Source organism: Apium graveolens, chromosome 6 (assembly GCF_009905375.1).
Source record: "Apium graveolens cultivar Ventura chromosome 6, ASM990537v1, whole genome shotgun sequence".
In the NCBI taxonomy this organism is placed as follows: Eukaryota; Viridiplantae; Streptophyta; class Magnoliopsida; order Apiales; family Apiaceae; genus Apium; species Apium graveolens.
The window spans coordinates 167985313-168129491 of NC_133652.1; the positions used below are offsets into that span (position 1 = coordinate 167985313).

Genomic DNA, 144179 nt, shown 5'->3' on the forward strand with positions numbered 1-144179 from the left:
CAATTGCTTATAAGTTGCATAATACCTATGCTAGAGATAAGTAGTAGTTGCGTATACCCTTAGTATAGGGGACCCAAAGGTGAACATTTTCTAAACCGGGAGTCGATGTTCCCGAGTATATTATATATATTTATATATTTATATATATATAGAGAGAGATATAGTTTTCAAAACTATTAATCGAATAATGTTTATTCGATAACTTTATTTTTATTAATGAATATTACTTGGAATATTCATTCGAGGACTTATGACTCTATTTATTCTATTTAATGAATATTACTTGGAATTTTCATTCGAGGACTTATGACTCTATTTATTCTATTTAATGAATATTACTTCGAATATTCATTCAAGGATTTATGACTCTGTTTATTCTATTTAATGAATATTACTTTGAATATTCATTCGAGAACTTATGACTCTGTTTATTCTATTTAATGAATATTTATTTAATGAATATTATTTTGAATATTCATTCGAGGACTTATGACTCCGATTATTTACTAAATAATATTCTTTATTTTATTAAAGAATAATGTTTCGATAATCAAACTTATTTTCGATTATTCAAATAAAGATAGTACTTTCGTGTAAGTATATCTTTGGTTATTTAATATTCATTTGAAGTATGAGTTTTAAAACTTCTACTTCAAATTATTTATATAGAGATTATCCTTATGGGAATATTATTAAATAATAATATTCAGATATTTTCTAATATATCGGGACTGATTTATTTCATTAAATCAGCATTACTCCAAACATTCTTAAAAATGTTTTCGAATATCCAAAATGATTTTTAAAAGTTAGAGCAGATCCCAAAACTCATTTTTATATTTAAGATCTTTCTTTCGAAGGGAATTTAATACTCGCTCAAAACCGGAGGGATCCGGCTCAGTGGTGTATTTTACATTCGCAACGAGGTTGCTGTTTTGAGAAAACATCTTGATTACTTTCCCATCATTCGGGAAGTAAGTTCATCTATTTGAGTCGGCATAAGCAACATGGGCTCAGTGGGCGTCCATGAAAGTTTAAGTGGCTCAGTGGGAGTCCATCAATGCGTAAGTGGCTGAGTGGCAGTCCAGCATAAGGTCCTATTGCGGCCAGGGTGATGACCAGTGGGGAATTCGTCCATCTACTAGTAGAAAAGGTTACTTATTGGTATCTTTGCCTGATCAACAAGATATCAGGTTTATGCCAATATTTTCTCCTTTCCAAATTCATTGGATATTGCAACTCTGTTTATAATTTTCATAACAAAGGTTTTCAAGGAGTGTATGAAATGTATATATATATATAGGTGTATATATATATCGGGACTTAATGAAGTATCTCGTAACTTCATTATTTATAATGATATTTCAAGGATTGAATCTATTCAAATCTTATCTTGTAGTCTCATCTATGTGATGAACTTTTGAAACGGATTATACCTTGAACGATGGTAGTTTAAGTAGTATTCGGAAAAGATATAAGTATATTGGAGTATCTTGTAACTTCATCTTTTAAACTTATATCTAGTAAATAATTATCTTGTGCATGTCAAAGATTTTCAGAAAAATGTTGAGACAAGGTTAGATATATGACATCACTTTGCAACGATATTTTTTATACAGTTATAAACTGGAACTCTGTGTATATTATACATGTCAGAGGATTTCAAAGATTGTGAAAAGTATATATGTATATATATACTAAATATTTTTTGACTTGGTCGCGTTAAGATATTAGCTTGGTTCATTTCTTCTTGACCAAGACTTTCATGAGTACTATGAGAATGCTCATATATTGTTAATTATTATACATATTATTTTGGTGGGCTTGTTACTCACCCTTGCTTTCTTCTTTCATCACACAACAACAGATAGAAAAGATGAACAGGACCAAGCTTCCAATTCGCAAGCGGCTAGGAAATGTTCCGCAGTTTTCTGGAAGCGTTGATGCCGCTGTAGCTGAGGTAGAAATTACCAATAGGCTAGGCTTTCAACTTCTGATGTACCAGACTTATGTATCTATATGAATTGTAATAATGGCAAAGAATATGTAAATTATTCAGAAAACCTTTTGAGGTGTAATGGCTTATAATTGTGGAATAAAATGACTTGTGTTATTTTTGGATATTCATCTCTGAGACTATAACTTGTGGTGTGTGTGTTTATTGTGGGGTCACAGTACGGAGTAGTTGATTGTTTATTAAGATTGGGTGTTATTAAGGGAAATGGAACTCGTGAAAACCCGGATCCCCGACCCCGGATTTGGGGGTGTTACAGGGAGGGACTATCTCAGCAACCTCAAGCTGTTATAGATTCCACCTCCCTTGATACTGAGGCATTTACTCACCCTATTCCAGCTTATCAGTTTCTAGCTGAACAGGGCAATGATAATGCAGAAAGGATGCTCAATTTGGTGCATACTACTCAGTCAATGCTACTAGCTAAGGATGCCATCACAGCTTTGCCTTCTACAGCTGGTGATATGGATTATGAGACTGGTGGTTCAGCAGATTTCTTTGGTGATGAAGGTGGAGATAGTGAAGAAGAGGCATTAGACATATGGGGAGAAGTAGGTTCAAGTTCAAGATCAAGATTGCCATCATGGGCATTTTCAAAGCACTGTGATGAGCACTACTTCAAGATAACCCTGATTCAACTAATCAATCAGACAAATACTGCTCTTCAAACCACTACAAATGCCAACACCAAGAAGCTCCTTCAAGCACATCTTGCTTCTCTGCAACTACAACAGATTCAAGGCTTCCAACATGCTAAAGATGTTAACACCATCAAGGGTGATATTGATGAGATGAAGAAGGCCATTTCAAACAAAATGGATTCTAAGCTTCCAGAAGCTACAATGCTTGACATCAAGAGGCAACTAAGGAAAAATTCTGATCTTTCAACAAAGATAGATGCTTTGGATACAAGAATGTCAGCTATGGAAGCATCTCTCACAACCATTCATCTTCATCAAGCCCAACAGACAGATTTACTTCAGAAACTAGTGGCTGCTCAAACCTCCTCCTCTACTCAACTTGATGATAACAAAAGGTGGAGAAAGGACCAAGTGAGGGGGAGAAGCTTCAAATTCAAATTAGTAAAGTAATTACGCTCATAATTACTTTCACCAAGCCACCAGTAACAAATAGTATAGATTTGATCAATGCAGCAGCAGCCAATTTAAGAGAAGCTGAAAAGGAGCAGTTGAAGCCAATCAACTGGGAGAAAATTGATGAGGACATACAAAGGAAGTTTGGGCTAGTAAAGGAGCCAGTAAAGTCAGCCATTCATCACTCTGAAGTCAAACAGATCTCTGTTAATGAAATGAGCATGAACTATCTGGAAAGAGGACAACCATCCTGCATCAAATCTCTAAAGGATGAAATTATTCTGAAGCCAAGGGTAAACTATCCAAAAACATCATTAAAGAACCCTTTAGATACAGTGTATGAGACACCTAAACTTGATGAGAAGAAGCTTCTGTCAAGGTCAATTGCCTCCTACAAGGATCTAGCTGATTCAGCTTTAAAAAGAAGAATTGCTAAAGTTTTCAGGAATGGGAAAGAAATTTGTGTGGTGGATGGACATCCTCAATTTGCTCAAGCAAAGAGAGAAGAAAAGGCAAGATTGAAGCAAGAAAAGAAGCAAGCTATTCTAGATGCCAAAAGGCTAAGCAAAAGAAAGAGCAAGCTGCTATCTTGGCCAAGCTACAAGCTGTGAAACCAACACAATAGATTCCTTCTCAGCCATCTGGAATCACTGAATCTTAAGATCCAAAGAAGCAAGTTGAATCAGAACAGAAGAAATCTCCAAGACACAAGGAATTGGCCAAAAGAACCAAAAGGAAACTGGATTTTGTTGATAAGGAATTGGAGGATCAGTTTTCCAAGGAATCCACTTCAACTACAACTCAAGAATCAAAACCCACTGTGGTATTTGAAGACATCAAGGTGGTGGATCCTTACAGGAACATTCATGGTGAACCTATTGTGCCTAAGGATGAACCAATAGACTGGGAGAGCCTACCAATTCCTGACTTCAATTTTCTAATCCTTAGCAAGCCAAAAAGAACAAAGTCAAGAGCAGTCAAGAAAGTGAAGTTGTAACCTCTCAAATCCAAATCTCTAGTCAAAGCTCAATCTAAAGTCAATAAGGGAGATTACTTGTACTTATGTGATATCAAGGAATTCTCTGATCTAAATCTCTATCTAGATGAACTAGAAGAAGTGATAGGGATTGATGCATACAGAAACCTACCTGAAAGGTTAGTTTTCAAGTACAAGGGAGGAAAAGAGATTCAATGGCCACTTCACAGGATCCTTCAAGAAAGACAAGCTGTACTGATTAAGGTTTATTCATCTTTCAAGAAGAACTTTGGGTTCAATGTAACTGCAAGAAGATTGGTTCTAAAGAAGATTGAAGAACTGAGGAGTTTTAGAGCTAAAGATGCACTCCCGAAGGCTCTTATTATCCCTTACACAGGGAGAATAGTGCATCTAAGGCCCTACTGGCTGATGGAGTTCATGGATGATAAAGGAGTGAGAATATTCTTCAGACTAGAAGACCAATTGAGCATCTCTAGCAATGAGACTCTCTTGGAGATGCAAGAAAAGCTAAATCTCTCAGAATCTGATGAACTGGAATTCCACATACAGCTCCAAAATCAGATAGAAGAAAACAACAGAAAGCTTGGAAAGAGATCCAGACCTTCAAGGAACTAGATAAATCTGCTCAGGCTAGAGGAGCACCTTAAAAATGACTATGAGCTAAACTTTGTACATTCTGTTCATTGAAACACTTTACAGTTTTATCTATCTACTATCAAAGTTGTATTTTTAGAGTGTAATCATGAAGTTTCTCTTAATTTATGGCTACAATTCCAGTAGACATAAATTGGGGGAGATTGTTGTGTATATGTTGTGAATTTGATGATTTCATTAACAAAATACCTTGGTAGATTTTACTTAGTGAAAAATGTAGTACTCGACGGATAAGGATTATAATCCCGACGGATTACTCAATATAGTCCTGACGGATGATGATTTATTATCCATCGAGTGAGTAGCTTATGTAACAATAAGTCTATAGCACATTTCTACATACATATTGTTTAGATTATGTAAGTAGTACTCAAGTCATGTTGACTTTAACTAGATATGCAGAATAGGTTGATTAATTGTACATAGATGATGTCTTGTAATCCTGCATAAATGAAATGAAGTCAAGTGCTAGATTGCTACCCGACGGATGAACTACAATGCCATTCGACGGATGATCAACTAGACAACCCGACAGATGATCATGAACTCGACGGATGATCATGAACCCGACGGATAAAGAATTCAAACATCTGTTGACAGTGACAACACAGTCACATGCATCGAGTGATGTAAATGGAATGTGGAAGCCTATTCAACTGGGTTTTAGAGAACAAAGAAGCATTGCCATTTCCATGCTATTATGAAGATATTCAAAGATGCTGGAATAGAGTAATGAAGTAGAACAATATTAGACTTGATAGTTTTTGTTTTATTATCTTGTCTTATTGCTTTGTAATCTTGGTGATATATAAACCAAGAAGCAACAAATAGAATAACTAACTAAGCAACCAAGGAGAGAAATTTTTGTAAGCTGAATTCTTAGCATTTCTCTGCATTCTTAGTTGTTCAACACTTGTAAGCAGCGGTGAGCTTTTTGCTACACAGAGTTCTCTTGATATATATTATATATCTCTGGTGGATACATTCAAATCCACCAGAAAGTTTTAAAGACTTGCATTTTTAATTACTTGTGTTTTGATTCATTTGAAGTTACTATTCCGCACTCTGCAAATCAATTCACACTGATATATATATATATATTTAAGTTAGAACAATTTTATTTAAGAAAAAGTTTCAAGAATTCCATTCAACCCCCTTCTGTAATTCTTGTTGAATTGTTAAGGGACTAACATCATGTAATAGTATTACTTATTAAGGTACAAATTAGAGATTTTACCAGTGGTCTTCAAGGTCGAAACAAAACAATGTTTTATCGCCATACTTTGTTGCTATATTCCTTACTGGCTGAATATTAGACACAACATCTAGAAAAACATTTAACTACGTCATAACACAAATTTTTTTAAAACATAGTGCCTATTGTTGAAAAAATAAATTTAACTGACCGCTTAGAAATGTAGGTACTTCATCATGTACGTCAAAAAGGGAAGAACTATACAGACTCTTAATTGTTTTGAGTTCAACTTTTTAGCAGCATCTACGGTCATAATGCGGGTAAACTCATAAACACTTCCCTCATGAATGACAAACAGAACTGTTCACAAAGGCTTGAACATGATAATCCTATATAGAAAAAATAAAAGCATGAATTAGTTTGAAAAAGGTCTCTACCAAAACTCAACTATAGCATAATATAAAGGTTGTATATTATAACTTACATGATCATCTAGTAAAATTAGATTCATTCCAATAAATTAGTTCCTGTATCTCTGATTGACGGCCACATCCGAGTGACATGGACTCTAACTCTCCAAGCAGTCGGTGAAGTATCGACCGTACGCAGGGAATTAAAGACATCTGTTTACAAAGATGAAGAATTTTAAGGGAACAGAATATGCTTATATTAAACAAATGGATTCCTTATGAAAAAGAGAAAATATGATGCTTTAACAGAATTACTGACCCATTAGTAGTAGTGTTGTGTATTGACGGGATGAAAAATTATACAACACGGAGCCGATATATTTTGAGTCTAATGAAGAATGTGAATAGGTTCAATCACACTCCTTAATATGCTCTGTTTGTTGAGATATGCACAATCACAACTAACGGATACATGGATTGACATTGTGCAACAATAATTGATTTAGTTATTTCTAATTTATACCGAGATTAATGCTTTACAAATCTGTAATTTGTGCGGTATGATTTGTTAATGCATCGATTCTTAATAATTTCAAAAAATGGAAACTTAAATAATTGTTCAAATATTAATGATAGATAGTTAGAAAAATATGCATGATATTGGTAACTTATGGTCAAGCCGCTAATAATGTGCTCGGGATTATATCATTTCTTATTTTTTACAAATTATTGGTCTTGAGATCCATAAAATTAATATGCATTATCTTACAAATATATCAGTCATATGTGATAGGGAATAAAATAAACCCTTATTGTGTAATTAATATCACATTAATTATATCATAATTGGGCTGACAGCTAAGCCCATTAGAAAGGGCCCAAAACCCTGAATATTAATTAATTTCGTAATTAATTAATAAGGAATAAGTCAGCTGATAAATAAAGTCCGGTTAAGGATACAATTCCTTGGAGATTGGCCTCCAAGAAATCTAACAGGATAAGGAATCGGTTTCCTACTTCCTAGGACTCCAAAGTCCATTCTAATTCAGAGACTTGTCCACCAAGTCTCCTAACCCTAGCACTACCAACATCTATATAAGGGGCCCCACCCCATTGCCAGATCTCATAGTCGTAGTAAGCGGCAATCACAAGCAAAATCCGAACTGATTTTAACAGGGCTACAGGTAAAAGGTTTCATCAAAGTCAATCCATTGCCTTTGTCTGAATCCTTTTCCTAAAGCCTGACCTTAAAGGTCTCCACCTGGCCATCTGCTCTAATCATTCTTTCGTATACCGTATACATAGATTTCATTCCGGATTTCATGGCACTATGCCATATCTCTGAGTCAACACTACTCATAGCCTCATTATAGGTCACAGGGTCGTCATCATCAATGATCGACCCTACATACTAGCTATAGTTTCACCACACAAATGTCTATGAGAACAGACATCCTTCATAATGAAGCAAGCATAGTATGTACCGATCTTTGCGGATTATTAATTACCAGTTAGTAATCCTATGACCAGGAACTATTTAAGTTTAGAGTTATCATCTTTTAGGTCTCACTATTATGTTCTCATCATAATCCATAAAAGCTTTACTCTAAACTATGGTATATCTTATTTAAACACTTAAATAGATAGAGCCCGTAATAAAAACAAAACAAGTCTTTTATTAATATCAATGAAATCAAAACAGATTACACAGGAAGTTATTCCTAAATCCTAATACATGATTGGACTTAGGACATATTCCTTTCAACAGGACCCTTTTCTTCCAAGGCACGAGTGGATTCCCACCAATAATTCGCTTCACCCTTAAGAAAATAACTCGCATAGTCTGATTTAAGATTATCACTTACTTGAGTGAGGGTAAAGGCTTTCTCCATTTCTTTTAGCCAAATTCTGGCAGCAACTGGGTCCACATCGCCCTTAAACTCTGGGGGCTTCACCGACTGAAAAGATTTAAAGCTAAAAGTTTAGTTCACCTCTCTTTGCTGAGGCTGTTGCTGAAGTTGCAGTTGTTGCTGTTGAAGTTGCAGTTGTTGCTGTTGAATTTGTTGTTGCTGCTGTTGTATGAACTGTTGTTGTTGTTGTTGCAGAAATTGTTGTTGCTACTGCTGAAATTGTTCTTGCTACTGAGCCATTTGGTTAGACTGTTGGTACAACAAATCTAACAACTCATTCATGATTGGGCCCCCATCAGAGTCTCTATTAGAGGAATTGGACAAGATATTCTTCTTGGGCGGCATTCTCCTGAAACACAACAAATGGTTTTAGTTTAAAAATTGCCCCCGGTTACCAACATTTTAATGTGTCAAGAGAATGTTTCCACAATGAAATATTCCCATCCTCATTTAGTTGGGGTCCAACTGTAATGAGTGGCTAAATTTAACAAAATCAACAACAAATGCAACAATAAAAGTATAAGCAATAATAACAGTGCAATACAAACATCATAAGCCAATACTCATAACAGTGGCTGACTACTATCGTAATCTACTAACTGAACTTACATGATCATACCATTCTCACGAGAGGGATAACTAGAAAGCTCTATCGGTCGTTACCAGTAGCACCTATACCAGGAAGACATACTAAAGATCAAGGCAATTCCAGAATCCTCAATATATGCCAGGGTTACGCCTTCGAACCCTCAACTAGACTTTAAACTTGCTCCTCTAATGGGAGTTGCTGATTCACACCCTATACACCAATTTTACACATTTCCGATTATATTCCTAAGCTAAATCTGGGACTTAAACATGTAGCTCTGATACCAACCTGTGACGGACTCAACCTCGGGGTCAGGAGTTGACGTCACTAACAATATCAAACTACAATTATAATATAATCAACTCATTCTTATTTCAATATAAGCAACCCCTTTAACCAGATCTTTTCCAGGTTTAAGTATAATTTAGGTTACACACTTAATACAAAACAACTTATTTTAAACAACCTGACACATCTAATGTAATAACCCCAATTTTTGGAAATATTTGAAACCCTGATAAATAGTAACTTTTTGCTGATGATGCTGATTAAGGAAAATTATAAAACCACACTATATAGGAGTACTGTTATGGAAATTCTGAGATTGTATTAGTATTCCATAAAGTAAATGAGTGTATGTAAAGGTCGTCAGAATTCGGATTCGAGCACTTTGATTTTTTCCGAAAATCCACCAGATACCAAAAGAATTGAGTGTAAGGTAACATAATTAAAATGATTTTAATTCAAGGATTATAAGAGAAGATCAATAAAGGAATATAAAATATTAAGAAAGGTTCAGGGAAGCCCAAGTAATGAGGTCCCAGATATGATCCCTCAAACTATTGACAAGAACGAGAGATAAGCGAAATGTAAAACAAATAAGCGACAAAGAGACAAGCTTGTACAAGAAGCCAGGGATTATGACATCATCAAACCACAAGGTGTGGACAAGTGGTAGCAAGATGAAATGATCAAGGTGACATAAGCATAGTTAATTAGATATTTGTCAAGAATGAATTCTAGCCAAGGATTTAAACTATAGCTAAATCAAGGTTGTTAATCAAGCAACAAAACACCACACAAACTCCAAGGCAATCAAAGAAGTTTTTCCATTTCTCCATTTCTTCATTCTGCTCTCGGCCAAAATAATACCAGCAACTTCAAACTGCCATATATCCTTCAATACTCACTCAAATATTGTGTTCTATAGCTCGTTGGAAAGGTATTCAGATGGCCTACAACTCTTGTTTACAATTCTCGTCCAAATAAGCAAGGTAATACCCTTATTTTTATAGTTCTTTCAATCGGACTTTTAGAAACTTCAGAACCTAACTTTGTGTTTTCTTGATTGTTTGTGAGATCCAAGCTTGTATAAGGATTAATCAAGGTTTTAAGTCTTCCTAAAAACTTTCCCCTAAAAAATAAAGGTATAAAACTTCTGGACCTTTAAGTACTAAGTTTGTTTGCTTGAATTTTGGGATGGTTTGATGGATGAGTAGTTGTTTGAATGATTAAGTTTGAATTGAATTTTGATTGTTAAGTAGAGTAGTTGATTATGGAGATGGTATAATATTGAATTGGATTGTGGATATTGAGCTTGTTTTGGCTAAGATCAGTAGCCTAGGTTTGAATCTTAAAGTTGTGAATTGTATTTGGAAGGGATTGATTTGGAGTGGTAAAAATATTGGAAATCGCTAAGTTTTAGCCATGCTCGATTTTCCTTAACTGTTTCTGTGCTTAACTTTAGGACCCGTGAACTCACTGTAAGATTTTTACCTTTGCCATTTTTAGATAGTTCATATTACGAGCTTCGGTTTGATATGTCGCTCGGCTAAATCCATGTTACGAGCAATGAGAAACGACCGTTTTAAGTAACGGTATTTCGCGAGCGAACCCCGAAACCTCGAGTAACTTTGAGATCATAATTGAGACCCTTAAATGATTAATCGAAACACGAAACAATTATGTAAGGTGTATTAGATAGTTGGTAAAGTACTCGCGAAAGAGTCGCCTTAAAACGTTTAATGGTTAATTTTATAAAAATGGTGGAGCTGAGGGTACTCAAGCGACTTATGTAAATTGTTAAGTGCAAAAGCGAACATTAGGGTCTAAGTGGATAAAGTATAGTTTCTTAAGCGACTGTGATTTAATTCCTGCTTATGTTGTTATTAATAGGTTACCAGACCCACTCTAAGCTTAAGTCTACCCCAAAACACTCAGGCAAGTTTTCTACCCGTTATACTGTTGTTGTGATGTATATATATTGATGCATTATCTTGAGATAAGTGCATGGTTGTTATTAGAAAGTCTTGTGATATATTAGAGTATGTTGATATAATATATATGCATGCCTGTTTCATCATCTTGATATCTCAATGTTGATTCAATTGAGTATAAACTGCAGAATACCTATGCTAGAGATAAGCAGTACATGCGTATACCCTTAGTATAGGGGACCCAGAGTTGAATATTTTTCTAAACCGGGAGGCGAATATTCCCGAGTATATTATATATATATATAGTTTTCAAAACTATTAATCGAATAATGTTTATTCGATAGTTTTATATTATAAGTGAATTTTATTTTTTGAATATTCATTCGAGGACTTATGACTCCGCTTATTTTATTAAATGAATATTAGTCTAAATATTCATTCGAGGACTTATGACTCCGCTTATTTTATTAAATAATATTCTTTATTTTCTTAAAGAATAATGTTTCGATATTTGCCAAGTATTCGAGAAACGATTGATATCGTCAATCATTCTTACCTTAAATATTTTCAGAAAGTTATTTTCAAAACTTTTATTTCATTTACTTTCATAAAAGCTATTCGTTATTAGAATATTAATTATAGCGTAATATTCAGATATTCTTTGATTATCTTGGAATTGATTTATTCTGTCAAATCATACTTATTCCAAACACTTTCAATAATATTTTTGAGTCTTCAAAATGATTTTAAAGGCTAGAGCGGATCCCAAAACTTGTTTTCAAATTTAAGATCTTTCTTTTGAAGGGGATTTAAATACTTGCTTAAAAATCTGAGGAATCCGGCTCCGTGATGTATTTTTATATTCACAACAAGGTTGCTGTGTTGATAAAGGAGTTTTTGATTACTTACCCAACACTAGGGAAGTAAAATTCTTGGAATGAGTTTAATCCATTAACAAGCATCGCCTGGGAAATATCGGTGAGTTTTTCTTTCCAACTAGATACGCCTTCTTGGTGGAGTCGTATCAACAAGTTTCTACTTGGGGAAAGGGGGAGCGAGCTTTACGTTTCAGAGTCATGGATTCATTTGAACTAGCAGTGGCGTAAGTGGTCGAGTGGCGCCGGCCCAGCCTTATTTATTGGCCCAAATGGCCCGGAAGTTCCGCTAAGATGGTCCATTCCTTAGGAGTCCAGTGTTCGGTCGACAAGTAAATCCGACCATTCTCCTCTACATGTAGAAAATTGTGGGGTTGTACTACTGCGACTGATCATCGTAAGTGGTCTTCCTGGGGCGGCAAACTCCCGTAATGAGTTCATCATCCAGTTTGGATATTTCTGCAACACTACCCAGAGCACTTCGATAAAAAGGCTACGGCTGGGCGACTGTTGAGTGTTGGCAGGGTCGAGTTTTCAAAATGATGTTTCCATAAATTGAAGTATCTCGTAACTTCATATTTTGTTAATGATCAAAGATTTAAGTTTCCTTGAGCGGATAAAAGCCCTCAAGAGTATTTGCAAAAATGAGTTATATACAAGTCTTACCTTGTAAGTTCATCGATATATGATGAACTTTAAAACTGATTATACCTTGAACGGTGGTAGTTCAAGAAGTATTCGAAAAAGATATAAGTATATTAGAGTAGCTTGTAACTTCATATTTTCAACTTATATCTAGTAAATGATTATCTTATGCATGACAAAGATTTTCTTGAAAAACGTTGAGACAAGGTTAGATATATTAGATCACCTTGCAACGATATTTTTATACAGTTATAAACTGGAACTCTGTGTATATTATGCATGACAGAGGATTTCAAAGATTTTGAAAAGTGTATATATATATACTTAATATTTTACGACTTTGTCGCATTAAGATATTAAACTTGGTTCTTGTTTGCTTGATCAAGACTTTCATGAGTACTATGTGAATTCTCATATATTGTTAATTACTATACATGTTATTTTGGTGGGCTTGTTGCTCACCATTGTTTTCTTCTTTCATCACACAACAACAACTAGATAAGATGAACATGACCAAGCTCCCAATTCATGAGCGGATAGGAAATGTTCCGCAGTTTCCTGTAGGCGTTGATGTCGCTATAGCTGAGGTAGAAACTACCAATAGGCTAGGATTTCAACTTTTGATATACCAGACTTATGTATATTTATGAATTTTAATAATGGCAAAGAATATGTAAATTTACTCAGAAACCCTTTGAGGTGTAATGACTTATAAAATATCATGAGAGTAACATATATCATTATCGTATAAGGTAGCGGGGCACCGAACCCTGAAGTTCAAGAGCAACAACACGATGATGTTTTACTACATATTGGGGATCAGATTATGGATCCAATGGAGCACCCTAATGCAGGACCAAATGATATTTATATTGAGAATGTAGTAGTTGAGGATGTTGTCCCAAAGGGATTGTTGTTGGGGAGGATTCCATGGAGGATCCTGACGAGAATGAAGAGCGTGAAAGGAATATGTCCTAAGTCCAATCATGTATTAGGATTTAGGAATAACTTTTATGTAATCTGTTTTGATTTCATTGATATTAATAAAGACTTGTTTTGTTTTTATTACGGGCTTTATCTATTTAAGTGTTTAAATAAGATATACCATAGTTTAGAGTAAAGCTTTTTATGGATTATGATGAGATCATAATAGTGAGACCTAAAAAGATGATAACTCTAAACTTAAATAGTTCCTGGTCATAGGATTACTAACTGGTAATTAATAATCCGCAAAGATCGGTACATACTATGCTTGCTTCATTATGAAGGATGTCTGTTCTCATAGACATTTGTGTGGTGACACTATAGCTAGTATGTAGGTGCTTATTATAGAATAAGTTCACTGAACATGACTCGCCTAGCTGAACAACTGATGGAGTTCACTCACGTGTCAGCAGTTGTTCGCTTAGTGATAGTTGTACAAGTATCCTTAGACTTGAGGTCATCATAGTCATCTTGTGTACACTGAACTATGCTTTGGTATAGTCCTTAGTCTCCAGGGACAATTATTAGGGCTCTTCTGGGTATAGGAATTTGTACACGAAGATAGTGTATGATCAATAAAGGATCTACCCCTTCCAGTGAAGGAAGCGAATGTTCAAGGCTGATCCACTTATGCTAGTTCAGGAATCTCTGGCCAGAGTAAATGAAATTAGAAATGAGTTTCTAATTTGCATAGAACTACGCATAGTAAATGGTAAGCAAAGTGATTGAATTAGATAGGCTTGACACGAGATCCATGCCTTGTATTTAATCGGGACATTATAGGGTAGAAGGAGTTTATTGTACGGTAACTATTCACTGACAGGTTCTTGGTATTCTAAGCAGTGAATTCATATTATCCGAATAGTCGCGATATGTTGAGAAGCATCACTCACGATGTAGAATAAATGTGATTAATTAATTAATCATATTTAATAAATTAGAGAATTTATATAAATAATGTTAAAATAGTTTTATTATTATTTATTTCTACTACCGGCTTAATATTGAACCTACAGGATCACACCATAAAAAGAGAATGATTTATTGGTGGAGGAATTAATTAATAATGGCTAATAATTATTTATTTGTGAAATAAATAATTAATTGGCAAATTTAATAATTGATTAAATGAGATTTAATTGATTATAAATTAATTAAGAAAAGTTCTTAATATTATTAATTAAGGATTTAATTTTTGGAAATTAAATCAAGAGAGAGAATTATTTCTAAAGTGTTTAGAAAAAGGATTAATAATTAAAAGGTGTTTTAATTATTAATGAGAATAATAAATGGGATAATAATAATATTATTTATGGGAAAATTTCAGCTGAAAATTTTGCCTATAAATACACTATTATAGACCCTATTTTATTCGAACCCGAGAAACCCAAAAGTTTCAGAAAACCAAATTCTCTCCACCTCCTCCTCCTCCTAAAAGTCATTTTCTTGGTGGATACCGGTGGAGTGCTTCATACTTGAGGAGCAACTGCTAAGGATCTCTGATCGTTGTCTCCGAATTATTTTAAAAGGTTAGATTCGATCCCTCGAATTTTTATTCACGATTTATATGCTTTTATTTGGATTTTGTATGTGTAAAAGTGTTTTTCCACGCCCCGCTGCGATTAAAATCCAACAGAGCGGACCACTAAGGAATTGATGACCCTAGTCAGGGCAACTACCAGAGATAGGAATGGCTGGTTACTACCGTAATTTCATTCAATATTTTACGAAGATCACATCCCCTTTACAGCGGCTTACTCGTAAGGCTGAGAAGTTCGAATGGACAGTGAAATGCGATAACAGCTTTCAAGAACTAAAGAAAAGATTGGTGACGGCCCTTGTGTTGGCGTTGCTGAAAGGAAAAGAAGATTTGTAATTTATAGTGACGCTTCATACAAGGGATTAAGGAGTGTGCTTAAGCAGCACAGTGAAGTAATCGTGTCCGCGTCAAGACAATTAAGGGAATACAAAATTCGATATCCCACCCATGATCTTGAGCTCGAGAAAATAGTTTTTGCCCTAAAGATTTGGAGGCACTACTTGTATGGAGAAAAGTGCGATATTTACACAGACCGTAAAAGCTCAAGTACATTTTCATGTAGAAAGAGCTTAACATGCGCCAGAGGAGGTGGTTAGAGCTAATCAAGGATTATGATTGTGAGATTCTTTATCATCCGAGACAAGCCAATATAGTGGCTGACGCCCTTAGTAGAAAGGAGAAAATCAAGATGATAATATCTTCGGAAGAGTTGATAAGAGATTTCGAGAAAATGGAAATAGAAGTGAAGGTAACCGGAGACGGTACCAAAAAGCTATTTGACATTGCAATGCAACCCGAATTATTGGAAAAGATCATATTGTGCCAAGAAAAAGTGATGAATGAAGGCAGAGAGCCAATGACCGGAGAAGAGATTAATACCGAGAAAGATGATAAGGGAATAATGAGGTATTCCTACAGAATTTGGGTTCCAAACATTCAAGAGCTTAAGGACGGGATCTTAGATGAAAGCCATAGTTCAAGGAATAATATTAGGGCAAATCCTGAATGTGATAGTCAAGGAGGTCGCTATCAAGATAGAAGGAACCCATAACATAATGAAGTGGAAATCAAGGATTTTAACGTGTAAGATGACCCCAATTATGGATAGTATGATGAAACATTCTATACAAAGAAAGCATAAGTCGAGCAAGGAAGGGAGCACCAAGACGGTACTCCTAGGAGGCAAGTTATGGACCTTCCTAAATAGAACTTAGAATGTTATCCCTAACCACCACCCTGAGGAAACAATGCGGTGTGAAATAGTTTCAGGACCTTTATGTCGCTAAGATCTCAGAGTTTCAAGGAACAAGCTGACTTAGTCGAGGAAAAAGCCTGGCTAAAGAAAATATAGGAATCATTTGAGGTTCTTAATGATTGACGAAGCGCAAAAGATTATTTTTGCCACTTATCTTCCTAAGAGATAGGCCACCCGCTGGTGGAAGGCTAAGAAAGATAGAGGGATAGTGTAGAAGTTTTAAAACCAGGCCATAGGCGGACAAGTATGATGAATCATGAATCTAGGTTATGAAAGTTGTCAAGGTTCGTCTGAAGGACATGAATCCAGAATGACGGATGTTTGAAATCAGTGCTTATATTGTGTTGGTTCATGAAATGGTTGTAATAGAAACGAAAATAAAAGACTGAAAGGGGAAGGAGTATAAAGGGATATAAAGGAAATAGAGTTGAGAAGTGATAAGGGAGTTAGGTATGTGAAACCCTAAGAAACCCTAGCAATAAATAGAGAGAAGTGTGTCATCATCAGCGCGATGGTGACTGGTCATGAGATAAAGTCAAGGTTTGAAGGCGCAAACAATACATATAATTAATCCCCTTTAAGTTGGGAGTATTCAATGAAACTTCGAGATAGATCGATTGATTAATAAAGAAACATGCATGGACTGAGAAGACAGGAAAGCAAGAAATTAGGAAATTGGATGAAGGAAGTGACCTTCAAGAATATGAGGTGTATGTAACACCAGTGACTTGATACCCAAAAGGAGACACCAGGTACAAAAGATATCCCAATATTGAGATGACTATTAAGATAAATAACAGAGGTAAATGAGTAATTAGAACTAAAAAGTTTACGTTGAACACGACCAATATCTTCCAGAACATCCCTGCTATTATTACCAAACCAAGCAAGAAAATCAGATAACCGTTGTTATCTTTTGGAGGCCATATGGATTGACCTCCATTTGAATAAAGGATGCTATTATAAAATTAGGTATAGACTATCGAGGTGAGAATGGTTGAATAAGATACCCTATCAGGGATAGATGACTTGATTTATCCATGAAATGATGCAAGTACGTTTTTAAAGGTGGATTTAAGGATAGAACCTCGATAACTTGAGATGAACCTAAGGGAATGCATAAGGTTGGCATTTCACCCTTAATAAGGACAATATGAGTGTCAAAGTATGAATTGGGAAGAATTAAAGTAACAAAAATCTTTAAAGGTCAGTGGAGAAAGTTTTCAGAACTATATAGAAAATGGTTCTAGTATTAGTAATGGTATCTTGATATGCCCTATACCTAGCGAGTACAGGAGGAATGATTTGAGGATAACCTTGGAGAAGTTACAAAAGGAGAGGTGATATTTAAGTTTTTCCAAATTAGTAAATTTTGGTAAAGGAAATATGATGTAATAATAATGATGCCAACTGGGGCACGTATTAAACCATGAGAAAGTATGGATCAAACCAGTAAAGGTCGAAATTTTTCAAGGCGATTAGGACCCAAGATAAGAGACGTCCTAAGTATGATCGAGAGTCAGTCATGATAATGTTAGCCTCTAAAGACTGAGGCAATAACTTATGGAAAAATGGTGATATATTTTTCTTTTTGTTTTTTTTTCTTTCTCACCAAAGCTTAAGGAGGAGCATTTTCACACAAGCAGTGATTGGAAATGAGGTAGAAAATTTAGTAGGAGATTGTTCAAAAGACATTGATTATAAGGAACTATTACTATCAAGAAAGGCCAATGAGGTGGCCAACACTCTAACTGTAAGAGAGAAATTATAGGTGCTCGTGCCAGAGGAATATAGTGATGAAGGTTAAAGCCGTGAAGGTTGTATTATGGTGTGAAATATTGACATTCCTTCTACTAATTGTGCGATACTGAACCGTGAAGGCTATCTATCTTAGAGGGTCCTATATTGAGATAAGCCTGGACCATGTTTCAAAAAGGACTAACCAAACCCTTGAGTTTAAGTCTTCTATTGAAGGCATATGATTAAGAATGGTATTAACCTGAATCTCTTCTATAATTTTATCTGCTTCATGTCATATATATACGTCAGGATCTGGAGTGTGCTTCATGAATCATGAATGGTGATTATGTTACCTCCTTAGAAAATTTGATATGACAGGTATGGACTTCGTATGGTTAGCTATTAAGATTCCCAGGAAAACAAATGACTACCGTAGGTCCGTGGTGGACTATAGTAATACATCAACGATTCTTTGAATAATGTGACGATAACAACCGTGAGAGTTGTATTGTAATGGATGTTAAGATTGGGTACCACTAATCGGGCCGTGGTGAAGTATAAGTTATCATTGATAGACTAATTAAGTTAATTATCTACTTATTGAATATTTATTCCTTCTTATCAATAAAGAGTAGTATTAATATACGAAGAAGGTTGCAGTGTAGCCATGTATTCTAGTAACGATGATGTCTAGAATGAAATCCCAGATTCGATTTTCGATGTCGAGGGAATTTAAAAGATGATTGTTTTTTTTAAGCTCGTGCAAGAGCATGGGTTCGTAGAATGATGGACGGAATAATAAATATTCAGGAACATGAATTGCGATGCTATAATACTTGATGTTGAGATATATACATATATATGTTTTTGTTAGGTCACACAATACTGTAGAAGGGGGTTGAATACAGTGTTTATACAATTAAATCGATTTAACACAAGTATGTAACAAAGATAAAGTATATTCAATAAACTCTGTTATAATATGAACTATTGTTCTCTCTCAGTGATGAACAAATATCACTAAGAGATGCTAGGTTACAATGTATATCTTCTCGATAATGATAACACATATAGTGTAAACCCTAAGTCTGTGTTTATATAGTACACAGTTACAAGATATATTCTAACTGATATGGAATACAATTCTGTCTCCTAAATATATCAATCGGATATCTTCTACAAGTATTCTAGTCCTCTACCTCTTTCCATGCACATCTTCTTTTGTTTTAGTCTCGATCTTCTCCTGTAAATCAGCTTCATTCCTTATCTGAAAGTCTTCACGCACTTAAGTTCTGATATGACCTTAAATTCTGACTTCCAGTAAGTCCTGATTTCAGTAAGTCCTGATTTATCCTGTTGTTAAGTTCTGAAAACTAAACACAAATCATATTAGACATGAAATCTCAAATATATCTAACAATCTCCCCCAACTTGTAAATTATGCAAAATATACAAGTTAATCGATTTGATGATGTCAAAAACATTTAAGTACAAATGAAATAAGAGTTTAAATAGATAACTAACTACAACTTACAGTCCTTGTAGCTTTTACCAATCTCACTGAGTCAATCTGAATTCAAAATGATTCTTGATAAAGCTTGATATCAGCTTTTCTTCTTTAATCCTCAGGACTTGAGATATTGTAGTCTTGGCTTGCTTCATCTCTTCATTCTGACTTCCAATCTGGTAGATTGCAGCCCTTAAAGCAGAAATATGGTTTCTTTTTAAATCATCATTCATTCTTATTACCATTTGATGAGAAGAATCTCATTGTAGCATAGACATTTCTCTTTCAGTATCACTTCAAGTTTAGCAAAATCCTTCTTCATTGGAATTTCACTGCCATCATCTTCAACAATATTAGGAATGAATTATGTAACCCTTGAATCGGAAATTCTAGATTTATCTCTTATGTTCTTTATTATAAAATTTGACCATCTCATGGTAATATCAGACTTTACCTCTAAAAGGTAATGAAAGAATTAAAGTTCTTTCAGTGATTTGTTTAGCACATCTGATTCTGACATTTGATACGTCCTTCCATCTTCAAGTAATAGAATCAGATTTTCCTTGACATTGGGCTTGTCATGAGCATCCAGTACCACTTGAACAGAGATAACCTTATCAAGGTATTTCTGTGTAACATCTTCAAGAGGTTTATCAGTCAGCAAAAATGGATCTCTAGTAGCAACTTCAACTCCTGTCTTGATCTTAGCTTCATCAAAACCTAGTCCAGCCCCGTCTCTTGGTTCTCTAGCATTTAACCCAATAGTCATGAAATCAGACAATAATTGGCTTTTCTTTGGATCTGATGGTTTGACATTTTTCCATGGAAGTTTCTTTTTTTTTCAGCTACTTTCATCTTGTCTAAATCAACTTGAGCCATGTCAGAGGTTGATGTCTTGATAACTCTATCAGAACTTGATGTTTCTGTTGTAGCTTGCAGTTCTTCACTCTGAACAACTTGAGCACTGTCAGAGGTTGTCTTTGATTCTTCAGAAATATTCCTTCTTTTCAGAGTTTGAACAGATTCATCTTCAACAAGAGTATCATCAGTAACTTGAACCATTTTGCACATTGGTTTCATCAGGATTTGAGGAATTTTCATCTCCAGTGGCTTGGTTGGTTCATCCACTTTTCCTTTCCCTTTGTCTTTGGGATCAATCTCAATCTGTGATCTAGTCTTGGCCTTTTATCTTAGGCCTTGGAGGTTTATTTGCAACATAAGCTTTTGGCTTTAGATTTGTCTTTTCAGCTTTAAATCTAGCTTCTTCCTCCTTGAGATTTTCTAAATCCATTCCAGGATTATGCTTCAGAAATAATCTTTTAGCAATTTCCTCATCAAGTGTCTAAATCTTGGGATCCTTGTAGTAGACTGTAGTCTGCTTCCCCTTTAGCTTTAGAGTTTGCATAAACTTTTGAGAGTCTTGACTTCCACCTTGTATCAGAACATCAGGCTTTGTCATCAAACTTTGTTCATCAGAATTTGATATCAGATTTTGATTATTAGCACGTGCTATTAGATTTTGAGTTTGAGCAGCTTCCGAACTTGTCCTCTTTTAAATAGAAGACTTGCTTGCATCAGTAATTAGTTTCCTAGAAGAAAACCTGTTGTTGTGCTCTTTACCTTGAACTTGACCTCTACCCTTGCTAGGGTTTCCTGGTCTTCAGCTTCATCATCTTTCTTCTTAGTACTTGATCATTAGAGCATTTGGACTTAACTATCTTCTCCCCCTTTTTGGCATCATCAGGTAATGAGGGAGAGAGAAGAAGTTCAACTGAAGATTGGATTTCATCCAATTGAGCTTTTTGAGAAGCTTGATTTTGCAGGACCTCAGTAATTTGGGCCTGTTGCTTCTCCTGAACATTCTCAATTGCTTTAACATTTTCAGAAATAGGTCTGATAAACCTCTTTTTATCAAGCTTGGTTTCCATATCTAGCTTTTCAGCTTTTTCAAGAATCTTGTCAACCTTTTCTTGAGTAGCAGAGTGTAGACCTTGAAGATTTTTGGTAGACAGAGCTGTGACTTTGAGTTGTGTCTTGAAGTCAAAATTTGTGAGCAACTCATCAGCTTTTCTAATATGGTCTTTCAGTACTTTGGAGCTTGGAATAAAATCAGTTTCATTCTACTTCTTGGTCCACTCCACATCTTTGTGAGTATCTTCCCAAGGAATAGGAGCAGCTTGCTCTAAAAATTTCTCAATAAGTGCTTCCTTTCCTAGAATGGGAGCTGGAGTATCAACGGAAACACTGTCTCCAGTATTGGAAGAGGACTCATCATTCTCTGATAAGACAAGGGTATGTGAGGCAATGAGAGATTCTGGAACTACCTCATCTAAATTCTGATCTTCAGGTTCCTGATCAAGAATTGGTGTGGATGGTATCTCAGCATTTAAGATTGGAGAATGAGTTGGAGATGTCTGAGCTACTGTAGGAGCTTCCAGATAAAGAACAGTAGGAATCTTCAGATTGTGAATATCTATTTCAGAACTTATTGCTTGTTCTTCAGCATCATCTGTTGCTTTTATTGGAGAGACATGAGGGGTGAGCACTGTATCAGGAACAGTGTCTTTTGTTTCTGGAAGGGATTCAATGATAATTGGCTCTTTTGAAATCAGAGATTCCTGATCCCCTTCCTCAGCTTCTTCAATATCTTCTGATGGAGGCTTAGCCAAATGCCTCCTAGACCTCATTTTCTTCAATCTCCTTGATAGTGAAGGAGTTGCTTGAGCATCAGAACTAGCAGTTCTCTTTCCCTTCAAATTACCTGAACCTTTAGCTTCAACATTTATCTGTTGGGTTGACCCTTCAGCTTTTGTTTCTTTCTGAAAAACTACAGTTTCAGCTTCAACAGTCACAGGTTCTGATGCATGAACCTGTGCTTCCTCTTCACTATTAGATTCATCCCTGAGAATCATCTTCCTTCTCTTTGATGGGGGTTGAGGAACAGACTTTGCCCTCTTAGAAGGTTTGGATCTTGATGCTTTAGCAGATGATTGTTGTTGTGAAGATTGAGCTGATGGTTGGAAGTACGTTCTCATACCAATTGTTAGGTCACACAACATTGTAGAAGGGGGTTGAATATAATGTTTATACAATCAAATCGATTTAACACAAGCATGTAACAAAGATCAAGTATATTCAATAAACTCTGTTACAATATGAATTGTTGTTCTCTCTCAGTGATAAACAAATATCACTAAGAGCTGCTAGGTTACAATATATAATCTTCTCGATAATGATAACACATATAGTGTAAACCCTAAGTCTGTGTTTATATAGTACACAGTTACAAGATATATTCTAATTGATATGGAATACAATTATGTCTCCTAAAATACATCAATCATATATCTTCTACAAGTCTTCTAGTCTTCTACCTCTTTCCATGCATATCTTCTTTTATTTTAGTCTCGATCTTCTCCTGTAAATCAGCTACATTCCTTATCTGAAAGTCTTCCCGTACTTAAGTTCTGATATGACCTTAAATTCTGATATTAAGTTTTGACTTCCAGTAAGTCCTGATTTCAGTAAGTCCTGATTTGTCATGTTGTTAAGTTCTGAAAACTAAACACAAATCATATTAGATATGACATCTCAAATATATCTAACAGTTTTGTTCTCCTGTGATAAACCTCTATAGTTCAGAGGTAGACTCCAAGCTAGATGTTTTGTGGCAATATTTTTATATATTTCTCTTAAATTCTTTCTTTTCTCTTCTTTTCATTTTCGTGTAAACTGAGAAGAACAACCCTTCCAAAAAGGGAGGTATAGCCGAATGACTATCTATCTGTGTGATAGAAGCCTAGTAGGATACAACATGTTGTTGAATTGCTTGTCAAGTACTAAAGGCTGGCCACCTTCGGTACTAACTATGCAATAGAACAAGTGTTCATCATCATAGTGATCTCTCAACAAATTCTTTTACTTCTATATGATTGATCAAACTTTGGAAGATAGAAGCAGCTAGAAAAGGGTAGTATAAGTATGGTGGTATTCGGAATGGAAACGCGTTCGTGATACTAAGGTTGACGTGTTTATTAAAAAGATATAAAACTCAACCGAGTAAAGGTATATCCAGAATAGTATTCTGTACGAAAGATAGTAACGATTGTAAACTAGAAAAGAATAAATATTGAGAAGCAAAATCTGTAGAGCTGGATGATATAATGAGAGTCTGTGTGATAAACTTGAAAGAAATTTGGAATGACCACTTAGCACGAATTCAGTTTTCTTATGACGATAGATGATATGACAGTGTAGGAATATCGCCTTACGAGGCCCTTTACGAAAAAAAAGATGCTGATCTCCCTTATATTGGGATGAAGTTGGAGAGCGCAAGATGCTCAGGTCCAAAGTAGTCCAAATAACCAAGGACATAGTAGATCTAATCAGGGGACAGCTGGTAGCAGCCCAAGATCGACTAGAGAAATATGTCGGTGTGGCCCAAAAGGAGACAGAGTATGAAGTAGGGAACCTAGTATTGTTAAAGGTATTCCCTTGGAAAGATTAATGAGGTTCGGAAAGAAAGGAAAGCGAAGTCAACGATTTATTGGACCCTTGGAGATATTAAGACGTATTGGGAAGTTAGCATATGAGCTAGCCCTACCCTTGAACCTGTAGCAAATTCGTAACGTGTTCCACGTATCAATATTAAGGAAGCATAATCCGAATGTCGGACATATAGGAGAATACGAGCGCATAGACATGCAACCAGACTTGACCTATATAGAGGAACCAGTAAGGGTTATGGATTGAAAGGAGCAAGTTCGTAGGAGCAGGGTTATCAGACTAGTCAAAGTTTTGTGGTAAACCCATAATGTGGAAAAAAATTTGACTTGAGAGTTAAAAAGCGCAATGCTAGAAAAGCATCCCGAACTGTTTTCTATCTGATTCCGGGACGGAATCCTTTTAAGGAGGGGAGACTGAAATAACCCCAATTTTTGGAAATATTTGAAACCCTGATGAATAGTAACTTTTTGTTGATGATGCTGATTAAGGAAAATTATAAAACCACACTATATAGGAGTACTATTATGGAAATTCTGAGATCGTATTAGTATTCCATAAAGTAAATGAGTGTATGTATAGGTCGTTAGAATTCGGATTCGAACACTTTGATTTTTTCCGAAAATCCACCAGATACCAAAAGAATTGAGTATAAGGTAATATAATTAAAATTATTTTAATTCAAGGATTATAAGAGAAGATCAATAAAGGAATATAAAATATTAAGAAGGGTTCAGGGAAGCCCAAGTAATGAGGTCCCGGATATGATCCTTCAAACTATTGACAAGAACGAGAGATAAGTGAACCGTAAAACAAATAAGCGACCAAGAGACAAGCTTGTACAAGAATCCAGGGATTATGACATCATCAAACCACAAGGTGTGGACAAGTGGTAGCAAGATGACATGATCAAGGTGACATAAACATGGTTAATTAGATATTTGTCAAGAATGAATTCTAGCCAAGCATTTAAACTATAGCTAAATCAAGGTTGTTAATCAAGCAACAAAACACCACAAAAACTCCAAGTTAATCAAAGAAGCATTTCCATTTCTCAATTTCCTCATTTTGCTCTCGGCCAAAATAATACCAGCAACTTCAAACTACCATATCTCCTTCAAAATTCACTCAAATATTGTGTTCTATAGCTCGTTGGAAAGGTATTGAGATGGCCTACAACTGTTCTTCACAAGTCTCGTCCAAACAAGCAAGGTAATACCCTTATGTTTACAGTTCTTTCAATCAGACGTTTAGAAACTTCAAAACCTAACTTTGTGTTTTCTTGATTGTTTGTGAGATCCAAGCTTGTATAAGGATTAATCAAGGTTTTAAGGCTGCCTAAAAACTTTCCCCTCACAAATAAAGGTATAAAACTTCTGGACCTTTAAGTACTAAGTTTATTTGCTTGAATTTTGGGATGGTTTGGATGGATGAGTAGTTGTTTGAATGATTAAGTTTGAATTGAACTTTGATTGTTAAGTAGAGTAGTTGATTATGGAGATGGTATAATATTGAATTGGATTGAGGATCTTGAGCTTGTTTTGGCTAAGATCAGTATCCTAGGTTTCAATCTTGAAGTTGTGGATGAATTGTAGTTGGAAGGGATTAATTTGGAGGGGTAAAAATATTCGAAATCGCTAAGTTCTAGCCGTCATAATGCTCGATTTTCCTTAACTGTTTCTATGTTTAACTTTAGGACCCGTGAACTCACTGTAAATTCTGACATTTGCCATGGTTAAATAGTTCATGTTACGAGTTTCGTTTCGATATGTCATTCACCTAAATCCGAGTTACGAGCAATGAGAAACGACCATTTTAAGTAACGGTGTTTCGCGAGCGAACCCCAAAACCTCGAGTAACTTTGAGACCATAATTGAGAACCTTAAATGATTAATCGAAACACGAAACAATTATGTAAGGTGGATTAAGTAGTTGGTAAAGTACTCGCAAAAGAGTCGCCTTAAAACATTTAATGATTAATTTTAATAGTTTCTTAAGCGACCGTGGTTTAATTCCGGCTTATGTTGTTGTTCATAGGTTACCGGACCCACTCTAAGCTTAAGTCTATCCCAGAACACTCATGCAAGTTTTCTACCCGTTATACTGTTATTGTGATGTAAATATATTGATGCATTATCTTGAGATAAGTACATGGTTGTTATTAGAAAGTCTTGCGATATATTGGAGCATATCGATATGATATATATGCATGCCTGTTTCATAATCTTGATATCTCAATGTTGATTCAATTGATTATAAAATGTAGAATACCTATGCTAGAGATAAGCAGTACTTGCGGATACCCTTAGTATAGGGGACCCAGAGTTGAACATTTTTCTAAACCGGGAGGCGATGTTTCCGAGTATATTATATATATATATAGTTTTCAAAACTATTAATCGAATAATGTTTATTCAATAGTTTTATATTATAAGTGAATATTATTTTTTGAATATTCATTCGAGGACTTATGACTGCGCTTATTTTATTAAATGAGTATTAGTCTGAATATTCATTCGGGGACTTATGACTCCGCTTATTTTATTAAATGAATATTAGTCTCAATATTCATTCGAGGACTTATGACTCTGCTTAATTTATTTAATAAATGAATATTAGTCTGAATATCATTCGAGGACTTATGACTCCGCTTATTTTATTAAATAATAATCTTTATTTTCTTAAAGAATAATGTTTCGATATTCGCCAAGGATTCGAGAAATGATTGATATCGTCAATCATTCTTACCTTAAATATTTTCAGAAAGTTATTTTCAAAACTTTTATTTCATTTACTTTCATAAAAGCTATTTGTTATTGGAATATTAATTATAGCGTAATATTCAAATATTCTTTGATTATCTTGGAATTGATTTATTCTATCAAATCATCCTTATTCCAAACACTTTCAAAAATATTTTTGAGTCTTCAAAATAATTTTAAAGGCTAGAGCGGATCCCAAAACTTGTTTACAAATTTAAGATCTTCCTTTCGAAGGGGATTTAATTACTCGCTTAAAAATCTGAGGGATATGGCTCCGTGATGTATTTTTATATTCACAACAAGGTTGCTGTGTTGATAAAAGAGTTTATGATTACTTACCCAACACTTGGGAAGTAAAATTCTTGGAATGAGTTTAATCCATTAACAGGCATCGCCTGGGAAATATCGGTAAATTTTCCTTTCCCACTAGATACGGCTTCTTGGTGGAGCCGTATCAACAAGTTTCTACTTAGGGAAAGGGGGAACGAGCTTTACGTTTCAGAGTCATGGATTCATCTGAACTAGGAGTGGCATAAGTGGTTGAGTGGCGCCGACCCAGCCTTGTTTATTGGCCCAAATGGCCCGGAAGTTTCGCTAAGACGGTCCATTCCTTAGGAGTCCAGTGTTTGGTCGACAAGTAAATCCGACTGTTCTCCTCCACATGTAGAAAATTGTGGGGTTGTACTATTGTGACTGATCATCAGTAGTGGTCTTCCTGGTGCGGCAAACTCCCGTAATGAGTTCATCATCCAGTTTGGATATTTCTGTAACACTACCCAGAGCACTTCGATAAAAAGGCTACGGCTGGGCGACTGGTGAGTGTTGGCAAGGTCGAGTTTTCAAAATGATGTTTCCATAAATTGAAGTATCTCGTAACTTCATATTTTGTTAATGATCAAAGATTTAAGTTTCCTTGAGCGGAAAAAAGCCCTCAAGAGTATTTGCGAAAATGAGTTATATACAAGTCTTACCTTGTGAGTTCATCGATATATGATGCAATTTGAAACTGATTATACCTTTAACGGTGGTAGTTCAAGAAGTATTCGGAAAAAGATATAAGTATATTGGAGTATCTTGTAACTTCATCTTTTCAACTTATATCTAGTAAATGATTATCTTATGCATGACAAAGATTTTCTTGAAAAATGTTGAGACAAGGTTAGATATATGAGATCACCTTACAACAATATTTTTATACAGTTATAACTTGGAACTCTGTGTATATTATGCATGACAGAGGATTTCAATGATTTTGAAAAGTGTATATATATATATACTGAATATTTTGCGACTTCGTCACATTAAGATATCAAACTTGGTTCTTGTTTGCTTGACCAAGACTTTCATGAGTACTATGTGAATGCTCATATATTGTTAATTATTATACATGTTATTTTGGTGGGCTTGTTGCTCACCCTTGTTTTCTTCTTTCATCACACAACAACAGCTAGACAAGATGAACAGGACCAAGCTCCCAATTCGTGAGCGGATAGGAAACATTCCACAGTATCCTGTAGGCGTTAATGTCGCTATAGCTGAGGTAGAAACTACCAATAGGCTAGGCTTTCAACTTTTGATATATCAGACTTATGTATATTTATGAATTGTAATAATGGCAAAGAATATGTAAATTTACTTAGAAATCCTTTGAGGTGCAATGACTTATAATTGTGGAATAAAATGACTTGTGTTATTTTTGGTATTCATCTCTGAGACTATAACTTGTGGTGTGTGTGTATATTGTGGGGTCACAGTACGCAGTAGTTGGTTGTTTATTAAGATTAAGTGTAATTAAGGGAAATGGAACTCGTGACAACCCGGATCCCCGACCCCGGATTTGGGGGTATTACATCTACTTTCTATAGCAACTCACAGACCACACCTGATCTAACTCAACAAACTCAGAAGAGCTCAATACAAGAGGAATTGGAATCTGGCCCCGCCTATGACAGTAAGGATCTCCTACGCATCTGCAATATATGAATATAAAAAATATTTTGCAAGGGTGAGTGATCAATCGCTCAGCAGTACCACTATATGAATAACAAGCAAAACAGTTTATGATAAACAATTATAGGAACAGAATTCATAACTCGTTTATAAAACAAGTAAAACAGGTATAAACTGGAGATCAATAACTAGATACTCTGTAAATCATAACATCAGTTGTATGCTGTATGAATACCAGAGTTCAATTTTATCATGCTATTTTCATTTACAAATCTCCCATTCCATTACAGGAACCATAAAACCAGTTGTCCCGTTACGGGGACCCCAAAATCATCTCGCTCAGATATGTATGTCTTGGATGATCCTTGATGAGATAGTTGATCAGGTTATCTCCATGAGAAGGATCCATCTACCATCCCATGAAACTTGTTCCGAAACTCAGAGACTAGCTAGGTCTCTGTCACGCTGGACTAAGTGGTTAAAATAGGGTGTGCAACCAACTTAGCCTCTTACGCTATCTTCCTGGCCGTTATGGGCCCTCGCGCACACTCATCCAATTATCTGATCTATTTTATCCAATTTTCAAATCACTTACCTATCTCTTTTCAAAACAATTCTATCACAGCACAATTTTCAAAATCCCTTTCCAAATTTTAGTCACAGTTTAGAGATAGGCATTTTCAGAAGGTACTTTTCCCCGAAACACAAGTTAACAAATCATTTTGAAACACAGGAAATATATACCTTAAAACATTCTGTTCCAGTACGTAATTTAAATCAACAATTATTCATATATTACTGAATCATAAATATATGGTCAGAGGTACTTGCCTCAATACGATTTAACAGCTATTACTAGCTAGCTTTGCACCGACGGGATGCTCGAAATTTCGATTGGAACCTACAGAACCGAAATACCCTAAATTAGACGTCTGAGTATACTTGACATATCCTAGCTAACAATTTACCCGTACGTTCACAAAACCCGACTCGTAACATACGCGTTATTGTAATACACGTATCAGTTAGGGTTCACATCCTCGAAAGTCAGTTCGGCATTCGTTTTTAGAAAATACGTATACCCGTCATTTTTGGAAACTAGGTTTATTAGATACTTTTGGCAAAATATTTCACTACGACATACAAACAGATTTCATATAAGATATTTATATATATATATATATATTTGCTCGCCGTCCCGATAATTAGTGGATACGTTCCCATGTTTCCGTTATTAGATTTCCCGGAAATCAGGCAGCGTTTCCTCTATTTATTGGACTATCCCCTCGAAATAATTCGATGTGAAACCAACAACAGCAATCGCAATTTCCACAAATTCCTAAACACCAATTCAAATCCCGTTATTAATTATTATTCATATTTTTATATTTTTATTCGTAGGACGCAGAAATATTCATCATAGTCCACCGTCAGCTCGCCGAGGCTCATCGCCGACGGTGGTAAAATTCACGGGTTTCCGATTATCGGACATCCTTCGCAAATTTTATCGATTAATTATATAAATTTTCTGCACAAAATATTATTTCACGAAACATCAATCAATTATTTATTTTTTTCCTGTAGAGAAAATAAATTAAAAAATTTAATCAGAATGTTCGAACCAAGGCAGCACAGACCCGCGTGTTACGCGCCATCATAACGGAAAACAGAAGGGAACACGGCCAGAACAGGCCGAAAAACACCACAACACACACACGCTCTCACCCTGAACACACACACACGACACGATATACACACACAGAGATATATACGCGTATATGTATATAAACATAGAATCAATCAGAACCACCAAGCCTTACCGGGCTAGGCGGCGACAACAGAATCACAGGAACCGGAAGAGAGGAAAGAAAGGGGGAATACAGGGAGAACAGAAGAGAAGAACGGGAGAAAGAGATTAGGGGGGGGGAAGAGATTGAGTAGGTTGAGAGAGAGACGCAAGAGAGGATTGAGGGATGAGAAAGAAGTAACAGATAAGGAAGAGTGAGGAGATGAGAATAAAAAATGATTATCTAATTTTTCTTTTATTACTTTTAATAATCCGAATCCAATACCTCATTTCCAATTTCTCGACGAATAATTTACGTCTAAAATACCCCGAAATTCACAAAAACTATTTAAAAAATCTCGGAATAATTAGGGGTTAATAAAAATAAAATTTCCAGAATTTCTAAATCATTTTTGAAACGCAAATTGGATCCGCATTTAACAATTTAACGAACGAACGAACGTGGGATGAATTTAATCCCAAAAATTTCCAATTTAATTTTAAAATTCCCGAAATATTCCAAACTTAATAAAATATAAATTTCCTAAATTTTGAAACATTTCTGATTTTAATATCGAATTTATAATAAAATACAATAAGAAAATCATTCAGGGCTAAATAATTAATAAAATATTCAAAATTTTATAAAATCCTACAAATAATAAATAAAACTATAAAGTAACAAAAATAATTATAGAGATAATCCAATTATTTATGAAAATAAATATTAAATATAATCACTTTTAAATATATAAACAAAATAACAGAGTTCAGCAAATAATTACACAATGATCCTCGAACACCAAATGATCCTCGAACACCAATAATCACATATAATTAATAACAAAACAATAGCCAACTGACATAACCCATACACATATTTTATTTATTTTAATATTAAATAATTACATATTTAAATAATGTACAAATATACGATTTGTTATAAATATGGTCCTATCGATATAATTTCAGGCATTATCCTGGTGTTGCAGCATGCTTTCAGGAGGGTGCTTGGTCGGGGATATCTTAAAGAACTCATCCCTAGTCCCTTGTTGTAGTGAGGTCATAGCTACCTTGTCGTCAAGATTGGGGACTTTAAGGACCTCCTTCGTGAATCGGTTCAGGTAGTCATTAAGGGACTTGTTTTCTACTTAGACTCTGCCACTAATAATTTTCTTGATAAAAGCTTGGATCAAATCCTTGAATGATCCAATCGAATTTGGGGGTTGACGACTGTACCACCTTTGAGCCATACCCAACAGGGTTTGAGGAAAGGCCTGACACTTGATAGCGTCGTTCATGGGCTGTAGCAATAGGGTGTTAGAGAACGTCCTGGCATGGTTAGCTGGGTCGCCGGTACCATCATATTCTTTGATGGTGGGAATCATAAACTTCCTCAAGATGTGGGCATTCATTATCTTTTCAGTAAATGGTGGGTTTGGATCATCAGGATCCCCTAGGGGCATCAGATTACTTGGATTAGTCTTTGGTACAACAGCCCTTCTTGGTATTGAACTTTCTAGGTCTGTGAAAGGAGAAAAATCCCCTTGCCTCGCTGCAGGGTCTTGGGGTCAAGTGCACCTCCAGGTCATGCTTCAGTCTTTGGATCTCAGCTTCATGAGCCCTGATCCTCTCTTGTACATCTTGGGGAAATGCCCATTGAGTGCTGCTGGGCTGTTCGTAGCCACTAGGCATTGGCTACATGCCAGCACGCCTCCTCCTTGGAGCGATTTCATCATCTGATGATTTATAGTCCCTAACAGAGTGGGGTCCAGAGAATTCTCGGTTTTCAGGGATGGGAGTCAAGTCTCGGATGTATTGGTATGTCCTCCCTTGTCCTTTGCTCCGATTAGAGTTTCCACTTCTTCCAACCATCTCGAGATATAGAGGCATCCTGTAAGGTGAGTTGGTGGACCCTAGGGTTATGAGCGTTGAGTATCCATTTCCAACGGGTCGAGGGTTTATAGTTGCATGTAGTTGCTGAAATTGAGGGTTCGTCCCTTGATAATCTGGGGGATTTGTCCCTTGTGGCGGATCTTGGATTGGGGATTCGTCCCTTGAGGCTGAGTCTTAAATGACCCTACTGAGGTTCCTCCTTGTGTGGAGGCATAGGTTTTGTGCGGAGGTATCTCCACTATTGTGGAGATCGTCTGTGATGAGATAGGATCATCAGCTCCTCTATTGTTCCTACTTCGTGTGTTCACCCTAGTTGTTGTTGTTTTCTCACAGACGGTACCAAATGTTTTGGAATAAAAACTAGGGTGCGTTAGTAACTAATTCTAGGGTTTGTGAACTTTGACTTTTAATGGCTGCTTTGGCGGTGGGGACTAGATGTCCTTGCAAGATGCCTACGTATCTCTGTATTGTATAGAATCAATCCAAAAATGTAGTTCTAGGTTGAAGGGTAGAGCCATTTATATAGAGATCAGTCCAGGGTTAGACTTGTGTTAGGAGACTTTACGGACAAGTCTCCAACTTAGATGGTAATTAGGACTCTTGCAAGGGAAGGAAATTCCAGATCCTTCCTTTTAGGAATTTATGTCCGTTTTGGACACATATCTCTACTCTTCTAGCCGTATTGGGTCTAGTCCGTGAACAACTCATGTTCGTGGACCTTGACAACCTCTGCTAATGGGCCTTGGCCGATTAGGTCATCTCTAGTCTGTTACGAGCCTAGACCAACCTGGTCTGTATTGGGCTTCGGACTATAATTTCAAGTGTAATTAATGCGACGTTTAATATGTCTTTAGGATATATGTTCTATCCCATCGAGGGTAAAGAAAAATTCCTAAAATATTAGGAAAATTTATGAAAAATACCTGTAGGTACAGAAAAATTCCTAATATATTAGAAAAAATAAAAGAAAGATACACGTGGGTATGGAATAATTTCTAAAATATTAGGAGAAATTAAGAAAAATGCACGTGGGTACAAGAAAAACAAATTATCTTTGATAAAATCGTAAGGCTAGAAAGTTAAAGCCCGAAAAAATTCTGAAAATATGAAAAAAAGCTTCATAGCCCAAAATAGGCCAAGTATGGTGACCCTCATTTCGACTTCATTTCTAGTTGAAAACCAGGTCATGAATTCTGGTCAAAAAGTTTCAACCAGAATGTCAAAGTTGGCCAAGTATTCGACCTGAATCCTAGTCGAAAACCAGGTCGTGAATCCTGGTCAAAATGTTCCGACTAGGAGACCAGAGCTAGTTCTATTTTCGACCTCATTCCTGATCAGAATATTGACCAGAATCTTGGTCAAAAATTTGCCAGAAATTTTTAAAAAAATGTGGAACTTTCAAGAAAATAGGGAAATGATTTATGAAATTATTTTTTATGAGGAAATGACACGATATATTTATAATAAATACAACAAAAAAATAAAGAAAATTCCTAGAAAATATCAAAAAATTGTTAACACGTGGAAAATTGTGGAAACATCAAGCGAAATTGTTATTATTTTTCTAAAAAATGTTGAAGCCTTGAGTAAGGTAAATCGTTGTAGATGTGTAGGTCGCTCCACACTTTATGCTTAAAATGATACCCTGTAAGTGATGGATCTTTAAACGCAGCGGGGGCATGGCAAAACACTTTTACACATACAAAATCCAAATAAAAGCATATAAATCGTGAATAAAAATTCGAGGGATCGAATCTAACCTTTTAAAATAATTCGGAGACAATGATCAGAGATCCTAAGCAGTTGCTCCTCAAGTGTGAAGCACTCCACCGGTATCCACCAAGAAAACGATATTAAGGAGGAGGAAGGAGGTGGAGAGAATTGGGTTTTCCAAACTTTTTGGGTTTTGTGTTTGATGTGGGTTAGAATAAAATAGGGTCTATAATAGTGTATTTATAGGCAAAATTTTCAGCTGAAATTTTCCCATAAATATTATTATTATTATCCCATTTATTATTCTCATTAATAATTAAAACATCTTTTAATCATTAATCCTTTTTCTAAACACTTTAGAAATAATTCTCTCTCTTGATTTAATTTCCAAAAATTAAATCCTTTAATTAATAATATTAAGAACTTTTGATAATTAATTTATAATCAATTAAATCTCATTTAATCAATTATTAAATTTGCCAATTAATTATTTATTTCACAAATAAATAATTATTAGCCATTATTAATTAATTCCTCCTCCATAAAATCATTCTCTTTTATGGTGTGACCCTGTAGGTTCAATATTAAGCCGGTAGTAAAAATAAATAATAATAAAACTATTTTATCATTATTTATATAAATTCTCTAATTTATTAAATATGATTAATTAATTAATCACATTTATCCTACATCGTGAGTGATGCTTCTCAACATATCGCGACTATCCGGATAATATGAATTCACTGCTTAGAATACCAAGAACCTGTCAGTGAATAGTTACCATACAATAAACTCCTTCTACCCTACAATGTTCCGATTAAATACAAGGCATGGATCTCATATCAAGCCTATCTAATTCAATCACTTGCTTACCATTTACTATGCGTAGTTCTATGCAAATTAGAAACTCCTTTCTAATTTCATTCACTCTGGCCAGAGATTCCTGAACTAGCATAAGTGGATCAGCCTTGAACATTAGCTTCCTTCACTGGAAGGGGTAGATCCTTTATTGATCATACACTATCTTCTTGTACAAATTCCTATACCCAGAAGAGCCCTAATAATTGTCCCTGGAGACTAAGAACTAAACCAAAGCATAGTTCAGTGTACACAAGATGACTATAATGACCTCAAGTCTAAGGATACTTGTACAACTATCACTATGTGAACAACTGCTGACACGTGAGTGAACTCCATCAGTTGTTCAGCTGTGCGAGTCATGTTCAGTGAACTTATTCCATAATAAGCACCTACATACTAGCTATAGTGTCACCACACAAATGTCTATGAGAACAGACATCCTTCATAATGAAGCAAGCATAGTATGTACCGATCTTTGCGGATTATTAATTACAGTTACTAATCCTATGATCAGGAACTATTTAAGTTTAGAGTTATCATCTTTTTAGGTCTCACTATTATGATCTCATCATAATCCATAAAAAGCTTTACTCCAAACTATGGTATATCTTATTTAAACACTTAAATAGATAAAGCCCGCAATAAAAACAAAACAAGTCTTTATTAATATCAATGAAATCAAAACAGATTACATAAAAGTTATTCCTAAATCCTAATACATGATTGGACTTAGGACATATTCCTTTCAATCTCCCATTTGTACTAAAGCCAATCACTCTGGTATCTAATACCCATCTTGTCTTTATGACGATCAAAGTGACTTTCATAAAGTAGCTTTGTGAGTGGGTCTGCTATGTTATTATGTGTGTCAACTCTATTTCAATACAATACAAGAAATGTTACCGCGCTCCCACTAACCCTTTTGTAGACCCATGGTTCATCTTCGTTTTTGATAAAATCAAACTCTTTGATTGTCTCATCAAAACGAATGTTCCATCTTTTGAGAAGCCTGCTTTAAACCACATATGGTTCGCAGCAGCTTACCCACTAGGTTTTCATTTCCCTTGAAAAGAAAACCATCTGTCCTTATGCCAGATGTCATAGTCGTAGTAAGCAGCAATCGCAAGCAAAATCCGAACTGATTTTAACAGGGCTACAGGTAAAAGGTTTCATCAAAGTCAATCCATTGCCTTTGTTTGAATCCTTTTCCCAAAAGCCTGGCCTTAAAGGTCTCCACCTGGCCATCTGCTATAATCTATCTTTTATATACCGTATACATAGATTCCATTCTGGATTTCATGGCACTATGCCATTTCTCTAAGTCAACACTACTCATAGCCTCATTATAGGTCACAGGGTCGTCATCATCAATGATCGACAACTCATTGTCATTCTCAATGACAAGGCCATAATATCTCTCAGGTTGGTGAGACACTCTCCCTGATCTATAAATGGGCTATTCCACAAAAGGTTGTTCAGTCAGAACACGTGTTTCCACTTGATCCGTAGTAGTTTGTGCTTCTTGAACTTCATCAAGTTCAATTTTGCTCCCACTATTTCCTTCAAGGATAAACTCCTTTTCCAAGAAGGTAGCATGTCTGGAGACAAACAGCCGATGATCGGTGCAAAAGTAATACCCTAAAGTCTCTTTAGGATATCCCACAAAACTACATTTTTCGGATCAATATTCCAGCTTATCTGGGTGAACTTTCTTGACATAAGCTGGACATCCCCAAATCTTAACGTGTTTAAGACTCGGTTTCCTTTCTTTCCATATCTCATACGGAGTTTGAGGAACAGATTTGGAAAGCACCTTATTCAGTAAATATGCTGAGGTTTCCAATGCATAACCCCATAGGAATACTGGAAGATTTGCATAGCTCATCATGGACCGAACTATGTCTAACAAAGTTCGATTTCTCCATTCAGATACTAATCTGAAGGAGTCCACTGGGAGACTATACCATTTACTTTGAGATAATCCAGAAACTCTCCGTTCAAGTATTCACCACCTCGATCTAATCGAAGAGTTATAATACTATGTTTGGTTGTTTCTCCACTTCATACTTATATTCTTTGAACTTTTCAAAGGCCTCAGATTTGTGTTTTATCAAACACATATCCGAATCTAGATCTATCATCTATGAAAGTAATGAAGTATGAAAATCCACCCATGGCTTGTGTAGACATTGGTCCACATACATCTGTGTGTACCATTCCTAGCAAATTTGCAGCCCTCTCTCCATGTCTACTAAATGGAGACTGGATTGCCACTACAAAGTGAGATTTTCATCATCCCTTTTCTTTTATTAGTTTGTTCAATCTGAAATAAATTATGTCACATACATACAGACCATTATTTAAAGTACCACGTCCATAAAGAATATTATCTCTAAGAATAGAACATTCATTATTCTCAATAATAAATGAAAATCCAGCCAAGTCTAACATGGGAATAATATTCCTCACAATCGAGGGAACAAAATAACAATTATTTCAAACAATAGTCTTGCCCGTAGGCCTATGTAAATGAAATGATTCTACATCTTCAGCAGCAACTCTTGCTCCATTTCCATCAGTAGAATCACCTCCTCTTCCTCAAGAGTCCTACTTCTCCTTGGTCCCTGCACCAAATTGCAGATTTGAGAACCACAGGCGGTATCTAATACCCAAGTAGAAATTTGATTTAATGACATATTCATTTCTATCATGAACATACCTGAATCAGAAGCGGTAGTCTCACTACCCTTCTTCTTCTTCAATTCTGCAAGGTAAACCTTGCAGTTCCTCTTCCAGTGCCCCACCTTGTTACAGTGAAAGCAAACAACTTTGCTCTTGGGGTCTTCAGCTTTTGGTGGAACCGGCATTTTCTCACCTACTTTCTTCTTCTTGGAAGAGTTCCTCTTCCTTTTCTTAGGATTGGAACCTTCACCAATTAGAAGAACAGAACTCTTCTTAAGGGAAAATTCGATTCCGCAGTCTTCAACATGTTGTGGAGTTCAGGCAGGCTGACATCCAACTTATTCATGTGAAAGTTCACAACAAACTGCGAGAACGAACTCGGAAGCGATTGCAAGACCAAGTCTTGGCTCAGCTCCCCATCCATGCCAAAACCAAGTTGTCCAAGATGTTCAATCAAATTGATCATCTTAAGTACATGGTCATTCACATATGATCCCTCAGACATCCTACAACCGAACAGCTCCTTCGATATCTCATATCGAGCTGTCCTCCCTACCACATCATACAACTCTTGTAGATGCATGAGGATAGTGTGAGCATCCATATGCTCATGTTGCTTCTGTAGCTCAATGTTCATGGAAGCTAGCATGATTCATTGAGCAACATTTGCATCATCTATCCACTTACGATACACAACATGTTCATCATTATGTGCATCACTAGCAGGTTAAGTAGGCTTAGGTGAGTCAATCACGTATTCCAGCTTCTCAATCCTGAGAACAATTCTCAAGTTTCGAAGCCAGTCAGCATAATTAGGACTAGTCAATTTGTGAGCATCTAGTATGCTCCTGAGTGATAGTGCAGAAGACATAATGTATATTGTAAATCTGTAAATGATAAACACATAACAACACTTAGCAAATATTCGATTTCATTTTAAAACACTATATGAATCGGGTCTTTATTCATAAGTGGCTCCCACTAGTTTACCTAATTTATTCAACCCCCTACGTGAAAAATTAAGCATTCATAATGCTAGTGGGAATAGGGATCCTACATTCCATTACACGACCCCGGCTGTAGCACGAACTGCCATGTAATGTTCAATAGGCAGACAACTCTTGTCAATTACATCTTATGTTATTCCCTAATCAAACTTTAGCCTCTTTAATAATTGAGTCTCGGCTGTAGCACGACAAACTTAATATTCTAAGTCAAGTCTAACCCAACATTCCATATAGTTGAATCAGTCCCCAAAGGCCCATGGCTGTAGCACGTACCGACCTTTAGATTCTTATTCAATGTACACATCTCTATGTAATAGACAAGTATTTCTTATTTCGAAATCAAAGCCCTCGGCTGTAGCACGAACCGACAATGATTCAAAAATAAGAACTACTTTTCTATCATGTTGGAAGGCTATGACCGACACAAGCCCGTTGTATCATTGGCCAATTACTACTTGATATTATTTAATTTTAGAGGGATTATATTACGTTACAATCATAATCATATTATAAAGAGATTCTTCCTTTTAAATTAAATATTTTAAATCAATAATCAATAATCAGATGATTCCCAGATCGGGTGGAGCATTGTCAAGAGGCGTCACTTAATAACCCTTTCTTACAGATAGAAATCTGTTGTTGACAGAATCATCCTTTCTCTCATATCGAAAATTCATATTCAATTACGTGTTTCACAAACACAAGAATCTCATGATTGTATTCATAATATTGTTATTAAGGTTATGAAACAATTTCACTATACTAGGTTGTCTAACAAACGCCTTATGTTCATTTAAGTTCACCTAAATCTATCATCGCATGATAAACTAAGCATATATCACATATATCAACATTAATAAACATCAAGGTAGGCATGTTACATCATCTAGCACATTAGTCTAAGCATTATACATCTCTATGTATCACATGAAGCATTTAAAAGCAATTAAAACAGTCAAAAACAGCTTTAAAACACTTCATCGAAATATAAACAGTTCAAAACTTTTATATAAACTAAAATTGATCACTCCATTAGATCCGTCTCGGAAAAATGAATCCAACGGTATATTGCACGCCCAAAACGGAGTTACGAAACTCCCAGAAAATCAATTTCAAAAACAACAGACGGGCTGTAACGCATTATAGGAACGCGTTACAACCCTGTAACGCATTCCGGTGATGCGTTACACACCAAACTTTTTGGGTTTTCGGGTTTGATGTGGGTTCAAATAAAATAGGGTCTATAATAGTGTATTTATAGGCAAAATTTTCAGCTGAAATTTTCCCATAAATATTATTATTATTATCCCATTTATTATTCTCATTAATAATTAAAACACCTTTTAATCATTAATCCTATTTCCAAACACTTTAGAAATAATTCTCTCTCTTGATTTAATTTCCAAAAATTAAATCCTTTAATTAATAATATTAAGAACTTTTCTTAATTAATTTATAATCAATTAAATCTCATTCAATCAATTATTAAATTTGCCAATTAATTATTTATTTCATAAATAAATAATTATTTAGCCATTATTAATTAATGCCTCCACCATTAAATCATTCTCTTTTTATGGTGTGACCCTGTAGGTTCAATATTAAGCCGGTAGTAGAAATAAATAATAATAAAACTATTTTATCATTATTTATATAAATTCTCTAATTTATTAAATATGATTAATTAATTAATCACATTTATTCTACATCGTGAGTGATGCATCTCAACATATCGCGACTATCTGGATAATATGAATTCACTGCTTAGAATATCAAGAACCTGTCAGTGAATAGTTACCGTACAATAAACTCCTTCTACCCTACAATGTCCCGATTAAATATAAGGCATGGATCTTGTGTCAAGCCTATCTAATTCAATCACTTGCTTACCATTTACTATGCGTAGTTCTATGCAAATTAGAAACTCCTTTCTAATTTCATTTACTCCGGCCAGAGATTCCTGAACTAGCATAAGTGGATCAGCCTTGAACATTCGTTTCCTTCACTGGAAGGGGTAGATCCTTTATTGATCATACACTATCTTCGTGTACAAATTCCTATACCCAGAAGAGCCCTAATAATTGTCCCTGGAGACTAAGAACTAAACCAAAGCATAGTTCAGTGTACACAAGATGACTATGATGACCTCAAGTCTAAGGATACTTGTACAACTATCACTAAGTGAACAATTGCTGACACGTGAGTGAACTCTATCAGTTGTTCAGCTGTGCGAGTCATGTTCAGTGAACTTATTCTATAATAAGCACCTACATACTAGCTATAGTGTCACCACACAAATGTCTATGAGAACAGATATCCTTCATAATGAAGCAAGCATAGTATGTACCGATCTTTGCAGATTATTAATTACCAGTTAGTAATCCTACGACCAGGAACTATTTAAGTTTAGAGTTATCATCTTTTTAAGTCTCACTATTATGATCTCATCATAATCCATAATAAGCTTTACTCTAAACTATAATATATCTTATTTAAACACTTAAATAGATAAAGCCTGTAATAAAAATAAAACAAGTCTTTTATTAATATCAATGAAATCAAAACAGATTACATAAAAGTTATTCCTAAATCCTAATACATGATTGGACTTAGGACATTTTCCTTTCAATCTCCCACTTGTACTAAAGCCAATCACTCTGGTATCTAATAACCATCTTGTCTTCATGACGATCATAGTGACTTTCATAAAGTAGCTTTGTGAGTGGGTCTGCTATGTTGTGTGTCAACTCTAATTCAATACAATACAAGAAATATTACCGCGCTCCCACTAACCCTTTTGTAGACGCATGGTTCATCTGCGTTTTTGATAAAATCAAACTCTTTGATTGTCTCATCAAAACGAATGTTCCATCTTTCGAGAAGCTTGCTTTAAACCACATATGGTTCGCAGTAGCTTACACACTAGGTTTTATTTCCCTTGGAAAGAAAACCATCTGGCTATTTGCCAGATCGCATAGTCGTAGTAAGCAGCAATCGCAAGCAAAATCCGAACTGATTATAACAGGGCTACAGGTAAAAGGTTTCATCAAAGTCAATCCATTGCCTTTGTTTGAATCCTTTTGCCACAAGCCTGGCCTTATAGGTCTTCACCTGGCCATCTGCTCTAATTATTCTTTTGTATCCCGTATACATAGAATTCATTCCGGATTTCATGGCACTATGCCATTTCTCTGAGTCAACACTACTCATAGCCTCATTATAGGTCACAGGGTCGTCATCATCAATGATCGACAACTCATTGTCATTCTCAATGACAAGGCCATATTACCTCTCAGGTTGGCGAGACACTCTCCCTGACCTATGAATGGGCTATTCCACAAAAGGTTGTTCAGTCAGAACAGGTGTTTCCACTCGATCTGTAGTAGTTTGTGCTTCTTGAACTTCATCAAGTTCAATTTTTCTCCCACTATTTCCTTCAAGGATAAACTCCTTTTCCAAGAAGGTAGCATGTCTGGAGACAAACACCCGATGATCGGTGTAAAAGTAATACCCTAAAGTCTCTTTAGGATATCCCACAAAACTACATTTTCCGGATCAATATTCCAGCTTATCTGGGTCAACTTTCTTGACATAAGCTGGACATACAAACATATATATATATATACTATATATACATATATTTATACTTATTTAATTACGAATTTAATTACAATAACATCAAAAATTCATAATAAAAAATCTATACATCATAAAATTATAAAAAAAATACCCAGACGATCTACAACACTTGTAGAACCCAGATCAACATTCAAAATTATTATGAGAAACGATTTCTCATCAGAAAAAATTAATTCATGATATAACTTGTAAAAATCATAATTAATTCATACAAGCACATAAAATTCTGAAATTTTTACCACAGATCTATATGCATACAACCTATGCTCTGATACCATTGATGGATTTTTAAACGCAGCGGAGGCATGACAAAACACTTTTACACATACAAAATCCAAATAAAAGCATATAAATCGTGAATAAAAATTCGAGGGATTGAATCTAACCTTTTAAAATAATTCGGAGACAACGATCAGAGGTCCTTAGCAGTTGCTCCTCAAGTGTGAAGCACTCCACCGGTATCCACCAAGAAAACGATGTTAAGGAGGAGGAAGGAGGTGGAGAGAATTGGGTTTTCCAAACTTTTTGGGTTTTGTGTTTGATGTGGGTTAGAATAAAATAAGGTCTATAATAGTGTATTTATAGGCAAAATTTTCAGCTGAAATTTTCCCATAAATATTATTATTATTATCCCATTTATTATTCTCATTAATAATTAAAACACCGTTTAATCATTAATCCTTTTTCTAAACACTTTAGAAATAATTCTCTCTCTTGATTTAATTTCCAAAAATTAAATCCTTTAATTAATAATATTAAGAACTTTTCTTAATTAATTTATAATCAATTAAATCTTATTTAATCAATTATTAAATATACCAATTAATTATTTATTTCACAAATAAATAATTATTAGCCATTATTAATTAATTCCTCCACCATAAAATCATTCTCTTTTATGGTGTGACCCTGTAGGTTCAATATTAAGCCGGTAGTAGAAATAAATAATAATAAAACTATTTTATCATTATTTATATAAATTCTCTAATTTATTAAATATGATTAATTAATTAATCACATTTATTCTACATCGTGAGTGATGCTTCTCAACATATCGCGACTATCCGGATAATATGAATTCACTGCTTAGAATACCAAGAACCTGTCAGTGAATAGTTACCGTACAATAAACTCCTTCTACCCTACAATGTTCCGATTAAATACAAGGCATGGATCTCGTGTCAAGCCTATCTAATTCAATCACTTGCTTACCATTTACTATGCGTAGTTCTATGCAAATTAGAAACTCCTTTCTAATTTCATTCACTCTGGCCAGAGATTCCTGAACTAGCATAAGTGGACCAGCCTTGAACATTCGCTTCCTTCACTGGAAGGGGTAGATCCTTTATTGATCATACACTATCTTCGTGTACAAATTCCTATACCCAGAAGAGCCCTAATAATTGTCCATGGAGACTAAGAACTAAACCAAAGCATAGTTCAGTGTACACAAGATGACTATGATGCCCTCAAGTCTAAGGATACTTGTACAACTATCACTATGTGAACAACTGCTGACACGTGAGTGAACTCCATCAGTTGTTCAGCTGTGCGAGTCATGTTCAGTGAACTTATTCCATAATAAGCACCTACATACTAGCTATAGTGTCACCACACAAATGTCTATGAGAACAGACATCCTTCATAATGAAGCAAGCATAGTATGTACCGATCTTTGCGGATTATTAATTACCAGTTAGTAATCTTATGACCAGGAACTATTTAAGTTTAGAGTTATCATCTTTTTAGGTCTCACTATTATGATCTCATCATAATCCATATAAAGCTTTACTCCAAACTATGGTATATCTTATTTAAACACTTAAATAGATAAAGCCCGTAATAAAAACAAAACAAGTCTTTATTAATATCAATGAAATCAAAACAGATTACATAAAAGTTATTCCTAAATCCTAATACATGATTGGACTTAGGACATATTCCTTTCAGTAAGGGCATAAAATAACTTAACTTCTACGAAACCTTGCATGACTTTCCTAGAAGGTGGGGGCAAATTATGTAGAAGAAAAATAACCCTAATTGCGTAAATAATATCACATTGAATTTTTATAAACTCATCATTGAATTTTTATAAAAAATTACAATTTGTTTAGGTGAAACTCAGTGATACTGGATTGATGAATTTAATATTATATTGAACAAACAATTTTTAAAAATGTTAAATAGTCTTTGTAATAAATTAGTCACTTTGTAATAAATTAATCACTTCTATGACTCATATTTATTTTAGGAAAATATTAGAGGTACAAAATTGGTTTCCAAAATAAATATAAAATAAAACATGTGAGACTTCTATTGTGCAACACATGCCTGTACTATAACAAGACTAAGTCAAATTGACAGCCCTAAGTAAATTGTATGATAATCTAAGTTTGCATTTTGTATTGTATCATTTAAGTCTGTAAAAGTGTAAATAGATTGGACTGGAGTATTTTTCTGTAAACAGTCTTAAGCCTAAGAATAAACTCTGGAAAAAGATCGTGAAGATCATGCCTTAGAGACAATGCGAAGAAGCTTGGAGTTGAAAAAATCAGTTTTGGGAAAAACATTTTAAGTCAAGAAATTTACAAGTCACAGCTTAAGCCTTATAGAGAAGTCATTCGAGAACTCCAAAATGACTTATCGACAAGTCAAATCAGCATATAGAGAATTCTCAGAGATATCAACAATTCAAATAAAGTTATGAAGATTGGAGATATCGACAAGTCATTTATGCAACAGAGAATTCAGAGATATCAACAAGTCAAATTGAAGATGTGAAGATTGGAGATCTCGACAAGTCAAATTCTCACTAGGGATCTCATAGATGTCGATAAGTCAATATGCCTATAGAGATCTCAGAGATATCGATAACTCTTTTCGAAATAGAAAAATTCAGAGATCTCGACAAGCCAAATTCTCTTATAGAGAACTCAGAGACTTCGATAAGTCAAAACAACTATAGAATAATAAGAGATCTCGATAAGCCATTATACTTATCGAGATGTCGAGTTCTCTATATATCAAACTGGAGATCTCGATGTAAAACTCAAGTACAGAATGCAAGCTAATTAAATATCAAACATTATCAATCAACAAACAAATCAATAACTGATTTGAAAAGTCTACAAAAAGAAGCTTGAAGAGTACAAGATTAAAGGCCAAGATTAACTGACAAAGTAAAGTCACAGACATGCATGATTTACAAAGATAAACTAAGCCAGAAATAGAAATTTTTAGTTAACTTAAAGTAGGGTTTAGTACATGCTATTGCATGCTGTGTAAAACCTGTGTTTACTCTTCTATAAAGTAAACACTGGATGCTTTGTTTTAATCATAACAAAATATATCAACAAAGAACTCATAAATTTATAGCAAGACATACTTGATTTTAATATAAAATTAAGTGAGTTTTGAAAGATAGTGTGTTCATGTGCATGTTTTATTATTCCTGTTAAAACATATTATCTCTACAAGTTAGACTAATTTTTTCACCACTTCTATAAAAGTTCAAAAAGATTTAAAATTAACCAGAACACAATCACCCCCCTGTGTTGTATTCATTACCTAACAAGTGGTATCAGACCAAAATCTGAAAGCAAACAGATTAAAGATCTTGGAAGAATGAATACACAAAAGCTTAGTAGTATCAAAGTGCTTACTTGCTATATCCTCGCGCCCTTTTGCGTGGCTCGGCTTCTTCTTCGAGACCAGATTTGAGAATAAGGTGGGATCCCTAGATCTAGTTTCCTACCTTTGATAGATCTAACTACATACTATGGAAAAAAATGATGTTGTTCATCAGGATGGTCAATCCATTATACATTCAGATCCTCAAGAATCGGCCTTTCACCCTCATGGTAAGAGTTGAGGAATCTACAGATGGAGACATGGTCATTCCATCACATTATGCTCCTAAAGATCCTTCAGAATATACTGAACCTGAAAATGAAAAGGTCTCTCTGGAAAGTGGCTTGTAGCTGATCTTAATAGAGTCACTTGACAATGTAATGTACAATAACATTGTTAACTGTGACACAGCTAAATAGATCTGGGAGAAAATAGAGATCATATGTAAAGGAACAGATGAAGTTAGGTCAAACCAAAGGAGGATTCTGGTTTCTCGATATGAGGGGTTTATGGCTTAACCAAAAGAAGGAATCACTGAAGTTTTTGAGAGGTTCAATAAATTGATAAATGACTTCCAGCTACATGATAAATACTATGAAGCTGAGGAGGTTAACCTAAAATTCCTGCTAGCTCTTCTTGACCATCTTGATCAGAAAATATCAGCTATTAGAGAAGGAAGAGATTTAAGCAGAATGACTTTGGAAGTTCTATATGGAATCTTGAAAATTATGAACTTGAAATGTTGCAAAGAAAGCCATTGAAAGCACACCATGGTCATGTTGTTGATGGTTCAAGTGCTTTGATTGTGAATGACAGAGAAGAAAGTAAAAATGAGCAAGATGATCAAGTTCCAGCTATTCAAGCTATAGAACAAAAGAACAAAGGACCTCAGAAGCAAGTTGTATTGGAGCAGGAGGAAGATGAATATTACACCTTAGATGAGCTGGTTGAAATGGACCAATTAATGGATTATTTGGCTAGGAAATTCTACAACATAAGAGTCAAGAAGCCAAGGTTTTTCAAAGGCAAGGGACAATCTTCAAATAACAATAATTGGAAACCAAAAGCTCAGTATAATTCAGTTAGCAAAGGTGGCTACAAAACATGGATAGATCAATGATAAGGTGCTTCAATTATGATGAGTTGGGTCACTTAGCTACTGAATGCAGAGAGCCTAAAAAGGTGAAGAAGGATAAATCTTACTTGGAACTGGAAGCAAAGTATGAAGCTCTCTTGAAGAAACAGTCCGAAAAAGCATATATTGCAAAAGGAAAAAGTTGGGATGATACTGATGTTGATGATGAGGATGAAGAAGTTGGAAACTATGCACTAATAGATTTTGAGCATGGAGAAGCATCCACTTCAAAATCAAAGGTACCAACTCTAACCACTATTGATTTAAATGCTAGTCAATATAAGGAAACTGTGGAAAAGATGAGTGCGGAGATGTTTCATATAAACACTAGTTTGGTAGCAGCTCTTGAGGAAGTCAGTAGGCTAACAAAAGCTAATGAGAAGCTTGAGAGTGAGAAGCAAAAGATGGATCTGCTGCTTATGGAGCTTGAGTCAATTAAGCAAGAAAATGGATATTTGAAAAATAAGTTGAAGTGTGCCAATGAGATTGAAGTTGTGTTAAGAGAGAAGATTGAAAAGAATGAGGTGAAACTGAAATTATTCATGAATGCATCTGAGTTGGTTGGTCAGTACCATGAGAAGAACAAGCCATGTGCTAAAATAGATATTGGTCTTGATTATGATGCTTTGAATATCAACAAGAAAGCTATAGGTGGTAAAGGAAAAACAACTGAAAATTAAGATGTCCCAGTTATGCTGAGAAAGGTTGGTTCACCTATGTTTAAAGCATGTGAAATAGATTTCAGTGAAGAGGAGTTGATCATAAAGCAAGAAATTATTGATGAAGACAATGAGAATAAAAATACAGAAACAACTCCAACTTCCAAAGCTGAAAAGAAGCCCATGGTAAATCAATATTCCAAGACATCTGTCAAGGAAGTAAAAACTTAAGATGCAAGAAAGACAAAGAAGAACAGAAATAGGAAGATTGGGATAAACAAAAGCAACAATTTTGCTTATGTTGCAGATGCTCCAAGAAAATAATGTAAAAAATGTGGCTCCGTGAATCATCTAACTCACCTTTACAAAAAGGTTATTCGTAAGCCAGGAGTGGGAGCATGTAAGTACAAAGAAGCAAAAACTGAAGATCCCTACTCATTTTGTGACAATTTTGATTGCATACCTTGTAACATGAAAGTAATGACAAGTTGCCACAAGCTGAGAGTTGATCTTAAGGAAATCAATATTGAGTCTTCATCTAAAAAGGACAATGCACATCATTCAATGAATTCTATTCTTTCTGAATCATCAAACTCTACCTCTATCAAATTTGTTAACAAGAAAATAGTACCCACCACTGCTTGGGTTGCGAAACACACATAAACTCATTGTGTGCAGAGAAAAAGAAAGAAAGTCATATAGATCATAAATAGTGGATGGTCAAGGCATATGACAGGTGATATGGCCCCTCTATCACAGTTTGAGGAGAAGGTTAACCCATTAGTAACTTTTGGAGACAACAACAAAGGTTTCACAATGAGATATGGCAAATTGATTTCTGGAAGTGTTGTCATTGGAGATGTAGCACTGGTAGCTGGTCTTGAAGTGAATCTCCTTAGTGTTAGTCAATTTGCAGACAAAGGATTCAAGGTCTCATTTGATAAAGGATAATGCATTTTTATCAGCAAAAAGACTAATGAAGTTGCTCTGAAAGGAGCAAGGAAAGGAAGCTTATTTGTTGCAGAATTGGACTCTGCAAATGAGGATGGAATTTGTTGCTTCTACACCAAGGCATCTGTAGAGCAAAGTAAGCTATGGCATAAGAAGCTGTCTCATTTGAATTTCAAGGCAATCAATACTCTAGTCAAAAGGGAGTTAGTGAGAGACATGCCTAATCTGAAGTTTGCTCAATATGAAATCTGTGATGCTTGTCAAAAGCGAAAAATGAAAAGATCAAGTCACAAAAGTAAAACTTCGAATTTTATAAGTGCACAATTGCAACTTATTCACATGGATTTATTTGGACCAGTTAATGTCCAGTCAATTTTAAGAAAAAGATATGCACTTGTGATGGTGGATGACTACTCAAGATACATATGGCTAGAATTTATGCACTCCAAAGATGAGACTCCACACATCATAATTGAGCATATCAAGAAGACAGAGAAGCAGGCTGAAGATCAGAACTATGTTAAAAGATTGAGGAGTGATAATGGAACAGAATTCAGGAATGCAACCTTAACTAAATTTTGCAAAGACAAAGGCATTGTTCAAGAATTTTCAACTGCTAGAACACCTCAGCAAAATAGGGTAGTTGAGAGAAAGAATAGAACAATAGTAGAGGCTGCTAGAACAATGCTGTAAGATGCAAAGTTGCCAACAAGTTTTTGGGAAGAAGCTGTGAACACTGCATGCTACACTCAAACAGATATCTCATTAACAAGAATCTTGGTAAGTCACCCTACTTAATCATGTCTAAAAGAAATCCTACTGTGAAGCATCTTCATGTGTTTGGAAGCAAGTGCTATATTTTGAAGGACAACTTTGAATATGTGGGAAAATTTGACTCTAAAGTTTTTGAGGAATTTTTCTAGGATATTTTTTAGAGAAAACTGCATACAAAGTCTATGTGATTGAACAAAAGAAGAGTATGGAAATCACAGATGTTACTTTTGATGATGACAAATGTCCAGACTTGGAATGCCGTAGTGAAAAAGAAGCTGAAGCCCTAAAGTTTGAAAATCTCAACACTGATAGTGATTCTGATGATAAAACTGAAGTCAACACAAATCACAGAGTTGATGAAGAGTCTACTGAACAAGTAAATCATGAGAACGGAAGCTCATCTGAAACACATGAATTTGATAGCACAAACTCAGGGGGAGAAAGAGGAGAAAATTCTGAAAGTCATGCCAATAATGAAGAAGAAGCAAAAAACACAAGTCAATAAACTCACACAAGGAAATAGGATAGGAGTCACAATACAGATGCAATTATTGGTGATCCCAATGCTGGAGTGAGGATTAGGAATGCAACTGCAAATGAATGTCTTCATGCATATTTTTTATCACAAGTTGAGCCAAAGAAAACTGAGGAAACCCTTCTTGATCCTGATTGGATATCAGCTATGCAAGAAGAGCTAAATTAGTTTGAAAGAATCAAAATTTGGAAATTGGTTCCTGCACCAAAGAATAGAAATATTATTGGAACAACGTGGGTGTTCCGGAACAAGATGAATGAAAATGGAATTGTCACCAGTAACAAAGCAAGGTTGGTTGCAAAAGGCTACTCACAGAAGGAAGTAATTGATTATGATGAAACTTTTGCTCCAGTTGCAAGACTTGAATCAATATGGATTTTTCTTGCATTTGCTGCACATTAAATTTTAAGGTATATCAAATGGATGTAAAGAGGGCATTCCTTAATGGTAAGTTGAAAGAAGAGGTTTATCCAACACTTAATTAATTTATACATAATTATTTACTTTTTCCTCATGTAATACTTAGAATTTGAATATTTGATTATTATATAGAATAACTTTTATTAAAATATCAAGGGTGAAATACTTAAATACCCATTATTCGGATTACCAAACCCAAAATACTCACTTACATGCAATACCACCCTATATGCCCACAGTTTGCGTCATTGGTGAAGGCGCACAGTGAGATACGCCCTGCAAGTAGGCGTATTGGTTAGATACGACACAGTACAAAGCGTGTTGTTCGAATATGCCACATACACACCAGTATTATTAGCCTAATACGCAGTACGTAAAGGCGTATCATTGGTCTACAAAGTGACACATAGATTGTGTTAACATACGAGTTGTGACTCACTTGGACTCGCTGGATGAGTTTGTAACTATATCTTGTTCACTATAACCTATATTAACAATAGAGGTAGATTGAAAACTGTACGAACAAAGAGTGAATTCATTTTTTCATCCCAGACATCGCTATCGAGTGATGAGAGAGATCAATAACAATAATTTTAATTCATGATGGCCACTTGCCCGAGTTTTTAGTCGGCCAAGCTGTGTATATGAACTATATTAAAGTATGACAGTGATACGCCGTTGGAAACAGCGTAAAACTTAGGTATTTTGGTTACCCATTCGGGAAACATGTATTTTGAGCATGTATCTATTATATCTTAATGAGCATTAGTGAAGGCTCCTCAAAAATTGTACTAAAAATGGCACTTTTGTAATTATTTTGACCCATATTTTCAAAATTTGACTAGTGGGTCGACCCATATTCCTAAATCAACTAATTCCTATACAAAAATGCAAAGATCCATGGAGTATCCATATCTTAAATGATATTTATAATTATTAAAAAATCACTTTTAAATTTTAAAACAATCAAATATATTATTAAAATTGATTTACTTTTATACCCAATCAATTACAGATCCATAAATCATGTCTTAAGTTATTCAAATTCAAAATTCATTACTACTTTCCTTGATAATCATTATCTTCTTCTTCTTTATTTTTTACAGCCAATATACATGAATATGAATAATTGTATACATCATCATCTGCTATCAATTTTGTATTACACATTTTTTTATCTTTTGTTCAAGGTTTTTTCAGATAATGTTTAACCAAGCCTATTTTGTTTGTTTTGTAGTAATGACAGAAGCTGGGCTCATCATGTAATGACAGATCCGTAGGTTAAAGTTTTGAACGGGAGCAAACGATCTACTATCTTCCATGACCTCAGACCTGGTATGAATCTGCATAATCAAGGGTTTTCTTCTCTGTTTTCTTAAATGTTTATATTGATGGGACTAATTACATACCAAATAAGCTATGAACGGGAGCAAACGTTCTACTACATTTGATGACAACTGTTCTGGTACGAGTCTGCATAATCATACTATCTCTTTGTTTTCTTTAAACATTGTTATTGATAGTTTTTAGTCATCGTTTTCACATTTAGTATTCATTTTAGCTATTAAGCGACGAGGTCGTGGACATATATGCAATCTGATTCTCCAACCTCTGGATGAAAACATATCAGATAGCCGACAAAATATCTCTCAGCCTGTGACGGCTGCCAAAACATCTGTCATGTCTGGTGACTACAATATGTATATTTTTTTCAACAATTGAAAGATCTGTAATGTAGCTTAGAATGATTGTGTTTAATAATGTATAAATTAAATTTGTGAGCCCAGTTTGTCGAGGTCGTGAGTCAGCTTTGGACAGGTTTCTACGTAATAGGTTGCTCAACATGAATCGTACTGGTCTGGAAAATCCAGGTATTCTGTATTTGTAGCATATCTTAACATATTACGTAGTATATCATCTTTTTTCATTGGATTTTCCATATCCATTTATTATTATGCAGTTCAATCAGCAGTTACAGATAAAGAGAATTTTGCTTCAAATATCCTGGGTATGTTTCTTGACGATATTGTGTTATTATATATATTCTGTAAATTATTGATGTAACTAATCTCTGATCTTATATCATTCTTCAATTTAAAGGTTCTCAACAAAGTGATATAAGAACAAATTCTACATCTAGCAGAACCTCTACTATAATGTCATCGAGATCTCACCTTGGCAGTAGCCGTAAGTTATGTAGACAACATGTAGTTTACATTTATTATTTTACATTGATTTATAATGTTTGTTTCTACTTTTTTTTATCAGGATCTGGTAAAGCTCAAATGAATTATAGTTCAGATTACAATAACAACTGAATACTATCCTGTATAACTAATCGTGAGTGTTCAGTAGTTAATCCTTTCTCAATCCAGATAACTTATATATATATAAGGTATACTTAAGTTGCTGTTATGGTTTATAAATTGATATTTGTAAGATCAACTCCTACGAAAAATATCTAAGCATATACCGCGTCAAGCAATAATACACCAATTATGTCATCGGGAGCTCACAATGCCATCACCTGTATGTTAGTTTCAAACTTTATTCATACTTTTTGCCCCCCCCATATTTTAAGATACGTTATTTAACCATGTTTGCATAACACCTTATGTGGCTGTATGCAAATAAAGATACAGATCATGATTTATGAATTTGGTTTTCTAATTAATTAGATTTTTTAATTGATTTTGTTTTGCTTAGAATTTGGTCAAGCGATAATGAAACACACGCCGCTTTCCAATAACAACCCAAACGTGTCATGTTTATCTAATCATAAGTTTCAGTTCTTATTATATAATCAGTAGTAGTCCATTATTATGCTCTACATATTTGAATAATGAATTGATTTTTTTAGGTACCACTCCGCCTTCAAGTGTCAAATCATATATTCCAAAAAAAATAAACGTCAAAGGCTCATGCTGAATCTGACATATCAGGTAATATTGTTCTTCTATTTTTAAACACGATATATGAGATAAGGAATTATGACGACAAAGTATATTTTGGAATATATATATATAAGATGTTGAAGTCTTTTCAATAGATTCGAAGAGACATTACAGAGGCCCTAGCATATCTACAATACTACGTAACAAAGAAAAAACTAAGGAGAACATTGATCCTGCTTCACAGAGTATGAGAAGTTGAATTTTGTCAGATTCATCTTATTTCCAGGAATGGCCATCATTATCAATATTTTGATTTTCCAATTAAATTGCAGATGTTTCACTTAGGCAGAATTTTGATATGAATGACAGTCGATTACCTTCTCCCGTGGCTGTCAACCTGATTAATAATTTTGATAACGCATATGATGGAACATATGTGGAAGAACAACTTTTTGAACAAGGTATTTTATCATTACTTTGTTCAAAATTATGCAGGTTTGTCGCACGTAATTAAATAAATTTAATTAATGCACTTTTTTATTTTGGTAATATTGCAGAAGCTGAACCCGTGGATTTGCCTGAGATTGATCTTTGGAATGGTTATGTTAATATTGGTCCGCCAACCTCAACATGTGTTAAGTGTGGTGCCCGTATGTGGAACATGGAATGTAACAACAAATCCAACAAAAAAATTTCTCCTACCTTCTCTCTATGCTGCAAGAATGGACAGGTTCAGCTCTAACCAGAGAATTAACCTCCTGAGCCACTAAGATCATTACCATATGGAAACGATAGGACAATCCACTTCAAGTTAACCATCGTCTTTACAATTCATTATTTGCGATGTGTTACAGTTGTGGTAAAATAGATCACAAAATTAACAATGGAGGAGCACCCTATTGCTTTAAGGTCAAAGGTCAAAATCTTCATCTTCTTGGTAGTATGCTTCCGGCAGATGGTGAATCTCCCAAATTTTATCAAGTATACATCAATGATACCGAAAATGAACTGGAGAATAGGATGAATCTAATTGGTGGATGCAGAGATGAAATTGACGAGAGCATTGTTGAAGCTTTGATGGACATGTTAAATCAACATAATGAATTGTTAGGCAATTTCATACTGCACGTGAGCGCTTCAAAGTCAATGAACATGATGAGTTTAGATTGGTTCTCTTATCTTTTCAATCAATGAGTGGCCGTCCTAATATAATTGGACCAACAAATGAGGTTGGAGGTCTGATAGTAAGTACTAATGGAGACTCATTAGGTTTTTGGGATACAATTATGGAGACGCGTACAAAATCGCTTCAGAGGGTTTGGGAAACTGACATTTTTTTATTTTCCCCCATGCAGATGAAGGTTTTCATTCAAAGATTCCATTGAATAAAACAAAATGTCGAAATTAGCAGATATAAATCCCGATGATAATGATTTTAAAAAGAAGCATCGAGAATATGTTTCCATGAAAGAATATTATTTCTATAAGTTAATGATTCTCCTTCCTGAAGGTATACTTTAACCTCTCATATGTTTAGTTTTTTCCAGGATATGTTTACTAGCTTCATAAAATTGATCAGAATATGTCATATACCACATTATATAAATAATTTTTGTGTGTGTTAGGGTTGACTCTACATTTATCAGGTCGTTTGTGGTAACAGTATGTCATTGATGCCTTTCGTGCAATTGAAAAATATCGGTTGGATTGGGTTACTACTCAGCAAACAACTATAAGGTCAGATCTATATACTTCCATCCAAGATGCTTTGCTTAAATGTGATCACGATCCCAATTATGTTAGGAAAGCTGTTGTATTACCTGCATCCTTCACAGGTTCACAAAGGTATATGTCACAACATTTTAAGGATGCACTTGCGTTATGTAGGGCTATCGGACACCCTTCTCTTTTCCTGACAATGACATGTAATATAAAGTGGCCTGAAATAACCAAGATGATGAAATCTTTACCGGGTGTTGATGTGTGCGATGCACCTGACATAGTGTCCTGAGTTTTTAAACACAACTTGGATCAGATAATGCATTTGATAATGAAGAAAAACTACTTTGGAAAATGCATATGAGGTATTTTTATTGACCTTTCCTCTTATGACAGTTTAGAAACTCTTTATTTTGAGAATTTAACTTTAACGCATTATACAATTATGCATGTAATAGAATTTCAGAAACGGGGTCTTCCACACATGCATATGTTTAATTGGCTACACCCAGATGCTAGGCCCAAAATAGTTGCTCAAATAGATGCTTTGGTCAGTGCTAAAATATATAACAAAGATACAGATCCTGTTGGTTATGCCGCTGTCAGCAATTATATGATTTATGGGCCCTGTGAAGTTGATAACACCTATTCACCTTGCATGGTTAAAGGAAGATGTATGAGACACTTTCCTAAGAGGTATCATAATACTATATTTAGGATCATTGCCATGTAATTATATACAGAATTGGATAATTTTTTACCAGGAAATATCGGTACATTCATTCAGGTTCAATGGTAACACGTATATTGATTATTGTGGTTTTCCAATTCATCGCAGACGTAACACTGGTAGAATTATAAAAAAGAAAGGTGTTTTTTGGACAATAAGTTTGTTGTTCCATTTAATAGAGACTTATTGGTTCTCTTCCAATGCCATATAAATCTTGAGGTATGTAATAGTGCTCAGGCCCTTAAGTATCTATTCAGGTATTGTCTTAAAGGTCATGATACTGCTAGGGATGGCAAATTAATCTGATCCGACGGATATCCGATCTGAAACCTGAAGTTTTGGATATACCGAACCCAAAATTTTGGATTTGGATTTGGATTTGGATTTCAACTATACCGAATCGATACCCGATTCGAAATCCGAAATCCAATCCAAACCCGATCCGAACTCGAAACCCGATTAAAACCCGACATATTTATTATAGATTATTTGTAATATTTTAGATGTAGTATATATAATATACATATTTTTCTTGTATTATTTGAGTAATAGTAGATTATTATCAAGATTGTCAACACTTATTTAGTGAATTATAACTATTTATTTCAAAATCAGCTTTTATTATTTAAGATGTACTTTGTATATATTTATAAAAAAATAATTTGTGATAAAATACTAAATATTATGTTATCAACATATATTAGATATTACTCATCGTGTCAACCCGTGCAATATAATGTGTTTAACTACTTATTACTTAATGTATTTTAATTTTAGCTATCATATAAATGTGATTAATAGTGTTTTTATGTATAAATAATATTAAATTTGACTACATTATTCATAATTTTGGATACTCGAAAAATATCTGATCCGATCCGAAACCCGGCGGATTTGGATTTGGATAACCCGAAAATATTTGGATTTGGATTTGGATTTTACAATACCTGATCTGAACCCGACCCGTTGCCATCCCTAGATACTGCTACTATGGTCTAAAAAACAAATCGACGCCTGATAGTAGTGTATCAAAGAAGCAATCATGTTTAAATGAAGTAAAGCAATATCTTGATGGTCGTTATGTTTGAGCCTCTGAAGTAGCATAGAGAATATTTAGTTTTGATGGACATTCTTGGTGGCCATCTGTTGATAGATTACCTATTCATTTACCTGGAAACAAGTACATCAGTTTTAGAACAGTTACAACACTATCTGAAGTTGTTCAACAAGCTGATAGTAAAATGACAAACTTGAGGCTTGTTTCGAAGCTAATAAAGAATTTCCAACCGCTCGAGATTTTACCTATGCAGAATTTCCTATGCATTGTACGTGGCTACCCCGAGAGTGTAAATGGAGACCTTGCGAAAGAGGTGATGTAGTTGGCAGATTAAAAGAAGTACATGCTACTGGCGGTAATTTGTTGTATCTCCACATGTACTTATGCGGAGAAAAAGTTGTACTTCATTTGACGAGCTAAGGACGGTTGAAGGCCATGTTTTTGAAAGTTTCAAGGAAGCATGTGCTGCTATGGGGCTTCTTCAAAATGACAGTCAATGGCATAAAGAATTGGTTGAGAATTCTCACTTATCTCTTGTGAAACAGCTCCGTGAAATGTTTGCTAACATTTTAGCATATTGCTCAATCTCTGATCCGCTGTTTTTATGGAATGCTCAATGGAAATGTACATCTGATGATATCATCCTCCTAAAATGTAAAGAATGTTGTAATGGGAATTTACAACTCCCAGATTGTGACATTCAAAATTTTGCTCTTGCGGGTATGACTATCTTTAAATTTGGCTTTCAATCTTAATACTTATATATCTTTCCACTCTTTTGTCATTTTTTGTTTGCGATGAGCAGAGTATAAAACATCTGTAATTTCTATAATTACAGATTTTGAATACATAATTTGAATAAAAATGTTAAACTATTTTATAATTGTTCTTGCAGAAATTGGAAAACTTCTGAATGATATTGGAAAGTTCTTAAAAGATTTCCTGATAATGCCCTATCCTCCAGAAGTCTTTCTTTACAACATTGGCAATGGTTTAATTGCTGAAAAAACAGGTTACGATACAGAGCAAATGAAAAGGCAACATGATGAGAATTCTATCAAGTTGAATAGAGAGCAAAAGGAAGTGTATGAGGCTGTTGTCGAAAGTGTAAATTCTAACAAAGGCGGAAAGTTCTTTGTCTATGGAAGTGGCGGATGTGGGAAAACATTTGTCTGGAAGACACTTCTATGTTACCTTCGTTTGGAGCGTAAAATTGTTTTTCCAGTAGCCTCATCAGGAATTGCAACTGTTTTGCTAGATGGCGGTAGGACGGTTCACTCACGCTTTCATATACCTATTATTATAGACCAATGCTATGTAGCTGGAATAAAGCACGATATTGATCTTGCTGAATTCTTACAGAACACAAGTTTAATCATTTAGGATTAAGCACCTATGCAGCATCAACATGGTATTGAGAGTGTTGATAAATGTTTAAGAGATATTATGGCTCATATTGATCCTAGTAGATCATCAAGGCCATTTGGTGGAATAACTGTTGTATTTGGTGGAGATTATTGCCAAACACTACCAGTTATCCCAAAAGCTTCCCGAGGAGAGACCGTTGGATCAACACTGAATAGATCAAAGCTTTTGGATTTCTGTAATAACCCCAAATTTTTGAAAATTTTTGAAACCCTTATGAATAGTGTTTTTGCTGAATGAGAAGATTTTTCATGCCACACTACGTAGGGGTTCTGATATGGATATTCTGAGATTTTATTAGTACTCTATATGGTATATAAGTGTATGCAAAGATCGTCAGAATCCAATTCCGAACACTTTGATTTTTCCCAGAAATCCAATAGATACGGAAAGAATTGAGTATAAGGTAACAAGATAAAAAGGATTTAAATTAAAGGATTATAATAGAGGATCATAAAAAGGAATATAATGTATTGAGAAAGGTTAAGGGAACCTAAGTAATAAGATCCCGGGTATGATCCCTCAAACGATAAACGAAAACGAAAGTTAAGCGAATCGTATAACAGATCAGCGGTCATTAGGCAAACAATTAGAAAGTTAATCAAAGGGATTAGAGAGGATGATGTCACCCAACCAATGAGAAGAGGACAAGGAGGGGAGGATGACATCATGAGGATGACACAAGCATGACATGGGAAGGAAGGAGGTGTGGTTAAATGAGAACCACACAAAGTCCAAGGTTAATTAGGTAATTAACTAAAACAAAAACAAAACCAAATCAACCAAGCCAAGCAAATCATTTTCATCAAAACACAAAAAAATCTCTCTTTCTTCTTCATGCTCTCGGCTTCTTTCTTAAAAAATGAAGATCCAAGCTCCACCACTTACTATTTAGCAAGGTAATTATCTAAGCTTCCCCATGGATAGTTACATACTTCCTATAAGTTTAAGCTTCTAATTCCAAGCCAATCTTTTTCTATAAATCATGAAAGAAGATGGTGAATAGTGTTTTTCAAGAACTAAAATTTGTGTTCTTGAAGTTTTGTTTAGATTAAGCTTGGATAAGGACTTTAAGGGTGATTCCAAGCCATTCTCTTGATTCTCCACTCTCCAAGGAAGGTATAAACTACAAACCCTAGCTTTAGTTTTGAGTAATTAGGATTGAATATGATTGATATAGTATATGTGAAGCATGATGCTTGATTGTTTGAAGTTTGGTTGAGTTTGTAGAGATTAGTTGGTTTTGTGGTATTGGTGGAGTTGTAAATCTTGATAATTAGTTAAAGAACCTAAGTAAAGCTTTTAGTTCATGTGGGGAATAAGTATAAATGGTTAATGTGGATTTGTTGGGGCTGTTATGATGTGGTTTGGATGATGTTGGTTGTATGATTGATTTGGGGTTGAATTGTGGTTGGTTTTGAATGGTTTAAATTTGGGAAATCACGTAAACATAGCCGTCGTAACGTCCGATTTTCTTTAGACTGTTTTTGTGCATAACATTAGGACCCGAGAACCCCCTGCTAGATTATGACCATTGCCATGTCTAGATAGCTCATGTTACGAGCTTCGTTTTGATGTGTAGTTCGTTTGATTCCGATGAACGGTTTAGGAGAAACGGCCGTTTTAAGTAACGACGTTTCGCGAACGAACCCTTACCCCTCGCCTTACTTTGAAACATAGGTTAAAGACCTTAAAAGACTAATTGAAGTATGAAACATTTATGTAAGGTGTAATAGGCAGTTGGTAAGACACTCGCGAAGGAATCGCTTTAAAACTCGTAATGGTTAATTTATTAAAAATGGTGGAGCCGAGGGTACTCGAGTGACTTAAGAGAATCAGTAAGCGCAAAACAAGCGTTAGAGTCTAAGTTAGTTAAAGTATAGATTTACAAGTGACTTTGGTTTAATTCCAACTTACTTGTTGTTTATAGGTTACCAGACTCGTCCCGAGCCTTTTATCACCACAAGTCGCTCAGGCAAGTTTTCTACCAGTTATACTGTTGTTGTGATATAAATATATGTATATGCATTATCTTGTGATAAGTGCATGATTGTTATTAGCAAATTTTGCGATATATTGGAGCATGCTGATATGGTATATATGCATGTCTGTTTCGTAATCTGGTTATCTATCTGTTGATTTCGATGCTTATAGTTGCATAATACCTATGCTAGAAATAAGCAAGTAGTTGCGTATACCCTTAGTATCGGGGATAAAAGGTGAACATATTTCTAAACCGGGAGTCGATGTTCCCGAGTATATTATATATATATAATTATATTTATATATATATGGATATAGTTTTCAAAACTATTGATCGAATGAGGTTTATTCGATACCTTTATTTTACTTAATTGAATATTACTTTAATATTCATCCGAGGACTTATGACTCCTTTTATTTTATTAATTGAATATTATTTCGAATATTCATTCGAGGGCTTATGACTCAGTTTATTTTATTATTTGAATATTACTTGAATATTCATCCGAGAACTTATGACTCCTTTTATTTTATTAATTGAATATTATTTCGAATATTCATTCGAGGGCTTATGACTCAGTTTATATTATTTAATGAATATTATTTGAATATTCATTTGAGGATCTATGACTTCGATTATTTGCTAAGATATATTCTTTATTTTATTAAAAAAAAGGTGTCGATAATCAAACTTAGTTTTGATTATTCAAGTAAAGATATTACTTTCGTATAAGTATATCTTTGATTATTTGCTATTCATTTCAAGTATAAGTTTTCCAACTTCTACCTCAATTATTCTTTATGTGAATATTATTTAAATAATAATATTCAGATATTTCTTTCATATTGGGACTGATTTATTTTATAAATCAGCATTACTCCAAACATTCTTAAAAATGTTTTTGAGTCTTCAAAATGAATTTAAAAGGGTAGAGCGGATCCCAAAACTTGTTTTCAAATTCAAGATCTTCCATTTTAAGGGGACTTGAATACTCGCTCAAAAATCTAAGGGATCCGGCTCTATGGTGTATTTTATATTCGCAACAAGGTTGCAGTTTTGGTAAATGAATTGATTACTTACCCAACGTTCGGGAAGTAAGTCCATCTATTGAGTCGGCATAAGCAACATGGGCTCAGTGGGCGTCCATGATAGTGTAAGTGGCTCAGTGGGAGTCCATCAAATGCATAAGTGGCTGAGTGGCAGTCCAGCATAAGGTCCTATTACGACCAGGGTGATGACCAGTGGGGAATTCGTCCATCTACTAGTAGAAAAGGTTACTTATTGGTATCTTTGCCTGATCAACAAGATATCAAGTTTATGCCAAAATTCTTTCCTTTCCAAATTTATTGGATATTGCAATTCTGTTCATACTTTACATAATAGAGGTTTTCAGGAAACGTATGTATATATATAGGTGTATATATATATCGGGACTTAATGAAGTATATAATAACTTCATTTCCTTCAAAATATTTCAAAGATTGAATCTATTCAAGTCTTATCTTGTAGTCTCATCAGTGTGATGAACTTTTGAAACTAATTATAACTTGAACGGTGGTAGTTCAAGTAGTATTCGGAAAAGATATAAGTATATTGGAGTATCTTGTAACTTCATCTTTTAAACTTATATCTAGTAAATGATTATCTTATGCATATCAAAGACTTTCAGAAAAACGTTGAGACAAGGTTAGATATATGAGATCACCTTGCAACGATATTTTTTATACAGTTATAAACTGGAACTTTGTGTATATTATACATGGAAGAGGACTTCCAAGATTTTGAAAAGTATATATGTATATATACTGAATATTTTGCGTCTTCATCGCATTAAGATATCAACTTGGTTCATTTCTTTTGACCAAGACTTTCATGAATACTATGAGAAGGCTCGTATACTGTAAATCATTATACATATTATTTTGGTGGGCTTGCTGCTCACACTTGCTTTCTTCTTCCATCACACAACATCAGATAAACAAGATGAACAGGACCAAGCTCCCAATTCGCGAGCGGATAGGAAACGTGCCGCAGCTTCCTATGGACATTGATGTCGCTGTAGCTGAGGTAGGAACTACCAATAGGCTAGGCTTCAACTTTTGATGTACCAGATTTATGTATATTTATGAATTGTAATAATGGCAAAGAAAATGTAAATTTTATTCAGAAAACCTTTTAAGGTGTATTGGTAGATAATTGTGGAATAAAATGAATTGTGATTATTTTTGGATGTTCATCTCTGAGACTATAACGTGTGGTGTGTGTGTTTATTATGGGGTCACAGTACATAGTAGTCAATTAATTATTAAGATTGGGTGTTATTAAGGGAAATGGAACTCGTGACAACCCGGATCCCCGACCCCGGATTTGGGGGTGTTACAGAAGTGGTATCAGAGCTAAGCGTTATAAACCTCAGAGATGATGTGACGTTAAGATAATAAGTTCACTAAGATAATAAGAACTCTTGCCAAGTTCATAGTCGGACTACCTAACGTAGTACTGACAGTTAAAACCCTTATGGGAACCCATATAAATATCGTGATAGTAGCGTAGTTTGTTATTGTATATGGTAGCGGGACTCTGAACCCTGAGGTTGAGAAGTGACAGCGCGATGATGTTTTATTACTAATTGGAGATCGGATTGTGGATCCGCTAGAGCGTCCTAATACTGGACGTTATTCAAATGTTACGTTTAATATTGTATACGAGGAAGTATTCTATAATTTACCAAAGCTTGACGATATTTGATCTTATTTAAAATTAACTTTGGGTTTTCCTCCTCTATACATATTATTTGTACACAAAGTTAACGTTTGATTTTACCTGATATAATCCATGTCCATATTTGTTACTCATAACAACTTTTATTTGTATGAAGTTACGTAAGTAGATGTAATTCCTTACATCTTGATGTTGCCATTTTGAACTTATCCATATATGGAATAATATCAATTAGATATGTATTAGACAGTTGTCTTGTGCTTAATCAAGAAGATTTGTATATATCCGTTTTTTCCAATTTTAACGAACTTTCATTGTTCATCATGATCAACAGTATCATTTGTGTATTCATATAACATGATTATTAGAATTTATTTTTGTAAATTTTAAGAGATATAATACCTAATTAATTTATAGTAGTTGGCAATCTTTATAATTGTAACATAAATCAATCATTTCTCTTATTCCACTTTATAACCTTTGTGTTCATACACATTCATATTACCTCCATTACTCATAATCAACATATATAAAACCATAATGTATTGAACACTTAATCCGTCAATATCCCACTATCACAAACACTGTCCGAGGGTATGAGTACTACCAATTACATGTCACAATTGATAAGAAATTCAAAGATGACTAATATATCATCTCTAATATGTTTGATGTATAGGAGAAAATTTCAGTTGTCTATCATCTCTTGATCATACAACAAGTGGCTGGCAGGTTAAAGTACGTGTGATTAGAGTTTGGCATACCTTTGGCAATATGGAAAATAGTAAAGAAGGATTAAATTTGATTCTTCTTGACATAAATGTAAGATCTAAATTTATAAAAATATAATTATTGAAAAGCCGATTATTTACACATTTTAGTCTTAGTTGTGTCAATCTTACTATTTGAGAATGTACGATTGCATGCTTTTATCCCTTTGGAGTTACTAAGTGTATTTTCACAAACCTTTGACGAAGGGAATATATTCAAAATAGTACACTTTTGATGCGTTCGAGGTCTAAAAATAGCAAGTGAAAATTCCTCACCGATTAAAATATACTTTTCACAGTAGACTATAGTAAAACATGTCATCAGTGATGATTGGAGTCTTCCATTACAGAATTATCATTTTGTGAGCTTGCAAGACTTTACTAATAATATTGGAAATAATTATTCTCATGATGGTCTTGATGACTCTCCTCTTGCCGCCTCAGGTATGTCACAAATGTTATTCTCAAAATATCATTTGATTAAAGTAAATTGATATTTTCTTACACATGTTTTTTACAGAAAATGAAATACATCACTTATCAATAAAAAACTTGGTATGCTTTTTTGTATTTTAGATATAATTGGAGTTGTGTACCATGAGATCCACTCCACGACTGTAAAAATGGTTTATGGTGAAACCAAATGCCTGAATTTCTATGTTAGTGATGGCATGTCCAAAGTTGAAGTAAAATTTTTCGGAGATTTAACTAAAGAGGCGAATGAATTGTTTTACCATGATATTCAACAACGGATAGTTATTATACTATCACTCTTTAGACAAGAAATAATTTCTGGTATTTTTTTATGCTTCTATTGGTATACACACTTATTTGTTTTCATTCAGGTTATAAAAAAATGATTAAAATTAATACATACTTTATTTATACAGGACGTGCTTTCATCACAAACCTGCCCTTTTCTGCAATTTATGTAAATCCTGATATTCATGAGGTGGAAGCAGTGAGGAATCGGTATAAATACTACTCTACTTATTTATGCTAATTTCTCTTTTGTTTACTTAATTATTTAATTTTCCCTATTGTTGTATTGTGTTATATGTAGGTATTTGAAAGGTTGATTAAATGAATGCAACCTTTTGTTAAAGATCAACAGAAGGATGAGTGACTTAAATACATTTTTATTGTAATCATGGAATCTATTGAAATTATATTTGTTACTCTAAGTTTATTATGTCGAATTTTAATGTATTTTTTATTATCATAAACATGTAGCATGCTTACAGTTTCACAGATATATTACAGTTTAAGAAGACTAATAAAAGAACTATTTAAATATGGTGGTAACCTCATGATACATTTAGTCTGCATATTCAGGCCTTATTATCACACTTAAACCCAACCAGTCATTAGGTTCATATTGATCAGTACCTTTGAGTCTATAAATCATTAACATTAAATCAAATATCCATCAAAATTCATAAAACACCATCAATGTTTAAGGCATCAAGCCATGAATATTTCTTCAAACAAAAATTTCAGGTGGTTTAATGACTTGATTGTAATATCTATAGTTCTAAACTTCAACATTGAATACATCACTGTCAACATTGTCTGAGAATTTAAAAATCAATCTGTCTGCAACCTTTAGTTTGTTATCGCTGCTGAATTTGTTCCATCCTGCCGAAAATCTCGGCACCCCATTAGAAAGAACAATTCCAACTTTCCAACTTTTTGCATTTTTAACCAATGTTACCTCATCACCAGTTTTGAACGCATGATGGAATGGATGGATTTGCTTAGGAATCAGCTACAGATGAAACAAATGTAATATTGGAATAAACTTATGAGAAGTTTCCAAATTAATGTGGAAAGAGTGTTTTTGGCATGTTACAAATCATTAGTTTTGTAATTAATTTGAAATTGTACCACTCCGTGTGAGCTATAATTCATATTTGATGGCTTCATAATTGATATGAATTGAACAGGAGCACCTTCTTCAATTTCATTTTCCATATCCACCAAGCCATTTCCTAATTCATCATGGAATTTATAATTTCATCATATAACCATCAAAACATATTATAAACATGTTTATTAAAAATATAACAAATAAGACATGGTTTTAGGCGGTTCTTGCCATTAGTCATAAATCTCTCAATGTCGTCGCTATCAAGAATATCAAGTGTAAATTATCTTGCTCCTCTATGACAGAAAATGACCTTATCATAAGGTTGTATATAGTTTTTCCTTATTAAAGGCATTAGTCCACCAAATCTCTCATCACTTTTGGTGTAAGTTCCTGTGTAAATCTCTTCATTTTTCAAACCAAAGGTTACTATTCTTGGGATATTAGTGTCAAACCTTTGTGCAAGTGAAGAAGGTATTGCCTACAAAATAAATAAGTTGTCTATATCAATTTATAATTCATTCTAAGATGTAAACCCTTAAACAAATTGTGATATACTTATAGGAGCACCAGTTATCAAGATACCTCCTTTATATTGATAAGTAAACTAAAATCTGATGTCTAATTATTCACCTATCAATGATAATCGTTTAATTGAAGTACTAAAACAGATATATGACATATGTAAAGAAAAACATTACATGTAATTAGAATATCATGCTAATTTATGGAGATCTGTGCACCTGTATTTGAGTACATGGGAATTGAACTCGACATTGTCTGTTATCTGTAGTTTATAATAGTGAACAATCGATTAGGCTACTAATTACAAGTTCATATTGGATCTAATACTTCAATGAATAATAATACGATGAAGAGTTCATGTCAGTCAAAACACAACTTCTACTACATGTTTCATTCAATATAGTCAGTAAATCAATGTATATAGATCAAAGGAAACGAAATTGCATACCTGTTTATGTCTGATGTTGATTTTTGATTGTTCTTCTTGATTCAGAATCTCGCTTCTCCTCAGCAATTGAGTCTACTGTTTCGGCTCACTAACAATTTGTGTTTTCCCCCTTTCTAGCCAAGTATCCACTATATATTTTTTTGTAATTAATAATTGGATTTTACTTATTTTGGTTTTGGGTGATTATACAATTCATGATTTGTTATTAAATAATAAAATTATTTTATATTGAAGTTACGAATTAGTTTTGTATGATAATTGATAACATATGTTATTTAAAAAATAAATTTAAAATTTTTTTATTTACTACGTAATATATTCAATTCAAGAACAAAATTTGCGATGATATATTATTTTATATTAAAGGTACGAATCAGTTTTGTATGATAATTGATAACATATGTTATTTTAAAAATATATTTAAAACATAACTATTTAACTACGTAATATATGCAATTCAAGAATAAAATTCACAAGGATCTGTTTTTTTCATCGACAATTTTTTTAAATTGTTTACTTAAATATTATTATATTTACATAAAAAGGAGAAACATATTGCTATACATGAGTTTTTACTACTCGCTCAGTCTATTACAATTGGTTACAGTTCCAAAAAAGTGTCCAACACGTAGTTTAATATGCATAAAAAGTATCTGATATAAAAATTATACTTTTTACAATTTTCCTTTTTTGAGAAAAAGTTGAAAGTTTCAATTTTTATTCAGAAAATCAAAATTGTAAAAAAAGAACTATAATTTATATACACCTTAAAAAGTGTGTCGGACGATCTCTAAAAAATATAAACAATCGCAAAGGACGGAGCGGGTATATGTTATGGATTTTAAATATGACACCATCTAGCATACTATAGTTTTACTTGCTTGATATAATTGTATTGAAAATATACTTTAGAACCTATGTTATGGTTATATTGAGAAGGACCGAATTGTATTACTATCTGTAAATAGACATGGAAAAATGGTTCTGAATCTAAACAACCGAACCTAAATTCATGAAACCGAGATCCGATCCGAGATTTGAAACATATAATTCGATAATTATCCAAAAACCGACTTGAACCGATCCGAAAAATACCCGAACCGAAAATTTAACCGAAAATGATTTGAAATACAAAATCCGATTATAACTTGGAACCGATTCACATTATATTATATTAAAAATACTAAATTAAATAAAGTATATATTTTTAAAATTTCTAAATTGAAAAAATAAATAAGTTATCATCCGAAAATATTCGAACCGAATTTAATCTGAACAAAATTTTGTCTCATCTTAATCTGAATTTTATCTGAATTAGACCTGAACCGATTCACATCCGATTCGATACGAATGGTCTTCAAATATATCATAATCCGAATGTAGACCCAATCCGAAATTGATCTGATCCGAAACGGAACCAATTATTTGTAATGATACAATAGATATTGTAATTTTCATTTAACTTTCTAATTAAAAAATTAAAAAAATATTGGAAAACCATATTTGAATTCTGTAATGTCAATATATTATCAATATAATATTGTATTACCTTATATAATTACAATATCTGTATTTATATAATTGTACTTGTCTTTATATTAGTTTATTGAAAATGTACTTTATAACCAGTATTTTAGTTACTGATTGTAATATGTCATTATTTGTAATGATACGATAGATAATTTAAATTTAGTTTATGGTCATAAATAATTTTCCATATATTCAAGTGGAAAATAATTTAACTATGTATAACATGACTAATCCGTTGATGCCTGTTTATTGATATAATTATAAATTGTTATTATAGTTCAAAATTTTAAAAATATTTGTATATGAATAATAAGTTTTTTCAGAAATTTATTTAATGTTTGTCCCTTTTGTTAATTTTTGTATAAAATATTAAAAAATTAAGATATATATGTTTTCTAATTGTAAAGTTTCACTTTGTTAATGATAAAATTATATTATTTCGTTAATTATATGATCACATACCCTTGAATTTGTAGATTTTGTTATTTTTATATACGTTTTGAGCAAATTTTAACGAATTTTGTTGTTATACTGGGTTATCATATATTAATGGATATGTCAATGTGATTTTTTTTACTAAGATGCTTTATATTTCCAACAAATGTACGTGTGACCGTAATTTGCCAATAATGATACAAAATAAAGTACGTGAATAAATAAACTAAATAAAATAATTTACTTTCAAATATTAATTAAAACTACACATTTATATTTAATCATAAATAAATAACTGATCTAACATTAAAAAAAATTTTGAGAGTACTACTTTATACTATAGTAATATATATTCAATTAAAATATAATCTTATTGAACTATACAATATGTTTTTCCTAACAATAAAATAATAAAGTTACATAACCCCTTTATATTGCCCCATTTGGTTGTAACCCCGTTTTATCCCCAAATCCTTACTTTCACACTGCAAGCCAGATACTAAGAGCCTGTCACTGTTCAAACCCGGATTCCATGGCAATGGAGGTAAGTCCTGTACAAGCATTACTAATCTCTGTCATTCCCATACTTATATGGATATATTTTCGTTATTTTTTCGATTCAGTATTATATTGATGTTCTTAGACGACATCCAACTGTTAATCATATTTGATTGTTATAGTTTTTGCTTAATCTATTGAGATATAACATCAGTTGTTATAAAGCAGTATTTACAATGTAAAAGAAATGAATGTATCAGTAATTAATTTGAACATTAGTTGTTATAATTGAATACATATAATGTAGTTTAAAAGAAATCAATGTGTACCATAGTATTATCAAGTACAGTGCAATGAAGATTGTTTTGATGTTTTTGGTATTTGTACAAAGATGTAGCTATAGATCATGTTACATATTTGACATTAGTTATAATTTAGTTTATATTATTTCGGAAGATTTTAATGTGATATAAGTTAGTGGACCAATGCATAAAGTAGTCATTATAAGCTTTTCCAATTTTTATTTTTTTGTACACGGTCTTGCTAGATTGAGTATAAGTTATTGATGAACCCATTGAAATCTAACAAAAGGGATGTATTAAATTACAATGTACTTGATTGATTACCAAATATTGGTACCTTTGATTAAGTTAATTGTGTCATTGTTAACATATACTTTGTTAATTTGACAAATTAAATATCAACATTCGTACTCTGTTTTCAGCTACTCCTGCTAAACTCATATATAGATAAGCTATGTTTTGCTTTTGTGTGAGACTTAACATGTTCAGTTGTAAACTTTGAATATCAGGCACAAGCACACCCTTCATTCTTCATTCTTTTATGTGGCAATGATTTCGCAAAGACACGCATGGTTAGTTTCTTTTAAATTTGTCAAAATTCAATAATTATACAACTATTTTACTCTTTTAATTTTAGTAAGATATTTTTGTTGGTGCTTAATAAATACTTAACAAGATTTGTTGTGTATAAATTACCCTCGCATTTTGTGAAACGTTGTGGAGATCATGTGCCCAAACATATTACCGTGCAACTGCCCAATGCATACCTGTACTACCGCCATTTCAACAAAGAAGGAAAAAAGTTTGAAAATGTTGGTTTGTTTAAGATTTCAAAACTAATGAAAGAGTTTATCCACTGGTGTACTGTAGGGGTTCTGGGATATTCACCATTTTCATACTTGACCATAATGGTATGGAGATTGATTATCCATCCCAAAAAAAGTTGCTTCTGGCTCCTGTTTATTTGGAAGGTATGTTTGTAGGCTATATGCAATGTACTTATTACATTATCTTATAATATCAAGATAATAAATATATGGTCTAACATCTCCCATTACAAAAACAGACAATAATGATGGAATCGGGAAGAAGTTTATAATTCATACTGATAAGAGTTTTTTACTTGCTGTTGAGATCGTAAGACTTAAGCTTTGATTAATTAAATTTAATAATCTGATAGATTATAAACTAAAGTTCCACTAGAAAATTATATAACTTTTTTTATGTTCAACAGAAAGTTCCTTAAGAGGTTATTCAATAGTTTCGACATATGTTGAAAAGGAAAAATTTCTCACACTTCCTAACGGAAATAAGTATGAGTTTATTTTCTCAGCAACGAGTAAAAAATTTATAAATCTCATAGTAGTCGTCAAGAAGAAATATTTGAAAGCTGGTGATACTCTTCTCTTCCAACTGACTTCCAAGAATGAGTTTGTTGTTTCCATTTTCTCCAGAAAAAGAGTCGAAAGGACCTTCCCTATATCAACAGACACTGATGGTTTTTTCGCCACCTCTTTTCTAAATTATTTTTCATATCAAGCATTCCAATTTGATATTTACATTGTATTAATATATTGTGCAGACCCTGTCATTCAAACAATTCATCAGAATTACAACAATCGGGTATTCGATGTTGTGCTCATACGATCAAATCTAGATCAGAATTCTCATGGAGTGGTACGAAATTACTTTATATTTTTTCACATACTATTTGTTCAAACTACATGAGTTCAATTGATATATTACTTTTCATGTTAAATAGTATATTTCACCATAGATAATTTCGGAGGATCAAGAATGGGTGAATGTGAACAACGTTCATCTGATAATGAATAGACGCGGTTGGAAGGTCAGAGTGGTTTGTATACATTCCAAGCCTCGATTTTCTGGTGGATGGGATAAGTTTGTGAACGAAAGCAAACTCTCAGTGCATGATAAAATAAGATTTGAAATGTTCCAAGAAGATGACGTCATTTTATTCATTGTTTCTGTTATTTGAATGTAATATGTTTGTTTGACGATATTTCTTCTGATGAACTACTGTATTTTAATGTTGAAACATTATAACATCAACTTTGTTTAACATGAAAGATTCGTTTGTATGATCCTCTTTTGTTTGAATACTCCTTTATCATTGTTAAAAATAGTTATTGAAATATGTGATATGTGAGATATACCGAGCATAAAATGCTCCGTAATTCTCACATAATTTAGAATATTTATTATCTATGTTTCTAAAAGTCCTTCAATGGATAGTCTAATACTAATATTCCCTTTTAACAATATTTTTGATTTCTGGTAAATTGGTTCTATAGACTATACAATGAATTTTGGACACCTTAGTAAACAACATTGTAATCTAAACTGTTCCAACAGTTTTAGTTATTTAAAGCTCTTAAAATATTTGCAATAGACACATCTCCTCAACTCTCTAATTTTATTTTTAGTTCTTTAAAACTCTATAACTATTTACAACAGACACATCTCTTGAACTATTTTCTTTATATACTACTTGCAAAAATCAGTTTATAATGTCTGATATAATCAATTTACAAGCACAAACAGTTATCTGTTATTTTACACATTTAAGGAGAATGGAACATGTTGAGCGTGTATGGCAATTTCCTCCTAATGGTTGGGTGAAGATCAATGTGCATAGTGAGTTTATTCAGAATGTTCCTGAAGGCGAAAATAGAAATGGTATTGGGGTTGTAGTAAGAGACGCATGAGGTCATCTTCTCAGACTGATTTATGGCACAATTTCAGGCCTTACAAACCTGAATAGTGCATTTTGGGCTATTCTACTAGGCATGCGTCATGCATTCCAGGATTCTTACGAACGTGTCATCATTGAAACCGACAATATACAAACACATCGTGAATGCAAATATTACGAAGAAGAAGGAATTACACCACATACTAGACAGACTTTCAGGCTTATTCTTTCAGGGCTTAATGATAATAATATCCGTTATGAACTTAATTTGGTTCACCCTCATAGGAATGCAGTTGGGCATCATTTGGAAACACTTGGAAGAGAGGATTCACATGACCTTCGCACATTTTATAGGCCTGTTGCAGATATACAGAATTTTCTAAACATGGATTTAGGTATTGGGCCAGAGCAAGCAAGATTTCAAGACGTTGAAATCAATGATCTCGAACCAGCAAATGATGGTCAGGTTGTACAAGTATAGAAATCTTTCAATCCATGTAATTTGATGTATATAGTTCATGTAAGGAAAACATGTGTAAATAGAATAAACTGTAGAAATGGTTGTGCAATATATATATATATATATATTATTTTAAGCATCAACAGTAAACATAACATGATAGTAATCCAACATAAACAATCATTCATATTTAAATGTTTTGCATAAAAGCGTTTATTACACTTCTCTGACTTGAACTATTACAATATATCATCACAGGAAATTGACTGCAACATAATTTATATATTTCGAGAATAATCATTTAATAGTATGCGAAGCTTTCCACTTTCTTCAATCAACATATCAGCACGATCGTTCAAATTATTAAGATGTTCTCTCCACCCATCTCTAAACTTTTGGAATGCACTTATCATTTCTTCAGTGTTCTGTTTGAAGTTCTTCTCATGACCAAGTAGAGACGTAGACGTATCACCCAGGAATCTGAATGAATTTCTTGTATATGAATGTGGAATTTCAATACTACTTTGTGAAGACTCTCCATGTTTTTTCCTTGATCCATTCTTCAGAGTATCTTCTAATTCGCTGTAAAACATTAAAACTAATGGTATAGGATTTTATCATAAAGCAATGTAAATCATAAAATCAGATACACATTTACATCTTACTTGAATTGTTCCTCAAGGCCAACAGAATGAGCAAACAATTCAGACTTCCTGTTTTCCATTGTAGCATACATCTCTAAGTAGAAAACTTTTGTTTCTTCCATATCATTATTGAATTTTGCGCACTTTATAGCCAGATTATGCAAGTCTTGCTCCGCTATATTCTTTATGCCTGACCATCTCTTCCTCTTTTCTATTCGTGAAGTCATTTTATAAGATTTATAATACATCAAAATATAAATAAACACCAACAATATATATATATATGAGTATATCCAGCATGTTTGGGGCAGTTTTCTTTAGTTTACAATAACTTATTGACAGTTATTAAACAGTTACTAAAATTTAGAATAACTGATTGATAGTTATTAATTTCTCCTAGTTTATCTGATTTCAACAGTCATGTTACTTGAAGTTGCCGATTATCTCATCATGTTGACAAGTTACGATAAAGAATGCTTACCAAACAACATGTTTAAAGTTGTAAAACATTCTATTTTTATTCAATCAAATTACCCACATTAGGCCAAACTTAATATTGTTGCCAATTTAAAATCTTAAGGATTAAAATATGTATAGTCTATATTTTTAGATCACTTTGTAAAATAGTTACCCCATGAAGAATGTAGTACGTTTCTTCCAAATAATGAGTTTACATTGTCGTTAAACACATAAAGCATAATTATGTCTACAATGTTTTGTTAACCTTATTGTACAGCGCCTTAGTATAACTATATAAACATTAAACCAAATCGCGTCTCATTTTTATATCAAAATTATATAATGTTTTTTTTTATTTAAGAATTTCTGGAATTTTTTTAGTATATTCTCATCTTGACGCCATTGTACATGTTAACCAACTGTACTCAAATGCATACTTTTAGAATGGATTTTATATAGTATGTCTTTAATAGTATGAGCACACAATTGCGTACAAAGTTTTTAGTTATTAATATTATATATTTCTAACTTTGGCAACAAAATATTTTGTTGTTTTCGATGAACGTTTATTCCTCAATTTTGTGATCAAACAATTAAAGATATTACCGTGTTTAGCATGGGATTGTTATATTAATTATTTCTATTTAAAAATACATAAAAATATAAATTTTATTTATAATTTGGAAATATTATCTACATCATAGTGTAATTATAAAGTGCAATTTAATATATATACTAATTTGAATAAACCTAAACCCTTAAACTTAAACCTTATTATCTTTATCTAAGTACGTCTAAATAACTAATAATTCAGTATTCATCTGACTAAAGCTTTTTTCTTTACAAAATACCTGATTTATACATAAAAATCTCAATGGACATAACATGGTAAGAATCATTAAAACGATATCACTCACACATATTGTTATGGATGAAAAACTAGGGTATACTAATTGTTGTATTTACTACTAGGGTTCGTGAGCTTCGAGGCTCAATTTGACTGCTCTTGTGTCTCGTGACTCGATCTGCCTTAACAAGATGCCTACGTACCTTGCTGATTGCCAAGGATCAAGTCAAAAAACGTATTTCTGATCTGTGGGGTGAGGCCCCTTATATAGATGTTGGGAGTCCTAGGGTTAGGAGACTTGGTGGACAAGTCTCTGAATTAGAATGGACTTTGGAGTCCTAGGAAGTAGGAAACTGATTCCTTATCCTATGAGATTTCTTGGAGTTCAATCTCCAAGGAATTGTATCCTTAACCGGACTTTATTTATCAGTCGACTTATCCCTTAATAATTATTACGAAATTAATTAATATTCAGGGTTTTGGGCCCTTTCTAATGGGCTTAGCTGTCAGCCCAATTCTGATATAATTAATGCGATATTAATTACGCAATCAAGGTTTATTTTATTCCCTATCATTTGACCCCCAACTTCTGGAAAACCGTAAAAAGATTTTGCAGAAGTTAAGTTCATTTGTTCCCTTGCAGGGTATCGTTTTTCCGTAAAGTATGGAGCGACCTACACATTTACAACGATTTGCCTTGTACACGGCCTCAGGGATATCATGCTATCTCTCTATCACTTTTTCTTTACCTTTATTCCTATTATTTAGGAATTATCTGGTAATTTTCCTTTAATTTTCAGAATACATCCATAATTTTTAGGAATTTTTTAAGGAATTCCCGTAATTTACAGGATTTATTCCTAACTTCCAGGATTTTTCCTTAATTTCTAGAAATTTTCCCTTAATCTTGGGATTTTTCTTTTCTAATTTTCAGGAATTTTCTCTTAATTCTAGGATTTTTCCCTAATTTTCAGGAATTTTCCCTTAATTCTGGGATTTTTTCCTTAATTTTCATGAACTTTCCCTTAATTTTTTGGATTTTTTCCCTAATTTTCAGGAATTTTTCCTACTTCTGGGATTTTTCCTTAATTTTCAGGAACTTTCCCTTAATTCTGGGATTTTTTTCCTTATTTTATAGGAATTTTTATGGAATTTACAGGATTCATACCTAATTTCTGGAGTTTTCCCAGGTATTTCTATTTTTCAGAAAATATTAATAATTTCCCCTTTTTTTTCCTTTTTTATATAAATTCGACCAGGAATCCTTTCGGCCAGGATCCTGGTCGAATAAGCTTCCAGTTTGCCCTGGTCGAAAGCCTTGTCGAGCAGAAACAGTCGACCAAGATTCCTGACCTATTTCGGTTAGGATTTTACCCGGGGTTCATCAGTTCTGACCGAATAAGGCCCTTGTTTTTCCTGGTCGTGAGGAATGTTAGATATATTTGATAATGTCATGGCTAATATGTTTTATGTTTAGCTTTCAGATCTTGTGTGAACAGGATAGATCAGTACTTAACTGTTGATCAGTACTTATACTGGAAGTCAGGACTTAAGGATATCAGTACTTATATTATCAGGAGATAATCATCAGAAGATAGATATCAGAACTTAAGTGCTGAAGGACGATCAGATAAGGACAGTAGCTGATTAAAGGAAAGAAGATAGAGATAAAACATAAAAAGAGATATGCATGAAGAAGGAATTCCGTGAAGAATGGAATACTTGGAATAAAAGATATCTGATTGATATATTTTAGGAAGCGGAATTATATTCCATATCAATTAGCGATTATCTTGTAACTGTGTAGTATATAAACACAGGCATAGGGTTTACACTATAAGTGTAATCATTATCGAAGTTATTATTCTATATAACCCTAGCAGCTCTCGTGATATTTGTTCATCACTGAGAGGTAACAGTTCCATATTGTAACAGAGTTTATTGTTTTAATAAAGTTTGTTTTCTGTTACTCAAGTTCTTTAAGTTCGATTTGAGTGTACTATACACTGTATTCACCCCTCTACAGTGTGTGTGTGACCTAACAATTGGTATCAGAGCCTATCTATTAACTTACATACAGTTAAAGATCCAAACACAATCATGTCGGACACAGAAACTCCAACTAAGCCTACCACAACTGAGGAACCACCAAAGACACAAATTCAGAGTCGGTATGAGACCATCAGAGTCCCCATACTGAGACCATCTGAATATCCCATATGGAAGGTAAGGATGACCATGTTCCTGGAAGCAACAGATCCAGAATACCTGGATAGAATCAAGGAAGGTCCTCACAAACCAACCAAACTCGCTGTTGCAGTTGCAGGTGAAGCAGCAACGACCGTACCAAAGGAGAAGAGTGATTATACTGCTGAGGACATAGCATCAATTGCTAAGGATGCTAAGGTACGACACTTACTGCATAGTGCCATTGATAATGTAATGTCAAACAGGGTAATCAACTGCAAGACTGCTAAGGAGATATGGGATGCTCTGGAAACAAGATGTCAGGGAACTGACACAATTAAGAAGAACAGGAAGACAATACTCACTCAAGAGTATGAACACTTTGACTCAAAGACTAATGAGTCATTGAATGATTTATATGATAGATTTGTCAAACTTTTGAATGATTTGTCATTGGTTGATAAAGAGTATGATCTTGAAGATTCAAACCTTAAGTTCCTGTTAGCTCTTCCTGAATGCTGGGATTTGAAGGCAACGACAATAAGAGACAACTACAATCTTGATGAAACAACTCTTGACGAAATCTATGGAATGCTCAAGACACACGAGCTGGAGATGGAACAAAGAAGCAAGAGGAAAGGAGGAAAGTCAAGGACAGTTGCTCTTAAGGCTGAAGAAGAATTTCCCAAAGCAGCTTCCTCAAAGAAAGACAAGGGTAAAGCTCTTTTCATAAAGTCTGATACTGAGTCATCAAGTTCTGAGAGTGATGATGACTCAGATTCTGAAAGCTTGCCTGAGACTGATGCTGATGAGGAGATGATGAAACTGTGTGCTCTTATGGTGAAAGGAATCACAAAGATTGCATACAGAAAGTTCAGGAAGGAAAAAAAGTTTCCCAGGAAAAGCATAAGTTCTGATAAGAAGAATTTCAGAAGATCTGAAGGAAGAGGAGGAAAGTCTGACAGAGGAGATTACACCAATGTTAAATGCTATAACTGTGGTGAGAAAGGCCACATATCTCCTGACTGCAAGAAGGTAAAGGGTGACAAAGGCAAGGCTCTTGTCACAAAGCAGAAAAGCTGGACAGACATCTCAGACTCTGAAAGTGAGGAGAACTATGCATTAATGGCAAATGCTGATAAAGAAAGTGCTGAGAGCAGTTCTGAAGCTGCTGAAACAAAGGTACCTCAGACTACCTATGCTTTTCATACTGATGATATTAATGAGTTGAGAAGATATCTTAAACCATGTTTGTTAGCTATAGAGATCAAACTTTAACATGTGAAAGATTAACTTCTGAAAATCTTGCATATAAGAAAAGAAATGATTTCTTAGAAAAAGAGTTAGTCATATTCCATCAAACTCAGAAGGATAGAGATGATGCTTTTTATGTTAGGGATGAAGTGCTAAAAATGAATGAATCTCTAAAAACTGAGTTAGAAAAGGAAAGAGAGATAATCAGGACTTGGACTAACTCTGGCAGAACAACTCAAAATTTGCTAAGTAGTAAAAATTGGAAAGAGGGCTTAGGTTATGGAGAAAATAAGAATGAAAAAGGAACTGAAGAAATTAAGCCTGTTGTTAAGCAAAAGCCAAAGTTAAAACCTGTTAAGTTTGTAACTGTAAAGTCTGATAATGAGAAATCAGAAGTTAAAGAGGAATTAACTTCTGACAAACTAAAACAGGAAAAGACAGCTGAAGTAAACATAGGCTTAATGACAAAGAAGCAGCTTAAGCATAAGCTGAAAGATGTCAAGAATGCAAACAAGGTAAAATCACCTAGGAAAAATAGGAACGGAAAGGAAGGTGTGAATAAAAGCAATGATTATAAACCTGTTCCTGATGCACCTAGGAAAACATGTCATAACTGTGGAAGTTCTAACCATCTGGCTTCTTTTTACAGGAAAAATAAGAATATAAACTCCTTACCTTCGAAATCAGGAGTTAAGAGTCAGTCAGTTAGATACAAACCACAAAATCCTTATTTTCATTGTGGTAGTTTATGGCATTCCATTTATACTTGTAAGGAATATCATAGTCTGTACTATGATTATTATCAAATAAAACCTTCTTTGAAGAAAGTTTCCATTGTTCCTTCTAGTATAAATTCTGATTCAAAGTCTGATAATGTAAATTCTGATAAGAAAAATGTTAACATAAACTCTGATGCTAAATCCGCTGCAAATGTTAACAAACTTAATAAGACCAAAGGATCCAAGCAAGTCTGGGTCCTTAAAACTAATAATTAGTGGTCTTTATGATTGCAGGGCAACAGGAAAAATATTCTAGTTCTGGACAGTGGATGTTCAGGTCATATGACTGGAAATAAGGCCCTGCTATCAGACTTTGTGGAGAAAGCTAGCCCACGTGTTTCTTATGGAGATGGCAACATTGGAAAAACATTAGGATATGGCAATATCAATCTTGGGAATGTCATCATTAAAGAAGTAGCTCTGGTCTCAAGACTTAAACACAACCTTCTGAGTATAAGTCAAATCTGTGACAGAGGTTATCATGTTGATTTCTTTGAAGAACACTGTGAAATTGTGAGTAAATCTAAAGGCAAAGTTGTTCTGAAAGGATATAGACGTGGTAACATTTATGAAGCTAAGCTTTCCATAAGTACTGATGGCTCTGCAATCTGTCTGTTAAGTAGAGCATCAATTGAAGAAAGCTGGAATTGGCATAAGAAACTCTCTCATTTAAATTTCAACAATATAAATGAACTGGTCAAGAAAGATCTTGTGAGAGGATTGCCAAACACAGTATTTGCTCCTGATGGTCTTTGTGATTCATGTCAGAAAGCCAAACAAAGAAAATCTTCATTCAAGAGCAAGACTGAATCATCGATTCTTGAGCCTTATCATCTTATACATGTTGATCTATTTGGTCCAGTAAATATCATGTCTATTGCAAAGAAGAAGTATGCGTTGGTCATAGTGGATGAGTTCACCAGATACACATGGGTGTATTTCTTGCACACAAAAAGTGAAACTGCATCTATCTTGATTGATCATGTCAAACAGCTGGATAAAATTGTCAAAGATTCTGTGAAAATTTTAAGGAGTGATAATGGCACTGAGTTCAAGAATTTGATAATGGAAGAGTTCTGCAAAAGCCATGGAATAAAGCAGGAATTTTCTGCTCCTGGAACTCCACAGCAAAATGGAGTTGTTGAAAGGAAGAATAGAACTCTCATTGAAGTTGCACGTACAATGCTTGAAGAAGCAAAGCTTCCAACCTATTTCTGGGCTGAAGCTGTGCAGACTGCTTGTTTTACTCAAAATGCAACACTCATTAACAAGCATGGAAAAACACCATATGAGATGGTGAAGAAAAAGAAGCCAAATCTGAAATATTTTCATGTATTTGGATGCAAGTGTTTTGTTCTCAAGACTCATCCTGAACAGCTATCAAAGTTTGATCTAAAAGCTGATGAAGGAATCTTTGTTGGATATCCACTTTCCACAAAAGCCTTCAGATTCTATAATTTGAGAACAAAAGTGGTCATGGAATCTATCAATGTCTCTTTTGATGACAAGAAGATCACTGGTCTTAAAGATTTCGTTGACCATGATCAGCTGAGATTTGAAAATGAAGACTCATATTCTGATACTGAAAAACCTGACAGTCTAAGTCCTGATACTACAAACTCTGACGGATTAAACTCTGATGTTATTGAAACTGTGGTGACTACGTTAAAGGAAGATGCACCTATGCAGGGGGAGCATACTCAAGATCTTACCACATCTCAAGAAACATCAGAACATGCATCTGGCTCTTCAAGTTCTGATTCATCAAGTTCTAATAAGCCAAGTTCTGATAGTGCTGAAAATCTAAATACTGAAGAATCCAACTCAGAGAGCATAGTTTCAGGGGGAGCATCAGAAAATGAAAATAAAGATAGCATGGATCATGGGGGAGCATCCAGTTCTAGAGAAAACCTTCCATCTGCAAGGAAGTGGACAAAATCACATACACCTGATTTGATAATTGGAAATCCTGATGCAGGTGTCAGAACTAGAACAGGTACTTCAAATGAGTGTCTATACAATTCTTTTCTCTCTCAGACTGAGCCAAAGAAAGTAGAAGAAGCTCTTCAAGATGCTGATTGGGTGCAAGCAATGCAGGAAGAGTTGAATGAATTTGAAAGAAACAAAGTCTGGACCCTAGTGCCAAGACCAAAGAATAGATCTGTTGTTGGTACAAAGTGGGTATTCAGAAACAAAACTGACAGTGATGGCATAATTACAAGGAATAAGGCAAGGCTGGTTGCAAAAGGATATTCTCAACAGGAGGGAGTTGATTATGATGAAACATTTGCACCAGTTGCTAGGTTAGAAGCCATAAGGATATTTTTGGCTTATGCTGCTCACAAAAAGTTTACTGTCTTTCAAATGGATGTGAAAAGTGCTTTTCTCAATGGAGAATTGGAGGAAGAGGTATATGTTGAACAACCTCCAGGTTTTGTAGATACCAAACATTTAGATTATGTCTACAGGCTTGATAAAGCACTTTATGGACTTAAGCAAGCTCCTACAGCATGGTATGAGACTTTAGCTCAGTTTCTTCTGGAAAGTGGATTCAACAGAGGGACAATAGACAAAACACTGTTCTACCTCAACCATGGAAAGGACTTACTTCTGGTCCAGATTTATGTTGATGATATCATTTTTGGATCTACAAATGACAAACTTTGCAAAAAGTTTGCCAAACTAATGAAGTCAAGATATCAGATGAGTATGATGGGGGAACTTAGCTATTTTCTGGGCCTTCAAGTCAAGCAGAATGAGGAAGGCACTTTTATTTGTCAAACCAAGTACACCAGAAACTTGCTAAAGAAATTTGGAATGCAAGATTGTTCAAGTGCATCCACTCCAATGGCCACTGCAACAAAACTGGATAAGGATACCGGTAAATCAGTAGATATTACTGACTACAGAGGTATGATTGGCTCTCTACTCTATCTAACTGCTAGTAGACCTGATATCATGTATGCTACCTGTCTTTGTGCAAGATTTCAAGCAGATCCAAGAGAACCTCACTTAACAACTGTAAAAAGAATCTTTAAGTATCTTAAAGGAATAGCTGCTCTGGGATTATGGTATCCTAGAGAATCAGATTTTAAACTAATAGGTTACTCAGATGCAGATTTTGCAGGTTGCAAAATTGACAGGAAAAGCACAAGTGGAAGCTGCCAATTTCTTGGAGGCAGATTGGTTTCTTGGTACAGCAAGAAACAAAAGTCAATTTCCACATCCACTGCAGAAGCAGAGTATATTGCTGCAGGAAGCTGTTGTGCACAGATTCTTTGGATGAAGAATCAGTTACTGGATTATGGGTTAACATATTTCAAAATCCCTATTTACTGTGATAATCAAAGTGCTATTGCTATGACAGGTAATCCAGTTCAACACTCAATGACAAAGCACATCAGCATCAGGTACCACTTCATCAGGGAACATGTGGATGAAGGTACAGTGGAATTGCATTTTGTTCCCACAGATCAACAGTTGGCAGATATCTTCACAAAACCATTATGTGAAGCTACTTTTACAAGATTGGTAAATGAACTTGGAATGGTTTCAGGTTCTTTCTCTAAATTTGCTTAGACTTATTCTGTGTTATCAGACTTTATGCTCAGTATTTACAGAATTAATCTCATTGTGTATTCTGTGCTTAATTGATAAATGTCTTTAAGTACTGACTGTTGTCTGATATATGTTTCTAAACTCTGATAAGTGATATGTTTGTTTCAGTAATTATTCAATCCTATGAGGATAACTGTGCTAGATACTGACCTAGTAATCTTCAATAAACAAATGATTCCATGGAAGAAGTAATTATTTCAGTGGAAATCTTATGACACTAGCAAATTCTGATCATTGAGCTTAGTTAAGTTTACTTTGTATATCTTATTACTAAGTCACAAATTAGAATAATGCTACTCATCTGTTAAGTTCTGATACTAGTAAAACTGCTGAATGTACTAAGTGCTGATAGACCTCTCTTATCAAAAGAAAAAGCAAAAAGATCAAAGATTAAAATCAGGTACTCCTTTGAGATCTAGAGTAAAATTGTGGAAGGGACGACCCAAGTGCATTGCTGGTATTAAGTAAATTTGCATTAGAAAAGCAAAATATTTTCTTGGTGACTTTTCACACTCTATGATTACTGGAGAAATACTCTGATAATAGCATAAATTCTGATAAACAGTCGTGACTCACTTACACTGAGAAGCCACTGTAAAATAGAATTTCAAAAGATGCATAAAATTAGCACAAAACAGTTGAGGTGGACTCAAGCATAAACTCATTCTTCAGTAGGTTTCAGGACCATGACAGATCTTTAGCAAAATTTTAGTTATGCCTTATTTCTAAGATGTACTGAAGTGAATCAGACTTTATTCTTTGTCTGTTATTTAGCTTAATGCACACACTAATCACTCCATCTGAATGATGAAAATTTCTGTGGTGGTCTATGTTATTTTAAATAAACAGTCATTGTGTCATTATTGCACAAATTCTGAGGACAAGTTCTAAGTTACACGTTCTAATGATTAAGTTCTGACGTCCATAACTCAGAATTTGTATGAGTATTTACTAAGATGAGCATTCCTTTTTCGAGTTAAGAAATTATGTTCTGATGACTGTTAAGTTCTGGTATAGGTCTAAGTTCTGATTTCTCAGTCTAATCCTTTACTTGGCTTATCTTTGAATGAAATTTGATAACAGTCTCAGTTTGTACTCGCATATGTTGAAGTGGAAGATTAATAGTCACTCTGATTAGGATTAATGGTTTTGTACTTGAACAGTCCACTGTTTCTTGTGTCTTGTGCGGTCTAGACCATGATTCCTCTTTCCAATGACTGTTATTGTAACACCCCCAAATCCGGGGTCGGGGATCCGGGTTGTCACGAGTTCCATTTCCCTTAATAACACCCAATCTTAATAATTAATCAACTACTCTGTACTGTGACCCCACAATAAACACACACACCACACGTTATAGTCTCAGAGATGAACATCCAAAAATAATCACAAGTCATTTTATTCCACAATTATCTGCCAATACACCTTAAAAGGTTTTCTGAATAAATTTACATTTTCTTTGCCATTATTACAATTCATAAGTATACATAAATCCGGTACATCAAAAGTTGAAGCCTAGTCTATTGGTAGTTCCCACCTTAGCTACAACGACTTCAATGCCTATAGGAAGCTGCAGAACGTTTCCTATCCGCTCGCGAATTGGGAGCTTGGTCCTGTTCATCTTGTCTATCTGATGTTGTGTGATGAAAGAAGAAAGCAAGGGTGAGCAACAAGCCCACCAAAATAATATGTATAATAATTTACAATATATGAGCCTTCTCATAGTACTCATGAAAGTCTTGGTCAAAAGAAATGAACCAAGTTTGATATCTTAATGCGATGAAGTCGCAAAATATTCAGTATATATACATATATACTTTTCAAAATCTTGGAAGTCCTCTTCATGCATAATATACAGAGTTCCAGTGTATAACTGTATAAAAATATCGTTGCAAGGTGATCTCATATATCTAACCTTGTCTCAACGTTTTTCTGAAAATCTTTGTCATGCATAAGATAATCATTTACTAGATATAAGTTTAAAAGATGAAGTTACAAGATACTCCAATATACTTATATCTTTTCCAAATACTACTTGAACTACCACCGTTCAAGTTATAATTAGTTTCAAAAGTTTATCACGTAGATGAGACTACAAGACCAGATTTGAATAGATTAAATCTTTAAAATATCATCAAAATAAAATGAAGTTACGAGATACTTCATTTGATGCAAACATCATTTTGAAAACTTGACCCTGCCAACACTCAACAATCGCCCAACCGTAGCCTTTCTATCGAAGTGCTCTGGGTAGTGTTACAGAAATATCCAATTGGATGATGAACTCATTACGGGAGTTTGCCGCGCCAGGAAGACCACTTACGATGATCAGTCGTAGTAGTGCAACCCCACCATTTTCTACATGTAGAGGAGAACCTGTCGGATTTACTTGTCAACCGAACACTAAACTCCTAAGGAATGGACCGCCTTAGCGGAACTTCCAGGCCATTTGGGCCAATATAATAAGGCTGGGCCGGCGCCACTCGACCACTTACGCCACTCCTAGTTCAGATGAAATCCATGACTCTGAAACGTAAAGCTCATTCCCCCTTTCCCCAAGTAGAAACTTGTTGATACGGCTCCACCAAGAAGTCGTATCTAGTTGGAAAGGAGAACTCACCGATATTTCCTAGGCGATGCCTGTTAATGGATTAACTTGTTCCAAGAATTTTACTTCCCGAGTGTTGGGTAAGTAATCGATTCATTTAACAAAACAGCAACCTTGTTGCGAATATAAAACACACCACAGAGCCGGATCCCTCAGGTTTTGAGCGAGTATTTAAATCCCCTTCGAAAGGAGGATCTTAAATATAAAAATGAGTTTTGGGATCCGCTCTAACTTTTAAAAATCATTTTGAAGACTCGCAAAACATTTTTAAGAATGTTTGGAGTGATGCTGATTTAACAAAATAAATCAGTCCCAATATATTAGAAAATATCTGAATATTATTATTTAAATAATATTTCCATAAAGAATAATCTTTATAAAAATAATTGAAGTAGAAGTTTTGAAACTTATACTTGAAATGAATATTAAATATCAAAAGATATACCTATACGAAAGTACTATCTTTATTTGAATAATCAAAAGTGAGTTTGATTATCGACACCTTATTCTTTAATAAAATAAAGAATATATCTCAGCAAATAATCGGAGTCATAGATCCTCAAATTAATATTCAAATAATATTCAATAAATAAAATAAGCTGAGTCATAAGCCCTCGAATGAATATTCAAGATAATATTCATTAATAAAATAAAGTTATCGAATAAACCTTATTCGATTAATAGTTTTGAAAACTATGACCATATATATATATAAGTATATATATATATATTTATATCCATATATATAAAATCTACTCGGGATCCTCGACTCCCGGTTTTAGAAAATATTTTCACCTTTAGGTCCCTATACTAAGGGTATATGCAAATTACCACTATCATCTAGCATAGGTATTATCAACTGAATCAACAATTATATATATGGAAAGAATACGAAACAGGCATGCATATATATATATACCATAGCAGCATGCTTCAATATATTGCAACATTTGCTAATTAACCAACATGCATCTATCGCAAGATAATACAAATACCTATATACATCACAACAACAGTTATAACGGGTAGAAAACTTGCCTGAGCGACTGGGGGTTACGAATGGCTCGGGACGAGTCTGGTAACCTATAAGCAACAAGTAAGTTGGAATTAAACCAAAGTCACTTGTAAATCTATACTCTAACCAACTCAGACTCTAACGCGCGTTTTGCGCTTAACGATTTACTTAAGTCGCTCGAGTACCCTCGGCTCCACCATTTTTAATAATTTACCCATTATGAGTTTTAAGGCGATTCTTTCGCGAGTGTCTTATCAACTACCTAACACACTCTACATAAATGTTTCATGCTCCAATTAGTCATTTAAGGGCCTTAACCAAGGTTTCAAAGTAAGGTGAGGGGTAAAGGTTCGTTCGCGAAACACCGTTACTTAAAACGGTCGTTTCTCCTAAACCGTACATCGGATTCAAGCAAACCACATATCAAAACGAAGCTTGAAACATAACCTATCTAAGCATGGAAGTGGTTAGTTTATAGAAGTGGGTGTTCGGGTCCAACAGTTAATCACAAAACAGTTTATAGAAAATCGGGCATTACGACGGCTATAACCTAACGATTTCCAAAGTTTAAACTACACCAAATCATCACCAATTTAACAACAATCCAACATCCATCAACATCAAACTAAACCCATTCATCTAAGCACTATTATCATCCAAACAAACCAAATTTAAAACTAAGGGTTCAAGAGTTTATACCTTCCTTGGAGAGTGGGTAGTCACTAACAAGCCTCTAGGAACCTTGATCTATGCTTAATCAACCTTAAGCTTTCATGAAAATCAAGAAAATCAAAGTAAGTTACTATTCACTACTATTCATCATCATCTTTGATGAGTGGATTAGCTATGCAAACCATGGAATCTTGATCTTAAACTCATGGTATAATTAAGTTATGAAATATAGGATCCAAGGAAACAAACCTTGTAATTTTCCATGGCCTAGAACTTGAGTTTTGAAAATCTATTTCTTCATTTCTTGAAAAGGCCGCATGGAAGAAGAAAGAAATGGGGGAGAGCTTTTGCTTGCTTGTCTTTCCTTGATATTTGTGCAAAGAATGCATGGTTGTGGTTAATTATTGGCTAAATATCTTGTTTTCACTTGCTTATGTCATTGCTTGCATCACTACTTTGCCACATGTCTCATTCTTGTGGTGTGATGATGTCACCTTGCTTCTAACCACATGTTTTAGCTTATATTAGAAGCTTCCTTCTCATGTTACTTGCATGTGCTTGCCCCTTGGACGTTTATTTGTTTTACAGTTCGCTTAACTCTCTTTCTCGTTGATCGTTTGAGGGATCATACCCGGGATCTTATTACTTGGGTTCCCTTAACCTTTCTCAATACATTATATTCCTTTTTATAATCCTCACTTATAATCCTTGAATTTAAATCCCTTTAATCATGTTACCTTATACTCAATTCTTTCGGTATCTGGTGGATTTTCGAGAAAAATCAAAGTGTTCGGAATTGGATTATGACGATCTTTACATACACTTATTTACTTTATGGAATACTAATACGATCTTAGAATTTCCATAACAGTACTCCTATATAGCGTGGTCTGATAATTTTTCTTAATCAGCATCATCAGCAAAAGTTACTATTCATCCGTGTTTCAAAAAATTCCAAAAATTGGGGTTATTACAGTCTCCCCTCCTTAAAAGGATTCCGTCCCGGAATCAGATAAAAATGAATAGGGATACTTTCTTAGCATTGCACTTTCTAACTCTCAAGTAAATTTTCCCACGTTGTGGTTCTACCACCAAACTCTGCCTAGTTTGATAATCCTTCTCCTAAGCACTTGTTCCTTTTCACTCTATAACCCTTCCTGGTTGCTCCATATAGGTTACGTCTGGTTGCATGTCTATGCACTCATATGCCCCTATTTGTCTGGCATCCGAATTATACTTCCTTAACATTGATATGTGGAACACGCTATGACCTTACTACATGTTCGGGGGTAGGGATAGCTCATATGCTAACTTCCCAAAACGTCTTAATATATCCAAGGGTCCAACAATTTGTGGACTTAGCTTTCCTTTCTTTCTGAACCTCATCAATCCTTTCCAAGGGATACCTATAACATTTCTAGGTCCCCTATTTCATACTCTTTGTCCTTTCGAGTCAAATCAGCATACCTCTTATGTCCATCTTGGGTTACTACCAGCCGTCCTCTGATTAGATCTATTATATCCATGGCCCTTTGGGCTACTGCGGGTCCGAGCATCTTGCGCTCTACAACTTCATCCTAACATAAGGGAGATCGACATTGTCTTCCCTCAAGGATCTCATAAGGCGACATCTCGATAATGACATATGATCTATTGTCGTAAGAAAACTTAATCTGTGTTAAGTGATCATTCCAAATTCTTTCAAGTCTATTGCACAGACTCTTATTATAGCTTTTAGCATTAGAGCTTTTGCTTCTTAATACCTATTCTTTTCCAGCTCGTAATCGCTACTACCTTCCGTTCCTAATATTATACTGGTTATACTTTTGCTTGTTAGCGTTCTATAACCTTTTAATAACCACGTCAACCTTAGTATCACGAATGTGCTTCCATTCTGAATACCACCATAACTTTACTACTCCTTTTTCAGATGTTTCTATTTCCCAAAGTTTGATCAATCATATAGAAGTAAAGGAATTTGTTGAGAGATCACTATGATCATGAACACTTGTTCTATGGCATAGTTAGTATAGAAGGGGGCCAGCCTTTAGTACTTGACAAGCAATTAAACAACATGTGGTATCCTACTAGGCTTCTATCACAAAGATAGATAGTCATTCGGCAATACCTCCCCTTCTGGAAGGGTTGTTCTTCTCAGCTTACATGAAATGAAAAGAAGAGAAAAGAATGAACTGAAGAGAATTGTATATATGAAAAAAATTATTGCCATAAAATATCTGGCTTGGAATCTACCTCTGAACTATAGAGGTTTGTCATAGGAGAACAAAACATATATGTATTTATATCAACATCAAGTATTATAGCATCGTATTTCACATGCCTAAATATTTTCGCTATCCCGTCCATCATTCTATGGACCCATGCTCTTCCTCGAGCTTATACACAATCACCTTTGAAACTCCCTCGACATTGAAAATCGAATCTGGGATCTCATTCTAGACATCATCGTTACTAGAATTCTATGCTTGCATCGCAAACTTCCTCGTATAGTCATACGACCCTCAATTAATAAAGAGGAATAAATATTCAATAGGTAAATAATCTACCTAATTAGTCTATTCAATGATAACTTATACATCACCATGACCCGATTAGTGGTACTTAATCTCAACATCCATTCCAATACAACTCTCATGGTTGTAATCGACTCATTACTCGCAGAATCATTGCTGCACTACTATGGTCCACCACTGACTTACTGTCGTCATTCATTTTCCATGAAATCTTAATATCTAACCATACGGAGTCCATACATGTCGTATCAAATCCTTCTAAGGAGGTAACATAATCACCATTCCTGATTCATGAAGAACACTCCTGATCCTGACATACATTCATGACATGAAGCAGATAAAATTGCAGAAGAGTTTCAATCAAAGCAACTATAGCAGGTTAATACCATTCTTAATCGTATGCCTTCAATTGAAGACTTAACTCAAAGGTTTGTTTAGTCCTTTTTGAAATATGGTCCTGGATTATTCTCAAGATAGGACCTTCTAAGATAGATAGCCCGTTCATGGCGATTACACGAATTAAACCTTTACCAACTACTATTACGGTTGGGTATTGCACAGTCATCAAAAGGAATGTCAATCTTCTAAACCATAATACAACCTTTACGGCTTCAACCATCATCACTGTATTCCTTTGGCACAAGCGCCTATAATTATCCTCTTACCTTTAAAGTGTCGGCCACCTCTTTGGCCTTTCCTGATAGTAAAATTTCCCTACAGTCAATGTCATTTTAACCACCTTCAACTAAATTCTCTACCTTATTTCAATCACTGTTTATGTGAAAATGTCTTCCTTAAAATCTGATGAGTAAGAAAAGAAATCACCATTTTTCCATAAGTTATTGCCTCAGTCTTTAGAGGTTAATCACTGTCGCGACTGACTCTCGATCGTACTTAGAACATCTTTTGTCTTAGGTCCTAATTGCCCTGAACAATTTCGACCTTTACTGGTTCGATCCATACTTTCTCGTGGTTTAACACGTGCCACACTTGGCATCATTATAATCACGTCATATTCCTTTTATCAACATTTTTATTCTTGAGAATTTTGAATATTACCTTTCTCCATGCAAAACCTCTAAGGTTATCTTTCAATAGTTCCTCCTGTATTCCCTAGATACAGGGCATATCGAAATACCATTTACTATTACTAGAACCATTGTCTATATACTTCTGAAAAATTTCTCCACTGAGTCTTAAAGGTTGTTGTTACCTTAACCCTTTCCCAATCATACTGTCAAAACTCATACTGCCCCTATTAAGGGTGAAATGCCAACCTTTAGGCATTCCCCTAGGATTCGTTTTAAGTTACCGATGTTCTATCCTTAATTCCACCTTTAAAAAGGTACATGCAGCCTTCCATGGATAAGTCAAGTCATATACCCCTGATAAGGGTGTCTTATTCAATCATTCCCACCTCGATAGTATATGCCTAATTTCGCAATAACATCTGTATTCAAAATGAGGTCAATCAATATGGCCTCCAAAAGAAAACAATGGTCATCCGCTTTTCTTGCCTAATTTGGTAACGATAACAAGGATGACCTGGAAGATATTGGTCATGTTCAACGTGAACTTCTTCTTAATAATTCCTTATTTACTTTTGTTGTTTATCTCAACAGTCACCTCAATGTTGGGATATCTTTCATATCTGGCGTCTCCCTTTCTGGGTATCATGCCACCGATCTTACACTTCACCTTCTTGAAGGTCACTTCCTTCATCCAATTTTCTTAATTTCTTACTTTCTTGTCTCCTCAGTCTATCCGCGTCTCATTATTTATCCTTCGAATTATCTCAAGGTTTCCTCGAATCTTCCCAACTTACAGGGGATAAAATATATGTATCTCTTATGCCCTCAACCATCAATTTTAACTCATGGTGAATCACCCTCATCCTGCCGATTACATACTCTTCTATTTCTATTTCTACGAGTCTTTAGGGTTTCCTCATACCCAACTCCCTTATCATTCCTCAAACTCTATTGCCGTTATATTCCTTTCTCTTATCATTATTTCATGAACCAACACAACATAAGCATTGATTTCAAACATCCCGTCATTCTGGATTCGTGTCTTCAAAACGAATCTTGACAACTTTTACATCTTAGATTCATAAGTCATCATACTCGTCTGCCCTTATTCTGGCTCTAAAGCTTTTACACTATCTCCTTATCTTTGGGAATTACTTTCCCGAAAACAATTGACTGAACTTAAATCAGTTTATTCTAACCTCTGGCTCCGTGCCTTTCTTGGTCTTTCACCAGCGGGTGGCCTCTCTCTTAGGAGGGTAAGTGACAAAAATAGTCTTTTGTGATTCGTCAATCATTTAGAATCTCAAATGATTCATGTATTTCCTTTAGCCAGGCTCTTGCCTCGACTGGGTCAGCTTGTTCCTTGGAACTCTGAGAGCTTAGCGACTTAAAGGTCCTGAAAGAATTTCTCACCGCATTGTTTCCTCAGGGTGGTGGTTGGGGATAATAGTCTAAGTTTTGTCTAGACTGGTCCATAAATTGTCGTATAGGAGTACCATCTCGGGTCTCCTTTCCTTACTCAACTTTCTGTTTCCTTAGTATGAAATATTTCAACCTTCTCCCATAATCGGGGTTATCTTATACATTAAAAACCTTGTTTTCCACTCTATTATGTTATGGGTTCTTTCTTTCTTGATGGCAACCTCCCTGACTATCACATTCAGGGTTTGCCCTAAATCTTATTCCTCAAACTATGGCTCTCATCTAAGTTCTCATCCTTAAGCTCTTGAACTTTTGGAACCCAATTTCTGTAGGAACACCTCACTATCCCCTTATCATCTTTCTCGGTGTGGATCTCTTCTCCAGTCATTGACTCTCTGACTTCATTCAACACTTTTTCTGGCACAATATGTTCTTTTCCAAAAATTCGGTCTGTATTGCAATCTCAAACAGCTTTTCGGTACCGGCTCCGGTTACCTTCACTTCTATTTCCATTTTCTCAAAATCTCTTATAAACTATCCCAAAGACATTATCATCTTGGGTCTCTCCTTTTTACTAAGGGCATCAGCCACCACATTGGCTTTCCCCGAATGATAAAGAATCTCCCAATCATAATTCTTTATTAGCTCTAACCGCCTCCTCTGGTGTATGTTGAGCTCTTTCTACGTAAAAATGTACTAGAGCTCCTACGGTTTGTGTAAATCTTGCACTTCTCTCCATACAAGTAGTGCCTCCAATCTTTAGGGAAAAACTATTGCCACGAGCCCAAGCTCATGGGTGGGGATATCGAATTTTATATTCCCTTAATTGTCTTGACGCGTACGCGATTACCTTGCTGTGCTGTATATGAAGCACCCTAATTCCTTATGCGAAGCATCACTACACATCACAAAATCTCATTTTCCATCCGGCAACGCCAACATAGGGAATGTCACCAACCTTTGCTTCGGTTCTTAAAAGTTGTTCTCGCATTTCTCTGTCCATTCGAACTTCTCAGTCTTACGAGTAAGCCGCGTTAAAGGGGCTACTATCTTTACAAACTTGAACGAACCTCCGGTAGTGACCGACCAATCCTACCTCTGGTAGTTTCCCTAACCATGGTCATCAATTCCTCAGTGGTCCTTTATTCATTCTTGTCAGGATCCTCCACGGGATCCTCCTCAGCAACAATCCCTTCTAGGACAACATCCTCAACCGCTACATCCTCAATATTAACATCATCTGGTCCTGCGTTAGGACGCTCTATCGGATCCACAATCCGATCTCCAATTAGTAATAAAACATCATCGCGTTGTTGCTCCTCAACCTCAGGGTTCGGAGTCCCGCTACCATATACGATAACGAACTACTCTTCTATCACGATATTTATAAGGGTTCCCATAAGGGTTTTAACTGTCAGTACTACGTTAGGTAGCCCGACTATGAACTTGGTAAGAGTTCTTATTATCTTAGTTATTATCTTAACGTCACAACATCTCTGAGGTTTATAAGGCTTAGCTCTGATACCACTTCTGTAACACCCCCAAATCCGGGGTCGGGGATCCGGGTTGTCACGAGTTCCATTTCCCTTAATAACACCCAATCTTAATAATTAATCAACTACTCTGTACTGTGACCCCACAATAAACACACACACCACACGTTATAGTCTCAGAGATGAACATCCAAAAATAATCACAAGTCATTTTATTCCACAATTATCTGCCAATACACCTTAAAAGGTTTTCTGAATAAATTTACATTTTCTTTGCCATTATTACAATTCATAAGTATACATAAATCTGGTACATCAAAAGTTGAAGCCTAGTCTATTGGTAGTTCCCACCTTAGCTACAACGACTTCAATGCCTATAGGAAGCTGCAGAACGTTTCCTATCCGCTCGCGAATTGGGAGCTTGGTCCTGTTCATCTTGTCTATCTGATGTTGTGTGATGAAAGAAGAAAGCAAGGGTGAGCAGCAAGCCCACCAAAATAATATGTATAATAATTTACAATATATGAGCCTTCTCATAGTACTCATGAAAGTCTTGGTCAAAAGAAATGAACCAAGTTTGATATCTTAATGCGATGAAGTCGCAAAATATTCAGTATATATACATATATACTTTTCAAAATCTTGGAAGTCCTCTTCATGCATAATATACAGAGTTCCAGTGTATAACTGTATAAAAATATTGTTGCAAGGTGATCTCATATATCTAACCTTGTCTCAACGTTTTTCTGAAAATCTTTGTCATGCATAAGATAATCATTTACTAGATATAAGTTTAAAAGATGAAGTTACAAGATACTCCAATATACTTATATCTTTTCCAAATACTACTTGAACTACCACCGTTCAAGTTATAATTAGTTTCAAAAGTTTATCACGTAGATGAGACTACAAGACCAGATTTGAATAGATTAAATCTTTAAAATATCATCAAAATAAAATGAAGTTACGAGATACTTCATTTGATGCAAACATCATTTTGAAAACTTGACCCTGCCAACACTCAACAATCGCCCAACCGTAGCCTTTCTATCGAAGTGCTCTGGGTAGTGTTACAGAAATATCCAATTGGATGATGAACTCATTACGGGAGTTTGCCGCGCCAGGAAGACCACTTACGATGATCAGTCGTAGTAGTGCAACCCCACCATTTTCTACATGTAGAGGAGAACCTGTCGGATTTACTTGTCAACCGAACACTAAACTCCTAAGGAATGGACCGCCTTAGCGGAACTTCCAGGCCATTTGGGCCAATATAATAAGGCTGGGCCGGCGCCACTCGACCACTTACGCCACTCCTAGTTCAGATGAAATCCATGACTCTGAAACGTAAAGCTCATTCCCCCTTTCCCCAAGTAGAAACTTGTTGATACGGCTCCACCAAGAAGTCGTATCTAGTTGGAAAGGAGAACTCACCGATATTTCCCAGGCGATGCCTGTTAATGGATTAACTTGTTCCAAGAATTTTACTTCCCGAGTGTTGGGTAAGTAATCGATTCATTTAACAAAACAGCAACCTTGTTGCGAATATAAAACACACCACAGAGCCGGATCCCTCAGGTTTTGAGCGAGTATTTAAATCCCCTTCGAAAGGAGGATCTTAAATATAAAAATGAGTTTTGGGATCCGCTCTAACTTTTAAAAATCATTTTGAAGACTCGCAAAACATTTTTAAGAATGTTTGGAGTGATGCTGATTTAACAAAATAAATCAGTCCCAATATATTAGAAAATATCTGAATATTATTATTTAAATAATATTTCCATAAAAAATAATCTTTATAAAAATAATTGAAGTAGAAGTTTTGAAACTTATACTTGAAATGAATATTAAATATCCAAAGATATACCTATACGAAAGTACTATCTTTATTTGAATAATCAAAAGTGAGTTTGATTATCGACACCTTATTCTTTAATAAAATAAAGAATATATCTCAGCAAATAATCGGAGTCATAGATCCTCAAATTAATATTCAAATAATATTCAATAAATAAAATAAGCTGAGTCATAAGCCCTCGAATGAATATTCAAGATAATATTCATTAATAAAATAAAGTTATCGAATAAACCTTATTCGATTAATAGTTTTGAAAACTATGATCATATATATATATAAGTATATATATATATTTATATCCATATATATAAAATCTACTCGGGATCCTCGACTCCCGGTTTTAGAAAATATTTTCACCTTTAGGTCCCTATACTAAGGGTATATGCAAATTACCACTATCCTCTAGCATAGGTATTATCAACTGAATCAACAATTATATATATGGAAAGAATACGAAACAGGCATGCATATATATATACCATAGCAGCATGCTTCAATATATTGCAACATTTGCTAATTAACCAACATGCATCTATCGCAAGATAATACAAATACCTATATACATCACAACAACAGTTATAACGGGTAGAAAACTTGCCTGAGCGACTGGGGGTTACGAATGGCTCGGGACGAGTCTGGTAACCTATAAGCAACAAGTAAGTTGGAATTAAACCAAAGTCACTTGTAAATCTATACTCTAACCAACTCAGACTCTAACGCGCGTTTTGCGCTTAACGATTTACTTAAGTCGCTCGAGTACCCTCGGCTCCACCATTTTTAATAATTTACCCATTACGAGTTTTAAGGCGATTCTTTCGCGAGTGTCTTATCAACTACCTAACACACTCTACATAAATGTTTCATGCTCCAATTAGTCATTTAAGGGCTTTAACCAAGGTTTCAAAGTAAGGCGAGGGGTAAAGGTTCGTTCGCGAAACACCGTTACTTAAAACGGTCGTTTCTCCTAAACCGTACATCGGATTCAAGCAAACCACATATCAAAATGAAGCTTGAAACATAACCTATCTAAGCATGGAAGTGGTTAGTTTATAGAAGTGGGTGTTCGGGTCCAACAGTTAATCACAAAACAGTTTATAGAAAATCGGGCATTACGACGGCTATAACCTAACGATTTCCAAAGTTTAAACTACACCAAATCATCACCAATTTAACAACAATCCAACATCCATCAACATCAAACTAAACCCATTCATCTAAGCACTATTATCATCCAAACAAACCAAACTTAAAACTAAGGGTTCAAGAGTTTATACCTTCCTTGGAGAGTGGGTAGTCACTAACAAGCCTCTAGGAACCTTGATCTATGCTTAATCAACCTTAAGCTTTCATGAAAATCAAGAAAATCAAAGTAAGTTACTATTCACTACTATTCATCATCATCTTTGATGAGTGGATTAGCTATGCAAACCATGGAATCTTGATCTTAAACTCATGGTATAACTAAGTTATGAAATATAGGATCCAAGGAAACAAACCTTGTAATTTTCCATGGCCTAGAACTTGAGTTTTGAAAATCTATTTCTTCATTTCTTGAAAAGGCCGCATGGAAGAAGAAAGAAATGGGGGAGAGCTTTTGCTTGCTTGTCTTGCCTTGATATTTGTGCAAAGAATGCATGGTTGTGGTTAATTATTGGCTAAATATCTTGTTTTCACTTGCTTATGTCATTGCTTGCATCACTACTTTGCCACATGTCTCATTCTTGTGGTGTGATGATGTCACCTTGCTTCTAACCACATGTTTTAGCTTATATTAGAAGCTTCCTTCTCATGTTACTTGCATGTGCTTACCCCTTGGACGTTTATTTGTTTTACAGTTCGCTTAACTCTCTTTCTCGTTGATCGTTTGAGGGATCATACCCGGGATCTTATTACTTGGGTTCCCTTAACCTTTCTCAATACATTATATTCCTTTTTATAATCCTCACTTATAATCCTTGAATTTAAATCCCTTTAATCATGTTACCTTATACTCAATTCTTTCGGTATCTGGTGGATTTTCGAGAAAAATCAAAGTGTTCGGAATTGGATTCTGACGATCTTTACATACACTTATTTACTTTATGGAATACTAATACGATCTTAGAATTTCCATAACAGTACTCCTATATAGCGTGGTCTGATAATTTTTCTTAATCAGCATCATCAGCAAAAGTTACTATTCATCCGTGTTTCAAAAAATTCCAAAAATTGGGGTTATTACAGTTATTCTTTTTCAAAGTCTAGGGAGACGAGGTAGAATTAATTCTACCTGTCAGCATTAAATATCTTTACGTCTCTTGGCATTCTTTTGCCTATATAAACAACCACTTCACATCAGTCTTTCCATCACATTCTTCTCACACACTTATCCTCCTTCTTCTGTCAAAAACACAATGGTTCGATACAACATGTTTTTGAACACACAAACCTTCACCATGGAGCTCAGTTGTGCCGAGTGGCAGCAGGAGTGGCATATAACAGCCATTCCTGAGGAGATCTGGGACTCTGTCCCACAGGAGGTGCTGGCTCACCTTCTATTCTTCGAGATGGATTATCATCGCCATCTGGAGCGCCTGGAGGAGGAAAGGCGGGAAGCTATCCGTCAGCAAGAGCGAATCATACGACTCGCCATCTTGTTCGTCGAAGATCGGAAGAGGAAGATGACTTAATCTCGTCTTCTTCCTGTTCTTCTTCATCCTCAGCTTTGTCAGGCTTCTTAGCTAGGACTAAAGCTGTTGACGTTAGGATTAGAAGCTTAGGGAAAATCTTGTATTTATGTAATTTCTATTTCATATATGTATTGACTTGATATATTAATGAAAACTGTTTTTACTTCAAGATTTTGTCTCTGAGTTATTTTATCTTGTGTTGTTAAATCCTGCTTGATATTCTGATGACCATTTAAATTTTGTCTTTATTTAAGTTCTGATTCTCTGTCAGCACTTATTCATCGAAATTATCTCGGTCATTTTTAACATGATTATTTTCAGAATATTAATGTTGCAGTGAAAAATAATTCAATCAGTGCTAACGGTTTAAATTTTGAATTAAAACTGTGTCTCTTGATAAATGGAATGGTTTTTCCTTGAAACAAGGCAACTGGGTAAGTAATCATTCCTGTTTTCTCGAGCCCAGTAACTATCCGTTATTACTGCATGTCTGACAGGTGTCCAACGGTAACATTTTTTTTAGAGTATAAGAACAACAGAGAGAAGATTTCTTTAATCCTTTTAATTTCTTCATCTTCTATCTCTTTTCTTACTTTTACTCTCCTTCACTTTACTATTTCCGTTGTTTTCATACAGATATTATATCAAACACCTATCAGGCATACTTAACTCTAAATTTTTTCACATGGCACCAAAGGATTTAATCATTGATGGAGCTAAGTTTGTTCCAAACAACTATGCTGCAATTCTTGATCATGCTGAAGCTCCATCTGAATTGCACTTTGTGCAAGATCTTCTTGCACATAGTGAGGTTGGGTACGCCTTAACTCAGCCTGAATTATTTTCAAGTCAACAAGTTCTGCGGTTCTGGAGGACTGGAGTTTTTGATGATGGTGGTAAATGAGGAACTCCCAGTATTATCTTCTAAGTGGGTGATTCATCCTATGTAGTCACTCCTGGTACAGTACGAAGAGCATTACATCTTCCAGAAGATTGTACCTTCTCTATACCAGAGGAATCAGAACTTCGGGGGTTAATGACTGATTTGGGATATGAAAAGAGTCTGACGAAACTTGGACAGTTGAAACGGGCTAATATCAGAAGAGAATGGAGTTTCTTCTTCGATTGCATCACCAAGGCTTTTGGCAACAAGTGTTCAAATTTTGATGCTATTCCCATTATGAGTCAGCACATCGGGTATTCAATTATCAATCAAACTCATTTTAATTTTGCAACTGCTTTAATTGGTTTTATTGGGGATAGGATGACAGAGGATCGAGATGTTGTTTATTTTGCTAGATTCTGTCAACTTATTTATACGTATTGTACTGCTGAACCCCAGTTAGTCAGCACTCAAACCCCATCTTTTAAGGTTACAAAAAGGTACTTTAACGACCTAATAAATGCTGACACAAAGAAATCAATGGTGAGACAGTTACAGATTCCTCAGTCTGTTAAACAGATTCTGGTAAATGCTGATCCTGCTATTTACAAATCTGTTTACTCAAATGTTCAACCAACTCACCATAACCAAAATCCATCAACCTCAGTACCTACCTCTCATTCTACTCAACCTACCCTCAAAACTTATCTCAAATCCTATCTCTCCACTTCACAGACTGCTCAACCTTCTCCTTCAGCATCTACTGTGAAGCCTACATCCTCTAAGCCAAAGAGAACAAAGATTGTTCCTCAAACACCTCAAAAGAGGAGGAGAATTACTTTGAGAGATGAATCAGATTCTGAGGATCAGATTCCTTCTTCAGAACCTGTGGTAGATGAAGCTGAGAAGGCAACTTCTCAGAAGGATTCTGCAATTGGGGGTTCTAGGCTTCTCAAAAGGCTTAGACGTATGACGGTTCCTGAAACTCCCAAGGAATCCAAATCAACAAGGGAGTACAAGAAACAGAGGGCACAAAGGCCAGTTTCAGATGATGAGGAGGAAGCAGCTAAGGAAGGGGATCAGGAATCTCTGATCTCACAAGACAAGGAATTTGCTCCAGTCACTTCTTCTCCATCAACTCCATCTCAGGAACCTGTATCTGACAAGGCTAATTCACCTTCTGTGTCTCTTGTTGATCCAGGCACAAGTGCTGAAATTGATATTCAGAACCTGGTTGTGCCTGAAATACTTTTCTTAGAAGCTCCAACAGCAAATAATCCTTCCACAACACCTGTTACTGATGCTGTTCAAAAACCTGAGTTATCACTAACACCTTCTCAGCGTCAAAATGCTGATGATCAGATTTTAGGTGAGCATCAGGATATGGCTGTTGATCAGAACTTAGTATCAGATCAGCAATTAGAGGATGCTGAAGCCTCCATTGCTACTCACACTGTTGTCTTATCAGAAGATACTGATTCTCTAAGTTCTGATGCTGCAAATGTTGGAGATACTGGGGAGGCTGCTACAACTGTAGATGCTGATGAAGCAGGTCCTTCAGGACATACTCCTCCACTGACTCTTCCTAAGTCTGAACTGGTAAAGGAGTTTGTTATTAGGGATGCACCAGTACCTTGGAGTGAAACTCCTGCAGGTCAGGAGTGGACTAGGGAATGGAACTCAGTTTCTTGTGTTCCAAATGCTTTACATCTTGCTGAGCACTTGACTAAAGCTGATGAAATGTTACATTCTGATGATTTTAAAACCCAGCTTAGAGTCACTGTATTGAGTACTAAACATCTACAAGGTCTTCATTCCAACACTCATGCAGAGCTACACAAGATTCAGGAGAACTTTATCAAACAGGAACAAGTTTGGAAAATTGATAAGAAAAAGTTCTTCCAACCTACCATTGACAGGGTTGCTTATATTGAGAAAACTCAAGAGAAGCAACAAGCTCAGATTGATCAAATTCTGACAAATCAAGCTTCTCAGCAATTGCAACTTACTGAAATCCAGACCTCAGTGGAATTACTTATCTCTCTTTTATTACCTGCTGATGCCAAAAAGGGGGAGAAGGTAATTAAGTCCAAATGCAAAACCAACAAGACACTGCAAGGAAAGGATGATGGAAAAGATGACCAAGGAAACTCTGGAATGAGTAGTGGTCACAGTCAAGGTAGAAGGTTTACATCAAGACAAGCTACTCACAGAACAAGTTCTGATACTGGGAAAAGAATAAGTTCTGCTGCTGGTAAAAGGATAAGTTCTGATGAACTTCTAGATCTTGATGAGGAAATGTCAAGACAGTTATTTCTTCAAGAAAATCCAGGGATGGACTTGGAAAGTTTAAAGGAAGAAGAAGCCAGACTTAAATCAGAGAAAGTCACATATAAATTTGAAGCTTTTGGTAAAAAGTTACTTCCAAAACCTAAAGGCATTATGATCAAAGAAAGGATACATACTGAAGAAACTTTGGCTAGATCACAACCACAGATAGATCCAAGATCCAAGGGTAAAGAAAAGGTTGGTGAACCTATCAAGCCTTATGTACCTCCTGAGAAAGAAGAAATTACTGATGGAAAAGATGATCTTGCTCTGACTTCAAGAAAAGTTCTTAAAACAACCTCTGACATGGCTCAAGTTGTTCAGAGTCAAGAAATTGTAAGTTCTGATATTCAGAAGAAGCAAGTAACCTCTGACAGTGCTCAAGTTAACTTGATATCAGAAAATAAATCTAAAACACTCTTACCAGGATTCACTAAAGCAAAACAGACTCAATCTTTGAAGACTACTCCAAGTGGTTTTGAAGCAAGAGTAGTTACTGGAAAGGAAGCTAGAGATAAAACTGGATTGGGAAGTGCTGATGAAAGAAGAGTACACAACACTACCGATGATCCAACTTCCTTGAGTGAACCAGGTATTGGAGTAACTCCTGAGAGATTGAATCAACTAGAATCTGTACAGATGGTTTACCATACCTACTTGAAAGAATACATCATGTTGTATTTCATGACAGATGGTAGGGTTTATCATATAAGACAAAATGCCATTCCTTTGAAGTATTTTGAAGAATTGGAGCATGTACTTTTCTTACTTCAAGTGGATAACAGAATAACAGAGACTGCTGCAAACTACTTAAAAGAACAGATTCAGAGACAGAAAAGGCTTTATTCTGTTAAGTTTGACAGCAGATATGTTCCAAAGTACAGAGATCACAATGGGGATATTGTTGATATGAAGCCTAATACTGCACAGATCAGAACGTATCTTGGTATTAAGGGACTTGAATTCAATCTTGAATCTGAGAAAGCTTATGTCATAAGACTAGACCAGGAGTTAAGGAAAGCAAAGATTAATGATCTCAGAGCTGCAATCTTTCAAACTGGTGAAGATACTGTAGAGCTTAAAGGTGTTAAAAGGAGAATGATTGATGAACTAAGATATGCTGAGAAATGTTTATTGAAGAACTATCTCAGAACAACTCCTGACATCAGAGAGATCAGAAGATGATGAAGCCAAGTCGAAGATCTACAACTGCTTAAATTCTGATATTTATACAGATTGAAGTTGTTATCAGAAGTTAAAAGTGGTAAAACTTTAAGGACTGTAAGTTGTAGTTATCTAGTCTATTTCTCATGCATTTGTACTTAATGTTTTTGACATCATCAAATATCTGTTTAACTTGTATATTTTGTTAATTTACAAGTTGGGGGAGATTGTTAGATATATTTGATAATGTCATGGCTAATATGTTTTATGTTTAGCTTTCAGATCTTGTCTGAACAGGATAGATCAGTACTTAACTGTTGATCAGTACTTATACTGGAAGTCAGGACTTAAGGATATCAGTACTTATATTATCAGGAGATAATCATCAGAAGATAGATATCAGAACTTAAGTGTTGAAGGACGATCAGATAAGGACAGTAGCTGATTAAAGGAAAGAAGATAGAGATAAAACATAAGAAGAGATATGCATGAAGAAGGAATTCCGTGAAGAATGGAATACTTGGAATAGAAGATATCTGATTGATATATTTTAGGAAGCAGAATTATATTCCATATCAATTAGCGATTATCTTGTAACTGTGTAGTATATAAACACAGGCATAGGGTTTACACTATAAGTGTTATCATTATCGAAGTTATTATTCTATATAACCCTAGCAGCTCTCGTGATATTTGTTCATCACTGAGAGGTAACAGTTCCATATTGTAACAGAGTTTATTGTTTTAATAAAGTTTGTTTTCTGTTACTCAAGTTCTTTAAGTTCGATTTGAGTGTACTATACACTGTATTCACCCCTCTACAGTGTGTGTGTGACCTAACAAGGAATTTCAAGTAGGAATTTTCGATTAAGATTCCTGACCTATTTTGGTCAGGATTTGTGTTTGACTCTTACTTTTCTGACCGAATTATGGTCCTTGTCGCTCTGGTCGTGGTCTATTTCGACCAAAAGTATTCGATCAGGATCCTGACCTTTTTTCGGTCAGGATTGATTTGTTAATTTGTTTTTGACCGAATTAAATGCATATAATCTCTGATCGAAGGTAGTTTCCAATAGGATTCTTCGATTAGAATTCTTGATCGAATTTAGGTTAGAAATTTTAGTAAGTAAATTACTCACTTGGGCCCATAATTTCTCTGGGCCTTTTATCTAGGCCCTCTTTTTTTTTCTTTTTTATTTTCTTTGAAAAATTCTAGGGTTGGGCCCTGATACTGGGCTTGCTATACTCTTCAGGCCCAGAAGCATTTTAGGCTCTTTAGGTTTTTTCCAGGATCGTTTAGAGCACATGTTCTAGACTTTTCCAGAATTTGGGCCCATGATTTGGGCTGGGCCTATATTTTTATGCGATTTAAAATCCAAATTCCAGAATATTCTGGAATTCTGAGATATCTTCTACATTATCAAGTTCTATTTCCAGATTTCTCTGAATTTTTTTTAAAATTCCCTCAAATATATATATTTAAACCAAATTTTTATTTCTATTCTCCCAAAAATCCTCTAGATCCTTCTGATTTTTGGGCACAAATGAGCTTTTTTCAGGCCCATAAGCTGGTTTGGGAGGCTATATAAGAGTGGAGGGGGATTGTAATTTCACTCACACTTCTCATTTCACTCTTCAAAGCTCCCTCCTCTCTCCAGCCTTCAAGTTTTTTCTCCGGTTAAGAGCCAGCCTTTTCCAGCCACCCTTCTTCTCCTTTCAAAGCTTCCAAGCTATCTTCTATCTCCATCACTGGCGGATAAAAGTTCTGAGAGAGCGGCTAAGATTGCTTCTGCTTCAAAATGAGGTAACGATATCGAAATCCGCTCTTCTTATATGTCATTGTTAGACATGATTAACACTAGAGGGGATGAATACCCTTCTAATGCACATCTAGATTCATTCAATTATTGTAACACATGGAACAACATAGATTTTGATAAAATGAACACACTTTATAATGTTCGTCCCCCTCTTAGGCTAGTTCCCGCTGATGGTGGTGATCGTACTTTCCACTGGAAGCCCAACTCTCTATTTATTTATGCAGACGCCCTTAATGATGGGCTTAGGTTTCCTTTCCATGATTTCATTCCTGTCTTACTAGAAGACTTACAAATTAATCCCTGTCAGCTTCCTTCTAATGCTTCGAGAAACATTCTATATTTCATGGTCTCGTGTCTTAGGGTAGGTTTCCCTTTGTCAGTAGCAGTCTTTAAGAAAATATTTCAATGTTACAATAGTTCTCAAAACACTTGTGGTTGGGTCTATATTAGACAAAGGCTTAAATGTAAACATATATTTAATAGTGCTTCCATCCCCGACAATAACCAACACTGGAGGAGTAATTTTGTCAGGCTAAGGTGGAACAATGGGGACTGGGGCACCCTCTTCAAATCTTCCTTCGGGAAGGTCAGTGATGGTATCCTCAAATCCATTCACCTAACCCTCGAGGAGGCTATTATCTATAACGATCTCATTCGGGATGATGGTGCCCCTCCCAGCTGGACTCTATTAGAGGAGTTTTCCCTTATCCAAGTGGGGCTCTCAGTTTCTTCCCAGGGTATTTTTCTTCCCTTCTTGTTTTTACTTTCTTTCATGCATTATTGACACCACTTATTTTTTTTTCTCTTTTATCTTTGCAGCTGCTAAGGAAATTAATGAGGATAATGTGCTTGTCGTTGAAGAAACTACGAGGATGAAGAAGGATTGGCTTGCAGGATTGGACACCCGGGGAAAGGCTTTGGAGCCTAGCTTCTTAAGGAAGCACAAGGAGCCTATGGTGGAGGCTTCTTCTGGGGAACTGAATCCCCAAATGTCCATGTTTCTGCTATTGCTCCCACTTCTATTGCCACTGCCACTGGTGCCTTCCAGCCTCTCTGGGGTTCCGTCGTGGGGACACTGTGGTTGGATCCACGAAACATGCGTAGGATTGGTCCTACCACAGTGTGACCCCCAAGGACTTCACTGATATCGTGGCTGGCCCGGACTTGAAGAGGAAGTTGAAGAAGTACGCTCTTAGGAGGCAGCAGAAGAATTATGCTTCGCTAGAGAGGAAGTTGAAGCGTAAGGAGGAGGAGTTTGGAGACTCTAATGCTGAACTGGTCATGCTGAGGGCTGAGAAGGACATGGTGATTGATAATTATTTGGACTCGGGGGAGTTCACTCAGTCCATGAGGGTGAGGGACGACTCAGTGTTCCCTGGGTTTTTTAGGACTGGCTGGGACACGGCCCTTGGAACCGTGAATGAGGCTTGTCCTAACATTAACCCGGTGGACTATGTTTGTCCTGATGATGAGACTCTACTGCGGAGGTTTTGTACCCGTGTAGTTATCTCCGATCGTACCCCTCAGGACCCGCTTCTTCCTCCTCCCGAGTTATCTTCTCGGCCTTTAGCAGATAATCATAGCTCTTCTTCCTCCGAGACCGAGACTACTAAGACATCCAGCGAGAGCGGATGGGATGATGATATGGATGCCGAGGGCACCTCCGCTCCTTAGAGTTTTACTAGCCCTACGTGGCTTATTTATTTTACTTTGTCTTTGAGACTACCTTTATTTATCGAACTTTGTATTGATTATTCGAATCTGGCTTATTTATCAAACTTTATGCTTTTATCTCATGCACTTAGTTTATTTGTCATGCCATAGGGATTTTAAACATATTTCAGAAACTTTATAAATTTCATAAACTTTTGGGAATCATCCCTTACACAAGTCTTAATAAACCTCAAACTTGAAAGAGTAGCCTTACAAAACTAAAACATGAAATCCTAAGCAAGCAAGCTTTATGGTGCTTTTTAACCTACTTGTCATCTTGACAAGTGAGAATCGTGCTCAATCATTTTACACATAGTAAATCTTCAGGTTCTGTGTGTGCCAGGTTCTTGGGACTTCAAAACCATCCATAGTCTCCAGCTTGTAGGTTACTCTTCCTTTAACGCTTTTGACCTTGTATGGTCCTTCCCAATTTGGGGCAAGCTTTCCCTTCTGTCCAATGTCGTAAGCTTCCACCATCCTCAGAAGCAAGTCTCCTTGCTTGAAAAACCTTTCTTTTACCCTCAAGTTGGAGTAAAAGGAAGTTTTTTTTCCTGATATTCCACTATCTTGGCATGTGCCTCATCCCGTACCTCATTAATTAGATCCACGGCTAGCCTTTGTCCTTCCTCATTTTCCTCAGTGTTATACGCTTGGATCCTGGGAGACAAGTGTGATATTTCCACAGGAACAACCGCTTCTGCCCATATGCTAACATGAAGGAAGTTGCTCCAGTTGTGACTCTACAAGTAGTCTCCTATAAGTCCACAGTATCGGGAGTATTTCATCCACCCAGTTATTCCTTGATTTCTCGATCCTTTTTTTTAGTCCATCCAGGATTATGCCCATTGGCTTGTGGGTGAGCTACGGAGGTAAATAGCAACTCGATCTCATTCTCCTCGCAATACTTCTTTAATTCCTTATTGTTGAACTGTGTTTCATTATCGGTAACCAGGATACGGGGAATTCCATATCGGCACATGATATTTTCCCACATGAATTGTGCAACCTGATTAGTTGTTATCTTGGCTAAAGGTTTAGCTTCAATCCACTTAGTAAAATAATCAATAGCTACAATCATGAACTTCCTTTTTGTCGTGGCCATGGGGAAAGGCCCAAGTATATCCATTCCCCACTTGGCAAAGGGGATGGGAGAGTTGATGGAAGTCAACATCTCGGGGGGTTGTCGAACAACCGGTGCATGTTTCTTACAGCGATCACACTTCTTCACATATTCTTTGGCATCGGCCATCATCTCTGGCCAATAAAATCCTAAACGGGTTATCTTATAAGCCAGTGCTCTGCCCCCAGGTGTTTCCCACAGATACCTTCGTGTACTTCTTCAAGAGCCAAGCGCGCCTCATCGGGCCTGAGACATCTCAAGTAAGGAACCACATAAGATCTTTTATACAAAATCCCATCGATCAAAAAATATCTCAGCGCTTGAACAACCAATTTTCATGCTTCATTCACATCGTTAGGAAGCCAACCAGTTTGAATATGGGCCTTAATGGGATCTATCCATGATGCCCCGAGCCCTATGGGAGCTACAAGTTTAAAATCAATACTCCGTGTCTTTAAAACGCGAAATTACACACTTTGTGAGCTCTTCTCTATCTCCGATGAAGCGAACTTAGACAACGCATTCGCCTTAGCATTTTCCTCCTTTAGGATGTGCTCAACATGGCATTCATCGAACTGAGTCATTACAGCCCTTACTAGGCGGACATACTTAGCCATTGTATCATCTCTTGCCTCAAACTCTCCCTTGACCTGGGATATGACCAACTTCGAGTCTCCACAGACTTTTAAGTTCTTGACTCTCAATGTCCCTGTCAGGCCGAGGCCAGCTATCAGAGCTTCATATTCTGCTTCATTATAAGTAGTTGGAAAGTCTAGCTTCATAGTATATTCAATCAAGAACCCATCTGGGCTTTGTAAAACTAGCCCTGCCCCACTTGAACTTGTTTTTGATGCTCCATTAAAATAGAGAACCCAATATTCTTTCTCATTAACGTCCTTTTCTTTGCCTCCTTTAACACCTTCTGTGTCTTGAGGTATAGTATCTTCCTACCCCCCGACTTCTTGGTTGGGTATGGTACATTCCACCACGAAGTCAACTAATGCCTGGGCTTTTATTGCCATTTGTGGCTTATATTTGATATCGAATTCTCCCAAATCTAGTGCCCACTTAATCAGCCTTCCGCTAGCTTTGGGACTGTGAATAATATTTCTCAAGGGCTGATTTGTTAGCACTTCAATTTTATGAGCCTGGAAATAAGGGCGCAACTTCCTTGAGGCCATCAGCAAGGCTAAATCAAACTTCTCAATAGTTGAATAATTCAACTCAGCTCCATACAAAATCTTGCTAACATAGTATATGGGTTTCTGGACTTTAAGTTCCTCCTTATCCAATACAGCGCTCAAGGCATTTTCTGAAATGACCAAGTATAAGAACAATGTTTCATTCAGAGCTGGCTTGGCCAACAACGGGGCATGAGCCATATATTTCTATAATTCTTCGAATGCCTTCTGGCTTTCCTCAATGCATATAAAATCCTTAACCTTCTTCAAGGATTTAAAGAATGACAAGCACTTTTCCCCAGATTTGGAGATGAACCGCCCCAACGCAGTAACCCTTCTAGTGAGCTTTTGAACATCTTTGATAGTCTTTGGGGGCTCCATGTCCAAAATTGCCTTTATTTTATCAGAATTGGCCTTGATTCCTCTCTTGGAGACCATCAGTCCCAAAAACTTTCCAGATCCCACTCCGAAAGAACACTTTGCAGGATTTAGCATCATTTTGTGATATCTCAGAACCTCAAAAGCTTCCCTCAAATGTGTTATGTGGTCAGTCTTCACTAGACTCTTGACTAACATGTCATCAACATAAACTTCCTTAGTTTTGCCTACAAGGCCCTTGAAAATCTTTTTCACCAACCTTTGACAGGTGGCTCCTGCATTCTTGAGACCAAACGCCATAACAAGATAATAAAAAACACCAGAGTCAATAATGAATGATACATTTGGGATGTCATCCTTGTGCATCTTGATCTAATTGTACCCACTGAATCCATCCATGAACCTCAGCATCTGATGACCAGCAGTAGCATCTATCAATGTGTCTATCCTTGGCAATGGGAAATAATCCTTAGGGCATGCGTCATTCAGATTAGTGAAATCCATACACATCCTCCATTTTCCATTAGCCTTCTTTATCATCACAGGGTTTGCTAACCATTACGGAAACTGTATCTCCTCAATGAAACCAGCCTCTAAGAGCTTCTCTACTTCTTATTTAATAGCTTCTTGTCTCTCTGGAGTAAAGCTTCTTTTCTTTTGCTTCACAGTCTTTCGATTTGGATTCATATTTAGCTTGTGAGTGATTAGTTCCCGGTCTATGCATGGCATATCAGCTGTCGACCATGCAAACACATCATTATTTTCTTGTAAAAATTTCACCAACTTCCTTCTAAGGGGCTCCTCTAGTGTTGCTCCAATAAAAGTCACTTTCTCAGGGTCCTCGGGAGCCAAAGGAATCGAAACCAATTCTTCTGCTGGCTTCCCTCTTTTCTCATCATTCTCAAGGATATCCAGGTCTTTAATAGACAGAACATGCCCCCAACTCCATATGCCCTAAGAGAGGCTACATAACAACTCATTGCCATCTTTTGATCTCCTCTCTCTTCTCCAATCCCATTTCGGGTGGGAAACTTCATCACTGAATGGTAGGAAGAAGGGACTGCCTTGAAGGCATGTATTCCTGTTCTTCCCATGATTGCGTCGTAAGTTGAACTAGCTTTCACCATCAAAAAGTCCAAAATCTGTGTTGCTTGTCATGGTTCATGTCCTATGGTCGTTGGCAACTTATTTATCCCTTTCACGTGGCACTCCACTCCTGTGAATCCATATATCGGCATATCGGTCGGGGTTAATTGAGAATCATTGTAACCCATCCTTAAAAAGGTATCATGGAGTAAGATTTCCACTGAGGCACCGTTATCTACAAGGACCCTGTGACGGCCTCAACCCCGGGGTCAGGAGTTGACGTCACTCAACACAATTACCAGAAATATAAACAACAAGATTATTATTAATATATACTAATTTGACCCCAAACCAAGATCCGATCCAGGTTCAAGTATGATTCAGGTTCACATTATTACAAACCATTTATTCAACGTCTGACATACTCTAACTTTATTCAGCAACTCATCAGACCGCATGTGGCCTGATATACACTACCTCTGAGGAGCCAGGCCCTGAAGGGGCGGGAACACGGGTCTGTCTGACTGGTCTTCTAGGCATCTGCGACATATATACATAACAGGTTGCAAGGGTGAGCATAGTCGATCAGCAGTACCAACATATGAATAACAGAATAAAAATAGTAATGTAACCAAAGATAGTGTAATATTTGGGATATATCGTGTAATTATTTTTGCTAATAAATAAATATTATGCATGTTCGGTATTTATTTTGTGAATTATGTGTTAAGTGGTATATGTGTTTGGATGTTTAAAATTGATATAATTTGAGTATTTTAATTTTTATATGTATAAAATAAAATATGGATAATTCTCATATCTTCCTAATTATTTTTATGTTGATTTGTGATTTTATAGGAAATTTATGGATTTAATAAATTCTTTTTTTGAGTATTTATAAACTATTTTATACAATCGGGAACTAGCCGACTTCACCCGTTTTTACGTTTTTATAACCCGAAACTCTTCCGAGAACTCCTTCATAACCTAATTGCAATATTCCGAGCATTTTTCATGTTTTGACTTTTTTGATCCGGCGTAAGGTTTGTCTTGTGCGGGTCCCGGGGTCAGGAGTTGAAGTCACTCAACACAATTACCAGAAATATAAACAACAAGATTATTATTAATATATACTAACTTGACCCCAAACCATGATCTGATCCAGGTTCAAGTATGATTCAGGTTCACATTATTACAAACCATTTATTCAACGTCTGACATACTCTAACTTTATTCAGCAACTCATCAGACCGCATGTGGCCTGATATACACTACCTCTAAGGAGCCGGGTCCTGAAGTGGTGGGAACATGGGTCTGTCTGACTGGTCTTCTACGCATCTGCGACATATATACAGAACATGTTGCAAGGGTGAGCATAGTCGCTCAGCAGTACCAACATATGAATAACAGAATAAAAACCATTCATTTTAACAGCACACATATAAAATCTAGTTCGCAAATCATTTCATTCGAGATAAATACCTTTCGAAGTTACTTTCCCCCAAAACAGGTTGAAAACAGTGATTTATAACTACAGGGGATACGTAACTTAAAACTTTTCGGTTCCTTTACGAGATTAAAACATTAGCTATTCATATACACTGAACCATAAAAGAATGGTCAGGGGTACTTGCCTTGCAACACTTTCGGAAATCCTAAGTAGCTTTGATGCTGACCTCGGTCTTGGCGAAACTCGACTGGGATCTACACATACAGAATACCCTAATCAGTTATACGGACATGTTTGATATCCTCAAACCCAAATAACCTAATACGATAACCCAATTCGTATAGCTATTATACACACAATCTAATCACGTAGTCCGTGTACAAATAGGGGTCAAACGTTTAATATAATAAAGTACGTTTGAAAATAAATTTTTAAAAAATTTTGGCAGCAACTCTGTTGTTAATAAGCCTACCCGTCGATTACAATCGACGTCAAACCCAACAATCACAACAATCCACAATTTCGTACAATTCTCATTCCGATACAACTCGTAATACAAATAATTATTTGAGTTTGAAAATATTTTACGTAAATCGATTTATTTATTTATAAAGGTTAGGACTAAAAAAAAAGTCATCATCGTCCACCGTCCGCTCGTAACGAGTCATCGCGGCACGATGGCAAAATTCTCGGGGCAATCGATTACTCAAATTCCAACGCGAAAATTTCACGGATTATAAAACAATTCCCCCCTCAAGAATTATAACATCACGAATATTTATTCTTAATTAATTCCTGCAAAAAATCAATTAATAAATAAACAACCCAAAACACGGCCACACGCACGCACGGCGCGTGCAACAACAACACAACACAGGCGGGTCGCTTCACAGATAAAACTTGCAGCAACTGGAAACGGATGAACCAGCAACAAAAAAAAATAGGGAACTAAGCACCCATACTCAACTGATTACATGCATATATACATGTATATATATACTCACAATCAATTAAGCACAGAACCGAGCACCAATCGGAAAAGAAGCAAGAACAGTGGCGGCGAAACTCACCACAATAGGGAAGCTGAGAGTGGGAGGAGGAGAGGAGAGAAAAAAGGATAGAAACGAGAGAGATAAACGAACAAAAGAGGGAACCAGAGAATCGAGAGAGAAAATCGAGATTATTCGAGAGGCACAGCCGAGAGCAAAGGGAAATTCATGTTTAAGGAAATAATATGGCAGCCACACGTGTCCTGCAAAAACAGGATATGATTAATTAGTAATTAATTGATTATTGATCAATTAATTTAAATATTAATTGATTAATTAGTTTAATTATTTATTAATTTATTTTAATTGATTATTTAATTAGATTTAATTATTTTAAAATGATTTAAAAATCCTGAAAAATAGTTTCTGAGCTTTAAAATATTATTTTAAATTATTTTCAAGGCTCGATAATTAATATACCATTATTTTAGAGTCAGATTTGAGTAATCAGACTCTGTTTATTACCCAAAATTGATCCAACGACCCGTTTTGACTCTGAAGTTTTTTTAATAAATCATATTAAATACCTGAAAGAGTGTTTATGATCTGAGACCTCTTTATAAATGGAATTTCAATAGTTGTTTGATGTGCTATGTGTTATACGTGATTTGTTTGTTGGACTATTGATCTATATGTTCAGTGTTTATTTGTTTTTAGCATAACTTTCAATCTGTTAATCGGATTTGGGTAAAACGAAGGGTAGATAGAAGTATATACCGAATAGAATCATATGAGTTGAGTATTGATAGATACTTATGATATATGAGCAGAAGAAGAAAGGCATAGAAAAGGGAAACAAGTAGTCGAGAAGTAGGAGATTGTGATTGGAAATTTGTGAAGTATAGCGAGCTAGTACCAGGAAAGTGTTCTGAACTTTTTCGAAATATATTATGGATTATTGATAGCTCTATTTTATATTGCAAGTGCCTTGAAGCACTGAACCCTAAACCTTGATTCTTCTTATTGATCTTTGAGCCGTAAACCTTGTTCTTTCTGAACCATTGATTGTTGAATACCCGAATACAAGCCACTGAGATACGATACTACTCCACAAATACATACAAACTAAATATCGACCACTGAACCAAGATCAAATCCTTGCAACCTTGAAACTTTGATACTCGAACCATTGTACCTCATGCATTCAAAGATCAAATCCTTGCAACCTTGAAACTTTGATTCTTTTGTTATCCAGTTCTTTCACCACTTAATATCCATATTTCTTTTGTGAAGATTTAAACCATCTCATGATTAGAAATCCAGCATTGCTTATGATTCTGTTTATTGCTTAACATTGTTTATTCTATTATTATGATAGGATTGGATTATTTTATAAAATTGTGGACCAATTTCGTGGTCAGACCAGATTGGTGGTCAAGTTAGGCCAATGTGTGCCTTGGATCCAGTAACTAGAGCAGAGATGTGTGCCTTGCTCGGGTTTAGTGTGTGACTGATCAGCAGCCTAACCTTGATTTTTAAAATTAAAATATGATATCCAATTCTAGTTCACTACTCATTGTTCACTTGATACCTTAAATCATTTCACTTAATCATTATGTATTCTCAGTATTGTCAATGTGACTTGCTGAGCTAGTTAGCTTATTCGTGTGATTTTGTTTATGTTCTTTTCCAGTTAAGAAGGAACCTGTTGGTAGCGAGGATCCCCAATCCAGTGCTAGAGCTAGGGGTTCAGGTTAATCGAGTTAAGCTAGCAGGAAGATTTTGAGATAGTTTAAGTTGTAAAGTTTGTAAGAATGTTTAATATTCAGTTGTAAGTTTGAATAGTTGGGATTTGGGCGTTTGTAATATAAGTGTGTGTGTGTGGCTTGTGTGCATACTTTAACCTGTTGCGATCCATGGTAGTGGTAAGTAAGGTCACTGCATATTATTATTATTATCTTTATTATTATTATAAGCAGGTTATAAATAAGGTGTGTGTGGACCCCAAACTTCTGACCCGGGTTTGGAGGGCGCCGCAGGTTTGGTATCAGAGCTACAGGTTATAAGTCACTGACACAAGCCTAGATTGACGGAATGGGTAGAGGATTAGGATTAAAAGTAAGAAATAGAAAGATAGAACATCGAGAAGTTGAGTGCGATGGTATAACATATATTATTATGATTCGCGTCGTGGTTCGAGATTCTTATTTTTGCGATATGAATTTAGATAGCAGCGATGGCCGACTCTTTCATTCAAGCACCAGCTGATCACTCACAGCCCTCGGTTAGAGGACCATCTTCAGATCCACGTCCTGTTGTTCCACCAGTGTTGGCTATTTTACCTCCACCTATGTTGCAGCCCATACCACTGCAGGCTATTCCACAACCAGGCATGAGGCCACCTATCAGATGACCCCCACCCATTGATTCAGGTTTTACTGGTCAGTCAGTTATAGGTGTACCTTTTCAGTTCTCTTCATATCATGTTCCGTATCATCAGTTTGAGGCTTACCTTAAGGAGCAACGATTCTTACAGGGTCAGATTCAGGAGTTATTACATATCTTGCATACCAGAGATGTCGGGAGTGGTGAGAGGTGACTCAGAGAGGGGCTCCAGGTGTTTCAGAGAGCAGCTGCTGTGAGGATTTCTGAGGCTACCCATGAGGATATCACCCCTGATTTTCTTGTAGAGTGTGCTAAGTGTTGGAGGTCCAGACTTGCCATGAGCCAGAGATACAGAGATGGAGATGCTGATCAGCGTGTTGTGGTTGTTTATTATGTAAAGTAATGTGTAGTAGTATCAGTAGACTTTTGGGTTTAATTTATAGACTAGATCTACTGACTAGTGAGTAAGGTTTGTTGTACCCTTTTGCTTTCATTTTTGAAGCGTCTTTATGCTTGTACTACCTAAAACTTTTGATCTATATATATTAGTACCTTTTTCCTTTCCAGCATTATCATTTACATTACTGCACCTGTTTTACTTTACTCTACTTATTGCACCAGTTATACCACCTATGATACCATGTACCCTATCCCCTTAACTGTTTACATTTTGTAAAGAAGCATGCAATTTACTTAGTTCAACTGTTATAACTGTTTTCAAAAAGAGATATATTTCTGTTTTACAAAACTTTTCTTTTATGGAAAGAATTTGATTTAAAGGCTAAATAAGTTGTTTGATACTTTATAGAAAATGCCTCCCAGAAGAAATACCCCCACCAACACCCAGAATGAAGAAACTAACAACAACAACAACAACAACCAAGATAATACCAACCAGAATGCAAACCCAGGACCCATAGACCCAGCAGTAGCCCAGATTCTTCAAATCTTGGCTCAATAAATAGTTCACCTGACTCAACAGCAACAAAGAAAGACCAACCCCCAGGTAACGTTCAAAACTTTCCAGGCGGTGAACCCGCCAGAATTAAAGGGTTCCTTAGATCAAATTGAAGCGAATGTTTGGCTAAAGGAAATAGAGAAATCTTTTGCTTTACTTAAGGTAAAGGAAGAACAGAAGGTTGAGTTGGCAAGTTATTATTTGAAGAATGAGGCCACCTATTGGTGGGAAACTGTGAAGACATTGGAAGGTACATATGCTATTACTTGGGAGAGGTTCAAAGAATTGTTTTTAGAAAAATATTTTTCTCAGTTTGTTTAGGACCAGATGGAGTTGAAGTTTTTGGAGCTAAAGCAAGGAAGTATGTTAGTAGCTGATTATAAGAGTAAATTTGAAGAGTTGTCAAGGTATGTGCCATCATATGTGGATACTGACAGGAAGAAGGCCAAGAGATTCCAGCAAGGTCTGAAGCCATGGATCAGAGATAAGGTAGCCATATTTGAATTGAATACCTATGCAGGAGTTGTACAGAAGGCCATGATTGCGGAAACTGAAAGCGGGATGTCACAGAAAGAAAATGAAAGTAAAAAGAGGAAGTTTGAAGGGAATCAAGGATAGTCACAACCAAGGAAGTTTCCAAGTTTTAAGAAAGGCAAATTTGAGCCAGGAAGAAATTTTAATGTCAAGAAACAAAATGTAGGCGACGGAGGTCAGGGCAACCGTCCAGCCAATGTGAATCAGCTGAATTAGTTGAGGATAACTTTTCCATATTGTCAAGTATGTGGGAAAAAGCACGGAGGAATTTGTAATAAGTTAAATGTGGTTTGTTTCAAGTGTAATCAAAAAGGGAATTATTCGAGAGAATGCCGTAACCAGCCAGCAAGAGAGCAAGTGAGCAAGGATCAGCCTACCCGGAATCCAACAATTAAGGTTCCATCTATTGAATTTACATGTTTTAAATATGGAAAGCCCGGACACATAGTCAGGGATTGTAAGACACCAGCCCCAGTCAGTAATGCATTGAGAATTATGGGATCTACTCCAGTAGTGAATGAGACTCAAAGGGCTAAAGTTTTTGATATGTCTGTGAAGGACGCTATCCAGGATACTGATGTCGTGGCAGGTACGCTTAATGTGAATTCTTTATGTGCCAAAGTGTTAATAAATTCGAGAGCAACTCGATCATTTATTTCTCAAGATTTTGTTAGTAAGTTAAATTGTCCAGCTGAGTATTTAAATGAAATAATGACTGTGGAATTAGCAAATCAAGAATGTAAATCTGTTAATCAAGTTTGTGGGAATTGTGAGATTGAGATTTCTGGTAATAAGTTTTGTGTGAATTTGATACCATTTAAGCTATGAGAGTTTGACGTTATCTTAGGAATGGATTGGTTATCTAAGCACGATGCCTAGATAGATTGTCGAAATAAGAAGGTAATGGTGAAGACGCCAGATGAAAGGATAGTAACGTTTATGGGCCAGAAGCAAGCAAAGAAGTTCTTAACGATGATTCTAGCCAAAAGGTTACTATGACAAGGATGCAAGCATTTTATTGCATATGTAATTGACAAAAGTTAGGAGCCCGCAAAACTCGAAGATATTCCGGTAGTCAATGAATTTCCAGACGTTTCTCCCGATGAGTTACCAGCGCTTCCTCCAGATAGAGAAATTGAGTTTGCGATCGACTTAGCACCTGGAACGGAACCAGTATCCAAGGCCCCGTACAGAATGGCACCCGTCGAGATGAAGGAACTAGCAAATCAATTGCAAGAGTTGTTAGAGAAAGGAGTAATCAGACCCAGTGTATCCCCGTGGGGTCATAAGTACTATTTGTCAAGAAGAAGGATGGGAGCATAAGACTGTTCATCGACTATCGAGAGCTCAACAAGCTTACAATCAAGAACAAGTATCTGTTGCCTAGAATTGATGATTTGTTTGACCAATTGAAAGGAGCCAAGTACTTCTCCAAGATTGATTTGAGATTGGGATATCAACAACTAAAGATTAAGCCAGAGGATATACCAAAGATAGCTTTCAGAACAAGGTACGGATATTATGAAGTTTTTGCGATATCTTTTGGATTAACCAATGCCCCGACAGCATTCATGGACCTGATGAACAGAATTTTCAAGGAATACTTGGAAAAGTTTGTTATTGTGTTTATAGATGATATTTTGATCTATTCAAAGATAGAAGAGGATCATGTAGAACATTTGAGGACAGCTTTGGAGATTTTGAGGAAGAAAAAGTTATATGCTAAATTCTCGAAGTGTGAGTTTTGGCTACAGGAAGTTCAGTTCTTAGGACACATAGTCAGTAATGAAGGGATCAAAGTGGACCCAGCAAAGATTGAAGCAATTACAAATTGGGAAAGGCCGAAAACAGCGACAGAAGTAAGAAGTTTCTTGGGATTAGCGGGATATTATCGACGATTTGTTCAAAACTTCTCAAGGATTGCAACACCATTGACAGAGCTTACACGGAAGAATGAAAAGTTTATATGGAATGACAAATGTGAAGAAAGTTTTCAGGAATTGAAGCGAAGATCAATTACAGCACCTGTTTTGTCACTTCCAGATGACCACAGGAATTTCGTAATCTATAGCGATGCTTATCATAAAGGACTAGGATGTGTTCTGATGCAGCACAATAAGGTTATTGCGTATGGGTCAAGGAAACTGAAACCATACAAATAAAAGTATCCTACTCATGATTTGGAGCTAGCAGCCATAGTATTCGCTTTAAAGATTTGGAGACATTATCTATATGGAGAAAAATGTGAGATTTATACCGACCAGAAAAGTTTGAAGTACATATTCACACAAAAGGAGCTTAATATGAGACATAGAAGATGGTTAGAACTAATTAAGGATTACGACTGCAGGATTAACTATCATCCCAATAAAGCAAATGTTGTGGCAGATGTGTTAAGTCGAAAAGAGAAGTTGAATGTGTTATCGGTACTTGAGGAGATATACAAGGAAGTTCAGAAATTGGAATTGGAGATTAGAGTTTGCAAGCCTGATGAAGCAAAAGTTTATAGTATCACTTTCCGGCCGGAGTTGTTAGAGAAGATAAGGAAGTGTCAAGAGGAGATAATGGATCAGGACATTAATCATTTGGTAGGTGAGGAGTTGTGCACGCAAAAAGATGATCAAGGTATTCTTAGGTTTTCTTCTAAAATTTGGATTCCCCCAGTAACGGAGTTGAAGAATGAAATTTTACAGAAAGCTCATAATTCAAGGTATTCAATCCACCCAGGGAGTACCAAGATGTACAAAGATTTAAAGGAAGATTATTGGTGGCCATACATGAAGAGGGAGATTGCAGAATGGGTTAGCAGATATTATACATGCCAGAGAGTTAAAGCAGAGCATCAGAGACCAAGTGGATTTTGCAGCCATTAGAGATTTTAGAGTGGAAGTGGGAGCACATTGCCATGGATTTCATAGTTGGACAAAAGCCAATCACGATGCCATTTGGGATATAGTGGACAGACTTACCAAATCAGTTCATTTCTTTCCTATAAATGAAAGATTTTCACTAGACAAGTTAGTCCATATGTACCTGAAAGAAATCGTATTTCGTCATGGAGTTCCTGTGTCTATCGTATCCGATCGAGATCCGAGATTTAATTCAAGATTTTAGAAAAGTTTTCAAGAATGTTTAGGCACGAGACTGAATATGAGTACGGCTTACCATCCGCAAACGGACGGCCAAAGTGAACGAACGATTCAGACAATTAAAAACATGTTATGCGTTTCTGCTATTGATATCAAAAGAAATTGGGACGAGCATTTACCTTTGGTAGGATTTGCTTACAATAACAGTTATGATGCCAGTATTGGGATGCCACCCTATGAAGCTCTTTATGGACGCAAATGTCGATCTCCCATATATTAGGATGAAGTAGGAGAACGCAAAATACTTGGACCTGAATTAGTGCAACAGACGAAGGAAGTTGTTGAAGTGATCCAGAAGAGATTAATAGCAGCACAAGACCATCAGAGGAAGTATGCGGATCAATCCAGGAAAGATATGGAATTCGAAGAAGGAAATCTAGTATTGCTGAAAGTCTTGTCGTGGAAGGGATTGACAAAATTTGGGAAGAAAGGAAAACTGAGCCCTAGATATGTCGGACCTTTTGAGATTCTAAAGCGTGTTCACAAAGTAGCTTACGAGTTGGCGTTACCCCCGCACATGGAGCACATTCATAATGTTTTCACGTATCGATGCTTAAGAAGTATAATCCAGACTCCAGGCATGTAATCGAATACGAGCCAATAGAACTTCAAGCGGATTTGTCGTATGTAGAGAGTCCGATAGAGATTCTAGAAGAAAGAGAGAAAGTGTTAAGAAATAAAGAGGTAAAGTTAGTAAGAGTACTGTGGAGAAACCCAAAGGTTGAAGAATCAACCTGGGAGTTAGAAAGTGATATGAAAGAAAAGTACCCTCATTTGTTTTCTTAGGAGATTCTGAGGACATAATCCTTTTAAGGGGCGAGGATGTAATATTTGGGATATATCGTGTAATTATTTTTACTAATAAATAAATATTAGACATGTTCAGTATTTATTCTGTGAATTATGTGTTAAGTGGTATATGTGTTTGGATGTTTAAAATTGATATAATTTGAGTATTTTAATTTTTATATGTCCAAAATAAAATATAGATAATTGTCATATCTTCCTATTTATTTTTATGTTGATTTGTGATTTTATAGGAAATCTATGGATTTAATAAATTCTTTTTCCGAATAATTATAAACTATTTTATACAATCGGGAACCAGCAAACTTCACCCGTTTTTATGTTTTTATAACCTGAAACTCTTCCGAGAACTCTTTCCTAACCTAATTGTAATATTCCGTGTTACGACCGGCATTTTATGTAATATTATTTGTGAATTTGGTATAATATTAAGTCAAATGAAAATATATTCAATGATTGTACGTTTGTGTGAGTGAAAATTTCTGCATTATAAATTTGCTTTGGGTAGTATATGATTTTTCAAAGCAAGAGTTTATTTAATTTCTTTATTTTTAATTTATAAGAAATATTCTAAGCTTTGGAAAAATCTTCTTTTAAAAGGCATTTTGTTCACAAATTTTGAAAATGATTTTATAAAGTCTCTAAAAATACAAGTTATTTTATGGTATAAATTTTATAATTTTTGAACTTGTATTTTATTTTATAAAAATAAATCTTTACAAATTTTATTTGTTATAATTATCAAATTACATGAATAACCTTGCATGCAAACTCTCTTTCTATTCTCTCAAAGGGCAAATAAGACTTTTCCAACCCCACTAACTCATTTGATTATTACCAAATTACTACCTTAGCCTTGCATGCAAAATGGCCTAACTTTAGCCAAGGGACATTTTTGTAAGTTCTCACTTCCACTCATTATTTGTCAACCAAATAGCATAAAACAAACAAATCAAAGTGGGGAGAAGTCATTCATCATTTCACACTCCAACACACCACAAAAATTTCTCTCTTCCCATCCCTCCCTTTTGCTCTCGACCGAACCCCATTTCCCCCACTCCCTTCCATTTTTCATTCCATTTCTCATCTTCCCTAGTGTAATTCTTTCACCTACATTTATTTTATATACTTCCCAAGAGTTTTGTGATTTGGAAGATGAAGTTTCATGGTTGCATGTGTAGTTTTGTGTGATCTCCAAAGAGAAACTCTTGATTCTTGTGAATTCAAGAGCTCTCTATGAGATATATTATGTATATGTGCTAACTAAGTGTTTTATGGAGATATCATGCTTTAAAATCCTTCGCATGATACTGAAATCTTATTATAAATTTATGTTTAGCCATGCATGCTAGTTTTAAGACATTAAAATGATGATCAACCATGTTTTGCATGCTATTCTTTTCGAAATCATGTTGTTATCTATAAAATTCGAAATAGATGTGCTTAAATAGATTGTTTCCATGATGAATTTCTTATTAATACTTAAAAGGAGTTATATTTCATAATTATTAAGGATAAGTATTAGGTGCAAGTCGATTTTGCAAGCATTTACAACTTTATGCCTAGCCGAAATCTTGTTATGTGCTTTCCATGAGTTGCATGTTATATATTTAGTTGCATGTTGTTGTTTTTAGGCATGGATGATCTCACCCAATGTTATTTTGAGAATAAAGGAGTTAGTTCAGTAGATTACCATGTATAAGTCTTGGTTTAAGTATTGAGTTTTTGTTAGTTGAGTTGTCAAGTCAAAACCTTGGAAAAATGAGAGTTATAGTTTCTGCAGAAAAATCAGTTTAGTACCCTGAGGTTTAGAGTGAGTTTTGACCATGTCATTGATGTGCACTTTGAGGCCCAAGCTACCAGAAGTTAGTATGGGGAGTATATAATAGGTTTTAGGAGTTGGTTGGAGGTTTGCATGTCATTTGGTTAGGTGCACAAGTAGAATAACAAAATCTGTCCAGCAGGGGACAGTTTTGTTGCAACTTAGAAATAGGGAGATTTGGCCATGTCATGGGTAGGCCCTCATTAGGCCCAATTGGACCTTAGTTAGAGGGTATGTCAGAGAAGTTTTTCCAACCATAGTTCATAGGATATGAGCTAGAACCATGTGTCACAAGTTAATTCAAGTCAGGGCATTTTCTGCCCAGAAAACAGGGGAACCTTGGACTTTTAGCTTAGGCCCAAGAAGACCCAAGCCAGGCCTTTGAGCCACATCAAGCTTGTGAGATGCCCTTAGGTCAGGAGAGTCTTGTGTAAAAATTTTGAAGAAAAACTTGTAGTTTAAGAGTGTCTAATGCACTCAAGAAACCTTAGTTACCATTCTGAAATTTGCACCAGTGAGCACTTTCACTTATCACATAGTTTTAGAACACTTAGAAGTGAGTATTAGGTCAACCACCATAGTTGTAAGATAGTATAAGGTCAGTAGAGAAAAAGGCACAAGTGAGGGTCAATAGGTTTTGGATAATTTAGGAAAGGTACATTGAGTTAGGAAGCCCAAATTTGAAGACTTTATTTAGTTAGTGACCAAGTGACTTAAGTGGTGAGTCGAGATCATCCAAGCCTAGTGTGGCATTATGGTGTATATGATGTTATTTGGTATTAATATACGATATGTGATTATGTGGCTACGTGTGTACATTTGAAAATATAATGGTGGATATGAATTAAGTGCGTATAGGCCTAAGTGCCATCCATGTTTAATTTCGGGTTGTAAATAGGTTAAGATGGTAAGAATATATTATAATGAGGATTATTATTATTTATGTAGGATCTCGAGACGAGGGAAAACTTGCCATAAAAGTCGAGTGAAGCTCCAGTTGTTGCTCCTACCAGTCAGACCAGACCAGTCTATCTCAAGGCAAGTGATTCAACTTGACCTTCGTATTTACTGTAAACAGTTCATATATATATCGATGCAATTATTCTGAGTCATTTTGATATATTTAAATCAAGCGTATCTTTTGTTTATCTTTGAGTTACATAGAGATGCCATGAACCCTCGAGTACGTATTGCAAGTAGTTCAAAAGTCTTTCATGATAGTTTAATGCCATGATAAAATAGAGATTTGTTATAATACCTTATTGATCCTTTTGATTATCATGCTATTGATCCCTGAGAAATCTTGATATTGCACCCTGATGCTTTGATTCAACTCTTAAAATAACCTCGATAGAAACTTTATCTTGATACCTAAAAGCCAATCATTTCTTAAATTCATTCATGATTGTTTGATAACCCTATCCTTACCCTAAAAGCTTGATACCCTGTTATATCTTGAGCTGATGATCACTTTCTTTATATTTTAACACCTCTATCCTATTGGAACCAGTGATGCTTATCTTCTTGATGTTCTAATACCTATACCTTGTCTACAACCATTGCTTTAAGCCTAGTTTGGCATTACTCTTTCATATTATCCAATAGCCTTGCTCAATTTCCTTGTCAAAGTTCTTGTTTATGGAAACCTCTCAATTACCCTAATATAGTAAAGTCTAGTGGATCATGGCCCTGAGATTTAGTGTCATATTTCCAGTGTTTCAAGTTGATCTATAATCCCTTGATAAAAATGATTACAGTCGAAAGAGATTTTGTCATAAATCGGCATCAGTTTTTAAAATGATTAAAATGTGGATTTTTCAGTCCCAAAGGGGGATAAATGTTTTCTTTGAATGGTGGATCTGGACTGAGACGCGAGTCCTTTCCACACTTATATTAGGCTTAAAAGTTGCCTAGGGATTCCCAATAATGTTTTAGAACCCAGCGAGGTTCGGGATTACTTCGCGGCTGATCACCGGCTGTAATCCGTAGCGTCATAAAATGATTTTGATTAAGAATGATTTTTAAAATTTGTTTTGATGCAAGCAAAATGATGCCAACTCACATAAGTTTTATCTCTCGTTATCATTGATTATGTCTTTCCATTGTCATTCCTAAAGGTATATCTCGATTTATGTTTTACGTTGTACTATTAGCACTTGTTGAGCTTTTGGCTCACTTCTTGCTTTACCCTTATATTACAGCTAGCAGCTATGGTTAGATTCAAGCAGACTGCCCGTAAGACCTGTGATGCTGATGCTTATGTTCGAGCTCAGGTAGAATAAGTAATAATAGTTGTGTGAGGACTCGGTATTTGTAATCAGATGTAATAGTTGGTAGTGTTGGGCTGTTCCAAACCTTAAACTATAAGATCTTGGATTTTGGTTGTGTATTCTTCATTAAAAAGATGTAATAGCTATATTTATTTCGCTATTTAAGTTGGGGGTGTGACAGGTTTTGGTATCAGAGCTACGGTTTAGAGTCCCTGGACAGCCCAAATAGGTTATAGGATTTGTGTGTAGGTTATAGATATTATGCGAGAGAGTAGGTTAAGTAAATTATTATTAATACTCCTCTTATTGGTTGTCAGCAAAGGGTGCATTCCTCGTCATCCTCTGGGTCGGACGACACTATTGCTTTCTCCGTGTATGCTGAGTTGAGGCGCGAGTTCGACATGCTTCAGGGCAAGTACGACCGACTGATAGACCGACTGAAGAACGTGTATCCGGACAGCCGAAACTACGAAGGGAAGCCCAAGGAGCAGATGATTGCGAGACTTGAGACCTTGGTTCAGTACGTCAACACTAAGCTTGAGGCGATGCCAGCGCACCGGGACCGTACCAGCCAGTATGTCATTCAGATGGTGGCGGATGAGCTCCAGAGCATTGTGAAGACGCTTCGAGAGGAAAAGACTACCAAGCCCCGTTCAGATGGAGTGGAGCCTTAGTTCTTTCCATTTACCTTTCATGTTATTGTACTATCAGACTCTATGGAATCCCCAGTTGTTTCCGTCTTTCCTTTAAATAAGCCTGTTATTCCTAGAATCAGACTATGTCCCAATCCTATGTACTGTGACCTTTAAAATTTCAATAATTATATGCTATTGTTCCATTTGCTCTCAACTGTTATTTTATGTTTTTATCATCATATCTGCTTAATTTGGAAACTTGACCCCATATGTCAATGAGAATGCCATGCGATACCCTCGAATCATTTATTCATTCATATCTGTTATGACACAACTCTTATTTCAGGATCATGCCTCCCAAAAAGAAGAACCCACCAACCACCTTCACCACAGACCCAAATATTCTTCGACTACTGGAAACCTTGCAACAGCAAACCAATACTATAGCTCAACAACAACTAACTCTTCAACAACGAATTGAAAACCAAGATAACCGTGAGCCACACCAACCACCTGAACCACCAGTACCACCTAGACAAATTGTCACTTTCAAAGCTTTTCAGAATGTGAATCCACCTGTATTTCATGATACCACTGATCCAGTGATAGCAAACACCTGGATCAAGGAGATGGAAAGGGCTTTTGAGTTGGTACAGTTAGGAGACGATCAGAAGACGTCGTATGCCACTTACTTCTTGAAGGGAGAAGTCATCTATTGGTGGGAATCAGTAAAAGCTATGGAAGTCACTCAGCAGGTTTCTTGGGAGAGATTTAAAAAGTTATTTCTGGACAAGTATTACCCTAAGTACATGCAGAATCAGATGGAGCTAAAATTTCTTGAGTTGAAGCAAGGGAACATGACTGTATTGGAGTATGAGAAGAAGTTCACTGAGTTGTCAAGGTTTGTGACAAAGTATACCAGCACTGAGGAGGAAAAAGCAAAGAAATTTCAGCAAGGATTGGAGCCTTGGATCAGAGATAGGGTGGCTATGTTTGAGCTTGAAACTTATGCGGGAGTAGTACAGAAAGCTGCTCTGATTGAGAATAATGGGATGCAGTCAAGGAAAGAGAGGGATAACAAGAAGAGGAAGGTTCCATTTTATGGAGAAAAGTCTGAAGCTGGAAGTTCGCAAGATCGGAATGTAAAGAGGATTGGTTTCCAGAAGGGCGGAAATTTTCAAAGGAAGGGAAATTTGGGCAAAAGGCAAGAATCAAAAGGGAACAATCAGGCAAGCCAAGGGCAAGTTGGAGAAAATAGGTTCCAGAGGCCAGAATGCAAGCACTGTGGAAGAAGGCACCCCGGAGTATGCAATAAGCTGAGTATGACCTGTTATAGGTGCAATCAGAAGGGACATTTGGCAAACGAGTGCAAGATGCCGAAGCCAGGAGTTACGTGTTACAAGTGTGGGAAGACTGGACACATGGCTAGGGAGTGTAAGGCAACAGGACCAGTCAGAGCTCTGATAAACGTGGCAAGTACCAGTGCAAGCGTGCCAGCTGAGGTATTGGCATTACCTCCACCACCCGCACCAACCCCGCAAGCAACAACAAGGACATTTGATCTAAAGATGAAAGATGCTGTTCAGAATTCTGAGGTGATAGCAGGTACACTTTTACTCAATAATGTCAAAGCTAAAGTATTGATTGATTCGGGAGCAACAAGATCTTTCATATCAGAATCTTTTGTTGATAAGCTCCAATGTGATAAAACGGTTATGAGTGAGGTAGTAAATGTGGTAATTACGAACCAAGAGAAGATTCCTGTGAATCAATTTTGTCCAAAATGTGAGATTGATATTTCGGGATATAAGTTCTCAGCCGACTTGATACTCTTCAAGCTGGGAGAGTTTGATATAATTTTAGGAATGGATTGGTTAGGAGAGAATAGCGCTCAGATAAATTGTAAGACCAAGAGAGTGTATTTAAAGAAGAAGAGTGGAGAGAAGGTAGTATTTAAGGGGCAGAGGCAAGGGCAACTATTTCTTACAATTATTCAGGCTAAGAAGTTACTTAGAAAAGGTTGTGAGTCGTTCCTAGCATATGTAGTGGATTCAGAGAGAGGCAGCCCCAGCATGGAAGATATTCCTGTAGTTAATGAGTTCCCCGATGTGTTTCCCGACGAACTACCAGGCTTACCACCAGATCGACAAATTGAGTTCGAGATCAACCTTGCTCCAGGCACGGAACCAGTTTCAAAGGCTCCGTATAGGATGGCACCAGCAGAAATGAAAGAGTTGGCGAGCCAGCTACAAGAATTATTGGATAAGGGAGTGATACGACCAAGTACGTCGCCATGGGGAGCACCTGTTCTCTTTGTGAAGAAGAAAGATGGGAGTATGCGTCTATGCATAGATTACCGGGAGTTGAATAAAGTTACGATCAAGAACCGCTACCCGCTACCAAGGATAGATGACCTTTTTGATCAGTTAAAGGGAGCAAAATGCTTTTCGAAGATTGATTTGAGATCGGGATACCATCAATTAAAGATCAAGGAAGAAGATATTCCCAAGACCGCATTTAGGACCAGATATGGGCATTATGAATTCCTAGTAATGCCGTTTGGATTGACCAACGCTCCGGCCGCATTTATGGATCTGATGAATCGAGTATTTAAGAAGTATTTGGATAAATTTGTCGTGGTATTTATTGATGACATCCTTATTTATTCTAAGTCGGAAGAAGAACATATGCAGCACCTCTGGATAGCATTGGAGATACTCCGACAAGAGAAGTTGTATGCCAAGTTTACCAAATGTGAGTTTTGGTTAAAGGAAGTTCAATTTTTGGGGCATGTTATTGGAAATGAGGGAGTTAAAGTGGATCCGGCGAAGATTGAGGCAGTTATGAGTTGGGAGAGGCCAAAGACTCCTACGGAAGTGCGAAGTTTTCTAGGATTGGCCAGATACTATAGAAGATTCGTCAAGGATTTCTCGAAGATCGCCACGCCATTGACCAAGTTAACCAGAAAGAATCAAAAGTTTGAATGGAGTGCAGAATGTGAAAATAGCTTTCAAGAGTTAAAACAGAAGTTGGTAACAGCTCCGGTGTTGGTACTTCCAGATGATCAAGGGAATTTTGTAATATTCAGCGACGCTTCACATAAGGGTTTGGGTTGTGTGTTGATGCAACACAGTAAGGTAATAGCATATGCGTTAAGACAGTTGAAGCCGCACGAGTTAAAGTATCCGACGCATGACTTGGAACTAGCCGCCATAGTGTTCGCACTCAAGATTTGGAGACACTATCTCTATGGAGAGAAGTGTGAAATCTACACGGATCACAAGAGTTTAAAGTACATTTTTACTCAGAAAGAGCTCAATATGAGGCAGAGGAGATGGCTGGAATTGATCAAGGACTATGACTGTTCGATAAATTACCATCCTGGAAAGGCGAACGTAGTGGCCGATGCGCTGAGTCGGAAGGAGAGATTGAATATGATGATAACATCAAAAGAGTTATCTGAAGAAATCGGAAAATTTGAATTGGAACTTTGTGCTTATGGGAAAGTCAAAGAAGTTTGTCGTGCAATGACCTTTCAGCCAACACTAATGGAAAAGATAAAGAAGTGTCAAGAGGAAGTAATGGAAAAAGAGAAAAATCAGTTATCTGGAGAAGAGATTAATACTAAAAGGGATGAGCAAGGAATACTAAGGTTTTCATCCAGAATATGGATTCCTCATGTACCTGAATTAAAGAATAAGATCCTCCATGAAGCCCACCATTCGAAATTTTCAATCCACCCGGGAAGCACCAAGATGTATCAAGACTTAAAGAAGAACTTTTGGTGGCCAAATATGAAACGAGACGTGGCAGAATGGGTTGCGAAGTGTTATACTTGTCAGAAAGTAAAGGCAGAACATCAACGACCAAGCGGATTAATTCAGCCCCTGAAGATTCCAGAATGGAAATGGGAAAATATCGCTACGGACTTTATAGTAGGACTACCGCGAACAAAATCCGGACATGACGCAATATGGGTTGTTACGACCGGCATTTTCGTGTAATATTAATTGTGGATTTGGTATAATATTAAAGCCGAATAAAAATATGTTCAATTATTGTACGATTGTGTAAGCGAGAATTTCTGCATTATAAAATTTTTATGTGTAATACATGATTTTTTTTTTTCAAAGCAAAATTTTAATTATTTCCTTTACTTTTGATTTATAAGGAATATTCTAAGCCTTGGAGAAATTTTCTTTTAAAAGATATTTTGTTCACAAATTTTGAAAGTGACTTTATAAAATCTCTAAAAATCCAAGTTATTTTATGGTATAAATTTTATAATTTTTGAACTTGTGTTTTATTTTATAAAAATAAATCTTTATAAATATAATTAGCAAATTCCATAGTTATCCTTGCATGCAAATTCCTTCCATACATTCCAAAAGGGCTAAAGAGTCAATAACCACCCCACTAACTCTTATTTCCTAGCCAAATACCTTCTTTACCCTTGCATGCAAATTCAACCAAGTTCAAGTGGAAGGCTAATCATGTCAATTCCTAATTCCACTCACTTTTGCCAATACAAAAACCATAAGACAAGCAAAGTCATGATCATTTTTACTCATCACCCACACCACACTCACTCTTCTCTCCCTCCTCCTCCCTCACTCTCGGCTCTCTCTCTCTCACTCTCGGCCTTTAGCCGAGAACCACCCCTCCCCATTTTTTTTTCATTTCTCCACCAAGCTTCTACTCTTTATACAAGTAAATGTTATCTCCCATACCATGATCATTCATATTTCAAAGAGTTTTGAGTAGAAAGTTTAAGTTTAAGGGTTGCATGTAAAGGTTTTAGTGAAACTCAAAATACAATCTTGATTCTTATGGATTTAAGGTTGTTTTTGAGAGGACTACAATGAATGGATAAGTGCCAAGTCTTGAGAAGGAAACTCTTGATGATTTAATGGCCATTTCCATCCATTTCATTCGGCCATGACCATATGGGAGCCGAATGAATGGTCCTTGAAATCATTCTTGTTGTTTTGTTCAATTTTTGCATGTTTATGTGATAATGACTTGAATTTTGTGGTGAAAATTTGATAAAACTCCTTGCATGCTAAGTGATCATCTAGGTATACCTTATGCTAGGCTTGCATGTCAATTTTAAGATGGAATATATGTAGAAAATATGTTGTTTGGTTTGAAAAACCCGAAGGCATGCATGCATGTGGAATTCCCTTAGTTTGTTGTAAGATTTTGATCATTTGGAAAAGATTTTGTTAGTGAGCCTTAATTTCAGTAGGAATAATGTGATAATATTGATTTATGCTTCTTGTTGCATGGTAATAAATTGTGGTTATCTTTTATAAAAATATATATCTTGTTGTTTCAAAAGCATGAAGATTTGCGATTTGTTAAGAGTAGTCTCTTTCGTTTTGCCATAGTTGCACCTTAGGTAAGGATGATCTCACCAAGGTTATTTTGAGAAAAAGGGAGTTAGTTCAGTAGAATACCAAGTATAGGTCTTGGTTTAAGTATTTAGTTGTTGTTAATTGGGTTTGTCAAGTCAAAACCTTGGAAAATGAGAGTTATAGTTTCTGCAGAAAAATCAGTTTAGTACCCTGAGGTTTAGAGCGAGTTTTGACCATGTCATTGATGTGCACTTTGAGGCCCAAGCCACCAGAAGTTAGTATGTGGAATATATAATAGGTTTTAGGAGTTGATTGGAGGTTTGCATGTCATTTGGTTAGGTGCACAAGTAGAATAACAAAATCTGTCCAGCAGGGGACAGTTTTGTTACAACTTAGAAATAGGGAGATTTGGCCATGTCATGGGTAGGCCCTCATTAGGCCCAATTGGGCCTTAGTTAGAGGGTGTGTCAGAGAAGTTTTTCCAACCATAGTTCATAGGATATGAGCTAGAACCATGTGTCGCAAGTTAATTCAAGTCAGGGCATTTTCTGCCCAGAAAAACAGGGGAACCTTGGACTTTTAGCTTAGGCCCAAGAAGGCCCAAGCCAGGCCTTTGAGCCACATCAAGCTTGTGAGATGCCCTTAGGTCAGGAGAGTCTTGTGTAAAAATTTTGAAGAAAAACTTGTAGTTTAAGAGTGTCTAATGCACTCAAGAAACCTTAGTTACCATTCTGAAATTTGCACCAGTGAGCACTTTCACTTATCGCATAGTTTTAGGACACTTAGAAGTGAGTATTAGGTCGACCACCATAGTTGTAAGATAGTATAAGGTCAGTAGAACAAAAGGCACAAGTGAAGGTCAATAGGTTTTGGATAATTTAGGAAAGGCACATTGAGTTAGGAAGCCCAAATTCGAAGACTTCGTCTAGTTAGCGACCAAGTAACTTGAGTGGTGAGTCGAGATCATCCAAGCCTAGTGTGGCATTATGGTGTATATGATGTTATTTGGTATTAATATACGATATGTGATTATGTGGCTACATGTGTACATTTGAAAATATAAAGGTGGATATGAATTAAGTGCGTATAGGCCTAAGTGCCATCCATGTTTAATTTCGGGTTGTAAATAGGTTAAGATGGAAAGAATATATTATAATGAGGATTATTATTATTATGTAGGATCTCGAGACGAGGGAAAACTTGCCATAAAAGTCGAGTGAAGCTCCAGTTGTTGCTCCTACCAGTCAGACCAGACCAGTCTATCTCAAGGCAAGTGATTCAACTTGACCTTCGCATTTACTGTAAACAGTTCATATATATATCGATGCAATTATCCTGAGTCATTTTGATATATTTAAATCAAGAGTATCTTTTGTTTATCTTTGAGTTACATAGAAATGCCATGAACCCTCGAGTACATATTGCAAGTAGTTCAAAAGTCTTTTATGATAGTTTAATGCCATGATAAATTAGAGATGCGTTATAATATCTTATTGATCCTTTTGTTTATCATGCTACTGATCCCTGAGAAATCTTGATGTTGCACCCTGATGCTTTGATTCAACTCTTGAAATAGCCTCGATAGAAACTTTATTTTGATACCTAAAAGCCAATCATTTCTTAAATACATTCATGATTGTTTGATAACCCTATCCTTACCCTAAAAGCTTGATACCCTGTTATATACTGAGCTGATGATCGCCTTCTTTATATTTTAACACCTTTATTCTATTGGAACCAGTGATGCCTATCTTTTGATGTTCTAATACCTATATCTTGTCTACATCCGTTGCTTTAAGCCTAGTTTGGCATTACTCTTTCATCTTATCCAATAGCCTGGCTTAATTTCCTTGTCTAAGTTCTTGTTTATGGAAACCTCTCAACTACCCTAATATAGTAAAGTCTAGTAGATCATGGCCCTGAGATTTAGAGTCATATTTCCAGTGTTTCAAGTTGATCTATAATCCCTTGATAAAAATAATTACAGTCGAAAGAAATTTTGTCATAAATCGGCATCAGTTTTTAAAATGATTAAAACGTGGATTTTTCAGTCCCAAAGGGGGACAAATGTTTTCTTGAATGGTGGATCTGGACTGAGACGCGAGTCCTTTCCACACTTATATTAGGCTTAAAAGTTGCCTAGGGATTCCCAATAATGTTTTAGAACCCAGCGAGGTTCGGGATTACTTCGCGGCTGATCACCGGCTGTAATCCGTAGCGTCATAAAATGATTTTGATTAAGAATGGTTTTAAAATTTGTTTTGATGCAAGCAAAATGATGCCAACTCACATAAGTTTTATCTCTCGATTATCATTGATTATGTCATTCCATTGTCATTCCTAAAGGTATATCTCGATTTATGTTTCGCGTTGTATTGTTAGCACTTGTTGAGCTTTTGGCTCACTTCTTGCTTTACCCTGATATTACAGCTAGCAGCCATGGTTAGATTCAAGCAGACTGCCCGTAAGACCTGTGATGCGGATGCTTATGTTCGAGCCCAGGTAGAATAAGTAATAATAGCTGTGTGAGGACTCGGTATTTGTAATCAGATGTAATAGTTGATAGTGTTGGGCTGTTCCAAACCCTAAACTGTAAGATCTTGGATTTTGGTTGTGTAGTACTCATTAAAATGATGTAATAACTATAACTATTTTGCTATTTAAGTTGGGGGTGTGACAGGTTTTGGTATCAGAGCTATGGTTTAGAGTCCCTGAACAGCCCAAATAGGTTATAGGACTTGTGAGTAGGTTATAGATACTATGCGAGAGAGTAGGTAAAGTAAATTATTATTAATACTCCTCTTATTGGTTGTCAGCAAAGGGCGCATTCCTCGTCATCCTCTGGGACGGACGACACTATTGCTTTCTCCGTGTATGCTGAGTTGAGGCGCGAGTTCGACATGCTTCAGGGCAAGTACGACCGACTGATAGACCGACTGAAGAACGTGTATCCGGACAGCCGAAACTACGAAGGGAAGCCCAAGGAGCAGATGATTGCGAGACTTGAGACCTTGGTTGGGTACGTCAACACTAAGCTTGAAGAGATGCCAGCGCACCGGGACCGTACCAGCCAGTATGTCATTCAGATGGTGGCGGATGAGCTCCAGAGCATTGTGAAGACACTTCGAGAGGAAAAGTCTACCAAGCCCCGTTCAGATGGAGTGGAGCCTTAGTTCTTTCCATTTACCTTTCATGTTGTTGTACTATCAAACTCTAAGGAATCCCCAGTTGTTTCTGTCTTTCCTTTAAATAAGCCTGTTATTTCTAGAATCAGACTATGTCCCAATCCTATGTACTGTGACCTTTAAAATTTCAATAATTATGTGCTATTGTTCCATTTGCTCTCAACTGTTATTTTATGTTTTTATCATCATATCTGCTTAATTTGGAAACGTGACCCCATATGTAAACAAGAATGCCATGCGATACCCTCGAATCATTTTATCATTCATATTTGTTATAACACAACTCTTATTTCAGGATCATGCCTCCCAAAAAGAAGAATCCAACAACCACCTTCACCACAGACCCAAATATTCTTCAACTACTGGAAACCTTGCAACAGCAAACCAATGCTATAGCTCAACAACAATTAACTCTTCAACAACGAATTGAAAACCAAGATAACCGTGAGCCATATCAACCACCTGAACCACCAGTACCACCAAGACAAATTGTCACTTTCAAGGCTTTTCAGAATGTGAATCCACCTGTATTTCATGATACCACTGATCCAGTGATAGCAAACACATGGATCAAGGAGATGGAAAGGGCTTTTGAGTTGGTACAGTTAGGGGACGATCAGAAGACGCTGTATGCCACTTACTTCTTGAAGGGAGAAGTCATTTATTGGTGGGAATCAGTAAAAGTTATGGAAGTCACTCAGCAGATTTCTTGGGAAAGATTTAAGAAGTTATTTCTGGACAAGTATTACCCTAAGTACATGCAGAATCAGATGGAGCTAAAATTTCTTGAGTTAAAACAAGGGAACATGACTGTACTGGAATATGAGAAGAAGTTCACTGAGTTGTCAAGGTTTGTGACAAAGTATACCAGCACTGAGGAAGAAAAAGCAAAGAAATTTCAGCAAGGATTGGAGCCTTGGATCAGAGATAGGGTGGCTATGTTTGAACTTGAGACTTATGCGGGAGTAGTACAGAAAGCTGCTCTGATTGAGAATAATGGGATGCAGTCAAGGAAAGAGAGGGATAACAAGAAGAGGAAGGTTCCATTTTATGGAGAAAAGTCTGAAGCTGGAAGTTCGCAAGATCGGAATGTAAAGAGGATTGGTTTCCAGAAGGGCGGAAATTTTCAAAGGAAAGGAAATTTGGGCAAAAGGCAAGAATCAAAAGGGAACAATCAGGCAAACCAAGGGCAAGTTGGAGAAAACAGGTTCCAGAGGCCAGAATGCAAGCACTGTGGAAGAAGGCACCCCGGAGTATGCAATAAGCTGAGTATGACCTGTTATAGGTGCAATCAGAAGGGACATTTGGCAAATGAGTGCAAGATGCCGAAGCCAGGAGTTACGTGCTACAAATGTGGGAAGACTGGACACATGGCTAGGGAATGTAAGGCAACAGGACCAGTCAGAGCTCTGATGAACGTGGCAAGTACCAGTGCAAGCGTGCCAGCTGAGGTATTGGCATTACCTCCACCACCCGCACCAACCCCGCAAGCAACAGCAAGGACATTTGACCTAAAGATGAAAGATGCTGTTCAGAATTCTGAGGTGATAGCAGGTACACTTTTACTCAATAATGTCAAAGCCAAAGTATTGATTGATTCGGGAGCCACAAGATCCTTCATATCAGAATCTTTTGTTGATAAGATCCAATGTGATAAAACGGTTATGAGTGAGGTAGTAAATGTGGTAATTGCGAACCAAGAGAAGATTCCTGTGAATCGATTTTGTCCAAAATGTGAGATTGATATTTCAGGATATAAGTTCTCGGCCGACTTGATACTCTTCAAGCTGGGAGAATTTGATATAATCTTAGGAATGGATTGGTTAGGAGAGAATAGCGCGCAGATAAATTGTAAGACCAAGAGAGTGAATTTAAAGACGAAGAGTGGAGAGAAGGTAGTATTTAAGGGACAGAGGCAAGAGCGACTATTTCTTACAATTATTCAGGCTAAGAAGTTACTTAGAAAAGGTTGTGAGTCGTTCCTAGCATATGTAGTGGATTCAGAGAGAGGCAGCCCCAGCATGGAAGATATTCCTGTAGTTAATGAGTTCCCCGATGTGTTTCCCGACGAACTACCAGGCTTACCACCAGATCGACAAATTGAGTTCGAGATCAACCTTGCTCCAGGCACGGAACCAGTTTCAAAGGCTCCGTATAGGATGGCACCAGCAGAAATGAAAGAGTTGGCGAGCCAGCTACAAGAATTATTGGATAAGGGAGTGATACGACCAAGTACGTCGCCATGGGGAGCACCTGTTCTCTTTGTGAAGAAGAAAGATGGGAGTATGCGTCTATGCATAGATTACCGGGAGTTGAATAAAGTAACGATCAAGAACCGCTACCCGCTACCAAGGATAGATGACCTTTTTGATCAGTTAAAGGGAGCAAAATGTTTTTCGAAGATTGACTTGAGATCAGGATACCATCAATTAAAGATCAAGGAAGAAGATATTCCCAAGACCGCATTTAGGACCAGATATGGGCATTATGAATTCCTAGTAATGCCGTTTGGATTGACCAACGCCCCGGCCGCATTCATGGATCTGATGAATCGGGTATTTAAGAAGTATTTGGATAAATTTGTCGTGGTATTTATTGATGACATCCTTATTTATTCTAAATCGGAAGAAGAACATATGCAGCATCTCTGGATAGCCTTGGAGATACTCCGACAAGAGAAGTTGTATGCCAAGTTTACCAAATGTGAGTTTTGGTTAAAGGAAGTTCAATTTTTGGGGCATGTTATTGGAAATGATGGAATTAAAGTGGATCCGGCGAAGATTGATGCAGTTATGAGTTGGGAGAGGCCAAGGACTCCTACGGAAGTGCGAAGTTTTCTAGGATTGGCCGGATACTATAGAAGATTCGTCAAGGATTTCTCGAAGATCGCCACGCCATTGACCAAGTTAACCAGAAAGAATCAAAGGTTTGAATGGAGTGCAGAATGTGAAAGTAGCTTTCAAGAGTTAAAACAGAAGTTAGTAACAGCTCCGGTGTTAGTACTTCCAGATGATCAAGGGAATTTTGTAATATTCAGCGACGCTTCACATAAGGGTTTGGGTTGTGTGTTGATGCAACACAGTAAGGTAATAGCATATGCGTCAAGACAGTTGAAGCCGCACGAGTTAAAGTATCCGACGCATGACTTGGAACTAGCCGCCATAGTATTCGCACTCAAGATTTGGAGACACTATCTCTATGGAGAAAAGTGTGAAATCTACACAGATCACAAGAGTTTAAAATACATTTTTACTCAGAAAGAGCTCAATATGAGGCAGAGGAGATGGCTGGAATTGATTAAGGACTATGACTGTTCGATAAATTACCATCCTGGAAAGGCGAACGTAGTGGCCGATGCGCTGAGTCGGAAGGAAAGATTGAATGCAATGATAACATCAAAAGAGTTATCTGAAGAAATCGGAAAATTTGAATTGGAACTTTGTGCTTATGGGGAAGTCAAAGAAGTTTGTCATGCAATGACCTTTCAGCCAACACTACTGGAAAAGATAAAGAAGTATCAAGAGGAAGTAATGGAAAAAGAGAAAAATCAGTTATCTGGAGAAGAGATTAATACTAAAAGGGATGAGCAAGGAATACTAAGGTTTTCATCCAGAATATGGATTCCCCATGTATCTGAATTAAAGAATGAGATCCTCCATGAAGCCCACCATTCGAAATTCTCAATCCACCCGGGAAGCACCAAGATGTATCAAGACTTAAAGAAGAACTTTTGGTGGCCAAATATGAAGCGAGACGTGGCAGAATGGGTTGCGAAGTGCTATACTTGTCAGAAAGTAAAGGCAGAACATCAACGACCAAGCGGGTTAATTCAGCCCCTGAAGATTCCAGAATGGAAATGGGAAAATATCGCTATGGACTTTATAGTAGGACTACCGCGAACAAAATCCGGACATGACGCAATATGGGTTATAATTGATCGTCTTACGAAGTCGGCGCATTTCCTTCCAATAAATGAGAAGTCGTCACTGGACAAGTTGGTTCATCTGTATGTGCACGAAATCGTATTAAGGCATGGAGTACCTGTATCAATAGTTTCAGACAGAGATCCCCGATTTAACTCAAGATTCTGGAAGCAATTCCAGGAATGTCTTGGCACGAAGTTGAATATGAGCACGGCGTATCACCCGCAGACTGATGGCCAGAGTGAAAGAACAATTCAAACAATTGAAGACATGTTGCGCAGTTGTGCAATCGATTTTGCTGGAAGTTGGGACGACCACCTGCCATTAATTGAATTTTCATATAACAACAGCTATCATTCCAGTATCGGCATGCCACCATATGAAGCTTTGTACGGGCGAAAATGTAGATCACCAACAAGTTGGGATGAAGTAGGAGAAGGAAGAATTCTCGGCTCAGAATTGGTACAACAGTTGCATAACTCAGTCAAGTTAATTCAGAAAAGGTTGCTTGCTGCTCAAGATAGACAGAGGAAGTATGCGGATCCAGCGCGTAAGGATGTTCAATTCCAAATTGGCGAAGCTGTGTTGCTAAAAGTGTCACCTAGGAAAGGGTTGATAAGATTTGGCAAGAAAGGAAAGTTAGCACCTAGATACGTAGGTCCTTTTGAGATTTTGAGTCAAGTAGGAAAGGTGGCCTACGAGTTGGCCTTACCACCTCAGTATCAGCATGTGCATAATGTGTTCCATGTGTCGTTGCTTAAGAAGTACAATCCTGACGCTAGCCATGTGATAGAATATGAACCTGTAGAAATTCAGGCAGACCTGTCATTTGTGGAGCAACCGGTTAAAGTACTCGACTGGCAAGTAAAGAGTCTTAGAAATAAATCAGTAAAGTTAGTGAAAGTACTTTGGAGGAACCCTAAGGTCGAAGAGTCGACTTGGGAGTTAGAGTCTGATATGCGTTCCCGGTATCCTCATCTGTTCTCTTAGATTCTGGGGGCAGAATCCCTTAAGGGGGAGAGGATGTTACGACCGGCATTTTCGTGTAATATTAATTGTGGATTTGGTATAATATTAAAGCCGAATAAAAATATGTTCAATTATTGTACGATTGTGTAAGCGAGAATTTCTGCATTATAAAATTTTTATGTGTAATACATGATTTTTTTTTTTCAAAGCAAAATTTTAATTATTTCCTTTACTTTTGATTTATAAGGAATATTCTAAGCCTTGGAGAAATTTTCTTTTAAAAGATATTTTGTTCACAAATTTTGAAAGTGACTTTATAAAATCTCTAAAAATCCAAGTTATTTTATGGTATAAATTTTATAATTTTTGAACTTGTGTTTTATTTTATAAAAATAAATCTTTATAAATATAATTAGCAAATTCCATAGTTATCCTTGCATGCAAATTCCTTCCATACATTCCAAAAGGGCTAAAGAGTCAATAACCACCCCACTAACTCTTATTTCCTAGCCAAATACCTTCTTTACCCTTGCATGCAAATTCAACCAAGTTCAAGTGGAAGGCTAATCATGTCAATTCCTAATTCCACTCACTTTTGCCAATACAAAAACCATAAGACAAGCAAAGTCATGATCATTTTTACTCATCACCCACACCACACTCACTCTTCTCTCCCTCCTCCTCCCTCACTCTCGGCTCTCTCTCTCTCACTCTCGGCCTTTAGCCGAGAACCACCCCTCCCCATTTTTTTTTCATTTCTCCACCAAGCTTCTACTCTTTATACAAGTAAATGTTATCTCCCATACCATGATCATTCATATTTCAAAGAGTTTTGAGTAGAAAGTTTAAGTTTAAGGGTTGCATGTAAAGGTTTTAGTGAAACTCAAAATACAATCTTGATTCTTATGGATTTAAGGTTGTTTTTGAGAGGACTACAATGAATGGATAAGTGCCAAGTCTTGAGAAGGAAACTCTTGATGATTTAATGGCCATTTCCATCCATTTCATTCGGCCATGACCATATGGGAGCCGAATGAATGGTCCTTGAAATCATTCTTGTTGTTTTGTTCAATTTTTGCATGTTTATGTGATAATGACTTGAATTTTGTGGTGAAAATTTGATAAAACTCCTTGCATGCTAAGTGATCATCTAGGTATACCTTATGCTAGGCTTGCATGTCAATTTTAAGATGGAATATATGTAGAAAATATGTTGTTTGGTTTGAAAAACCCGAAGGCATGCATGCATGTGGAATTCCCTTAGTTTGTTGTAAGATTTTGATCATTTGGAAAAGATTTTGTTAGTGAGCCTTAATTTCAGTAGGAATAATGTGATAATATTGATTTATGCTTCTTGTTGCATGGTAATAAATTGTGGTTATCTTTTATAAAAATATATATCTTGTTGTTTCAAAAGCATGAAGATTTGCGATTTGTTAAGAGTAGTCTCTTTCGTTTTGCCATAGTTGCACCTTAGGTAAGGATGATCTCACCAAGGTTATTTTGAGAAAAAGGGAGTTAGTTCAGTAGAATACCAAGTATAGGTCTTGGTTTAAGTATTTAGTTGTTGTTAATTGGGTTTGTCAAGTCAAAACCTTGGAAAATGAGAGTTATAGTTTCTGCAGAAAAATCAGTTTAGTACCCTGAGGTTTAGAGCGAGTTTTGACCATGTCATTGATGTGCACTTTGAGGCCCAAGCCACCAGAAGTTAGTATGTGGAATATATAATAGGTTTTAGGAGTTGATTGGAGGTTTGCATGTCATTTGGTTAGGTGCACAAGTAGAATAACAAAATCTGTCCAGCAGGGGACAGTTTTGTTACAACTTAGAAATAGGGAGATTTGGCCATGTCATGGGTAGGCCCTCATTAGGCCCAATTGGGCCTTAGTTAGAGGGTGTGTCAGAGAAGTTTTTCCAACCATAGTTCATAGGATATGAGCTAGAACCATGTGTCGCAAGTTAATTCAAGTCAGGGCATTTTCTGCCCAGAAAAACAGGGGAACCTTGGACTTTTAGCTTAGGCCCAAGAAGGCCCAAGCCAGGCCTTTGAGCCACATCAAGCTTGTGAGATGCCCTTAGGTCAGGAGAGTCTTGTGTAAAAATTTTGAAGAAAAACTTGTAGTTTAAGAGTGTCTAATGCACTCAAGAAACCTTAGTTACCATTCTGAAATTTGCACCAGTGAGCACTTTCACTTATCGCATAGTTTTAGGACACTTAGAAGTGAGTATTAGGTCGACCACCATAGTTGTAAGATAGTATAAGGTCAGTAGAACAAAAGGCACAAGTGAAGGTCAATAGGTTTTGGATAATTTAGGAAAGGCACATTGAGTTAGGAAGCCCAAATTCGAAGACTTCGTCTAGTTAGCGACCAAGTAACTTGAGTGGTGAGTCGAGATCATCCAAGCCTAGTGTGGCATTATGGTGTATATGATGTTATTTGGTATTAATATACGATATGTGATTATGTGGCTACATGTGTACATTTGAAAATATAAAGGTGGATATGAATTAAGTGCGTATAGGCCTAAGTGCCATCCATGTTTAATTTCGGGTTGTAAATAGGTTAAGATGGAAAGAATATATTATAATGAGGATTATTATTATTATGTAGGATCTCGAGACGAGGGAAAACTTGCCATAAAAGTCGAGTGAAGCTCCAGTTGTTGCTCCTACCAGTCAGACCAGACCAGTCTATCTCAAGGCAAGTGATTCAACTTGACCTTCGCATTTACTGTAAACAGTTCATATATATCGATGCAATTATCCTGAGTCATTTTGATATATTTAAATCAAGAGTATCTTTTGTTTATCTTTGAGTTACATAGAAATGCCATGAACCCTCGAGTACATATTGCAAGTAGTTCAAAAGTCTTTTATGATAGTTTAATGCCATGATAAATTAGAGATGCGTTATAATATCTTATTGATCCTTTTGTTTATCATGCTACTGATCCCTGAGAAATCTTGATGTTGCACCCTGATGCTTTGATTCAACTCTTGAAATAGCCTCGATAGAAACTTTATTTTGATACCTAAAAGCCAATCATTTCTTAAATACATTCATGATTGTTTGATAACCCTATCCTTACCCTAAAAGCTTGATACCCTGTTATATACTGAGCTGATGATCGCCTTCTTTATATTTTAACACCTTTATTCTATTGGAACCAGTGATGCCTATCTTTTGATGTTCTAATACCTATATCTTGTCTACATCCGTTGCTTTAAGCCTAGTTTGGCATTACTCTTTCATCTTATCCAATAGCCTGGCTTAATTTCCTTGTCTAAGTTCTTGTTTATGGAAACCTCTCAACTACCCTAATATAGTAAAGTCTAGTAGATCATGGCCCTGAGATTTAGAGTCATATTTCCAGTGTTTCAAGTTGATCTATAATCCCTTGATAAAAATAATTACAGTCGAAAGAAATTTTGTCATAAATCGGCATCAGTTTTTAAAATGATTAAAACGTGGATTTTTCAGTCCCAAAGGGGGACAAATGTTTTCTTGAATGGTGGATCTGGACTGAGACGCGAGTCCTTTCCACACTTATATTAGGCTTAAAAGTTGCCTAGGGATTCCCAATAATGTTTTAGAACCCAACGAGGTTCGGGATTACTTCGCGGCTGATCACCGGCTGTAATCCGTAGCGTCATAAAATGATTTTGATTAAGAATGGTTTTAAAATTTGTTTTGATGCAAGCAAAATGATGCCAACTCACATAAGTTTTATCTCTCGATTATCATTGATTATGTCATTCCATTGTCATTCCTAAAGGTATATCTCGATTTATGTTTCGCGTTGTATTGTTAGCACTTGTTGAGCTTTTGGCTCACTTCTTGCTTTACCCTGATATTACAGCTAGCAGCCATGGTTAGATTCAAGCAGACTGCCCGTAAGACCTGTGATGCGGATGCTTATGTTCGAGCCCAGGTAGAATAAGTAATAATAGCTGTGTGAGGACTCGGTATTTGTAATCAGATGTAATAGTTGATAGTGTTGGGCTGTTCCAAACCCTAAACTGTAAGATCTTGGATTTTGGTTGTGTAGTACTCATTAAAATGATGTAATAACTATAACTATTTTGCTATTTAAGTTGGGGGTGTGACATGGGTTATAATTGATCGTCTTACGAAGTCGGCGCATTTCCTTCCAATAAATGAGAAGTCGTCACTGGACAAGTTGGTTCATCTGTATGTGCACGAAATCGTATTAAGGCATGGAGTACCCGTATCAATAGTTTCAGACAGAGATCCCCGATTTAACTCGAGATTCTGGAAGCAATTCCAGGAATGTCTTGGCACGAAGTTGAATATGAGCATGGCGTATCACCCGCAGACTGATGGTCAGAGCGAAACGACGATTCAAACAATCGAAGACATGTTGCGCAGTTGTGCAATCGATTTTGCAGGAAGTTGGGACGGCCACCTGCCATTGATTGAATTCTCATATAACAACAGCTATCATTCCAGTATCGGCATGCCACCATATGAAGCTTTGTACGGGCAAAAATGTAGATCACCAACAAGTTGGGATGAAGTAGGAGAAGGAAGAATTCTCGGCTCAGAATTGGTACAACAGTTGCATGACTCAGTCAAGTTAATTCAGAAAAGGTTGCTTGCTGCTCAAGATAGACAGAGGAAGTATGCGGATCTAGCGCGTAAGGATGTTCAATTCTAAATTGGCGAAGCTGTGTTGCTAAAGGTGTCACCTAGGAAAGGGTTGATGAGATATGACAAGAAAGGAAAGTTAGCACCTAGATACATAGGTCCTTTTGAGATTTTGAGTCAAGTAGGAAAGGTGGCCTACGAGTTGGCCTTACCACCTCAGTATCGGCATGTGCATAACGTGTTCCATGTGTCGTTACTTAAGAAATATAATCCTGACACTAGCCATGTGATAGAATATGAACCCGTAGAAATTCAGGCAGACCTGTCATTTGTGGAGCAACCGGTTAAAATACTCGACTGGCAAGTAAAGAGTCTTAGAAATAAGTCAGTAAAGTTAGTAAAAGTACTTTGGAAGAACCCTAAGGTCGAAGAGTCGACTTGGGAGTTAGAGTCTGATATGCGTTCCCGGTATCCTCATCTGTTCTCTTAGATTCTGGGGACAGAATACCTTAAGGGGGAGAGGATGTTACGACCGGCATTTTATGTAATATTATTTGTGAATTTGGTATAATATTAAGTCAAATGAAAATATATTCAATGATTGTACGTTTGTGTGAGTGAAAATTTCTGCATTATAAATTTGCTTTGGGTAGTATATGATTTTTCAAAGCAAGAGTTTATTTAATTTCTTTATTTTTAATTTATAAGGAATATTCTAAGCTTTGAAAAAATCTTCTTTTAAAAGGCATTTTGTTCACAAATTTTGAAAATGATTTTATAAAGTCTCTAAAAATACAAGTTATTTTATGGTATAAATTTTATAATTTTTGAACTTGTATTTTATTTTATAAAAATAAATCTTTACAAATTTTATTTGTTATAATTATCAAATTACATGAATAACCTTGCATGCAAACTCTCTTTCTATTCTCTCAAAGGGCAAATAAGACTTTTCCAACCCCACTAACTCATTTGATTATTACCAAATTACTACCTTAGCCTTGCATGCAAAATGGCCTAACTTTAGCCAAGGGACATTTTTGTAAGTTCTCACTTCCACTCATTATTTGTCAACCAAATAGCATAAAACAAACAAATCAAAGTGGAGAGAAGTCATTCATCATTTCACACTCCAACACACCACAAAAATTTCTCTCTTCCCCTCCCTCCCTTTTGCTCTCGGCCGAACCCCATTTCCCCCACTCCCTTCCATTTTTCATTCCATTTCTCATCTTCCCTAGTGTAATTCTTTCACCTACATTTATTTTATATACTTCCCAAGAGTTTTGTGATTTGGAAGATGAAGTTTCATGGTTGCATGTGTAGTTTTGTGTGATCTCCAAAGAGAAACTCTTGATTCTTGTGAATTCAAGAGCTCTCTATGAGATATATTATGTATATGTGCTAACTAAGTGTTTTATGGAGATATCATGCTTTAAAATCCTTTGCATGATACTGAAATCTCATTATAAATTTATGTTTAGCCATGCATGCTAGTTTTAAGACATTAAAATGATGATCAACCATGTTTTGCATGCTATTCTTTTCGAAATCATGTTGTTATCTATAAAATTCGAAATAGATGTGCTTAAATAGATTGTTTCCATGATGAATTTCTTATTAATACTTAAAAGGAGTTATATTTCATAATTATTAAGGATAAGTATTAGGTGCAAGTCGATTTTGCAAGCATTTACAACTTTATGCCTAGCCGAAATCTTGTTATGTGCTTTCCATGAGTTGCATGTTATATATTTAGTTGCA

At 35.7% G+C, this 144179-nt stretch overlaps 1 protein-coding gene across 1 annotated transcript; it reads left to right on the top strand.

Annotated features, from left to right (window-relative positions):
* The first annotated feature begins 57311 nt into the window (after positions 1-57311).
* LOC141665580 (uncharacterized) lies at positions 57312-58311 on the top strand. The gene is made up of 2 exons (XM_074471565.1): positions 57312-57648; positions 57824-58311. The coding sequence occupies exons 1-2, from the start codon at positions 57312-57314 to the stop codon at positions 58309-58311; spliced, it is 825 nt and encodes a 274-aa protein (XP_074327666.1).
* Positions 58312-144179: the final 85868 nt, after the last annotated feature.

Excerpts from the sequence above, each read along its gene's own strand:
- LOC141665580 (XM_074471565.1), top strand. The coding sequence starts at position 57,312 with ATGCGGAGAAAAAGTTGTACTTCATTTGACGAGCTAAGGACGGTTGAA. Across the intron at positions 57,649-57,823 it reads TCAAAATTTTGCTCTTGCGG|AAATTGGAAAACTTCTGAAT; the intron begins GTATGACTATCT and ends TTGTTCTTGCAG.